At 38.6% G+C, this 129,318-nt stretch overlaps 12 protein-coding genes and 1 long non-coding RNA gene across 18 annotated transcripts; 5 read left to right on the forward strand and 8 right to left on the reverse strand.

The window, feature by feature from the left end:
- The first annotated feature begins 456 nt into the window (after positions 1-456).
- LOC103705998 (protein SOSEKI 5-like) lies at positions 457-3,959 on the forward strand. Its single transcript, XM_008789927.4, has 4 exons — positions 457-755; positions 859-928; positions 1,055-1,813; positions 3,672-3,959. Exons 1-4 carry the CDS (start codon positions 593-595, stop codon positions 3,805-3,807), a joined length of 1,128 nt encoding a protein of 375 aa, XP_008788149.4. The 5' UTR covers positions 457-592; the 3' UTR covers positions 3,808-3,959.
- A 220-nt stretch (positions 3,960-4,179) lies between these two features.
- On the reverse strand, positions 4,180-5,491 carry LOC103705999 (uncharacterized). The gene has a single exon (XM_008789928.5). It carries the CDS (start codon positions 5,409-5,411, stop codon positions 4,941-4,943), a length of 471 nt encoding a protein of 156 aa, XP_008788150.2. The 5' UTR covers positions 5,412-5,491; the 3' UTR covers positions 4,180-4,940.
- A 17,242-nt stretch (positions 5,492-22,733) lies between these two features.
- LOC103705943 (coatomer subunit zeta-2-like) lies at positions 22,734-31,158 on the reverse strand. The gene is made up of 6 exons (XM_008789858.5): positions 31,020-31,158; positions 28,650-28,809; positions 24,021-24,168; positions 23,835-23,912; positions 23,153-23,237; positions 22,734-23,051 (listed from the first exon to the last, which is right to left on the reverse strand). Exons 1-6 carry the CDS (start codon positions 31,020-31,022, stop codon positions 22,992-22,994), a joined length of 534 nt encoding a protein of 177 aa, XP_008788080.3. The 5' UTR covers positions 31,023-31,158; the 3' UTR covers positions 22,734-22,991.
- Positions 31,159-37,984: 6,826 nt separating this feature from the next.
- LOC103705944 (zinc finger protein ZAT11) lies at positions 37,985-38,726 on the forward strand. Its single transcript, XM_008789859.5, has one exon. The coding sequence runs from the start codon at positions 38,114-38,116 to the stop codon at positions 38,630-38,632; it is 519 nt and encodes a 172-aa protein (XP_008788081.1). The 5' UTR covers positions 37,985-38,113; the 3' UTR covers positions 38,633-38,726.
- Positions 38,727-41,382: 2,656 nt separating this feature from the next.
- On the reverse strand, positions 41,383-50,593 carry LOC103705945 (uncharacterized). 6 transcript variants are annotated; one of them, XR_015968448.2, is made up of 10 exons: positions 50,280-50,593; positions 48,360-50,034; positions 47,670-47,896; positions 47,242-47,574; positions 45,057-45,303; positions 43,541-43,669; positions 43,249-43,464; positions 42,932-43,055; positions 41,922-42,234; positions 41,383-41,805 (listed from the first exon to the last, which is right to left on the reverse strand). XR_015968448.2 is itself a non-coding variant. In XM_008789860.6 (9 exons), exons 2-9 carry the CDS (start codon positions 49,905-49,907, stop codon positions 41,567-41,569), a joined length of 3,063 nt encoding a protein of 1,020 aa, XP_008788082.1. In that variant the 5' UTR covers positions 49,908-50,034; positions 50,280-50,593; the 3' UTR covers positions 41,383-41,566. The 6 variants fall into 6 exon arrangements, 3 of the variants coding, with proteins under 3 accessions (XP_008788082.1, XP_008788084.1, XP_088559757.1); XR_015968449.2 differs by having other exon boundaries at positions 42,037-42,234; positions 50,280-50,514; XR_015968450.2 differs by having other exon boundaries at positions 42,037-42,234; positions 50,174-50,494.
- A 2,534-nt stretch (positions 50,594-53,127) lies between these two features.
- LOC103705946 (Ras-related small GTP-binding family protein) lies at positions 53,128-61,672 on the reverse strand. Its single transcript, XM_008789863.5, has 9 exons — positions 61,413-61,672; positions 61,183-61,309; positions 54,568-54,640; positions 54,338-54,438; positions 54,153-54,218; positions 53,962-54,059; positions 53,741-53,803; positions 53,558-53,650; positions 53,128-53,484 (listed from the first exon to the last, which is right to left on the reverse strand). Exons 2-9 carry the CDS (start codon positions 61,253-61,255, stop codon positions 53,401-53,403), a joined length of 651 nt encoding a protein of 216 aa, XP_008788085.1. The 5' UTR covers positions 61,256-61,309; positions 61,413-61,672; the 3' UTR covers positions 53,128-53,400.
- An 11,760-nt stretch (positions 61,673-73,432) lies between these two features.
- LOC149753079 (uncharacterized) lies at positions 73,433-77,211 on the reverse strand. Its single transcript, XM_089924976.1, has 3 exons — positions 74,338-77,211; positions 73,559-73,704; positions 73,433-73,454 (listed from the first exon to the last, which is right to left on the reverse strand). Exons 1-3 carry the CDS (start codon positions 77,209-77,211, stop codon positions 73,433-73,435), a joined length of 3,042 nt encoding a protein of 1,013 aa, XP_089781102.1.
- Positions 77,212-79,689: 2,478 nt separating this feature from the next.
- LOC103705947 (small ribosomal subunit protein uS8) lies at positions 79,690-83,854 on the reverse strand. Its single transcript, XM_008789864.5, has 4 exons — positions 83,732-83,854; positions 80,437-80,570; positions 80,174-80,334; positions 79,690-79,988 (listed from the first exon to the last, which is right to left on the reverse strand). Exons 2-4 carry the CDS (start codon positions 80,567-80,569, stop codon positions 79,890-79,892), a joined length of 393 nt encoding a protein of 130 aa, XP_008788086.1. The 5' UTR covers position 80,570; positions 83,732-83,854; the 3' UTR covers positions 79,690-79,889.
- Positions 83,855-86,807: 2,953 nt separating this feature from the next.
- On the forward strand, positions 86,808-87,839 carry LOC103705948 (uncharacterized). Its single transcript, XM_008789865.6, has one exon. It carries the CDS (start codon positions 86,969-86,971, stop codon positions 87,629-87,631), a length of 663 nt encoding a protein of 220 aa, XP_008788087.1. The 5' UTR covers positions 86,808-86,968; the 3' UTR covers positions 87,632-87,839.
- Positions 87,840-92,497: 4,658 nt separating this feature from the next.
- On the forward strand, positions 92,498-93,238 carry LOC103706000 (protein MIZU-KUSSEI 1-like). Its single transcript, XM_088702150.2, has one exon. The coding sequence runs from the start codon at positions 92,498-92,500 to the stop codon at positions 93,236-93,238; it is 741 nt and encodes a 246-aa protein (XP_088558276.1).
- Positions 93,239-98,061: 4,823 nt separating this feature from the next.
- On the reverse strand, positions 98,062-99,674 carry LOC148702817 (uncharacterized). Its single transcript, XR_015968451.2, has 2 exons — positions 98,656-99,674; positions 98,062-98,556 (listed from the first exon to the last, which is right to left on the reverse strand). It is a non-coding gene; the product is annotated as an uncharacterized LOC148702817 (long non-coding RNA).
- A 1,303-nt stretch (positions 99,675-100,977) lies between these two features.
- Positions 100,978-101,793, reverse strand: LOC103705949 (histone H2A-like). The gene is made up of 2 exons (XM_088703633.2): positions 101,529-101,793; positions 100,978-101,433 (listed from the first exon to the last, which is right to left on the reverse strand). Exons 1-2 carry the CDS (start codon positions 101,736-101,738, stop codon positions 101,200-101,202), a joined length of 444 nt encoding a protein of 147 aa, XP_088559759.1. The 5' UTR covers positions 101,739-101,793; the 3' UTR covers positions 100,978-101,199.
- Positions 101,794-124,771: 22,978 nt separating this feature from the next.
- Positions 124,772-126,763, forward strand: LOC103705950 (actin-depolymerizing factor 7-like). Its single transcript, XM_008789867.5, has 3 exons — positions 124,772-125,111; positions 125,946-126,211; positions 126,287-126,763. Exons 1-3 carry the CDS (start codon positions 125,109-125,111, stop codon positions 126,435-126,437), a joined length of 420 nt encoding a protein of 139 aa, XP_008788089.1. The 5' UTR covers positions 124,772-125,108; the 3' UTR covers positions 126,438-126,763.
- The last annotated feature ends 2,555 nt before the right edge of the window (positions 126,764-129,318 follow it).

Consider the following 129,318-nt stretch of genomic DNA (forward strand, 5'->3'; position numbering starts at 1 on the left):
TCTTACTATAACAGTCATTACAATAATCATTATCTTACTCTATGATAAACCTACTATCGATATAGAATCTTGGATAGGCTTCATAAGTCTATTCGTTGGACTTTGGAGTTAAAAAAAAACGTTCATTTCTTGTTGCCTAATGCCTATCTAATACTAGTTGACTCTTGCTATAATGGTGCTTGAGGGAATTTTTTAGCCAAAAAAAACTTGATTGTTCTTTATTTGTTTCATTACTCATCCTTGGCTGTGCATTGGTCGTGCTTGTTTAAAAAATCGCATTAGTTGATCCATGAATGGTGGAAAAAATTGAATTGAAAACATGAAGTAGATAGGATCTGTAACTTGGATTAGATTATTTATTTTATATTAACTTGTTACTGTGATTCCATGTGCTCATTCTGTTGGTTTCCGGTTGTCCGCCGAATCCCTTTTTGAATCCCACCGGCTCCTTGCTCTTTTCACGCTCTCCTCGTCCCCTGACCCTACTCTCCATCATTTATTCTTCTCTAATCCTATGTTTGAACTTTAAACGTTCACCCCCCCTGTTTACTCTCCTCTAACCCTCTATCTAAACCGTAAATTTTCGAAGACAATGGCGGTCTCTTCGAGGGGAAAGAGCGAGCTTTGGGGTCAAGAGAGAAGGACGGCCGAGAGGAAAGCCTCGGTGGTCTACTACCTCTCGAGAGACGGCCAATTGGAGCACCCTCACTTTCTGGAAGTCCCGCTCTCCTCCACCGAAGGGCTTTATCTCAGAGGTATCAGATCAGAAAAAGGAAAAAAAATGATTTTTTTTTTTTAATTTTGTTTTGTGCTTCTTTGCAATGGACATCTGATTTCGATTTACTGTTCGAATTCTAGATGTCATCAATCGTCTCTGCGTTCTCAGAGGGAAAGAGATGGCTGCCATGTACTCGTGGTCTTCCAGAAGGTAAATTCCAATCAAAAAATTTAATATAGAACTCACCTTTTTTTGGCTGTTTTGATGTTGATTCGAATCGAAGTAATATTAAAGTTGACGCTTTTTTTGCCGAATGCCGAATCTCTCTCAATTCAGGAGATATAAGAACGGATTTGTGTGGTTCGATCTCTGCGAAGAGGACTTCGTCTACCCAATTCACGACCAAGAATACATTCTCAAAGGATCGGAGCTCTTCCACCTCGGTAACTCTTCTCCTACATCCGAGAAGCCTCCCGAAATCTCTAATTTCGTCCGAGACGTTTCCGATATTCCCGTCTCGAGAAGAAAGATGACGTCTTGGGACTCTTTCGATCTCAACGAGTCCACGGCCTACAAAAGCGAACCGACGGGTGTCACCGCCGTCAAATTCTCCGACGCCTCGACCCAGACCGACGGCCTGCGGCACGGGCGACGAGCTCCCATCGGAGAAGACAGGCAAGCGGAGACCGCGAATCCCGAACCGACGGAGCTCGGGACGGACGAGATCTCGCCTCCGCCGTCCCCCTCGAGCCCGGAGACGCTGGTGGCGGTGATCAAAGCCGACGGCCGGATCGTCGCGATACGCCCGGAGGATAGGAGTCATCGGACGGTGGGCGCCTGCCCGAAAGGGAGGGCGAGGGCGTCGGCGGTCCTGATGCATCTGATCTCGTGCGGCTCGATCTCGGTGAAGGAGCAGGGGATCTCGCTGGTGTCCCAGTACAGGGGAAGACTGCCGATGGAGGCCGTGTCAGGGCGCATGGGATTGGAGGACAAGAAGTATTTTAGTGGGAGTTTGATTGAAACGAGGGGGTTGGGAAATGGTGGCGTTGGAGAATTCACCGGCTTGAAGCGGTCGGCTTCCTGTAATGCTGCCAGGTAAGCACTCTGACTGCTCTGCCCTCTTGCACGTGAAGTGATGCCATGTTTTCCAATCTAATGCTCATTTTTCCGAAATATGTTTATGTTATTTCTCCTCGCACGTGATCACACATATTTGAATAAAAAAATAATTAGTGGTATGCCGCTCCAACATATCAGGGTAGAGTTATCAGAATCCGTGCGGATGTATATTTATTCCCACATCGATCATTCGTTGGATATATCTTGGGTACTTATATAAAATCAAGGAACCAAAATAATACCTTTTGGCTAGCCATTTTGGATGATGTCCTGAGTTGTTATAAATTGTATCAGAGTAGATACATCGCATAATCGATGTTGACTAAGGCCCTGTTTGGGGGAGCTGTTAGTAGTAGAGCTTTTGGAAGTAGAGCTGTTGGAAGTAGAGCTTTTTGAAGCAGAGCATTTATAAAAAGTTGTTTGCTGTTTGGTAACTACATCTCTAAAGTGCTGTGACACTTTAACATGTGTTTGGTAAACAAACTGAGAAAGTACTTTTGTGGGACAAAATAACCATAAAGGACATTACCAGTATTATATAATAGAGCATAATAAAATATAATATGTATTAATACGTAAATATATGATATAGTATAATATTAATGTAATATAATATAATATTATTATAATATAGTACTATAACATTATGTATTATAAAATAATAATTTAATATAATATTAAATTATTTAACATAACATATCAATGTATTATAATATAATATAATATAATATTATATTTATAGTATAATACAATAATAAATATGTAAAATATTATAATTATTAGTGTAAATTAATTTTTCATCATTCTAATGACCATTTATCTCTCTAACAAATAGAGAGAAAGGAAGAAGAAGATTGAGAGGGAAAGGGAGAAAGGAAGAGGCGGGATAAGGTTTTTGGGGAAAAAAAGTGTAATTTAAATGGGGGTATTTTGGTCTAAAAAACAGCTTTCCGACAAAGCTAAAAACAGCATTTTCGGAAAGCTCCAAATTGGAGCTTCTCCCCAAAAGCTGTTTTCAGCTTCCCGCAAAAGCTGAAACAGCTCTCCGAAAATTTTACCAAACACCATTTTTTATCTAAAAGTACTTTTGGAGGGCCAGAAAGTGCTTTTTGGCCATCCAAAAGCTCTCCCAAACAGGGCCTAAGAAACACAGCAGCACGGATCTATTATGGTAGACCGATTATGGTGTTTATGATTAGATTGAATGGATTTAAACTTTTAATCTAACGAGAACTTCAGAACTTGAATGAAGAAGTATGTCAGAACCCGTGTGAGAACTCATATAATATTTTTCGGTTAGCTATTTTGGGTGGGGTCCTGAATTGTTATAGAAGTGGTATGATTGGTTGAAGTTTTAGGAGAGAAATGGTTGGATTGGTAGATTGATTAATGTGTCATCGGCAATCCCGACATCCGCTCCATAAATGAATGGCTAGAGCGAAAAATGCGACCTTCATGTTCCTACAAGTAGACTAAATAAAAAGGCATTGCAATTGTTCATGTCATTGACAATTTTCGAGGGTATGACACCATGGAAAGACGTATTTTTGCATGAGCCGCACATGTGAAGTGGGCCAATTATTTGATGTAAGTGAAAAAGTGAATATTTTAATCAAAAAAAAAAGTGAATATCATGCTTCATGTAACAGATGTATCTGTGAGCGGACAAGTATACTATTATGCATACCTTGATATGACAATTGACAACTTAAAATATGGCATTCAAGTGCAGGAACACTTAAATAGTGTGTTTTTCTATTAGTTGCTGCTTGTTTTATTCTGCTGAATTTCATTTATTGATGAGATTGCAGTTTCTTGTAAATTTTGTGAACAGGACCTTAAGAATGGAATTAAGCAAGGAAATCGAGGATGACCATGCCAAATGCATGCCCAGAAAGCCCAAGAGAGGGAAAGAAAGGAACCTGCCCATCACACGCGGCATACACCAGAGCAGAAGGATAAATGGTTGACCACCCTATAACTAGAACCAGATGATTCAGTTTGTAAAACTGATTTTCTTTTTTAATTTCTCGATCTTTAAAAGAATTATTTTGGATTTTGACATTCCAAATGATCATTTTAATAAAATTGAAGCTGTCTAGATTGATTTAGATATAGAACACTGATATATTTACCCAGTAATCTCCCCGTAGCTGGCATAAACCCAGTTTTTTGGTAATAAACATGTTAGGTAAGTGGTTTATTAGGAATTGAAATGCCAACTTTATGCCTAATAGTTTTGAAAAAAAAAATCATGTGGTGAATAAGTTTTCTAACAATCCAAGAATTCACCCAAAAAGACTAGTAGAAAGATATTATTTAGATTTCTTAATTCAGTATAAGTACTCAAGATCTATCCGGCGTCCTCGTTAAGTTAAAAATTCAAATATATTCAAATTTAATCACAAGCACCATGATCGGCTCGTGGTCAACTCCAATACATCAATGCTGCAATGTCTCCCGATACCATTTCTAACAACTCATGATCTCATCCAAATGGGTAGCCAGAAGGTATTTTTGGATTCCTTAGTCTTATATGAATATCAAAGATTTTCTCGGCGAATAATCGATGTGAGACTAAATACACAAGTTTTATGGAGACAGTTGAGTATCTCTGTGAATTGAACCCTTGCTTTGCCTTTGGAAAGCACCTTAGAGAGCATGGCATGTAGTTCTTTTGAGAGAGATTGTGTGGGAGAAAAAGAAACAGCATACCCCTTTGTACAAAAGAGAGCAACGATTGCTCTGCCTTATAGTGTGTATAATGAGGTTTATGTTATTCTTATTCCTTTTTTTTTTTTTGCGCCAAAAGGTAGTCTATAGTAAATAAGATCTTTCATTTAAATACATACAAGTGTTGTGTTAACCCACCTATTCATATATGTAATCTGAAAAATGTTGAGTTTCTTCCATATATAGAGCTTCAAGAGCGGCGTCTACGCTGATGTTTATGCTTTAAAATTTGCTGTTCTTTTCTGAATTCATGGTTCAACATTCTTGACCATGGAAATTTTGGGCAGGAGTTTGCGAATTAAAAACCAAATCAACTAACTTATAAAGAAGTTCCACAAAAAGAGAGATCTAAACGCAATACGTACATGTTCTACACGAATAACTCGAGCAAGACGCCATGAGAACCTTCTCTCGAGCAATCATCCTCCAAAGGAAGCACGTTCAGGTCCGGCATGGATTTCTCCACACCAGCTTTCTTCTCTGGAAAAGCCTCGCTCGGGGGCTTATGCCGCCGCATGTGACCGCCCAGAGCCTGGCCCATGGAGAACCTCTGGCCGCAGATGGAACACTGGTGGACGTTTGTCTTCAACGTCGAGCCCTTCGTCGGAGCAAACCCCAGGCCTTGGAGTCTCGGCTGCTTGTGGCTCGTCCGATGGCCTCCGAGTGCCTGGAACGACGAAAACCGGCGACTGCACGTCTTGCACTCGAACACACCATCCTCCGTCTTTGTCCTCCTACGGATCTTCTCAGGCTTATTACCTCCACAAGAGAGCGATAACAAGAGATTGGCTGTCTTCATGGTATCCGTCTCTCCCTCCTCTTCTGTTCTCAAGCGCTTCATATTAAGCTCGAAGCCTTAGACTGCAAGTTAATGTCCGAATAACAACCCCCACGGATACATATATATACCCGGCGGAAACCGACGTAAACTTTGTTACGTTCACGTCACGTTCCAAATCCATCTTGATTCTTCGGCAACAAGTAGGGCTGTTTGGAATCAGGACTGCCCCGAGTCCGATTACACTGCTGGTACGTGCACGTTTCCCGTGTGGACGGGCTTAATGAGTTCGACCACATTTTCGAAGAAGCTTCCGGTCTCTTGAATCTGAGGTCTGGACCAAGCTTGACAGGATTAAGGAATCGTTCGGGCAATTTCTCGACACCCGAGAAAACGCGGCGGAGATGCAGTATTAATTATCCTGTATTTGATTGGGTCATGAGCTAAATGGATGGATGCTCTTCATTCACTATTTAGTTCAAAAACATTTAGAAAAATTAGATAAAAAAGGTAGATGAAAAAGATGCCATTGTCCATCCATCTTTGTCTAACAATTTACATCTTTCCAAATTGGAAACATACAAACAAGGATGTAGAGAGCATGTGAAGGGCGGATTTTTAAGTTGGCAAAATTAACTCTCATTAATTTTTTGTCAAAATTCTAACACTTCTTCATTTTTTCGTACATTTTATTCACACATATTTTTTTTATTTATTTTACCTATACTATTAACCCTATACAATTAATTTCATTACTAGTTGCTTTAATTTTAGTACATAATTTCTATAATTATAAGTAAATAATTGGAATTGCTTCTATTTTTCTATGTATATGTGCAATTTTTTTAGTTAACTATTTATATAAAATTAATTAAATATGTAAATTAAATTATAAATTAATAAGTTATATAAATAAGTAAAATATATAATTAAATTAATTCAAATATAACTAATTTAAAAATTATTTATTTAATTGAATTAAAGTAAAATTTAATATTTATATAATTTTTTATATAATTATAAATTATAAAAATTATAAGTTTGTATATTTCCCAATTTTTTAAATATAAATAAGTGTTATAAATCGATAATTATAATATTTTTTTATTAAAGGGTAGTTTGGTAAAAATGTTATATAAATACTATTCATCCTTTCTTTCATTTCTGAGGATGGATGGAAGACTCATCCATCCTCTCCTCTATCCATCTTTCATACCAAATAAAAGATTATAGTGGACGGCGATACCAGGGAGACTACCGCAATCAATCTATATGAATTGCCAGGATATTGAAGAGAGAATATGATGGTAAGAGATTGGAAAATAGACTGGGTCAGTGACCATTTTTCCCTCCCTTTTGCGTTGTGCGTTCTTGCAACTAGATTCAAGTCAACGGAACCATGTCAATTATAACACGAGTGACTACCAAGAAAAAGCAAAGTAGGCATAACTACTGCCAATGTCTTGACATAGAAACTCTGAAGCCACGTTGAAGAACGGCTCGAATGAGTTGGAAAAACACCAACCGCTTTAGTGGGGTTTCAGTGACTTTTCCAGATACCAGCAGGAATAGCCCGAAACTTGCAGCACCGCACAACGGGTTTAGTTTAGGTCAAACCCAACCCAACTTAAGTACTTAACCCATAGTAAAAGGCACATTGTTTGGTCTGCAAACACCGATCTTAATTCAAGCCAGATTGGATTTAGGTTGAAGGCAAAGGCATCCTGGCTCGACCTGAATCTGTCCCAATTTTGATCTTCTGCGGCTATCCTATTATATTAATATGCGGACCGATCAGAAGATTCTGAACATAACTTTTCATATAATATCTTCTCCATCAAATCAATAATTTTTAACACTAATAAAGATAGAAGCGATTCAAATATCAATAATTAATTATTATCTATTTTGAGATGAAAAGGTAATGCCTGTTGATAATTCAATAAGAAATTGGTTATGAAGTATCAAGTTCTTTTAAGTATACTACAAAATGGGATTAAAGTTATTGAACCATAATTATTTTTATCTTTAATTTATTTTTTAGAGTTAGGACGTGAATAATCTTTGTCTAAATTGGTGGAGGGCATGATTCCAATCCAATTCATCAACACCCGGTGACTTTAGCATCCTCATGAATTCTGAGCATGGGAAATGGTTTCTCCAACAGGAGTTGAGCCAGTTGGGCTGCCCCGGTTTAGACGTTAACCTTAATCATTACCTAAAAAGGAGGTGAAAGAAGGTGGACTCACTAACAGGTGCTTGATAACAACTTTAACCCGTTAGTTTTTGGAGTCGTATGCAAGTGACATTGCATGGATAAAAATTATAGTGATATTTACAAGTATAATTGGCTAGATTTAGCAAATACAAAACAATTTCCTCACACCTACTGCTATGCATTATGGGCGACTTGAAGAGTTGAACATGTATTTCCACCAAAAGAAGGCTTGAACATGCATTTATATTTATGCTACTCGACCTTTTTAAAGTCTCGAGGTTCTTCATGTCAAGTGCTAAGAACATGCAATGCTTGTTAAATCGTTTGATCTTCTAATGCAATATTGGCCAATCACCCAACAAAGGGACGCATGGTATGTGGGCACATGAGCTGCATGTTTCTTTCTTACTTTTTCTTTTTTTTTTTTTTGTAAAAACGGTACTCATATAGCTCTTACGCGGCTACAATCTGCCAAGTCAGAAGAAATAAGATGATAAAAGAAAAATGAAATCTCAGCAGCACTAGTCCAAAGAATCGCTCCGGTGTGCCGAGTAACATAGGAGGCAATCCAGTCTGCAGCTCTATTCGCCATTTGATACACATGCGAGCTGCATGTTGATGTACCGTGCTTTGTATCTTATGCATCTCGAAGTCTAATTTAGTCTCCAGTTGAATTGAAGGTAGGCATCATCCACTAGAGCAGGTCCCATGAACTTCGTTCCAACATCGGCATCCCACCAGCCGCAACCACAGAAACTCCCGACAAAGCCCATCAGAAGCCCGGAAAACGTCTATGGATCGATGAGCCAGCCCAATTGCCCATCCAACAAATAAAACAGAAAATCCAGCAAACTCACACCTGCCACGTAATGAACTCGGCGGTCCAATGTAAAGAACATTGCACCTGTTTAGCATCCGTTCGTTGTTTTAGTAATTGGTATGCCGACTATTCATTGGATCCCGTCCCTCACCAAAATACCCTTTTACTGAAAGAGAGACGACTCCAAGATATACCGCACCTCAATAACTTCCCTTTTGATTAAGATTAAAAAAAAAAAAATCACTTTACCACACTGCTCTCTTTCCCGCTCGCAGGACCAGCGCTGCCTCCATGACCCCTGCCATGGGGACTGAGACAGTGAATGATCCTGGGAAGCAGCAACTTTTTAATTAACCAAATATACTCTCCATCCATAGTACCAAAGTTCCTCATGACCCTCTCTTCGACGCACAAAGCCACCTTTACTGACCAATTACACAACCATGAGAATAAGATGGTATGATAAGATGAGGGTCATTTTGTCATTCAAGCGCCTTCTTTGCACAATTCTATAATTTAATAAATAATAATCCAGGATTGACCCATACTGACCCTTGATCACCCAGGGCCTACAGCTAATCCCAATTCCAGATCCATTTACAAAAAGCATTAATCAACTGAGCCCCTTCTTCCATGATTTTGCACACAGAATACATTTTGGAATGGTTTGGTTATATGCTTCATACCAAGCAACTTTGCGTTCCCAAAAACTCCAAATCCAAGTCTCCAGAGGCTACAAAGTACAGACCCCCCGCTTTGGTTCCTCGCCTGATTCTCTCTCTCTCTCTCTCTATTTGGTGCGCTGCCCCCATGACAAGTTCTCACCCACATGTCCTCGTTAGATACTCATCCGACATCTGCTGCTCTCGAGCCATTTCAAATCCACACCCATCCATGAAGCCTTCTTGCATGCTGTAGAACACCAACAGCAGCGCACCACTCGCCAGCTACAGCATTCTCTCTCCTGCTAATCGTACCTCCTCTAGTTCTCTCCTTCCCTCGCTATAACCAGCCTTGCATGCCTCTTTTACCACGACCTATATCGCCTCCTAACTGATCTCCCTTTCCCTCTCTCTCGCTGCGATTTTCCTTCTATCATAAGGAATTTGCGCAGGGAATTTTGGGCCTTGACTTACTCTCCTGTCTCCAGTTTGTTTTCTAGTACTCTTTGCTCTTTTTCTTGGCCGAGGGTCGGTGGGCTCTCCGAGATCGGGTGAGTGGGTGGGTGGTGGTGGTGGTGGTGGTGGAGGTGCGAACATGGGGCCCATTAGAGGGTTCCGGAAGAGGAAGAGGGCCGAGAAGAAGGCCGAGAGGTGCGCCGCCGCTGCGTCGATGGCGTCGGGACAGGGAACTGGTGATTGGTGGGATGACTTCTCGAGAAGGATTACAGGTTTATCTCTCTTCCCACTTGTTCTTGCTTGCTCTTCTTTCTTATGGATGTCTTATCTTGCTGTGCCACCGTTTTTTTATACCTTTAGTTCTTGCAATTAACGGCGCCGAATAGATGATATTGTAGTTCGTGGATTTCATGTATTTTGGGTTGTTAGATTCGGTAATGTTTTTTTTTTTTCCTGTAATTTTAGTTTGGGTCCTGAATTAGATGTTTGTGCTTTCTTGATTACGTGTGACGCAACAGATATTGTATGAGTACTGCATCACAAACCTCAGTGTTATTTAACATTTGGGGTGATGGCTTTCCATAACAAAAGTTGGATAGCAAGGAGTGATCTTCTTAGATTGAATTTCCACGATACTTATTAGGTTTTCATAGGTGGGTTAACACGTTTTGGTTTACTTCTTTGATCAAATGTGATTGAAGTCATATATGATGAGGTCCCAGAAGGGAGATATTTTTGGATGTGGATCTCCTACTCTAAAGTTGCAGTTGTCAGATAATGTGGATGCTTGTTATCGGATTTGCTTGATGTTGTTAGACGCAATGTTTAAGCACTTCTATTTTTTTGCATTGTATCAGATCTTAGAGGTGCATGCTTAATTGTTTGAATGATAAATATAACCAAGTTTTCCTTATTTTGCTCGTTCATTTGTTTGTTAGCGAGATGGTAGCTTATTATGGTAGCGTTTGGAACTTGATGCCCAACATTCTTCAAGTGGAAGCCATGATCTCTGTGGAGATTGTTTGAAAGGTCCTTCTGCTCATATTGCTCGGACTGCGCAACATGACAAAATTTTGAAGACCTCAGGCCCAATCACAGCAAATGAGAGGACAAGAAGTTCAACAGATGAATGAGTTTATCACATTAGACTTGTTTTGTTCCTATTGACATAAGCCACTGTTGCAGGGTAGGTTCAATGATAATTGAAATGATCAAGCGGCTTTCTTCGGATGCTGTTTTCTCTACCAGATATCTTCAGGAGTATAACAAACTTACATGTTTTTCTTTCTTCTTGTTCCTCTTTAAGTTTTGATTTGATAACTCTTCTTCATACTAAAAGTTTCTTTAGGTTATGCTAAATCTTGATCATGAATAAAGCTTACTAATTTTTTGGGTTTTGTTCAAATATTTCTTGAAACCATGGTTGATTTATTGGTGTGTCGAAGGAAAGGGATTTAGCATTACTTTAATACCCTAGAGATGAATGCTAATTTGATAATTTGAAAGGATTATCAAAACTTTCAAAAATTTGAAAGAAAGTTAAAAATACATGGGCAAGCATGATGACCTTTTATGTATAATACAAAGATGTTGGTAATTAGAATAACGTGAAGAAAAACAAGAATTATGATGGGATATTTTACAAAATTGATTTAGAAAATTGCCATATTTTAGATAAGTTACTCTAAGACTCACTATCCTATAATTTATCAATCTTGAAAAGTACCACCGTGCACGTAGAGACTAACATCAATTTTTCTAGGAATTGCCTAAATTAAATCAAAAAAATGAAATGTAGATTTCTTTGAGGTGATTTCACTTAAGCTTCCTAGCCTTAGAAAGTTAGGGAATCAAATAAACATTGGAAAACTCCAACTTTTTTTTTGATAATCTTGGCCCATGGCCTCATGTAAGTTGGATGTCCATTAGGAAACAAAATTACTGGTGCACTCAGCCATCAAATATTTTGCTATCTAAAACTTGTTCTTGAGTGTATATTTTGTCCTCCTTTCACACTTTCATTAGGAATGAGGTATGTACCAGCACGCTTGGTTTTTAGTTTGTAGTATCTAGTAACTAGATGTAGAAACAAAACCACTTACACTCTTCTTGCCAAAGGTCACATGTATGCTTAGTCTTTTAGTTCTCTTGCTTTGTATTGATATATGATTGTTGAAGAGATTTACATACAACTCTTTGTTTTAGCATCATCTTTAGAATCATTGCTGTTGCCATGCTATCTGCGGGTTGAGATAGGTCCTTTGTGCCTAGTTCATGCCTTATATAGGCCAGTGTACTGGGCAATATATCTCATAGTGCTATGGTGGTGGTTTTGCTTTATTGTTTCATTTCCTACTCAGTGTTGCATTTGATGCTTCCACTTCATTGTATCACTTTTTTTTCCCCACTTTTATCACCACAATTTGTTGCTTCAAGTGTTCAACAGATTCAATTCTTTAAACAATTCTTTGACATCTTTATAAGAACTCTGCATCAGAGGGGAGGTTGCAAGATGAACTGGACTGGTTGAATTCCAAGGACTATGCAGATTTAGCTTGTCTACTCATTTTTGGTTTATCTAACATTTGAATGTTCTATATTTGTTCTTCAAGTTTAAGGTCAAGTATATCATTTTTCAGAAGTTTCAGAAAATAATGTCTCTAGACTCTCTACCAAGATTAAGCATTTGTTTGCTGCTTAAGTCCCATAACCATTTTCCTGATGATACCCATACCTTGGAAATTCATCTACTCTTTGATTTATTTTTTTTTTGTTGTTTTTTTGTTTTTTGCCTTTCTCTAGCAGATTCTATCACATATACTGGAACAATAGGGTGGTAGTGTTCCATCCCCGGTGAAGATAGGAACTTTAGCTCCTTAACTGAGAATGTCCTGATAATCATTGAATAATCATTGATCGATTAATTATTGGTTGTGGTTGTTTGGTAATGAAATGCTAGATATATGGATAGCTTGGAATCTTGGGCAGTAGACAGAATTATTAGGTGATGTCTGGACATGCTTTAAGTTTTGACGTCATGGTGGCCGTGCCAATAATTGAGATATTGGAGAAAAACATATCTCCCCTGATTCTCGGAAAATCATATGCACTGATTAGAATCATATTTGTGAAAGGAATCTTGTGCATGTATAGGAGAAATATGTTGGGAAGCAAAAGAAGATTTATTTTTTGAAATAACTATTTTGAAAGAACAATTTCTGATTCCAACATTGTTGAGCAGATTAAATGATGATTTGTGCACTTACAATTATAAATTATAAAGATCACAAATGTCTGTATGCCCCAAAATATCCAAGTAGTACAATGAATATTTTTTCAGATAAGACATGTTCTGTTATATTAGAATGCCAACTAGCATTTTGCGTCTATAGTGGTTGATTAGGCTTTTTTCCATTAATTAATACTAATTATTGCTCTCAGTTTGTGAATGAGAAGTATTTATCAATTGGATAGATATGTGAAACCATGTATGGACATTTAAGCTGAACATTAAAGTTAAAAAAAAGTGGAATACTAAATACAAATTAAATAGCAATATCCATATTTAACCGATGAAATTAGTTTAATAGATCTAGTATGAAAAGTGTTAAACATAAAAAATGTAGATCTATTTGATCATGTGGAACTAGTAGATATATGAGTTTAAGAATGGAAAGATACATAACATCGGCTGTTATGTTTCATGTTTTTGCTATTTGGGCATATTTACTATTTCCTGTTATCTGATACCATTAATGGACAAGCCATACTCTGCACCTACATTTTCCCTTAGCTAATGCCATTCATACTTATGAAGTACTATGTTTCAGTTAGTCAAGCCTTAAACAAACATTCCTTCCACAGTCTCCATCTAGATCTTCTTTGGTTCCTCTACCTCATGTCCAATTTTCAGCTTTTTCTGCAAAACTTTGTCTCCTCTCTTTATTGAGTCCTATCATATTCATTATGGAAGATAGTTTTCTGTCAGTTTATTTATTTATTTATATGCTGTAAGTGGAAAAACCTAGTCTTCTTCTACCATACTAAGTTCTGTTTTGTGTTGTTCAAGGAATTTTCTAGATTTTAGATGTTTTAATGGTGTAAAAGGGTTACCTTTTGTCTCTGTATTAAAGGGTCTGATTTTCCTGGACACGGGAAGGCCAAGCAGAGTGGAGCTCAAAATTTTGTCGTAGGGTTAGAAAATAGGGGAAGAACTAAACCAATCATGTTGGAAGTGATCAGGAAGACTTTGGTAAATCTTAAGTGGTGTTTATGTTGAGAGAATTTTCAGCTATTCCTATTTAATTTGTCATCTTGCATACAACATCTGTTCCAATATCTAATTGTATATTATATAACAATATATTGAATGTTAATTATCAATGAAAAAAGTATAATTCTCATCTACATAACGTGTAAAATAATCTAATGACTTCAACATGCATGGCATAATATATTGCAATTGTTGGTATTTTTTTATCAAGGAAAGGAGCTTTTGTCTTTTTAACATTTGATTGCTGACCTATTTTGTATACCCCATCAATCTTTTTGAATAAGACAATACCAAACTCAAAAGTAGAAAATCAGACATCAAAAATTCAGTATCTATAGTATCTCTTATAGAACTTACTCTGATATTTTCCATCCGTTGCTTAAAATCATAAATTATCTATGGACATTAGGTCTATTGCTGTCAATTACACAAGCTAGGGCACTAAGATGCAGATGCAAGATTATATACCTTTTTATGGTCCACCTTCACTTGATTAAATAAGTTCTTTATATTTATACTGTTTCTCCCAGAATAAGGGATGCCAAAATTGATATTTGGATCGGTATCTAATTCATGTTCGGTCAAGAACCCTTGTTTGAGTACATCATTCCTTAGGGCTTGCTATTGTTTTATTCCAAATCATGATCAACAAGTTTTGAGACTTGGGAGTGCAAGATCTTATTAGGGTGTGAACATGATGATCAAGGTTCCAAATCCTATGCTAACACACTGAACTAAGGCCGAATCCCCCCTATATAAATCCTAGAATCCAGAAGATATTGCATATTTCAAGTGTGTTGCCTGATGTTGCCATAGCCAAAAACATTGAAGATTGAACTAATTCAAGGAACTGAAATCAAGTTAGATCCAGCCATTTTAGGCTCTCAAATTTTGTTGATTCAAACATTAAATCCATAAAGATTATATAAAAACTATTGTTAATAAATCTGTATGGTTCTTAGATTTTGTTAATTCTCATTTGATCCATACATCTCCAAGATCTGAATCAAATCCTTGAAATGTTGATGCAAAGCTAAACTGACTTAACAATGATCCAATATATGTAGAATGTCATTGAGATGCGACAGAAATGGAATGGCACAAGATTAGTATGCCGGCCTAAAGAAGCATTGACCAAACTATGAGAGGGCGAAGATGGTGAAGTCTTTGACTCTGCAAGATGTAGGCCTTATGAAACACCATGGAACCTATAGAAACCTTGAGGAATGGCGAAGATGGGAAATGACAAGCAAGAATAAGTAAATTTTATTGTTCCATATTGTAATTGATCAAAGTATCCTACTGTAAACTAGAGCACTAGGTACAAAGCGGATTCCACAAATTGGCAAAGTGATACATTCCAATACCTATACAAACCACAAAACTATTGGAAGAGCCAAAGAGATCAAACATCAATTACAAGACAAAACATGTGGAACTCTATAATTGAGCATAAAGGGAGCATAAAAGGTCAACATCATATGCTAAATGGCTTTAAGCTATACAAGAAGCTTTTGGAATCATGCAAGAAGTTCTTCAGTAAATTGGTATCATCAAGTTCATACTGAAGCATCATACATAGTCTCCTGTCTTAGGATCAGATTTTCATCTTTTTTCTTCGTGCAGGAAAGGATGCAGGTTAGCTTGTCCATGACTAAAGAAGCTCTCCGTTCCCACTTCCTGCTATTAGAACTTACAAGTAGAGAGTATCTGGGATAAAGTAAGATAGGAAGAAAAAGGTTTTCATGGTGATGATAGCATCAAAGGGCATTCTGCATTTTCACGCGACCTATTGGTGCATTTATATTGATGTTGTATCTTTCACGCTTGTGCAAACTCCTAGAGAGGAGCTTCTATATAATATGCTGCCCAGATGTTATAGTTTCAAAAATGAATTTCTGTCAAGCTGTGGGAAAATGAAGGCTGTTTATATTGGATTTATTTGGTTGTAGCTATCTCAAGTAAAATCACCTGAATGGAGCAAACTTAGTTTGACTCTGGTTATCTAAGTCAATATTATGAGTTGTTTACTATATTGGTATTGGGAAAAATTTAAATCTGTAAATAAGCATGTAGAAGTAATTTCAGCAACATCTTGTGGGGTAATTGAATGGATTAAATCCCAGTACAATAGCTTCTATTGTGGTGGAAGTTTGGCTATCCTGGAGTAACTTGAATGAAGTATTTGATGTACTAATGTATAGAAACAAAATACTTAAGATATAGTGCATGTTTTGGGTTGTACATTCACAACTACTTCATTAACTATTGATCGATATGGTGATGCACCATTCACCAGAGGTTATGAACTAACCTTGTGCATCAGCTTATTAGTACTAGTTTCTCAGTTCTTCTCAACTTGGCAAAACTAACCCATTTAAGATAACGGGGTATGTTTTACTTGTATAGTTAAAATTTAAATTCCCAGAAAAAGAAAAGGCTAGGAAATTTATGATGTATGAATTGCCTCCAGACCATGGGGTGGTTGAATCATCTTCAGCATTAGGTCCCATTCTTCAACACATGCAGACGAGGATTCTTTAGGTGTTGATAGTACAAGTGCGCAATGCTTGCTTATTTTAATTGGAGAAAGGTGTATGGTACAAACTGCTTCTTAGTTTGCACTTCTTGAATGATGATTCTGGGCATAAAGTTGCTTGAAGTGAAGTTACAACATCGAGGCTTCAGCATGTAGGTGTCCATTAGTATCTCGATTGAGTAGTTTTTTACATTTTAGATCTATAGATATTGAGTGAGGGTAGTAGAAGCACTGGTTTCACAGGTTTCAGCAAGCTCCAAAACCGACGCACCATGATCAGTTGAATGCTATTGTGGGAATGCATTAGGTTTGGTCTGTTTGGATCATGTTAGATTCGTTGCACGTCAAAGAAGTCCCAGTCCAGATCTAACTAATTCATAATCAAGTTGCAAAAAATGGACCCCTGAAGCCATATGTTTTATATGGACCCACAATATATAGAGAGCATGACAAATCCAAACCAGTATCTCATCCAACTTTACATATAGGCTGTATGTAGTCAATATGTTATAAATGATTACTACCATGGTGTTGACACGATAGGTCCATATGTACATTACATAAGGTTCTTTTGTGCTTTATGATTTCTATTTCTTCTATTCAAGTGGCTTGTTATAAGAGACAGGCAGGTTTGCGGTAGCCTCTGACAGTTATCACCTTTGTTTAAGGGCTTTCTCACTACAAATTCTCATCGAAAAGAAAAATAGTTGTTTCTTTCTATAAATAAAGAATTCGTTCTCGTATAATCTTGTATCATATAATCAAATAATAGGCCCACACGACGGGCTATTAGCTCAGTGGTAGAGCGTGCCCCTGATAATTGCATTGTTGTGCCTGGGCTGTGAAGGCTCTCAGCCATATGGATAGTTCAATATGCTCATCAGCGCCTCATCAGCGCCTGACCCGGAGATGTGGATCATCCAAGGCACATTAGCATGGCATACTCCTCCTGTTCGAATCGGAGTTTGAAACGGGTAATATAGCAAAGCAGTCTTCAGCAAGCATCACCGACTAACGCAACTTTCTAGCAGAACATCTTGATGCTAATACTGTCTGCTTCCAGTATTCTAGTTTAAGGTCGGTGTCAAACATTGCAGCCCTTACTGGCGTCTCTTTTTCATAAAATTTAAACAACCTTAAATTTGTATTTTTAGCATAACAAAGAGACATGTTTGCATTGGTGTAACATACACAAGATTGAGATAAAATCAGGAATGACTTCTGCAGTTTACATCAAGGAAATTGTTCTGTCTCCTTGTCTCAAATAGAAACCAATGCAAAAATTTTTTACGAGCAGCACGTAGCATTAAAAGGTCCATTCTTAATACTATTGTAGTTAACTAGCGGCACAAGTATACATTTGCTTTAACTCATTTCATGTGACTGGTAAAATGTTCAGTTGTATGTCCAAACTTTGAATATAAAGTGTTTTCTTCATGTCCTAATGGGGATCTAAAATTCGCAAATTTCAGTCATCTACTTCTCAATGGAGGCACCATGTTTTCTATCGCTGCTAAATTTATCTTATTTTTTGTGCTTGTGTTCTTTCCCACTGCACCTGGTTGTCTTTACATTTTGGTGATGAGTCTTTGCGGTGACAATGGAATTTATCTTTAATATGAAGTTTCTGATAAACTTTGAATCTACTCAAACCGTTGTGCTATTAGTTGATGATTCTTCCCATCAATTGTTACTTTCTCAGGACCCTTATCTTTATCAAAAGAACCAAAAAGATTTGAGTCTGTCTTCAAGATCTCGAGGAAGACCTTCAACTACATATCCTCATTGGTGAGGGAGGACTTGATGGCAAAGACAACTAACTTCACATTCACAGATGGAAAGATCCTGTCTGTGGATGATCAAGTAGCTGTTGCTCTAAGAAGGTTGGGTTCTGGTGAGTCACTACTGAATATAGGAACATCCTTTGGGATGAACCATTCGACTGTCTCCCAAGTGACTTGGCGATTTGTGGAGGCTATGGAAGAGAGAGGACTTCACCACCTTCGATGGCCCAATTCTGAAGAGATGGAAGTTATAAAGTCCAGGTTTGAGAGAGTCCGGGGTCTGCCTAACTGCTGTGGTGCCATTGATACCACCCACATCATGATGTGCCTGCCTTCTGTTGACTCCTCCAACAAAGTGTGGATTGATTATGAGAAGAATTACAGCATGGTCCTGCAGGCCATTGTGGACCCTGAGATGAGGTTCCGGGACATTGTCACTGGCTGGCCCGGTAGCATGAATGAGTTACTCGTGCTTTACAGCTCAGGATTCTACAAATTGTGTGAAAAAGGCGCAAGGCTGAATGGAAAAAAGATGGAGCTTTCAGAAGGTTCAGAGGTGAGTGAGTATATAATTGGAGATGCCGGCTTCCCCCTCCATCCCTGGCTTCTTACTCCTTACCAAGGGAAGGACCTTTCAGATTCCAAAATTGAGTTCAACAAGCGACACTCTGCAACCAGAATGGTGGCACAGAGGGCATTGGCAAGACTGAAGGATATGTGGAAGATTGTTCAGGGGGAAATGTGGCGACCTGATAAGCATAGACTGCCAAGAATTATTCTCGTTTGTTGCTTGCTTCACAACATAGTCATAGACTTGGAAGATGAAGTGACGGATGAGATGCCGTTGTCTCACCACCATGACACCCGCTACAAGCAGCGATATTGTGATGCGGTGGACAAGTTTGGAGTTGAACTGAGGGATAAGTTAACTCAATACTTGTCTGGTAGATTGCCGACCTGAAATGATTATTCAACTGCTTCTCTTTAATTTCTCTTTTATATACCCAAAGATGGGTATTGATGGATGATGAGCTTTAATTCATCTTTCAATGCCGAGTTCAGTGGTTAAGTGGCACTCAAGCTCTCTATATCCTATTCTGGCCGCTTCCATTCAATTGTCATAGTGCTGGAACTACAGTAGTCAAATACACGAGCGCTGTGCAAAATTCTGTTAATGACTATCATTTATATGAATGTTAACAATTTGAAAACAATCGTCACTTTTAGCAGGGAATTGTTCTTAACTTCACTTTCTTGTTGTACCTTCTTTTTGATAAAATCATAAACTTTACCGTAGGCGGTGCTATGGTAGACGAGAAAGATCTTTTTTTTTTTTTTGAACTGTTTTCAAGTGGAAGACAGTCTAGTTTGATTGTGCTTGCCCTGTTAGCTGCCCTAGAACATCAATAACTGCAACCCAAGTTCTTCCATTTAAGAGTTTTCATTTGCCCTTGAACATCAATATCTCAAATCCTCAAATTTTGGGATATTACTAATTTTTGGACAAGCAAGAATTTAGAGGATTTGAAGCCCAATTATTATGGCTTTTGGCAGTAGCTAACAAACTCTCAGTTGGATGATGAAGCAGGAACTGGAAAGTGGAAGGAGGAGCCAGAAATTTCATTTGAGCAAATTTTTTATGTGCAATTGCCAAGGATTTGACAAGTTAAAAATTTAAATTGAAGGGGTCAGATATTCGTTCTTTACATTTAAAATCCTCATGTACTTGCTCCATTTATGATGTATGTTCGAATCCAAATGAAATTGTAGTCACATATGTGCTAGTTGGGAGGTCCAAAGATCAAGCATACTTAACCAAGAAAAGAAAAGAAAATTATGGGTCTTCAGGGTATTACCTAATTAAAATCATAAGAAGTTCGGCGTCACGTACGCATATCATAATTCATGAAATAATGCTATTCTGTATTTATAAAATTAAATAGCACTTTATGGACAATTGAATAATGCCATTCAACTCATCTGCAATTCACGTAGAGATGAGAAAAATATATGACTTTTTGCAAGCTCTTCATGGTTCTAGAATCTTCGTCTTCACCGTTACGCCAGAAACGCTGGAAAGTAGAATTTCTATGAACCCGACACTACGGCCCTGTTTGGAGGAGCTGTTGGCAGTAGAGCTGTTAGAAGTAGAGCTGTTGGAAGTAGAGCTGTCTGAAGTAGAGCTGTTATAAAAAGCTGTTTGCTGTTTGGTAACTACATTCGTAAAGTGCTGTTGTACTTTGTTTTGTGTTTGGTAAATAAACTGAGAAAGTACTTTTGTATGACAAAATTACCATAAAGGACATTGCATAGTTATTTTAATTATGTTATTTTAATATGGGCATTTTTGTCAAAAATACAGCTTTCCGAAAAAGCTGAAACAGCTTCCTCTCAAAAGCTCCAAATTGGAGCTTCCTCCCAAAAGCTGCTTTCAGCTTCCCGCAAAAGCTGAAACAGCTTTTTGAAAAATTTACCAAACACAGTTTTTCATCTAAAAGTACTTTTGGAGGGCCAGAAAGTGCTTTCTGGCCCTAAAAAAGCTCCCCCAAACAGGGCCTACGTTCCCCAAGGTGCCTCTTTATAGTTTTAGCGCTTTTTTTTTTTCCTCTATTCACTGCCTCCAGCATGGCAACAGCAACACTAATCATCATCGTCCAACTGGGCTTATCTTTCACTAACCTGACGACACATTCTAACTAGAACCGACCTGAGCTGGCACAGATTGAGCATCTCATCGACTTGCCCTGTTGTAAGGTGGAGAAGTCTATTAATTATATCCTCTTCCGGTATGGAAGAGTCGAGTATGTTTAGAGATTGATCGCCATTCCTTAAGAAGTACGCCGCCGCATGATGACCACGGCTAATTCCTTCCTTAAAATCCTGAGGAGTTGGTTAGATAGGCCTTAACTCAAACTCGGAACGCTTATGGCTACACATATTGGCTACCACATTTAGATGGTCAGAAATACTTGAATCTTAGAGTAATATTAGAATTTTAATTTAAAAAAAGTTAGATTTTTTTATCCTGCAAATTTTAGTTATTTTAAATGCTTTAACATACTTTTTATGAGGCGCCTCTTTCGGAAGAGCTATGACTCTTCAAAAGAAAATAATAGTTTTCAAAAAGATATGGTGTTTCCGAAACATTTTGTGTCCTTGGAACCATCACGTCTCTTTGGTCATCCAGACTAATATAAATCAAACACATCTCGATCCCTCTCTCATTCACTAGTGCTTTGTCTCATCTTAAGAGTTTCTTCCACTGATAGAGTTCTTCCGCTCTTAAAATTTTTCTTCTTTTTATCTTTTTCTTTTTTTGGATATCTGAAGGAGTCGGTCGAGTCAAGTCTCCCCAATAATTATGTTCGTTAGAGGAGGATCAGACTGAGCCGGGTTGTTGTACTTTGAGGATGAGACGCCGTAGACCCACACATAAGGGGGCAAAATCATATTCTTAAGGCAGTATGTATCTTATGCTTTGATTCAAGCAATATCTTTTCAATCTTTTGAATTTATTTTAGTATATTATTTTTTATAACACTATTCTATAATAACAATATAGCAATTTTTAGGCTCTATTTTCCAACAAGCAGTCCACCGTTAAGGATAGTCCTAAAGAGGGCTCGGGTGCAGATTGCTGAGATCATCCATGCAGGTCCTCTTGGAGAGCTTATAATAGCTCGAGGCATCTGGAACTCTACTTCTGCTCTTGTAGCGTCTCGAACAATGCTTATTCGTGGAAACTCCCACCCTTGAGTTTTCTCGAGGTCAACTTTGATTGATGTGTGATGGATCATGGCAGAAATGGTGGAACAGGCTATGATCAGAGACTTGAACTCCAAAATTGTGGCAGCGAAAACCTGATCTTCGATATCTCAATCTTTGGAGCATAGTTGAAGATTATTTAAACTTGCCTCAACCACACCCGATGTATTTTAAGAGCCGACGCCATTTTGAGAGCCGACGCCATTTTGTGTTAGAAGGTTACTCAGCCATGGTTATTGATTGATTCAAGGACATACGAGAAAAGTATCCATCCATCCTCTACTTGGGGGCATCTGGAGTTTGACGAAAAGATGCATTTTTTTTGGGACGAGGCATATCTACCAAAAGGTGAATGAAACCGTGAACTGAATAGGTTCCTTCATGGCTGATGACTCCAATGGAGTTCTCTGGACCTGTAAGACACAATTGCCAAAGGTTTTTCAAGATCTGTTATTTTTTAATTTTCTTAGATGCATTCATATCAAGAGAAGTGTGAATCGGCCGTTTGTAGCGGGTAAAAAAAACAATGGACCAGATAACCTTGTAGATACGAGGACACGAGCCAAACGGTTGAAACATGCAACAAATAGTGACAGGTCGTGAAAATAGAGATAAGCTTGGCCTATGAGCATGGCAACCGACAAGAGCACACATAATTGATAATGCGAAAGGAACTCAAAAGAAAGAGCAACATCCAAGAGTTGCATAAAGCCGGGGCAATAATATCCACATCAAAAGACTGTTCGCTACTTTCATGCAAAACTACTAAATGGCGAAAAGAAGCTTTAAACAATTCATCTGATCAAATTTCCATCAATGATTATAAAGATGCATAATTATGAACTAAGAAAGGGACTAAATAAAATCATACGAGAAAATAAGTCCACCCAAAAGTTTCCATTTAGTGCCACTTAATTATTCCAACGCTTGATTGCTGCAAGCTCACCTTTTCTTAGGGAGTTATCAACAACAGTTGTTACGCCTACATAACCAGCCACCATGCCCATAACATCATTTCTGATACTAACTGGAATCAATTGATTGATCGAGACAGTACAAAATAGGTGCATTTTACATGACCATTGACTATTGATAAAGGCTAAAATATTTGCATCTTGCCACTGCATCACTTGAGAAGAGATCTTGCCAAGTGTTCACGTGCTGTGGCAAGGGCCTGGGATATAGTCTGCAGACAGAAGAGCACATCTAGTTTAGATAAAGTGAACTAAAAGCCATCCAATTTGACCAGAAAATGAACTAGATCGATGAGATAGAAATTCATTGCACCTGCTCAGTAAGTGATCCTGCACTGTCCAAACCACTGGTGGCAACTTTTCCCGCAATTACACTTCCCTCTGTTTCCAAAATGATCCTGCAAGACCACAAATCAGAAAATAAGTTATTGCATGAGCATATTTTGACTATCAGAAAAAATTCTAGCATCACATCTGCTGAAGCAGCATGTAAAGCTACACATTCAAAATATGAGTTTGTCCCATAACAATTCGATCTCAATAGCAGAAAGGGCTATAATCTTTAATCAATCATGATGGATTGGTTACAAAGATGTTGCTTTTCTAAAATTTGAATGAAGAGCATAAATAGCACAAGTACGCCACTTATATAGCATGGTTAGGACATCCTATTGGACATTCTTATGCCAGATGGATCCAAGCCTCTCTCAGTTACCACACTTGCATTTCTTTCTTTTTTTAAATAGGATTATTGAGATACCCAGGGGAATGCTCATATCTAGCTCAGGTTTTATATTATTTTAAAAGCTATTTTCCGGTATTCTTGTCAGCTCTAATTAGCATGCTTCTCCAACCAAACTGTTGATAACTTTACAAGCTTGCCTTCATTCTACCTTTTCACGCAACTAGATTGTTAGTATTCACAGGAACACATAGGTCATAGATATAATAGGTCTAATAAACACTGATTGCACATAAAAGTTTTAAGGAGGTACCCTCTATCCACAATTTCATCAAGGCATAGAAGGATCAAATCCAGATTCTCTAGTGCTGACTTCTTGTCCACATTGTTTCTGGAATAAGTGAGATGCAGTCCAGACATTAATAAGCAGAAGACTGCCAGCTTATGAGGCAAGCAACTACATTCAAAGAGGTAAACAGTAATAGCAACTAGCAAAAACCTGAGAAGAAGCCCAACTGCATCAAAGAATCCCTGAAGAACCGCCACCAAGATGAGCTCATTTTCATCATCTCCTCCAATAACAAAAAAATGAAGGTCCTGAATGAACTTGTAGACAACAATGTAACCATCGAACATAACTATCTCCGCTGTACACGATGAAAATGGGCAGCATCAGTAGCATGCAAAAGGAACACCATTCTCAGGTGTACTTACATTGTTTAGAAAATAGAATATTAGAACATACGATAAAGCAAATGATACAAGAGTATCATTCATTTCATAAAAGGAGAAGTTAATTCTTGTACATTTGGTTCACCGTTAATAGAGCAAAACACCCTCGTGTTATTACAGAAAATGAATATAGTGGAGTGATGTAAATCTAGACTACAAACATGACAAATCATGCATAAACTTCTAAGTACATGCACCAAATCCCTTCCAACATAACAATCCGAACCAATCACTTCAAGGCAACTAGCTTGATAAGGGAAAATATGCAGACCTGTGAAATACTAGGCAATATTAAGAAAAAGAATGGATACGTCATCATGGAGAACAGACCTCCCTCCCTTGCCCCCCCCCCCCTCTCTCTCTCTCTCTCTCTCTCTCTCTCTCTCTCTCTCTCTACTACTACTACTATCAAATCCTTCTCTTCTCGCAAATTTTGACCTCTGGGAGGATAGCAATTCGACCAAGGGGAAAAAAAAAAATCACCCTAAACAGTTATCCATCCATCACCTGCCTGTGCTTCTCTATTACAAGCAATACATTTGTGTGTTGGACATTATGCCTCTCACTTTAGCAACTTCTTATAGTTGTCATTGTCTAGTTCTAGTGCTAGCAAGAAGTTTAAGGCCAACTCGATGTCAAGCATAAGGTGTCAATATATGTATGTATCATGTCAGCTAAGTACAATCAAGGTAAAAGGATTAACTACCAAGTTAACATACTCACCAGTTCGGGTCGGATGGCACAAACTGGCATTGACCCATTTCTTATTCCTCGAAGTCCTCACACATGACTGACACAGCACGGCACAATGCAAATACAGTACCAAGACATGACCGGCATTCACCACAAGTGCAGCCAATTAATGATTTTCTCCTCACATCTAACATTCCTCACTGGTAGGACATTGTTCCGAATATAGAAATCCTTCAATTTTGACACAGTCTATACCAATAGCTTGTTAGTCATTCTCTTGAGAGGAATGAAACCTGACTAGCTAATTGACCTGATATACTAATACAAAGATATTTATTCCATTGAGGTGTAATTTACATTGGCTGCCCAAATGAACATTGAGGAGCAATTTATTTTTAGTACCTAAGTGACATGGTGTATATAAATTAACTCACCTCGAGTGATTTGGCCTCAAATTTGACTCTACATCTTCGCTGCTCAAAATTTCAAAGACGGGTGCTGCTTCTCATATTCGACTATGTACCTTTCTTCAAGATAAGTTCCCCTCAAATTAACATAATCACTTCAAATTGGAATGGCTACTAAAATATACACACCTCAAGTTGGCTTTCAGTTCTATGTGGTGTTGTCACCTCTAGAAGGTGTCCACTCCAAATATTTCTTCTTTCCAAGATGGACTCGGATAATGTAAGCTGGTCGCCTGAGTAATCTGTCTCTAAGAGACGAGATTGAAACAGATAAATGCTCCATGCTTACTTGCTCCTGGATCTTCATAAGATACAAAATAATTTTGCCTCGAGTAGATAAACATCATCCAACTTAATAGATAGGCCTTATCTTGTGCCTCCATCCTCATCATCATGCACCTCTTAACCCTTTTTGCTCCCATGAATCATTGTAGGCATCTATATTGTTGCATAGGCTTCTTTCCTTTATATAGAGAGGACTTAAAGATAAGAATGGAGGCGTAAGATAAGGCCTATCTGTTAAGGCACATGAGATTTACCTACTCGAGACAACATTGTCTTGCATTTGGTTGAGAAAGTGGCAAAGATCCAAGAAGCGGATAATTACTAAGCATTTATCTGTTTCAATTTCTTCTTTCTTTAGAAGCAAATTATCTCAAGAAGCCAGTATAAATTACCCAATAAGGGTACATCTAGAAACGAAGAAATATTTGGAGTGGACCTTAAAGGCTAGATGATGTTTGAAGCAACATCCCCTCGAGGCAAACCCATCTTGAGGATTATATACAAGGTTTGTCATACCGGTCGATATCGCAATGTACCAAGCATATCATGCCATACTAATACTAAACTAATACACCATCTCATACCGTACCGACACTCGGTACGCCTCACTATCTTGTACCGTATCACGTATCGACACTGTAATAGGATGGTACTGATACGGGGTCCGATATCGAAATTGCAAACCTTGATTATATATCAAGAGGCAGTTCCAATTAGAGATGAACATATTCATTGCCTTGAAACGAGGTTACATAGCTCAAACTTGAGAGGCAGCACCCATCTTGGAAATTTTAAGCACCCAAGAAACAAAGTTAAGTTTTAGGCCAAATCACTTGAAGCATGAGTCAATTTATAAACACCGCATCACAGCATCTAACAAAAATTGCACCTCAATAATCATTTGAGCACCCAACATAAATTATACCTCAACAAAGCACACCTTCCTCTCTGTCCAAAGACAGAAACAATTACATTAGTATGAGGGGATTTATCAGCTTTCACCATACCTTCCTTTTAACAAGCCATGTGCAATGCATGTGCCAAGTGTTGGTATAGCCTTACATAAGTCCTCAGGTCGTATAACAATCGCCTTATTCTTTGTACTTCTGGCAAGTAACTAACTTATCCATATCAATAACCTTCTCATAGAAAGTTCATCCTCAGCCATGTTCTCAGTGCTACTCTATATCAATTATACCTTTGGGCAAGCTATACATTACTGAACTACCATTGCATGTCTATGCATATGCTAAGTTGCTAACACAACATAGTATCATGACCTTGATTTCACCAATTTCATCCAGTTGGTTTCATGCTCATTTTGCACACATTTTTACTGGGCTTGTAGACTGAATATACTATTACTAACTCTTAGCCTTTATATTATCTGAACTTTTTCATTAACCTTCATGAGTCAACTTGAAGATCCAATTGATGGACAAGTGCTAGATAACTTTTAGCAGTGCATCTGTATTTTCCTTCAAAGTAGTGTCCTTCAATCCATGTCAGAAACCACATTAATGTATGAAATTGGGTTCACAACATGGCCAACAATAGCTTCTATCTAGATTTACCCACTGTTCTCTAGATTTCACATCCATATATTCAAATGTTCAGAATAGCAAATCCGACCTGGCTCAAGCAAAGGCTTTACTAGATTTTGCCGTCATTATAGTTACAAAATACAAAACATTACTGTTTAAGAATTCAACAGGACTTCAAATCTCAAGCATACCGGCCTGCACCTTCAGAAACTGGTCCCAGCACCCCTTCAAGTTAGTTCCTATGCGAACAGATCCTGCCCCCACTGGGCACAAATAAACTGCACATCACAGGCTCAAAGTGTGTTTGCACTCCTCTTCTTTTGTTTGCTACCAATCAGTACCCGGTGTAGCTTACATACATATGCAATATTATCATACTTTCCAATGAGTAGTTATGAAGCCATACTGCAACATTTAGAACCTTGATCCACAATCCCCTATAGCTGTAGTTGAACGAGATTTCCAATGGAGAAGGCAAGGTGGGGCATCTTGTCAAGTCTGCAAATATCTGCTAATCTTCTTCATGTTCCCACATCGTCAACAAGTTCATTTCCTTATAGTAATCAAAAGTGATTCCTTAATTTTCCTACTTATATTATGAAACAGCCTTACAAAATACTTTCAGTTCCATGGCTCCATTTGTGTAATTTGACAAGGAGGAAAGCATATAGTCATTATTCATTTTTGCAAAATAAATATTTCATGCTACTAGTTCACCTAATGATCCACATCATGACTCAATGATTTTGCTTTACAATCAAGAGTCAGCCACAAGACAGCCCACCTTTTAAATCTGAGTGGGTCCAGCAATGATATTGCTATATTCAAATGATGTCTTGGGCAAGAGTGGGATCAGCTGGATGATCTGGTGTGCAGATCCTCTAACTTACTCTCCACAATTCATGGTTGATGGTAGGCACAGGCTACCAGTGCACATGTTGTGTGCCTCTTTCTTTGAGCCTATATACAAATTAATTCAGTCATCCCATCATTGTTGCATAAGTGAAAAGCTCCACCACCAAATGTCGCAAGAAGGCTAAGGAATTGGTATTTTCATCAACAAATGCATGCATTTATTTGGTTTAAAGTGGACAGGTCGTGATTGATACTAACATCCATACCATAGCAAGTTTTTCATATTTGATATAGATATAATTTCTAGATTACCCTTAGTGCTAACCTAGAAATGTTCATTCTTTCATATGTTAAGCTGGCCAAAATTTTACTTCTACTTGAGATTTAAGCATATTAAGCTATGCATGAAAAAGTGGCATGCTACCATAATTAGAATAGGTTATTATATAAGGGGTGATGACATGCATAAACTGGTTAACCTTAGCGACAAAACAAGAGACAAGCAAGCATACATCTGGTCTGCAGTTAAATCTAAGATCATTTGCATATCACCTTCATTTCGTGCATTTGTTTTCTGAGTCTTGGTAAAGACAGATTTCTCAAATGCCAATTTCGCAGAGTGTGTCGACCAGTCATCTGTATAGTACTTGACAGCTACACGTTTCCCTTCAGAGTCCAGGAGAAGAATATTTTTAACTGTTGGGCAGGACTCCTGCATGCACAAGAAGGTCATCAAAAATATTTAAAGAACATGCACAAAACAATCTGTTCAGCAAATCGGAAGACATGATCCCAACACTACATGTAGTGGGCTCCTCAATTATTCAGAAAAAAAGCTATTTTCCACCACTCTTGGATGAGAAGGCATTCTTTCAGTAACTATTTGTTTGGCTAGGCATTATCTGTCATATATTCTTTTTTGTTTCCCACCTGGGATCATCTCTTACATGTTTGAAAATTTACTATTAAAGATTAAAGAACTTGTACTATTGAACATTTCAGTCAATGAAGTAATACAGCAATATAAGAGCATATTGATCTTTGTACTATAAGAACAGTTGTGTAAAAAATATTAATAAATTGCTAAAAGATATTTAAACAAAGAAAACATGATAAAATATCACAACATTAAGACCGGGTTGATGATATTCCTGGTTGTTAATGCAACAGTATGTCATATTGCAATTCTAACATAACATATGTTTATGTGAATAAAATAGTTACAAGAATATAACCAAGAAACATATTGGTAACATAACATATTGTCATAAGCATACATAATTTGATACTTATGAACGATTATGACATGAACAAAGAAATAATTGATTAATAAAGCACACAAAAAGGTAGCAAATGATGGTCTGAGGCAACTCTTGTTTGGAAATTCACTACACCAACATTGAAAAATGTTGCTCAGGCTCAGCTTAGGTTAATTTTTGAGCAGTGATGAAAGGAGAGAGTGTGAAATGGATCGGTTGTCAGGAATTCTTGGAGAAAAAAGAGGCATATAAGTGTAAGAGACCAAGTTAAGCACCTAGGTAGAAAATTTCATGTATCAAGCTTTTATCAATATAGGCCGGTCATCCTATCAGAAATTCTTCTAATAGAATTTAAAAATATTATTAATGCATTTGATGATTCGAATGCATTAAATGTCTTGCTTTTGCCAGTTACTTAAGGACCAAATAAATTCCTATTTGAGATAAAAGCAAAGAGATTTCTTGACTGTTTAACCCAGCTAAAAATAAAGATTAAGCAATTCCAATTACCATACCTTATAGTTTTGAGAGAAAAATGTCGCCAATTTGTCATCCAATGCTAGAACAAAGCACTTAAAATTTCTAGCTCCTTCCAGTGGGATAAAGTCTCAAACAGTATTTTAAGCACCATATCAGGTGGTGCAGCATGTACTGTAGCCAATAAGATACCAGTAACAGTACAGGGCTCAATACACCCTTCGTACAGATGCATGGGACAATATGCTATACAAGCTCCAACAATATGTCATATGTCAGTACAGAGGCATAACATATTACATCATATTAGTAAGTACCAGTGTGGGGCCCAATATTGATAATTGAAACACTGGTCTTAAATAAGAAAGAAAATTTATCTCAAAAAATTGATTTTGTTATGTAAATTCCTGATCTGGATTAGAGGCCATATAATTCTAATAAGAGATTATTGTGGCACTTTCCACCGTCATGTACTATTTCACACACTAAACTTAAAGAGTCCATTAACCTGTCAGCATTTTCTTGATATCATTAAATATGAATCCAACATCACCTATCAATAATACTTGGAACTTTGCTCACGATCACTCTATTATCAGCGCACCCTCTGCAAAAGATCTTGGCTGCCATTGCGTACTGCTATCTTTGCTATCTCAATTTCCTAATCCACAGCCAAAGCATTAAATTCATCAATACATAACCTACTCAACTCCTGTTTACAAGTGAAACACTCTATAATTCCCGTCAATAATCCATTTTCGCGGCCCATTATTAGATTTCCCCTCCTTCCTAACTTTCTTTCATTCTTGAGAGCAAGGACTTCGATTTCCTTCCTCAGATTTGAAGCCTTTTTGATGAAAATGCTGGTAGAACCATCCAAATTCATTAACATTGCACCTCCAAATCATCACTTGACCGCCACATTCTCAAGTAGCCTACCCACCAAGATAAACTAGGGTTGTCCAGTTCTTCAAACAACTAATCTAGGGTTATCCAGTGATCGGAATCTTTCTTGCGCCATCTATCACTTTTCTCTAAAGACATCGCTGATTCTAGAACGATTAATTGTTTAAAAAAAAAAAAAACCTACGTGCAAAAGGATTACGATTATTATGCTCAAATAACAAGAATTACGAGCAAGAAACGGCTACAAAAAGAACTGCGGCCGAGGAGATTGTGAGATTACCATTCAGAGATCGCCGCCCGGAGCAAAAGAGTTCGGATCCTATCACTCGAAACTGGAGGGAGAAGAAAAGGCGAGTGACGAGCTAATAATCGAATAAAATATGGCCCGAACCTAAAGGGCAAAGATTTCTTGGAAAATCTGATGAGCTGGACAGCGGTCAGGACATAACCCGTCTGATGGAAGTCGGACGGCGCGATTTAAGGGGAGGAGAAGGTTGTTGACCTCCTCTCTGACCGCGACCCACTTAGACCGGTGGGTCCGAGCGGCGTTGACGTAGACAAGGCCCGGCCCATGACGCTCTTCTCGACTCTGGACACACCATGTTGGGCTGGCCCAGGACATAGGATTCTTGTCGAAAATTATATGACTTTTACTACAACATGAGAATATAACATAGCAAGGCCAACTAGTATACTAGGAGAAAAACAACCTAAAATGTGATGTCTATGGGTGGATAGGTTTCTTAATTAGAACTCCTCGGCAACCATTTTTAGGGAGGACCGCAGCGATAATAGAAGAGATATGAAAGAACCCGAAGCTCGGATTGGAAGCAATTGATGCAGGCAAGTAGTTGCTAGGGAGCTCATAGTTGCAACTGACTCATGGTTTCAAGCTTAAGATATATATTATGATACCTAGTGTCTACATTGTAACTAAGTAGACTTTGGCACATTCGAGTCATGTGATTTATTCAATAACAAAGAGCATTGGTCGATGGTCGTGACCTATTAATTAAGATTGTTTGCCATAGATTTGATAAATTTACTCCTAATTTTATTTTATGTATATACTCTCTTTTGAAAGAGTATTATTCAATAAAATATATTTTTTTAGCAAAATAGTAAAATAAGAGATTATTAATTAATCATGTGGTTCATCAAGAGTTGGCTCATGATGTTGGACTCCTAGGAAGCCTTGAACAATGGCCCGGTAGAGACATTAGCTAAGATTTCAATTATTCAACATAGTCGAGGTTGATTGTTTTCAATTTTGAAATATAGTTGGTGTAGATTGAATAATTCGAGCTTATGACTTGGACTTCTGCCCAACCGTAATGCAGCTTTTAGAAGGATAAGTTTTGGAGTGAAAAATATTTCAAAGGAAGATAAAATGAATTGACTGGAATACCAAGATTATTATGTTTTTAATAATTAAAAAAAAGCCAACGAGACGGACTTCAGTTGTTGACAGGTCAAAATTTGATTGATTGCATTGGTGAGTTTGGTGGGAAGAGGTAGGTTCAGACGTTTAGAAAATTACAGCATAGTTTATTAATTGTCATTGGTTTGCAAGATGGTCTGTTTCATGCTTGAGCTATAAGTTAACGAAGTGAGTGATTTTGTTTGCATTGACTTAGGCAACTTGATGTAGCATGAAAAGTATTGCCCGTGTGAAGGAAGGTTTAGAACTACCAAATAGCTAGGACTTTTCAATACTTTGGTAGTTCTAAACTTCCTTCACACAAGCAATAGTTTGACCAATACAAACTGATATACATCATATATGATAAACAATATCCATACAATTTTGACCTTCCTAGCTACCTCCTTAGATTTTCTTAATAAATAAATCATCAAACCAGTGCCAAAAAAGACTTTCCAATTTTGAATTATCTATATTAGCTGAGATTTCAATACGTCGCATCTGATATACCAGTTGTATTTTAGAAAATATTAGTGTTTTCTAAAATTTTTCTATCTTCCACCGCAGCCGATCAAGATCCCAGTCCATCTTACTTGATTGCCAAGATAATTGATATGTCAATTTTTAAAATACTTGCAAAATATGAAGCAAACAGTGTACATGCATGATTGAGCCACATTAGTATAAAGGACAATTAGGTCTCGGTTTTTGATTGAGCCATCTCATGTTAGGAAGAAGACAAGCCACTTTCAATGGCGTAAGTTGGCAAAGGGACTGCACCAATCTTAGCAGCCTAGATGTGAACATTTGTTCTTCTGATGAGGACTAGAAGCAGACGGATTGGAACTGCACTCGTCTGGCTTTTCCATCAAGGATGCATTATTGTATGGAAGCAATAGGCACTCATTTTGACACGTTGATGCCGCCCATCACGCCCTTATCCTTTTAACATGAGTTTCACTTGAAGAAGCTCCTCTCTAGAAGCTGGTAGCCATTACTAGAACTAACAGGAAGGGCACGCGTCCATATTATTTTGACAATGTTAATGGCGTAAGGGAACCGAGATTCTTGAAGTGATGACTGATAACGAGATGAATATAGATATGGAATCATTTGTCTGGCCAAATAAGAAAGTTGGAGGCATGTTAAAATCTCAATTGATGTATACCAATTGACACTAAATGCAGTTCTAACCATTAAGATAATACGAGAAAATTTTTAAAAAAAGTATTAATTAGGGCCAGTATTTTTCACATAAATTGTATTGGTTATTAGTTTGTATGGAAATGATATCTTAAATGAGATGGATATGGTAATTTAAAAATGGTGAGACTTGTTTGAAGATGATATCTCCTTTGCTCCAGCCTTGGAAGAGAAGGGAAGTGAAGCCAAAAAAAGCGTGGCTCAATCAGCACACGGATGCAAAACTAACCAAATCCCATGACGGGATCAGTTCCTTAGCTCTATCCCTTTCAATGTGATGCCAAGGACGGTTCTGAAAAGAGTAGTGAGTAAGCATTCTTATCCCTAAAGCAACAAAGCCAAAATGGCTAGCTGGTGATACATGTAGATGTGTGCAAGCAAAACCTCATCTTCCGTGTTTTGACTTTCCAAGTAGTTTCTCAACCAAGTAGTGTCATCAAAGCAATAACAACAACACTCTTGTTACATAAACAATTAGCTGCCTTAACTATATGGACAACTTAGTTATACCCTCACTATTCTAGGAAAACTACTATTTTCTCTCTGACTTTATGCACATCTACATCTATATGATACTAGATTCAGGTTAGGTATTATAAAATGGGATGTTCAACCTGTTATATATGTGTTCGATGCAAGACATCCGAATGCACCGGCGACTAAATGGATGGAAAATTTTGAATGATAAACTAGGAAGTGGTTAACCGGCCGACGTCCACATTAAACCAGTACTCTATCTACTAAACTACTTATAAGTCATTATCTTCCTACATGTTGCATAGGCATGCTGATCTTCAATTTGTGTATGGTTGTAAGTAATTTTTTTAGCGGAGAAGCATGTTTTAGAGCTGATGATAGTTTGTGAAAACGAGTAGTAGTGATGGAAGTCTTGAAGTAGGCACATGGGAACACCTACTTCCCTGTATTAATTAATGCGATGATTGCTTGCACTACCCAATTTTAGATTTTGGTAGGGAATGAAAACACCCCCACCAAATGAATGTGACTTGTACCAACATAGGCTAGAATAATCACGCACATCCGTCCAGGGATTTAACAAAAGAAAAGAAGAAAAAAAATCGACCTAAACATTGCGCAAATTATACGCTAAGAGACATGAGAGTTGTGGTATATTGCTAAATAATATGTGAATTTCTCGCATCTCAATGTGTAATGTGAGAAATGGTCCGAAGAATGTTGGACCTAATCAACCTCCTTCGTTAAGCAACGGATGGCAATCTAAACTAATGATTTTGCGAGCACATTTCGTGCCATCGTACTAAGATGCTCAAATACGTAATCATTGACATCTTTGTTCCTTCTCGAACTAAGATTAAGAAGAATTCTTATTAATCCAATATTGTTCTTTTTGGAGTCACAAGATGGATGTAGGTTATAATTCAATGAAATGAGATGGCATGGTCAACAAGATATGGCAACACTTTACTTCCTCCCTATTCCATCAAGAAAAAAAAAGAAAAATATGGCAGCACTCATCGTGGATGAAGTACTGCAAGCTACCCTCAGCAAATTGGTTATTATTTGAAGCTACCTCAACATTAGTTGCCCTTTTTACTAACTCTGGTGGAGAACAAGAAAACCCATCTGATTTGACAAAGAAGGCTATAGATTAGTGAATGGAATCCCCCTGACAACCTCATTGACTTTGTAGAGCTACTCCGTTAGTTCCATCCAACTCCAAAGTCTATAGCAGCCTACCTATAAGAAACCAGCCAAATGGGAATTAATTATATATATACACAGTGGAAGGGAAGACCGCAAGCACCTGGGAATTACCTCTCTCTTCAATGACGCCACATATATTTAAATAAATTTAAACAAATGGAGAAACTAATTTCTATATTCTCATTTGACTGCAATTTAATTATGAGAGCTTGTTGACCGAAAGTTCCATTCATGGTTATCTTTTCCAATTTCTAGTCCTCTGCTCGAGAAGACTAAACAAGGTAAAAGTTTATATAAATTACGAATTCTATGAGCTAAAAATCAACTATAAAATGGACAGGCCCTTTGGGTAGATGTTCGTCAAACCAAGGCCTGGAAAATTTTTTTGTTAAACAAATCATTATAGATAATTCTACTGAATCAAATATTTATCTAATGGATTATAGAGCTGCACGTCTCCAGAGCAACGCAGGTATTGATCTTTGACTCGAGAGCAAAGAAAGACAAAAGGAGGTATCTATCGAGCAACGGCAATCTTCTTAACCATCCACCCAATAATAATATTTTTTAATATATGGACTCTCTATCTGACAGTAGGAAGCGAATAGCTGGGGTTGGCGTTCAAATTAATGCTTTCCATCTAACAGCACATTCCTTTCCAATTCCAAAGCACTGGACTTTAATAAAATTTAATGAAAAGTCTAACTGGGACCTGCATATTCTAGAGCACCACTCCGGGTTTCAAAGACGTGTGGTGCTCTTCTCCATCACACCTTCTTCTCTGAAGAATCTTATCGTTAAAACAAAACTAAAGAAAAGAAAAGAAACCTTCTTCTTTGAAGAATAAAAAAAGAACAAAGAGAGAGGATCAGAAATGGATACTAGTCGTTCTTTATCAAGAGCAAGTGAACACCATCTTCGCACGAAAGTACCATAGAAAAATGAGCTCACCGTTCTCTCTTCTTATCACCTTTTACACTCACAAAGTGGTTCCGGTCTGTTTGCATTTCAAAGAACTACAGTAGAGACAGCTCTTCTTTGAAAAAAAGAACAAAAAAGTAGAGATGGCTCCATGGGACTTTTGCCATCTAGAATGGATGGAGATACCCAACCAACTCCCGGCCTCCACCCCACCATGAGGTACCAAACAAAGCTCCCAACCTACAGCAATGGTAACGTGTGTTGCGTGCCTCGAGGGATCTCAGGTGTCCCACTCGATCGTGACCAGGATTCATGACTTCAAGAGAGTGAAAAGGTTTCAGTGTGGCTCGTGTAAAATGTTAATCTTTTACTTGGAGGATCTAGACACGTGTTAAATGTTAAGTTAGGTGGAAAGGAACAAAATGAAAAAGATTTATGCTTGTCCACTGGAGCCTGGAGGTGATATAGTGACCACAACGAAAGGTTTATGATGAATTACAAATTAAGCTATGTGCACTCCAAATCTCACTCCTAGTTAGTATGATGTATGAGTATGATATGATTGATTGCATATTTCCTCAGAAATATACAATTTTTTTTTTTTGGCTAATATTTACTTGGTACTGAAGCATGACTATTTTATATATTATTACAAAAAAAATGAAAAGCATAGCTTTATGACCAACAGACAAGTAGTGCTATGAAAAAGCAGTTGTTACGTGCTTTCTGAAAGTCGTGTGTAGACTGGAATTAGTATACCATATAGAAGGATTGGTAGCAAGCAACTTTTCATGTGCACATAGCCGGTGACTAACTACATGCAAACCATGCATGAAAAACCAGCTGTTATGTGCTTCCATAATATGTATTGTTGATCCATTTCCTAATAGCAGTTTGAACTTTTTAGATCTAGCAATTAGTTAACTGCATAAGATTTTTTAAATGAGTACTATTATTACACTAATCGAAGTACGTTCTACCTCCAAATCAGAGGTATGGAGTAATATTAGTACTAAATTCTGGTATCCTTATGAAATCAAGACGCACATAATTTGCACATCAAAAGCAGGAAAAATATTCCTCTACAAATTATGTTCATACTGTAGTATGATTAAAACATTTCTAGATCAAATATAGAAGCAAGATATTGCTTGCATATGCCTAATTATCAGACTTTTATTTTTGCAAGAGATACTTGCTCCTATACTCCATGCAGAAGAAATTCAAGCTCCAAGGTAACATTTTGACCACTTAATTTACTTATAACTTCCTTAGAAATTGCAGCAAATAATTTACTACTAGCATGTCAGAATGGTGGTGGTACCTTAAAAAATGCTAAAATAATATGAACATCTAATTAAGAAAAGATATAATTGGTATATAACTTCTTTACTGTTTGATAATATTTAGCAGCTTACATGTGCCAATGAATAGATATGCAAATAAAAATTAGAGTTGTGAATTAGTAAATATCACACCATACATCTCCAAAGCAATCATCGACCGAATAGATAAATTATTTTATTGAGGTACTGCATCTACTTTTGTACTAAATACATCGTAGATTTAGAATGAAATGAATCCATCTAATAATTTCATCGTGAAATAAATTCTTGTAGGATGATCTCAGCCCACCCAATAATTGCTTCTATTATTGGCCATATGCACAACGATTACACAGCACCCGACACGTTTCACCCGTTTTCTCTCGTCCTCTTCTGGTCTAGTGGTATAACTGCCAAACCCAATCTGCTGACGTGGTTTCGAACCAAAGAAAGTTCCGGTTCTAGAAGGGGAAGACTCCAAAAAAATTTTAAAACCACCGCATATTAATAACTTGTGACCGCCACTGCCGTCGCGCTCCAAATTCGTTTGCGCCCTCGTCACCACGAGCTCAGAATTACGTGTCAACCAGGTAACAAGAAGCCCAGTCCCGGTTCGGCCGCATGCCACCTAAGGAACGAAAACAGCTTGCTTCACACCTTCCCTTGCGACCAAAGGAGCCTATAAATATAGAGAGTCTTATCCTCTCTCATCACCCACCCATTCTTCAATCATCGCCTTCTGAATCCACCCAGCCTAGCAGCGAGCTCTTTCCTTGATTATATATACGTTTTACGATTCTTTTAGTTCTCTGAGACATGAAGAGATTTAGATTCGGAGGAGAAGAAGTCGAGAGCATGAACATGGCGAATGTTTTGATGCTGCTCTCTCGAGGAGGCGGCGGCGGCGGCGGTGGCAGCGGCGAAGAGAGTGAGCACTCGGCGCAGACATCGCCGGGCCGAGTTTTCGAGTGCAAGACGTGCAACCGCCAGTTCCCTTCGTTCCAAGCGCTTGGTGGCCACCGGGCGAGCCACAAGAAGCCAAGGCTCATGGCTGAGGGCCAGCTGCAGGGCGGCCTCGCGAAGCCGAGGGTCCACGAGTGCTCCATATGCGGGCTTGAGTTCGCCATCGGGCAGGCCTTGGGAGGCCACATGCGGCGGCACCGGGCGGCGACCGAGGGGTTCGGCCATGGCCTTGTGGAGAAGAAGCCCGAGGGCCGGAGGGTGTTGTCCTTGGATCTCAACCTGCCGCCGTCGGAGAACGATATTGAGTGCCGGAAAATTGGCTTTGGGATTGAGATTGTAGATAAGATTCCCATGGTGGATTGTTTGCATTGATCTCTACCATGAGGCCTTGCTTCGTTTGTATTGGTTTGTTTTCTTCTTTTTATAAATATTATTAATTACCAGCTGCATCATATGTTTGAGAATAGTTTCATCTCCTCATATCCTCATGGTAACGAATTAAAAATGTCGGCAAGAGTATGATGCTTGCCCTGTTCAAATCATGGTGTGAGCTGAGACCTTATACTTGGCCAATTTAAATTAATTTCCGGTTCATCTCCTCGTTACAAAGCAAACACTTTTCGTCACCGCATCACCCCATGGGATATTGTCACGGTTTCTGAATTAATAATTAGATTTTTTGTCCCAAAATATGAATTAAAAAAAACAAAGCTGCATGGAGAACAAAATGGTTTTTCCGCAGCAAATGATATTTTTATGGGGATAGGAAAGCACTTTTTTTTAAAAAAAATAATAAAAAAAAGAAAAGAAAAGTTAAATTTAGCAGCACTATTTTTGTTGCTACGAAATTTCATCATGCTTGGTGAAAAAGGTATATATTGTTGATATATATAAAAGTCATGGTTTCGGATGGAAGGCATAAATTTTACATGATGGATGGCATAAGATTACTTGACTCTACCTGTACAACTGTTTCGGTGTATTTAAAGAATCGCAAAGTAATTATTCCTCTTTGATAGCAAATAAAAATTGCTGTAACAACTAAATTTTTTTTATTTTCATTTAATTTTCCTCGTTATCATTAGTAGTATTTGAAATAACTCGTTTAATCGACTGGGACCAAGAAAAGTATGTCCACAAGCTAAACAGGCCATTTCTTCACATAAAAGTGCAGGGGATTTTTACTGACACTGCTAGACGTGCACATAAGCTGTATTATCTGTCTCATGATTTTGGTTGATTACAACAATTCCTCGTTCTAAAATGGATGTTTCTTGATGTTCTATTAGCTCTAATATCCAATATAAAATCTTTAAGTGATGATTTGGGGTATCTATGACTGATCCTCCCATCTGAGCCATCCAAGAAAATCCAGTGAGATCGAACAATATGATGTGATATTGGATGTGAATTCAGTTTCGATTTTCTCGACTTAATATTCTTTACATTTCCGTTTTCTCAAATTCTTAGAAAGAATCTACTAATCAAGAAAAAAAGACTAATCAAGAACATCACATCGATGACTGCATTTGTTAGTGCAAAAAAGACTAATCAAGAACATAGTTGGATGCAAAGTGATTGATTGATTAATGAAATACGTGCCATTCACTACCACCATGACTTTGAGCTTCCTTTCTGTCTATACAGTCAGGAGGATTTCTTGCTGGATTGTTTAAGATATCTAACTGTTCATGTGGGAAGCTCCCAAGCACCTGCCCCTTGAATTACAATCTGTTGAATAGTTGACAAGGAGACATTTTGGAGCGTTGGCTCCTTCAACTTTGTTACGCCTTACAACTTCACATTCATGCGAGGAAGTCATCATAACGGCTGTTGTTCCTTGATTACATCTGTCCTGTTGCTAATGAAGTCATCTAGTTCAAAGGCAAAGATCCATCTTCGATGAAATTACCGGTCTTGATGAAATGGCCTTAGTCTTCCCTAAAAGAAGCACAATAATCCATTAAAGATGGATTAGAGAAGATTTTATGGTTAGGTTTAGGCAGAATATTGAGTCCGCATCTTGCACCTTCTTAAGATGGTTAGAACTGTTCTTGGGTCCAAGTTTTTCCTGAAGAATTATCAGGCAAGATATGACTGATGGTTTATGAGCATAGACAGTTATTATCGTCTCCAGCGTTCTCACATTGGGATGGCTCAGAATTGCGACGTCTCAAGCCTTGTTTAGGCTCCAGAAAGTTGGATTGGGCTTGTGTGTGGTGTCGAGAAAGATGATCTCTAGATCATCTCTAAGGTTGAAACGGAAGCAAGATAGAGGTGGAGGAAGGTGAAGGACAGTGGAGTTGAGCGCAAGAGAGGAACCATGGTTGATCGTTTTCTAAATTTCCTCGTATAGGCTCAAAGACCAGCAGAACGAACTACTGCGCCGTAGCTGGATTAGATGAGGGTAGAGATCATCTTTGGTCAATTACAAGGACGCAACCCGAAGTCTCCAATTGGACAATTAGCCTTCGGGAAGAAAGCGGAGGACGACTGCTAGTTTACTTTTCTATGCCCATCCGAATGCAGAAATAACCGAACTTGCGGCCCAAGATTTTGCCATGTCCGGTCAAGGTCCAAAAGTTGCAACTTCGCGTTCCTAAATATTGGAACATGCGATGGATTTGATAAACGTGCTCCAACTTTAGCAACGGTCCATGATGGGATGGTTCCGCGAGGTCAATGACAGGGGACCAAAGCTTCTTATCTGTGATGATACATGATTGAAGAAACACGTTTTTAACACGTTTACTTCCAACCATAGTTTCCTGTACATTAAAACAAGTATCACCACGTTGATATCCAGATCCAGCTGGGGTATGGCCTGGTGACTAAAACCTAGAAGTTTAAATTAATATTTGAAAAGGAAAAAAAAAAAACAGCATTTGGCTCTGACGCATATCCTGCATGAACCAAGATGCAACAATCAAGAAAAAAGAATGAAACTTATACATAAAAAGTACGAGTTCTTTGAAAGTGTTCGGACAATTTATCATTTGTTCGCATGATATGGAACTATTTCTTTTTTTGATAATAATATGGAACTACTCCTTACCGCAATGATTTTGCTAGATCACGAGAGTCCTCATGCTGCCATAACCATGTATACTGCAAGGATCAAATAAGCAAGATAACATTTTGTAAAGTTGGTATACGTTTCCAAAATACAGCAGCAGAAATACACCACTGAATTCATTCAGACAGTAAAAGACAATTACACGAGTTGATGCACATCAACTCCGGAAAAGGGATGTGAAATTTCAGAGAACTTGCACACGTTTATTCTTGTTGGAACTGGAAGAAAGTTCAGTATGGGTATCTAATTGGCTCTTGCTGCATTGACTTCTGAATAATCTCGGTCTGCTCTTGCACATGAACAGAATAGAAACCAGTTGCTGTGGCAGCAGATGGTGCCCTTCCAACATAGTTAATGTCTTCTATAGTCCCTCTGCCAAGTGTCCTCATGGCAGTATACAAACGAGGGGCAACATAATGGTATGCGCCCATGTTCATTGGCTCTTCCTGGCACCAAACAATCTCTGCATCTGAAAAATACAAATAAATGGAAACAAAACTCAGTTACATACCATGAGAACCAGAACAATATAACTACTCGAATAGCCTAGCATATCAGTATAAATAATATATTCATGAAACATACAGCTGCAGCCATGTCCTTAAGCAGGTGATTCAACGAAACATTGTCTCACAAAGAAACAGCAATGCAAGTAACATGGTTGCTACATGGGCAGATCCAAATCCATCGCGGTGATTACCAGAGTCAGTAGCTGAGTAAGCTCAGCTAGTTATATCCCAAGCCTCGGCTCATAAGATAGTCTCAAGAACCAGCCCTGTGCCTTCAAGCAGGCTCGTTGCAGTGGGCTCGTTGCAGGCTTGTGGCTCATTAAGGCTTGCATGTGTTTACTAAGGGCCTGTTTTAAATACTTAGGAGAAAATTCCTGCAATATATAAACCTACAAGAAGCCAGGTTACAATCTGTAGGTTCCTTTCTTGAATCCAAAAGTAGGAAAATTAGTGGTTTGATATTTTCCAGAAAACAGAAATAAAGTATCTAACAGATTTATGACAGGAGATTAATTAGTATGGACGTAAATCAACTCAAAAGGCCACACTTTAGCCTGACAAGATGCTCCTGATGGAGCAAAACCATCCTAGGTCCTTATAAGTACACTTGATGGGCCATTGTCTTGCAATGATTGTTATTTCTTCTGAGGAAAAGAATGGGCAGAGCCCAATCGATATATTAAAATAATGAAAAGAAGTCAATGTCCCGCATAGATTGTTGACAACACAACATGCGTTGAATAGGTGGCTTATGATAACTATTAAATTCACTCTCCAGATGTGAAATATTCGCTGCAGTTATTTTTCTTTTAAGCCAATCTGTGTGTCAAAGGTGCAACATGCTTGTGACTAGGATGAAATGATTGTAAAGATAAGGTCATCCACTAACACCATGTTATCTAACAATTTGAATTGGATCTGGAGGTATGGCAGTATAATAATAAAGCTTAAGCAACTTTCAAACAGGCAATGCAAAGAATCTCATAAGAATGTCTACTTATCAATACAAAATGTGCGAGTGCATGCATGTTTCTTCAATTTCCACACAACTAATAACCATTCTGATTTAAAGATAATATCTCATACTTGGATATCGCTTCAGTTCTCTCTGGATCAGGTCATATGGGAATGGGCAGAGCTGCTCAACTCTACAGATTGCAACATCCTTGCGATCCTTTTTCTTTCGTTCTTCATCCAGTTCATAATACAACTACATGATGACAAATGTGAGTAACAAGACTTATAATGCATTCAAAATGGTCACCGGAAAAGGAAGCACGTTTTCTTAGTAAGCCCTCGGTGATGGTTCAGTTAGGCGCTAGAGATGGTACTGTAGAGTGTAGGCCCCCCCCCCCCCAAATGAGAGTGAGTGAGAGAGAGAGAGAGAGAGAGAGAGAGATTACCTTTCCAGAGCACAAAACCAGTCGATTAATACCCTCCTCAAGATCTTTATGGTCATTCTGATCTTTTATGAGGCGCTTGAAGCGTGTCCCTTGCTTATCAAATCCAGGGTGCCCTATGAGATCGTCAAATTCAGAAAGATGTGACTTGCAGTCCTTGTGCCGAAGCAGGTTCTTTGGTGACATCACAATTAGAGGTTTCCGGAAATCTCTGTGTATCTAGATGCTAAAAAATAAGTGAATTGAAAAATCTAAAAGGTATCGAGCCCATAAGGGCATGCTCATAAATAATCACCTGCCGCCGCAAAACATGAAAATAGTTTGCAGGTGTTGTGACATTCACTACTTGCCAATTGCACTCTTGAATCTGTTTTCTGAGTGTTGGATCCATCTCAGGTATTACATAAGGGTTGTCATCGCTCATCTGTGATCATCTTAAGCAATCAGTTATTGAAATATGCCCAGACTAACTATTAGCACTTTTTCCAACACATTTGCATCAAACATACAGAAAACAGCAATACAATTGCCACAGGGCATGAAGGCAATAAAGTAGAGCCGAGCAAAAGTGCACAAAGCATGTCAGGAACCTCAGATAATATTCTCATCCACTAGCAGGGAAAACATAAATACAAATTGTCAAAACCCCACTAGCTGAAAGATCATATAGAAAGGCATACGCAAAAGCTCTTGTAGAAAGAAAAGTTAAAAAAGATTCCATATTGATGAGGAAACAATTAAGTGTATGGCTTCGACAATAGAAATAGAAAGCATCTTGGCACTCTATATAATGGTCATGCACTATAACAAAATTGCATGCAATTGAAAACATAAAAACTTCTAAAGCAGGAGAGGAGGAGGCGGAATGGCAATTTTCTGATAGTTGAGGAAAAAAAGAATCCATTATATCATGGTTTTAGAAAAGCCATTGTGGTTATTTAACAGCATTAAAAAAATAATTGTGAATTTATTATAGACGGTCATAATGGCCAGCTTACAAAGAAATAAAGTCCCAATAATATTATAACCTCATTTTAGTTTTGTTAATACAAATATTGGATGTACAGTATATTCTTAAAACAGGGACCGTTAAGTAACAGCTGTCATGACTGTTATTTAATGCTGCTTTAACAAATCCAAAACATATGTAACAGCCACTATTTACAGGCAGCAATGTATTTCTGTAAACATAGGGAAATGTCAGGGAACTGCCGTAAAAGTCATTATCTAGAACCATGATTATTACCCCCCCACCCCCACAAAAAACCCACCAACATAAAAAAGAAAGTTTTTTATATAAAGAATAAACAGAAAGAAATTAAGAATACTAGAATAAAAAATAAGAATACCATAATCACACTGCTGTAGCATACTGAAACAACATTGGCACATACTATAAGATAAAAATGCAGCAGCACTATAGCCATACAGTAAACAAAACCAAACTGTTGTTCAGTTAGAAAACAATTCTCAATAATTTGGGAAGCTATAGCTATCTTCTTATATTCTTATGTGAATACAACCTGGATTATCAACAAGGGTAATCAGCTTGGACTCTCTACAAATTTACTCTACATATGACAGGACTCAAATTACCAGACTTCAATTGAAACAATTAGACAAGCTTAAATAAGTTGTTAATGACTTCTGCAAATAGTACATGCTAGATTTATACACGAATAGGTACCTGAGACCTACATGCGCCACACACATAATACATTATCACTTTATTAGAAGGGATCTTACGCAATTGAAGCTCTAAGATGGGCCTTGCAGGCAATGCATAATACCAATTAGTTCTAGGGCAATACCTGGAGAAAGCGCTCCAATCGTGCGCTTGAATGTTCAGGGCCTTGACCATCATAACCATGGGGAAGCAAAACCGTAAGCCCTGTTTGGCGAAGCCACTTTGACTCTCCACTACTTAGAAACTGATCGAAAATGACTTGGGCACCATTCGCAAAGTCACCAAACTGAGCTTCCCAAAGTACTAATGAGTTAGGATTTTCCATTGAGTAACCCAATTCAAATCCAAGGACAGCAAACTCTGAAAGAGAGCTGTAAGAGAAAAGGGCATAGGAGGTCAGCTTATTGTCATGTTCCTCTAAAGGATACACAGGATAAAAGAAACAGAATCAAGTGTGCAGCATATAGCAGCTGTCTTTTTCAAGCATTTAAGTCCACTAGAAACAAGAACTTGAACTTCTAAGGCTGCACATCATGGTAACAGCTAGCACAACATCTGTAATAGCAAATTCAACTTACAATTTGAAAAATGACACAACCTCAAGTGGGCCAATCATTAACTTCATTTAATCAACAATCAAATACTCAATAAAGTAGTAGATAAAGCAGAAGCAGTAACTACTCCACAAGCATCAAATGAAGGCCTAAATTGTTGCTTGCATTCCTAGAAAGAGGATATAACATTTAAGAGTTAGTGCAATAAAGTGCTTGATAAGAAACACAGTTATTTTAAATGCCTTGTTTCAAAGCAACTAGAAAAGTTATAATAGACCCATCACTTACACTTCTCAGAACAAGAGAAGAAAGAATAACGTTTTATATATTGTTAGAGGAAATATTAAGAAAACAGTGTTTTTAGACACTCCTAATTACTTTGTCCCTTTTCAGAATTCCAGATAAGATGTCAATAAGCACTTAAAATGATACTGTAGATAGGAACTGTGGCATAAGTACCAACCAAGGAATTAATTTCATAACCTGGAGGACCATTTGCAAGAGTAAAACAGAATACCCAGATACCTAAACCAGAGGGAATTTAGGAAGATAAAGGAATAGTGGAGAGAGCATTACATGGTAGTACACTTTCTCTTACACCTATTGTATATTAGCAGCTGTAAAAAAACAACTAGTTTCCACCCTCTACATGAGGGCAGTTTACCATTCTATCAATAGATAATTTTGCAATTCAAGTAAGCTTAATCCAATCCTTCCTGCAAACCATGACAATTGTTTTTGACATCAAAAAAGAAAAAGAAAAAAGAGAGATATATATATTTAGAGTATCCAATGTTATTGCACATGATCGTCTACTTCTAGTAACTTGGATCTTATTTGCTAAACATATGGCTTATAAGAAATAATATAAAATTAAGAAAGATCTTCTGCAGATAAATGCATATGCCATCTCAATGCAAAGCAGGGGCTTACAAACTTTACGTGGTATTGGCTTCAAATAAACAAAGTCAAACTATTATTAACATGGAAAAATGCAGTTTCATATAAATGTATCATCAAGACAAGCTACTAAGGAAACTCAACAGTTAGCCCTGTTGAAGTGTTAATAGCATGTGACATGCATACCTGGACTGTTGTCAATCATAAGCAATTTGGATTGTTATGCAAACCAAACATTTTGATATTAAAGAAAGCCGTCCAAAGAAGTAGATTTGTTAATCTAATCAACTAAACACTCACTAGGGGCCTAAATTTATTCTCTAATTATCAGATAAGCATATCAATATTTACCATTAAAGTTTGCACATAGGTATCTAGAATAATTTTTATATAAATGCAAAACTGATACACTTACAAAAGTAAATCAGACAAAATGTCAACATCTCATTTCCTACTCTGACGCATTTGCATCAAATTGAATGCTCAATCAGCTTTACATTTGCAACAAACTGCTGATAATTGTGTTTGATATACAAACACTAATCATATGACTGGGCCACCAAAAGGGGCTGGGAAAATTCCAACTATGAAGTAGGGATTGCTTAAGCAAGTCAACATACCAAAGCTTTGATGTTTGAAGATTCAAATCTACATGCACAGCTTCCTTTAAAAAAAAAAAATCTATATGACAACTCATAGCAAAAAGTTCTATTGTACATTTATCATGTTAAACGCTAAGCTCAAAACATAACATACACCATATACCCCCAGAAACGAGAGTAGCACAAGCGAAATGATTAAAGTAACAAAGATCAAGTCACACTGAAGGCAGATAAGATAAATTGAAACATATACCTGTTGCTAACAGTAAACATCTCCTCATCTTGGTTCATCAGAAGATGGTCTAGCGGGCAGTACTTCTCTCCAGTTTCCTGATCATGAATGACTGCATGCCGATGACTGAAAGTGCCTCTTTCGACATCCTGCCCACTTAACCTGACATGATTACCTTCCACTATAAGAGTGGCAAAAGCAAGTGCTTCTGAAACTGCCCAGTCAATGCCTTCCCCTGTTTCAATCATCTGAGCACGTTGCTCAAAAATCTTCTTTACAGCTCTGTGAGGCTTAAAATTTTCAGGAAGGATTGTAATGGCTTCCCCGACACGTTTCAGTATTTCAGGTTTGACACTGTAATTTTGCAGTGGTTTAACTTAAGATCAATCAAAATGAAGAAATAGGTCAGCAGGAGAAAAAGAAGGAAAACCAAAAAAGGATGACCATACCCAGTATTCCTAATACGTGAAATTTGTTCAGGTGATTTAAATCCAGCCCAATAAGCTGAAAGCCAATCCCTCCTCCTTGGAACGTAGTCTTTGCTGTTAATAAATTCTTCATTCAGAATGGAATTGACTTTATTGCGTATTCTCTCAATATCTTCTTTAGATATCTGCCCTGATTGTAGAAGCTTGTTTTGGTATATCTCAAGCGCGCTTGGATGGTTTCGAATCACCTTTATAAGTATAATTCAAATTAGAATGGTCAAAAATCATGTCCAAGAATGCCTAATAACAGTAAAAAACTTACTTTAGCATCATTTAAGGAAATTTTGAGTTCTTAGTTCTTATTATTGAACAGTAAGCACGTTTAGTTTCTGTCCCATCTTTCTTAGTGGCTTCTGCTTCCTTTTTTTACACATTTTACCTTTAAGTAACTATCTTTTTTCAATCAAGGAACCATTCTTAAATGCTAAGATAATAAACATTGAGAAAAAGAGCAAAAATGGAACGTTAGCCAACATGAAAAAAGTGATAAATTAGAGAATGCAGTGCACAACAAAAGCAAGCTTTACATACATTCATATGATAAAGAATCAGGCAAAACCAATGAATACTTCACGAGCTAAGCCTTCCTATAAAAAATTAAACAAAAGCATAACGAAATGTAGAAGAATTTTTTTTAAAAAAAAAAACCACCTGATACATTTTAGGCTGTGTGAAAGAGGGTTCATCAATTTCATTGTGCCCAAATCTACGGTAACAAACAACATCAACCACCACATCCGAATGGAATGTCTGACGCCACTCTGCTGCAAGTTCACAAGCATGGACCACTGCTTCCAAATCATCGCCATTCACATGGAAAATTGGAGCATTTAATGCTTTAGCTACATCTGTACAATACTGCGAAGACCTCCCAGACTTTGGATCAGTTGTAAATGCAACTTGATTGTTCACAACAATGTGAATTGTTCCACCAGTTGTGTAGTTGGGGAGAGCACTCAGATGCAAGGTCTCATAAACCACACCCTGCCCTGCAAAGCTTCCATCGCCATGAATCAAAACTCCCACATTCTTTGTCCTCTCGGTATCATTTGAATAGTACTGTTTTGCCCGAGTCTTCCCAACCACGAGTGGATCAACTGCTTCTAAATGACTTGGATTCGCAACTAAAGATAGATGTATCCTTTTCCCACCTCTGGTGGGCCTATCATACGAAGTACCCAGATGATATTTCACATCTCCTGATCCAGTGTACAACCCCTCTCCCTCTTCAACAGGCTTCGTACCACCACTAAATTCACTGAAAATCTGACGCAAAGGCTTCCGGACGACATTGCCCAAAACATTCAACCTTCCCCTATGAGACATTCCAATCACAATGCTTTCCACCCCCAAATCAGCCGCTCTATCGAACATCTCCTTCATGCCCGGAATCAAAGTCTCCGCACCTTCAAGACCAAACCTCTTCGCAGCAGTCCACTTCGTAGCCAAGAAATTCTCAAACTGCGTGCTCCAAATAAGCCTATCAAGCATGACCTCACGGCGCTCCATACTGTACTCCCTCGGTTTCACCGTCTCAATCTTTTCTCTCAACCAATTGCACTTTTCACGATCAGGAATGTGCATGTACTCGTACCCGATACTCCCACAGTAAGCCTGCTCGAGCCTGTTTAAAATAGACCGAAGGGTCTGGACAGGGCGATTCTCTGACAAGAAGCCCGACATCCTCCACACCCCAAGGAAGAACTCTCGATCCAAATCAGCCTCGGTGAATCCATACAAAGACGGGTCCAAATCCTCGGGAATTTCCCAGTTCTCTAAACCTAAAGGATCGAGCTTGGCCTTCATGTGGCCCCTGACTTGGTAGGCCCTAACCAGGAGCAGCAACCGCATGCTCTCTTGGATGGTCTGGCCGGAGATTCCCGGAGAAGTGGCAGCTTGACCAACAAAGTTTCTAAAGAAGTTGTCCCATGACTCGTCCACACTGCTGGGGTCGTTCTCCCAGGCTCGCTGCAGCTCCTCCAAGTAGACGCTGCTCGTGCCATCGAGGAAGCTATCAGTGAGCCTGGAGAGGGGCACGGGGCGGGGAACCGGGGCGGCCTTCGGTCTAAAGCTCGTAGAATGAAAGCAACGAGTAGGAGAAGGAACAGCACGAGTTCTGGCGATGTGATGAGGCATCTGAGATAGGTTTCTTCTTAGGGCCGATCTAGCTACCCCAGACGCAGCTCTAAACCACGCCATAGCGATCAACTTCCACTAAAGCGACCAAATATTTCTCAGAACGGAATCCAACTAAGCCTATTATCTGAATTTCAAGAAATTAAACCCCTATGCGAACAAATTTACGCAAGAAAAAGACCGAGAAATCCTGCAAAATGAACGGAGGAGGAAAGAAGAAGATCTCATCAGTGATCGAAAACTCAAGTGCAACTGCTTCTTGAGATTTAAAAAAAAAAAAATCGAACGAGAATTTTTAAAAAAGAACACACACAGACGCGAATACATACAAGAAGATCGACATGAAACGAGATATAAAGATGAATTCCAGAATTATCTGTCTAAAATTTCCGAAGAAATGGATCTTTTGAAATCTTTGCTTGTCGGTGATGATACCTGAGAGAAGTTGGAAAGAAGAAACCCTAAGCCTGGAGGCAGGTCAGATGAGAACGAACGAGGGGGCAAGCGTTGAAGCCGCTCGCGAGTCGCTTCCATCGATCAGGCTTCAGTCGCCCTCCTTTATCCATTATTAAGCCGGCCTTCTAGAAAAAGCGCGTCATCGTTCTCCCATATTTCCGTATTCCCCCCGCCTCGATGGACGATGGACGGGCGAGATGCTATCCCAAAAGCTGCGCGATTTAACGAGTCGACGCCTTGTAATGCCACCAGGTGGCCACTTTAATTTCACGCACCGTACAAATGATTTTATCCTTTAAAAAAAAAAGATCACGCACGGTACATACCGTGGTACACGTATTAAGAAGGGCCGACGTCCGAGGACTTGTAAGTTGTAACAAAGCAATATATACAACGTCTGTAAAATTTGAAATCCATTATAAAGCTTGTTCTCTCCCCTATCAAGGCAATAATTTTATCAGGAATTGTGTAAATTTGAGAAGAACACGGAACATGATGCTGAAGCGGGAAAGTGGTATCCATTAGCGTTTGGCGTTTGCTATCTCCGTTTGCACGAGGCATGGCGTCGCCACAATGGTTGGCTAATTTTCTTTTCAAATGGAGAACACTGTGAACTTCCAACAAAATTAGCTGAAGGTGGTATTGAGAAAATACTTTCACAGGTACCAACCTGAACTTGAAATTGGCAGTGATGTGTGGAAGCAATATATACAACGTCTGTAAAATTTGAAATCCATTATAAAGCTTGTTCTCTCCCCTATCAAGGCAATAATTTTATCAGGAATTGTGTAAATTTGAGAAGAACACGGAACATGATGCTGAAGCGGGAAAGTGGTATCCATTAGCGTTTGGCGTTTGCTATCTCCGTTTGCACGAGGCATGGCGTCGCCACAATGGTTGGCTAATTTTCTTTTCAAATGGAGAACACTGTGAACTTCCAACAAAATTAGCTGAAGGTGGTATTGAGAAAATACTTTCACAGGTACCAACCTGAACTTGAAATTGGCAGTGATGTGTGTGTGTGTGTGTGTGTGTGTGTGTGTGTTGGGGGGGGGGGGGGGGGCGGAGTCTTTCGCAGTGGAGTCTCAGGAATTGTCTGGAGGTATCTTGGTGCTGTGGAAGCAGGGGTAGCTACTGTGGATATATTCCGTAATTCCTCTCAGCAAGTTGTAATAGTATTTTTTGAGCCTAATGAAGTTTCTTGGATTTTGTATGGTGTGTATGTTAGTACTGACTACAGGATGAGAAGAGTCCTTTGGGGTGAGGTCACCAACCTTATCTCCTAGAGGGTCCCGATTGTGGTGGTGGGCAATTTCAACTCCATCTTCGGGCCTTATGAAAAGAAAGGTGTCAGAGCCTACACCAACAAGGTGGAGAGAAGAGAGTTCTAGGAGTTTTTAAAGTCGAATGGATTGGTAGATCTTGGATTCTCCGAGTTGAGGTTTACCTGGTACAACAATCGTGCAGGTCGCGCTAACGTTTGGGAGAGGATCGACAAGGCCACCGCATCACCGTGTTGAATTCAACACTTTTCCACCTATCAGGTTCGTCATCTGGCCTGGATTGCCTCTAATCATTGTCCGCTTTTGATTTCTATAGCTTTTTGCTCTAACCACCGTGGCCCTTTCCGCTTCGAGAAGATATGGTTGTCGTACCTCCAGTCTTGGGATATTGTTTGAGAGGCCTGAAGGATGTTGGAGCAAAGAAATGTCATGCAAAGGGTCTCGCGCAAGTTAGAGCTCACCAAGTAAAGGCTTTGCAGGTGGAACCATGAGGTAGCGTGCAGACTTTGTAATCAAAGGCCCAGATTTTAGGATGATTGTGGTTGATGAGTGCCAGTTCTTCAATAGCTCGATCCCGAAGGCTGAGCTGAGAACGGCGTGGGCCGGACTGAGCCATGCTCGCCAAATGTTGCAGGCCAGCATAGTACAGCTTGAGGATGATTCGATTACGATTATTGGCTGGATCTAGGACGACATCAGCAGTACAGGTGGATGCCACCCCTTACTTCGAGACATCTATGCTATGATCTGATGTAACCTTCCAAGCCAAGCACGTGTATAAAGAGACGAATGAAACTTTAAACTTGGTGGCTTCATACTTTGATCTTTTTTTATGTGCCCGTGCTAGAATGGTATGACTCATCCATCTCAGCTAAAACAAAAAAAAATAAAATTCTCTAATTTCATTATGCTCCATGATCAATCTTGTCAGCATGTGCATGGAACTTGACCATCTCTGATACGCAATAGGCATCCTTACAATATAATTGGACTGTTAAGACAGTACTTCTACATGCCACTACACTTCTAATGCAGGTAAAAGATGAAGCAACAGCACTTGCTGCTACCATCATGTTCTTTCAACCTGCTACCATTCCAAATTCCACTTTCTCAAGTGCTTCACCTTCCTATAAAATTAAGTTGAACATATTCTCTCCTCTTTCAAGCCCCTGTTGCAGGCATAAACAATGCGCATGCTGTAAGTCGAGACAGCTTTCTGTCGAACCACCAGCTATTGAAGAAAATATGGGGAGGTTTTAACAGATATGCTATTGGGTACAACGGTGATGCAGGCGACAAGGGAAATCTGAATGCATCCAACTGTTACCTCATACAGTTAATGAGGACAAAATAGAGAATTTATGATGACATCTTGTGTAGACGATGATTAGTAGAGATCCCTACATTTTGGCCATACTGATAGGATAAGAACATACCAATTGATGCAAATCATCACACAATTTTGTAGCTAGCCGTAAATAGCCTTCACTCCGAACAAGCACTTCCAAGTTTGTTCACAAAACCACCAGCGGAACGCCAACCTATGTAAAGAAGGCATACTATGGTCTCTGTAGGAAAGATGAATATAAGGGGAAGATGCTTCGCGGTCCCATGTCGAAAAATAGTCAATACGTTCCCAGCAGTGGAAGAACTACGTTACACACTAGACCGGGAGTTGCAAAGAATGAAAGGATTAAAAATACAAGCACTCACCATATAATGGCTGTCTTCATAACAACATTGACCTATAACAAGATAATTAGTTCCCAACAAAGTCAACACCCACCCAACCACCACCACCACCACCAATTGTTCCATCAGGAACCACAGCAAGCGGATTTTGGTGCTGCATTGCCCTCAGCAGCTGCCTGGTCCGGTTTGTTAATCTTAATTGTCCGGTCCTGCAGTAGACAATAAATTTAGCACCACAGCAGAAGATTTATTAATTTTCATCAAAGAAACAGACTTTCCTACCTCAGGTTTAGTATCAGTTTCAGCGAGCCTTTGCTTTATATCTCTAGCTATTGAAAAGAAGACCTGCTCCACATTTAGATTTGTCTTTGCACTCTGCAATGTATCGTTATCCAAAATATAAGGAAGCGTAAAAGATAAAAACATTCCACAAAGAAGGAGATTAGGAGTCATCAATACTCTTACAGTTTCAAAAAACTTGATGCCATACTCATCCGCAAGTGCTTGTCCCCTTGAAGTAGGCACTGCCTGGTTCAAGGAATTGATTGCAAAGAGAGAGATTTAACAAACAGGAGGCAGAAAAGACAATTAAGCATCCTTTGTAACCACGAAGATTAAATAAACTACCGGCAATGAGAATAGACAATCCAAACGGTTGAAATAAAGCAGGTCTTAATGGAGCGTACCCTTTTGCTTTCATCCATATCAGCCTTGTTTCCCACCAAAATTTTGTTCACATTATCAGAAGCATGTTGTTCAATGTTCCGGATCCAGTTTCTGATGTCTTTGTGTACAAGAACCAAGAAATGATGAGAATCAGAGAAAACAGGGTAAAATCATAATTTATAAAAGGGAAAGTACAGTATGAAGTAATTACTATTGAAAGATGACTCATCAGTGACATCATACACAAGCAAAATACCCATGGCCCCTCGATAGTATGCTGCGGAAAGAATTAAGTGAAACAAGGTTACTCCAGCAACCTTTGGGCAAAAGAATCTACTATATGCATAAAAATTCAACCAGTTCAAATGCCAAAATGAAAAGAAGCAATAAACCTACCAGTTGTAATAGTTCGAAACCGCTCCTGACCAGCTGTATCCCATATTTGAAGTTTAATCCGCTTGCCATCCAGCTCAATTGTTCTTATCTTAAAATCAATGCTGCACAAACACCATAGCTGTGGGATCAGAATTAGAGTACACCAGTGAAACAGGATACTGAGAAAAGACATGCAATTAAAACTTAAGAACTAATAAGAGCAGACTATTAGTGCCCGAAATACAACCCACCCAATCGTAGTAATGAAACTGGTGGTGAAGGAGCCATCCGAGAAACGCAGGAGGAGGCAACTTTTACCGACACCTATAAAAGGAAGAATTGATGTCAAGGTGCTTGAAATCCACAAAGTGTATCGCATTTACATCTTAACAAAAAGATTCTCTTACATAAGAAGGTCCTCTTAATTTTAAACTGAACCGTTGGTCAGCTTGTGTTATGTCAACATTGGGGACACATTCACTATATGTTTCAATTTCTTATATGTTAGTGCATTCTAAGCTAGAATGTATATCATGAATTGTCCTAAATCGTAATGGATTCAAGAAAACATTGGGTAATGTTGTTTTGAATATTTCACGATTGTAGAAATAGAGCTTAATTCCGTAAAGAACCTTTCCTTGGTTTCAACCACCCACAGACAATGCTACAGTAGAGCAAGTAGGTAGGAAAAAGAACAAAAAGAAGAACAGAAGAAAAGATAGGAAAAGGCTAGGAAAGAGAAAAAAATAAATTTTGCAACTTCATATGTGCAGAATACCCTCCCTTAATCTATGCCTTCTTCACAAACCAAGAGCAGGTAATTTGCATCCACAAAAAAAATCTTAACTTACAAAGCAATCACTATTAACATTATAAACATTGGATCCCCATGAAAACACATATGGAGAAACACCTAATTTTCCGAAAAGGACTCTATTGACTAAAACTTCGAAGCAAAACAACAACAGAAATAAGAAATTTTAACACATCAAGGTAAAAGAACCAAGAAGAAGAACAGAAGAAAAGATGGGAAGAGGCTAGACGAAAGAGATAATTAAATTTTGCAACTTCATATATGCTGAAGAAAAGATAGGAAAAGCAAATTTGTTTTGTTTTAATTGCCTCTCGTACCTCAATATTCCACCACCAAGTTTGTTTATGTGTATATCTTTTCCCTTTATCTCTTTGAAAATATCTTAAACTACACTTTTAATATAGTTGGCCATTTGGTCCCACATTTTGTTCATCTCAGTCCTTAGATTCCAATTTCCCTCAATAATTTATTCTTAAAAGCGGTATCATTTTCTCCTTCTAAAGTTCATTATCTTATCTTGAAACATTTATTATTTTTTTGTACAATCATCTTCTTGGCTTTTGTACAATCATCTTCTTTGTATGATGTAATTTCTCATCTCCTTACTACTCCAATTCGCCACCATTGTACTAGTTTACCACTACAAGATTCTCTAGTCCTGAGTAACCCTTGCCCAACACTACAACCAGAATATGTTATAGTGCATTGCTTACAGGCAAAGACCAAATCAACCCTAGTTCATTTGTCACTACAACCAGGTTACATTGTAGTGTGTTGCTTATAAGCAACAACGTAGCCAACTCTTCTCACCACAATTAGGCAAAGTTGTGGCACGTTACATGGAACAGCAAACATCCTAGTATTTATCATGCATATCAAATTTGGATTCATCTCATAATTTTTGACATATTTTTATGATTGACCTAACATCAACCCACCAATTTTCTCGTCTGGGCTTAGGACTGGCAAAGGTGTTAACATGCCATGCCAAAAACAAAAAAAAAAAAGATATAAACATTGGAAGGAGATTAAGACCACTTAGGTAGTTATGGAAATACGGAACATCTAAAAGTAATAAAGCCAGGTCAGATAAATAGGATATCAAAGAGAATGAACTAAGATGAAATGGGGAAATGAACCATAACAAACCCTTGTGAAGGAAACTTGGCACATTAACACTTCAAGGCTCATGAATGGTGGGTAGAGAGAGAATACAAGTCTAGTTATCATCTTTATCGTCCATTAGACTTATCTTAATACGTTGGAATCTTGGTCCAATCAAATGGATGAAGCAACCAGGAATCTCAATTATATTGACAGCCAGCCGTAGATATCCTTTATTTGATTTTTGATATTATGAGAACTTAATGATATGGACTTATTCACTAGCAAAATGATAAATGAAAACCAACCCACCATCCAAATATAAGGAATAAGAAATAAGGAATGTTAAATCAACCCATCATCCAAATCCCCCACCCCCCAATTTTTTTTTTTTTTTAACTTCACCTTACCTCTTCCATTTTCCAATATTTCTTCTTGAGATTTCATGCCAATTAAGCTTCATTTCAGATCTTTAAAAATTCCCAATTCCCTACAGGCAAAGGGAGGTGCAGTGTTACACTACAATGTCTTCTCAATTAAGAGTTAACATTATGAATTGGCATGCAATCTTCACCTCATTTTACACTACAATGTCTTCTCAATTAAGGGTTAACATTACGAATTGGCATGCAATCTTCACCTCATTAGAAAGCAGCTAAACTTGTCATAGGATTATCTAATCCCAAAGATCTCCCATATCAAATAACTGCCAGCTTGCAGGAGCTGTGGAGCACTTCCCACAGCCACCTCATCATGTTGACGACAACAGTTCTATATTCAATCCAGCTTTAGAAGTTCTTAAAGAAATTTGTTAATATAAACAGTGAGAAGGATGTGACTGGTTCATGCTGCCACAATCATGGTAAGTTGTGCCGGTACCAAAACTCGTACCTGTTACCTGGCAGTACAGTACAGTATGGAACTGTGTCATTCCATTCTAGGCTCGTCCCGGCATAGCCAAAGTCGGCGAGGGTGGGGGGAGGGAAGAGGAAAGAGACGAAGAGAGAGAGATGGAGAGGGAGGAATGGAGGGAGAGAACTTTTGGCCCTCCTCTCCTCCGGCCGCACGAAAACAAGGGTGGAGCCCTTGTTTCGTTGGAGGGAGAGAGAGCGAGGGAGGGAGAGGGAGAGACAGTGAGGGAGAGTGAGGATTTCTCCCTCTCTCCCCTTCCCTCTCCCTCTCTCTTCCTCCCTTCCTCCCTTTCCCTCTCCCTCCCTCTCTCTCTCTCTTCCTCTCTCTCTCCTTCTAACTCTCCCCTATTTCACCAGATTTCTCGAACTGAGGGGCGGACCCATGCCGGTTCGCCCCTAGTACGGCGTGGTACGCCCGAACCAAATGGTTCGGGGTGGTACAACATTCCATGGCCACAACATAGGTGTGACAATCTTATGAAGATTTTCATAAATCATGACTGAAGTCTTTATCATACTGATTTTCTTGAATAGCACATGTATTTCACAAACCAAAATGATATTTAAATAAGAATCCACGAAAATATTGTAATAGCAAAATCAATCTCTCCACACAACCTCAGCAAGTCATTCCTTTTCTTCTTGAAATATTAATTTTTGTCAAATGGATCCTCAGTTGAAGTAGGAGATTATTTCTTGATGTATAAAGATTCCACTTGGATGCCATACAGGAAGCAACATTTGTATTCACTTAACAGTTATTTTCTGTATATGCCCTGTCTCAAGCTAACCAAGCCAAAATAAAGAAGGTTAATGCAAGAAAAACTCTCCTCAGGAACCATTCAGAACTACATACTATCCATGTACCAACCAACCACAGAACAAACTGTCTACAAGAGAGATGCAATGCTAAATCCATGACCAGAAATTAATTTTTCTAGAAGAGATTGCCTTTCCCCTACTGATGGGTATGCTTTAACTAAATTGAAGAATTGTATGAAATGTATATCAATTTTCTGTTTATAAGAATATTGTTGTGGTTGGCTGGTAGCACACGAGACACAGAGAGAGATCAAGGCCAGATGGAGACATTTGACTGTCGCAGATGCAAATTTGCTTTTACATTTTTCAGTTAGTCTCACCATTCATTAGGGAGATATTTATCAATAAACCTGATTGTAAGGGCTTCAAACCCTCCCACCTCCTCCACAATTTCATTCTTGTAAAGACAAAAAGTAATTCCAACATAATAAAAAAATTTTAAAAAAACTATACATACAAACAATGTTATATTAAAGGTAATAATAGACAAATGGAAATTTAATATCAAACACAAGGACCTCAGTAATTGGAAGTTAATTATGTAGACCTTATAAATCTATGTACAAAAGATAAGGATTGATATAGATAGGTATACATTTACGAAATTAAAAGTTGAGGATGACAAAAAGAGTTCGCCTGCAATTGCAGAATATGTTAATAGAACAGGAGTACTACAGATAGAAGGTAGACCAAAACAAGAAATCCAGAGAGAGGTCTGCATCATCCACAGTCGTCTGTCAGGGGATTAGGAAAAACTATCAGCACTGATGAGGCCACCATGATAGGTCACTTGCCATGAGAACATTGCATGGGATGGGTATAATTATGGATAAAACCACTTTTTGAGTATTCTCTATTATCTCTACCATGCAAAACTCTCAAACCAGATAGAATTAAATTACGTGGTCAAGTGTATTAACTATTACACACATTGAACTTTCGATTAGCATCACTAAATCCTTATTCTAAATGATTATGCAGAATAAATGATCAGTAGATATGCATTTAAACAATTATACAAGACAAATGGTTGCTTAGAATGTTGATGAATAGAGCATGAATGGTTCAAACTGCACAGCCATACAAATGACTGCTTACACATTTGCTAGGCAACCTTCAGTAACATCTCTTGATAGAAAAGGAGAGATAATAGATAATACTTGGGGGGCTAGCTGCTATGAGATGCAAGGGGCTTCTTGATCATAGACTTTAAAAGTTTCTAATCATTGAATTGAAACTCAAGCTTATCTCCCAAACAAGATTCAACAATTCACACTTCTAAACCAATCATTGATTTCAAGATATATTAGCTTTCAATATGGAAGAAGAATCTCAAGGTAGAACGGTTAAAAAATGAATTCTGCAATTAACCAGACCAAGTTTGCAAGTCTTTTCTTTTTTTTAAGCATATCAAACTTTAACTTTCCCTTTTTGATACATGTGAAGCATGACTTATTACACTGCATCATGTCTAAAATATTATACCTTACAGCCAAGATATGCACCTTCTCATGACTCTCATGACCCATAGAGGATTTAGAAAAAGAATATTTGAAAAACATATAAATGGAAAAGATCTAGCAAGAACCACGCATTATATATACATATATATATATATATATATATATATATATATATATATATATATATATATATATATATATATATATATATATATATATATATATGTATGTAGCAACTGGAGCTCCAAACAAAGGTTCTCATTTTTTCTATTATTCGAAAAAAGAAAAGGGCAAAATCACTACTAGAAGGTTATGACAATGTTTGCAGTCAAATGAAATACATGTGAAGCAAGACTACTATCATGAGTAATAAATTATTTTTCACAAGAAGCCATAATTATCAAATTTATGTACTAGTCCAAAAGACAAGTCTACAACTATGTGATCATTGGAGGCAAACAATGTCCTATGTTGCTAATATTTCCTACAAAGGGCTCCACCATTGTCAACAGAAGCATTTTAAAACCCTTCTAACAACTTCCACCAATACTATACATGCCTTTCCCTTTTTCGTGTTGTCTCTCCAGCATAATGAGCAGAATTGGTTAGAAGAAATGCTACCACAAGAAGCAGGCCCAGGAGTACTACATAGCAATTGGAAAATGTTACCAAATATAGGGAAAATCTTCTTTTTATAAGCACGAATATTTGCAACAAGAAACTTATTGAGAAGATAATGAACATAGAAATACAGGATACTTCTAAAACTAAATAAGTAACAGGACATAAACACAAATAATCTTCATGAAAAAGAAAAGCAACATATTGGTTAATGCTATAAAGCCAGACTAACAATCAAGAAAAGAATAGATCATGATTCATAACATTAACAGCCTATGAGGACTCCAAATACAATATTTTGCTCGCAAGTAGCGTGTGCCAACAGGATGGGAAGGACTAAGGACAAAAACACTGTATGTCCAAAGGTTTTGCTAAATTATGATAGATTTCGTCTCCTGCATATTTCAGAGGGGGAAGAAAAAAAAAGGACATTCAAACTGAACTTTAACAGGACAGCAAAGAAATATATATGTTTTTCTCTTTTGGCTTTGTAATGCATTAACACCAAACAGTTTGGTGTACCTATATCTTCTACTACTTTTTTTTATTTTTTATGCAGTATCGTACACCCTTTACACACCCAAAAATGTATATTTGTTTATCTCGTTTATGACTTGTTGATTAGCAATGAAAAAATCAAAACGAGGTATTGATTAGACAAGAAACTAGATCAAGAGCCAATCCGTAAATAGGCTTCTTTTTTAAGACATAGTTGCAGCAAACTCATGGTGATGTCATACAGCAACCTGGTGCCGAAATCCAAAAATGATCCAGAAAAAAAATGAAAAGATTTATACCTCAAACAGCCTAAATAGCATACTAATCAGATCCCTAATGAGCAATCATTTCAATCCCATAACCACTTAATTTAAAGTCTCTGAAAGATCTCCAAAATCTAAATCTTTATCCCCCATTAAAAACCAATCTAGTCTAACAATTAGTGGGGGAACAGCAAACAGTAACTATGCCGATCCAAAAATCATTAGAACTCATGACCAAACCACAGATAAATGGATCCTTCAGACCATAAAAATGAGCCCCCATACAAACCCCGGATGAAAAAAATTCAAATCAAGCACATACTCAGTCAAAACCAAATCCATTAGAAGAAAAGAATCACGAAACCCTTACCGCTGTCGCCTATCAGGAGAAGCTTTATGAGGTAATCGTAGTCCGCCCGAGCCCTAGCAGGTGGAGCAGCCATGGAATCAAGAAATCAACAACAGCACTAACGCAATCGATCGAGGGCCCGAAATCCCTAATTCCAAGCCACGATCACAGATCCACAAGAACACATCACTTTTCACAAAGATTGAAGCAAGAAAGACCGAAGAATAAATTAAAAGGAGTAGAAAAAATACCAGATTACGATGAGATCATGGAGAGAAAAATAGATCGAGAGAAACAGAAGAGAGCGATCGATCGATAGAGTAAGGAAAGAAGAGTCGCTGCCCGTGCGATCCGCCGTTGAAGGGCTCGAGGGGGGGAGAGGGACGGAGGATCTCACGATTTTTAATCGTTCTATTTATTTTAGGAGAAGCGGTCTCTCCTACGCGTGGGAGTGTGGTTACCTCCCGGTGCGCGTAATCGTCCTCCGGGGGGATTGAAATAACTGTGCCGCGTTTCGATTGGCTGGTTGCCGGGTTCTTTTGTTCCATCGTCGCCGGACCGAGTTTGGGATCGTTCCAGGCTTCCCAACTTCTCTTATTTTATTTATTATTTTAATTTATTTATTTATTTATTTATTTATTTATTTTGGATATAATATTAATTTAGCGTGAATACAACCAAATTAAGATAAATTATGTGGCATAAAAATGAAGGTACAGTATCAATCTATATCCATGAGACTTCTTTAGAGTGATGGGTAGCAAAGAAGGCAATCCAATCGGTCGTCTTGTTTTTCTCTCGGTATACATGAGCAGCCTAAAAGAAATCACAGTCTCTTACCATCCACTTTATATCTCTAAAAAGAGGATGGTTGTCAACTTGTCGCTCAGCATTCCGAATCAAATCGATCACTATAGCAGAATCTTTTTTTAGGATAATCATACTGACCCTAGAACACTCCTCTTTCCAGGATGATCTCACCAGCTTCCAAAAAGTTGGCTTTCCGTCTCCTTTGAAGCAGTTGGCTTTGATATGTCTGGCTGTATTTACGTTAGAGGTATATGAAATGAAATACCATTTTGAAAAAAAAAAAGCTGGAGACTTTGTCAGGGAGTGTTAAGTAGGGAGCGCTCAGACTTTCTAAGCCCGCATTTGGAAGGAGGAAAAGATTGATATACGTGAAGATGATGAGGGATTGGACTTGGTCTTGATTGTGACAACTATGGATGGATTATGATTATAGTGTACATTAAGGACAGGATGAGTCAAGAGTTAGCTGTTGAGGTTACACTAGGTGCTGAAGAAATGTTCCCTTGCGCCATGATTAAGTGGATATTTTTTTCTACCTCTTAATTATGGAGTGTGACATGAGTGCAAAATCATGCCCTGAATGATCTACCAAAAATGGAACTTGATGATTGATTATTATGTATATTGGGCATCATTGTTTTCTTGATAACTGACCTAGGAGTAGCAGCTTTTGGCTCTCATAGCTTAGGAAACAATTTATATGCTTATTTGTGAGTTTTAAAACATAAATATTTGTTTTATTTCTTATCATATAATATATATTATAGACAAGTGGTTCGTTTATGGATATTTTTTTTTTTTGGTTAAATTTAAGGGACAAGAGGATTAATCCCCATCAAGCAGAGTGAACCTTTTAAAATTTTAGTCGCAATGTAGTAGCTTTATTGGCACGATAAATAACATTGCTCTTTCATGTTGATCTTTTATCATTTTGTTGGGGGTTTTTTTTGTGTATGTTTGTGTGTGTGTGAGAGAGAGAGAGAGAGATGTTTATAATGTTGGTAGCCCCAGCCCACCAATTTATTTTTAATCATTCAGGCAGATGCAAAAAAAAAAAAAACTATGGCTTTGAATGTAATACTGCTGATAAGAATGAAATAAATTTGATTTTCAGCAAAAACATTTTGCAAGTCCATCTTATTTGGTAAACAATATTTCAGACTAACAGCATGACTCCATAAAAATATTAAATTTATTGTTATCACCAAAATGAGTATCAATTTTTTGTTTTTTTTAAGTTGATAGTTTGCTACATCGTCACAAGACATACCTCCTAGGACAACTTGACCAGCAAGGAGAAAAAAAATAGCAATGGACAAGCTACTCTTACTCAATTTCAATTATATATTTTCTGAATTCAGGCTTGGAGTGCTGATGATCTTCAGAAGATCTCTTACAATATTGGAAGAGCTTTTAAGTGTGAGAAGTGCAAGGAAGGATTTTTGAGCTGTGCACTTTGAGCTAGGTTGGATTCACCCATATTACTGCCTTGTTGGTTATTGCCATTTTGCCGAGCACTGTGAATTAAAAGGTTTGTATTGGGAAATGGCTATCTACTCAAATAACTGGCATGATCCCTGGCATTGGCATAATGCCTTCACTAAGAGCATTCCAGAGCATGAGTTTGGGTCTTGAAAAAACTCATTTGCATGTGACCAAGAGGCTAACATGAAAAAATAAGACCAAAATGGCACAGATGCATACACTTTGGCTGCAATGTTTGCTAGTTACCTTCTTAGATATTATCCATCTCGTCGAAATTCAGGTCCACTGGTGGAATTTATCATCATTTTGTTTTGGTAAGCTAAGAGTTATTAACAAATGCTTTCAAACATGCAAACAGCTCTATCGACCCTCAGTAACTCTACAAATGCTGCAGATTATTATGCCCATTCTGTCCATAACCAGTTTTCAAAAATTATGTTGAACTACTTGATTGTTAGAGACCAACGAACAAGAGTTTTTTGCTGAACTCAACCACGAAGGGGGAGTTTCCCACTAAAAAACCAAGGGAAGTTATTCATGTGAAAAGATATCAAAAACTGGCCATGTCATATAGTATTAACATGGCATTTCATTATTTCATTATCCATCCACATAACTAATTGCAACATTTGATCATGAGTTTTGCCCAAGAACAGGATTTGCAAATTATTTAAGAACTTCACATGGGATCCACCATTTTGCTCTGTACGATAAACGTGGGTTACTGCTCTCGCTCATGTCATCATCTTCTCTTCTAGTACTTATCTCCAGAGCTGCCATCTCCATCCATTATTTCCCTTGAGGATTATTTAAGCAACATGAGAAGATGACAACATGAAATACATGCCAGAATCTATCTAAATTATGTGTCTGCCGGCAAGGTCGACGCATGCACTCTATTTTGTCTGGAAAGAAGGGGCCCAAAGATCCAACAAGACTGCTAACTATAAGCCACATTTGCACATTCCTATGGGCCATCTCCTCTGGTCAGTTCATTTTACTGAAAATATGGTGGCTCTGGTAACTGGATAACTGCAGTATATGGTACATCACAACTATCACTGCAATGCATGTAATTGATGTAAGAGGAGTATTTGTTAGGTGGCTTACATGAGTGAGTAAATGGGTGGCAAATGCAGGCATAAGTGAGGTGCAGAGTCAGGAAGCTGCATGGAGTTTATATGACCACTGATGCAATCTAAGAGAATGGCCTGGATTATTCTAATGAACTCTCATTCATAGCAAGTCATGCTTTTTTTTCCTGTTCTCCTCGTCAGATGAGTGAATGTAATTGCTATTTCAACCACATTAACGATGTTGCAATGAAAAATTTGCATGTCTGTGGCCCAAGTTGGGGCCTGAATTAATGTGATGCTTGTTTTTTTTTTTTTTTTTTGGTCTAATACCAGCCTGGTTAAACCAACTGATAACCTGCATCGTATTGTGGAGCTCGTTGAGACTTGGGGACGGTGGCATCCTTGTGTACCTTGCATTTTACCAAAATGATGGTTCGATAGCCTACGATGGCATCAATATGACGCCATCCAGATGGGTCCTTTAGGTGGTGCCTCTTGTCAGTCTACACATTTGTTGCCCATTATGCAATGTGGTAAGTGATGTGACCAATAGTTGAGATGGACCCTGATCCTGGATGATTCTAGCATTGATTCATCAATGGCGCCCTGCACGGGTCTCAGATGCTTTGATGGAGGAAGGCTACACCAGAATCCCTGTGAGAGTGTGATGCTTCAAGGCAGGTGAATATTTATTGGGAAGGCACTAGTGTTTAAGAACGACATGACTATGCAGACCCATACAGATGTATGTTTACTCCTATATTGATTATTCATCGAGAAAATCTTAAGTATTTATACAGGACTGAAAAACTCAAAAAATACCTTCTGATTAGTCTTTTTGGATGAGATCATGAATTGTTGGAAATAGTATCAGAGCGGACCCGACCTATAGCCCATGTGGACTAGATGTCACGACCCCCGCCCCATTCCCGGCGGGCCGCCGCGACGGTCCTAGGGTGCGGGTAGGCATAAGGCCACCAGCCACCACGTAGAACCCTACTACCTATCAATCATCAATAAATTCTGAAAATTTTGGCATGATGCATGCACAAAATGATCACCTTTCCTATGGTGACCTGTCAGGATTATCTCATTACATACAACAACGCTACCTGTCAGAGCAGCAATCACATAACCTGTCACATAACGAACCTGGACAATATACATCAATACATCATCACAGGCATATAACTCAACTGTATAAAAATCTGGTTCCTATCCATCCATGGTCAAACCCATATCCACAACAGGATCTATGACTGTAACTATACACTAAATACAACAGAAGGTTTATAATACACCAAAAGGGGATAAACCTCTATCTACATTATACTATACTATACTATGGAGCGGCACAGCTAGCAGGCAATCTCTAACCCTGCTCTTCTCTATACAATACCTGCCCTGCAATCAAAAACACCAAACTGGGGAGTGAGTATATGAATACTCAGTGAGTGGAGTAGAGAGTACTATGCACATGAGACAGAATATAATCATGGCTCGAGATGAAATCTCAAGATCAATAACAACATGAACATGAACTCAACATAGAGAATATGGAGTAAATCATCAATATCACCACAATCAATATCAACTCATCTGAAGCATATATGGAATAATCAAGTAAACATATATGCTACTCATGAATATGCTCAACAGATCATAATGCTGGAACATACAAATCAGGTGTCAATATGCTGAAATCATCACTAGACAGCTGTCGGGAGGTGGGTTTTATGCCCCAGGCGAACCAGCAACAACTCCCTACTGTCACATGCATATGCAGGATAAGACACCATATCGATAATGTAAATGCTAAACAGCTGTCGGAAGGTGGGTTTTACGCCCCAGGCGAACCAGCAACAACTCCCTACTGTCACATGCATATGCAGGATAAGACACCACACTAATCATGTAAATACCGGCCAGTATCCAGAACAGAAATCCATCTCACATCTACATACTAAACGGCACCTCGCGGGAATTCTACATCCGCGGAAAGCCATACTGCACCTCGCGGGGTCTTACTATGCCCGGCGGCAAGCAGAATATAAGTCGTAGGACCGGCCGATCCTACGCCTAGGGCCGTGTCCCCCCTAGGAAGGGACTGGGCTCCGCCCACCCAGAAGGCTACTATGTGCACAAAGGCCAATGTTCAACCCCATCGACTATAGGTGTCCTGCAGATACTGTCAAGCCATGCATGAATGCCATAATGCACCTTCCCAATACTCTACTAAAAAGGAGTATAATCAAGACTACCACTCACTCGATCATGACCCAATCATAAACTAACATCAGGTTTGGGAGTGAGGGGTCAAGGGTGTGCAATGCAACTCAATATACCACTGAAATGGGCTCTACAAATCTTTGAAATAGAGGAAATGAAATCAATTTACAAAAGAAATCATTTCACAATTCAGATCCAATTTGATTACTCATCAACCCCTCGTAATTCCTCTCAATGTTTCCTCAAATGCATGTACAGAATAATCAAGCATGGAGAATCAAGATTATAGAGGAATCTACTACGATATCAATCAATATGCTCAAGTGGAATCAATTCACACTTAGCGACATTCATGAAAATGAATTAAGGAAGCTCATGGTGCAAAGTACATGACTCCCACTCACCTGTCAATCTGGCACAGCCCTGATACGCCTCCAAAAATCTACAGCTGGCAGTGGGGAACTTCTTCCTCTTGTTTCCTAGCTTCTTGCCCAACTGATACATGCATTTACAATATATTTAGTTTTGTATCAAGGGCTATAATCTACGTGCCAATTATAATATAGGGAACTTTAATTGATTCAACTCACCTGTTCCCTAAATCTTTTCTTTTCTTTCTTCTTTTTCTTTTTAATTAATTAACTCACCATTTATGTGTATTAGGGACTCCCTTGCATGAGTACAAGGTCCCTTTTAGCTTGATCTAGGCTTAATACTCTATTATAGCATGAAATTCCTTATTTTCCACCCGGATGAACAGTAATCCGGACCGACAGCCGGTTACTTCATCCCGGGTTTGATCTACTTTCAGGACTCCAAATTTGATGAAATTTTTACCTAACATTCTACACTCATAGGAGATTCTAAAGAGGTAAATGCATTGCTATCGGAGGTCGTTTGACCCCCTAAATAATTCGCCGAAGTTGGGACTTCGACACCATTTTTCCGTAGTGCCGGAAAAATTTGTCAAAATCCGATTCTTCTTCTTTTAACCGCCTCTACAACCCTTATCCGACCCCTCTAGACTATATTCACCCTTTGTATAGCCTAATGTCATCAAAAGACTAGATAGGGATGGATATTTACCTTTTTCTTTTTGAAAATCGAGGTCCTTGCGTAGAGGGGAAGGAGATCTACGTTTTTCCCTTCAGCTGGAAGTGCAACCGGGATCCCTTTCCTCCTTGAATCCCCTTCCTCTTCTTCTTTCTTCTTCTTCTTCTTCTCTTTTTCTTTCTTTCTTTCGTCTGTTTCACGCCTGAGAACCCCCTCCCTCTTTCTCTCGGTTTCATTCCAAAAGCCAGCTCAAACCCTCCAATTAAATCACATCAAGACACTATTCACCCTTTGTTTAATATTATTAAATTCCCATTTTGCCCCTAACACTTCAACATATCTACCGTTATGCCATTAACTTTTGATTCCTTCCAATTTTACCCTTACCACTTCAATGCATCTACAACTATGCCATTATTTTTTGATTCTTTCCTATTTTACCCCTTATATTAATTGAAAAGGACTATTCTATCCCTTTTTATATAAAAAAAATATTTTGGGGTTATTACATCCTCCCCCCCTTATATAAAATTCGTCCTCGAATTTAAAAGAGTAAATTACCTGTCATAGCTGCATTCGATGTCTGTGCCTCCTGTGGATTTACCGTGAACACCCTTCCTTGCCCTCTGCCTACTGGAGCTGACAGTTGAGATGGTCCAGCACTCTGCTGTGATGTTTGTGCTTGACCTCTACCTCTGCCTACAGGCTCCCTACTACTAGGCCTGTCCATCTGCACAGAAGGATAGGATGCCAAAGGCACAAACTGCTGGGTGGCACCCTGCGGACATTCTCTGACAAAATGACCCGGCTGTCCACATCTGTAGCACACTCCCTGACCCATTCTGCATCTGCCAGGGTGCTGCTTCCCACATATGCCACATACTGGCCATGATTGGAACCTAGATTCAGTTCTGGCCATAGTGACTGGAGGACGAGGTACTGATAGTAGAAAAGTATCTTGTGATTGACCTCTTTTCCTTCATTTCCTCTTACGTGGGGCAGGTGGAGCTGAGCGTACAGACTGCTCCGTCGGGCCCTCCGAGAGATCTACTCCCTCAGATCTATCTCTACTGCTTTGCCCTTTCCCCATACTCATTTTCCTCTGTTCTCTTTCAGCCCTTTCCTCTTTGTTTCTGATCTCCCACTGTTTTGCTTTATCAATCAGCCTAGACAAGGTGGGGACCTCTACTGCCAGCACTGCATTATAAAGCGGGGAAGTCAGACCCCGCCTGAATCTTTCTATCCTGGCAGTTTCAGTGGGGATGATGTAAGGAGCATACTTCCCCAATCTAGTGAACTCACGAGCGTACTCAGATACGCTCATTCCGGGCATCTGCTTCAGCCTCTCAAACTGAAGAGCCCGATTCTGCCTCTCAGCCGGAGACAAAAACTCATCCATCACTGCTTGCCTGAACTCTTCCCAGGTTGGAGGATTCCTACTGTACAATCTGTCCTCCACGTGCCTCTGGTACCAGCCCCAAGCATCTTCCTTCATTGTAAGCCCTACAAGTTCTATAGCTCTTGCATCAGAACAGGGCAGTCTCCGTATCATCTTTTCAGTCTCCTCCAAGAATCTCTGAGGATCTTCACCTTCTTCCCCCTTAAACTCCGGGGTTCTGAGCCTCAAAAATTCCTGTACAGTAATCCCCTCATCATCTAGAGCCCGCCTAGCCAAACTTCTTGGCACAGGTACAGGAGGTGAGATGGATACTACTGACGGGGCAGGAGGTTTCCCCCGAGCAATCTGCTCTCTCAGAGCCTGATTCTCCGCCAGTAACCGTTCCATCAATGCATCTCTACTTCCTACCTCTCCTTGATCATTAACCCTCCGTCTATCAGCAGGAGGAGATTTTTCTCTTTGGGGCTCGACATGTGCAGAACCCGCATCCAATACTATATCTGGCTCCATCCTCCTTCCAGGACGAGCAGGTCCTCTCCTTGGAGGTATTCTTTATATCTCTCTAAAAAAGTCAAAAAGAGAGGATGGTCGTTACACACTGAGTCATGATATATTTTACTGAGTTGTAAATGACTCATAAAATAACATACAGAAAAATTCTATGCTCCATAGTATAATCCTATACTTAATCCTGACTCATCCTATTGCTCTGACAGGACTCTTCTTAACCTTTGCTCTGATACCAAGCTTTGTCACGACCCCCGCCCCATTCCCGGCGGGCCGCCGCGACGGTCCTAGGGTGCGGGTAGGCATAAGGCCACCAGCCACCACGTAGAACCCTACTACCTATCAATCATCAATAAATTCTGAAAATTTTGGCATGATGCATGCACAAAATGATCACCTTTCCTATGGTGACCTGTCAGGATTATCTCATTACATACAACAACGCTACCTGTCAGAGCAGCAATCACATAACCTGTCACATAACGAACCTGGACAATATACATCAATACATCATCACAGGCATATAACTCAACTGTATAAAAATCTGGTTCCCATCCATCCATGGTCAAACCCATATCCACAACAGGATCTATGACTGTAACTATACACTAAATACAACAGAAGGTTTATAATACACCAAAAGGGGATAAACCTCTATCTACATTATACTATACTATACTATGGAGCGGCACAGCTAGCAGGCAATCTCTAACCCTGCTCTTCTCTATACAATACCCGCCCTGCAATCAAAAACACCAAACTGGGGAGTGAGTATATGAATACTCAGTGAGTGGAGTAGAGAGTACTATGCACATGAGACAGAATATAATCATGGCTCGAGATGAAATCTCAAGATCAATAACAACATGAACATGAACTCAACATAGAGAATATGGAGTAAATCATCAATATCACCACAATCAATATCAACTCATCTGAAGCATATATGGAATAATCAAGTAAACATATATGCTACTCATGAATATGCTCAACAGATCATAATGCTGGAACATACAAATCAGGTGTCAATATGCTGAAATCATCACTAGACAGCTGTCGGGAGGTGGGTTTTATGCCCCAGGCGAACCAGCAACAACTCCCTACTGTCACATGCATATGCAGGATAAGACACCATATCGATAATGTAAATGCTAAACAGCTGTCGGAAGGTGGGTTTTACGCCCCAGGCGAACCAGCAACAACTCCCTACTGTCACATGCATATGCAGGATAAGACACCACACTAATCATGTAAATACCGGCCAGTATCCAGAACAGAAATCCATCTCACATCTACATACTAAACGGCACCTCGCGGGAATTCTACATCCGCGGAAAGCCATACTGCACCTCGCGGGGTCTTACTATGCCCGGCGGCAAGCAGAATATAAGTCGTAGGACCGGCCGATCCTACGCCTAGGGCCGTGTCCCCCCTAGGAAGGGACTGGGCTCCGCCCACCCAGAAGGCTACTATGTGCACAAAGGCCGATGTTCAACCCCATCGACTATAGGTGTCCTACAGATACTGTCAAGCCATGCATGAATGCCATAATGCACCTTCCCAATACTCTACTAAAAAGGAGTATAATCAAGACTACCACTCACTCGATCATGACCCAATCATAAACTAACATCAGGTTTGGGAGTGAGGGGTCAAGGGTGTGCAATGCAACTCAATATACCACTGAAATGGGCTCTACAAATCTTTGAAATAGAGGAAATGAAATCAATTTACAAAAGAAATCATTTCACAATTCAGATCCAATTTGATTACTCATCAACCCCTCGTAATTCCTCTCAATGTTTCCTCAAATGCATGTACAGAATAATCAAGCATGGAGAATCAAGATTATAGAGGAATCTACTACGATATCAATCAATATGCTCAAGTGGAATCAATTCACACTTAGCGACATTCATGAAAATGAATTAAGGAAGCTCATGGTGCAAAGTACATGACTCCCACTCACCTGTCAATCTGGCACAGCCCTGATACGCCTCCAAAAATCTACAGCTGGCAGTGGAAAACTTCTTCCTCTTGTTTCCTAGCTTCTTGCCCAACTGATACATGCATTTATAATATATTTAGTTTTGTATCAAGGGCTATAATCTACGTGCCAATTATAATATAGGGAACTTTAATTGATTCAACTCCCCTGTTCCCTAAATCTTTTCTTTTCTTTCTTCTTTTTCTTTTTAATTAATTAACTCACCATTTATGTGTATTAGGGACTCCCTTGCATGAGTACAAGGTCCCTTTTAGCTTGATCTAGGCTTAATACTCTATTATAGCATGAAATCCCTTATTTTCCACCCGGATGAACAGTAATCCGGACCGACAGCCGGTTACTTCATCCCGGGTTTGATCTACTTTCAGGACTCCAAATTTGATGAAATTTTTACCTAACATTCTACACTCATAGGGAATTCTAAAGAGGTAACATGCATTGCTATCGGAGGTCGTTTGACCCCCTAAATAATTCGCCGAAGTTGGAACTTCGACACCATTTTTCCGTAGTGCCGGAAAAATTTGTCAAAATCCGATTCTTCTTCTTTTAACCGCCTCTACAACCCTTATCCGACCCCTCTAGACTATATTCACCCTTTGTATAGCCTAATGTCATCAAAAGACTAGATAGGGATGGATATTTACCTTTTTCTTTTTGAAAATCGAGGTCCTTGCGTAGAGGGGAAGGAGATCTACGTTTTTCCCTTCAGCTGGAAGTGCAACCGGAATCCCTTTCCTTCTTGAATCCCCTTCCTCTTCTTCTTTCTTCTTCTTCTTCTTCTCTTTTTCTTTCTTTCTTTCGTCTGTTTCACGCCTGAGAACCCCCTCCCTCTTTCTCTCGGTTTCATTCCAAAAGCCAGCTCAAACCCTCCAATTAAATCACATCAAGACACTATTCACCCTTTGTTTAATATTATTAAATTTCCATTTTGCCCCTAACACTTCAACATATCTACCGTTATGCCATTAACTTTTGATTCCTTCCAATTTTACCCTTACCACTTCAATGCATCTACAACTATGCCATTATCTTTTGATTCTTTCCTATTTTACCCCTTATATTAATTGAAAAGGACTATTCTATCCCTTTTTATATAAAAAAAATATTTTGGGGTTATTACACTAGAGAACACTGCAGTACGAGCTACTTGAGGCTGACCACGGGCCGATCGTGATGCTTGTGATTAGATTTGGATGAATTTGGACTCTTAGCCTGACGAGGATGTCAGAAGTTAATAAGAAAAGTATGTGAGAATTTTTACAGGCATGTATTTAGTGTTACATTGGTTATTTGCTGGGAAGATCTTGGATTGTTACAATAATATTGTGACTTGAATAGATGATAGAGTGCCAACTACCCTACTTGTAAGATCTCTCCGATGGTTGTAATAGAAACTTAGGATCAAACATAATTAGGTTCATTTGGATTTTAGGAGTTGGCTGTCTTGGGGTATCGGGCGGGGCTACACCCATCATATGGCCCAAATTTGCACACAAATACTAATCCCAAACTGGATTCGTAATGGCACAAGATAAAGCGAATGAGTTAAGAATCAAAACCACATGGCAAGTCAGCTTAGGACATCCGATATACCATAAATAATTTATGAAACTACAGAGTATGCCTAGTATCAAACTTCTCCTGTTGACAAGATCAACATAAACAAGCCCTCTTAGCATAATTCACTGTATTTACATCCATACATTAATCCACTCCATGATGAAAGCTGCAAAAATACTTGACAAAAGTTTTTAGCTTGTTCAAAATTCGATTTACTTGATAGCCAATTACAAAGATTTTTTTACAAAAAGAAAAAAGAAAAAGGAAAACTGCGCAAATGCATCACCAATCCATCCAGCAAATGAACATAATCTGCATGATATTTGCCCCCATTTGAACGTTTTCCTGATCAATATATGCATCTTTTTCCCATCTACAGTTGTCAAACCTAAACCCAAGAATCCAATAGAAAGCTCCTGAAAGTAATAAAAAAACAAAAGGACAATTGCCACATGTAGCAAAAAGGAGAACGTTTTTTTTTTTTTTTTTTTTTTTGCTGAAGCGGGTGCTTCATACAGAACGTGTATGAATACACCCAATAAGGTCAAAATACAATATCTCGCGGAGTGCCAGTGGCAGCTCCCCCTCCCCTGACCAAAGGGCGTAACCCGAGTGGTGGGCCGCATAGGCGGCCACCCAATCAGCCGCCCCATTGGCTTTCCGAAATACATGCTTGGCCTGGATGGCCCTCCATCTCTCATCATCCTGACTATATCGCGGATCAAGGGGTGGTCTAAGCTCTCGCCCCTCAACCCTTTCTGAATCCATCCAATGACAGTGGCTGAGTCGCCCTCCAAAATAATCGAGCTGGTCCGCGTCATCGCCCGTGCATGTCGAAGCCCCGCCCAGGCAGCGCGCAGCTCTGCTCCCGGGACTGATGTAGCGAACACCTGGCAGCCGCCTGCGGCTACGACCGTGGAATGCTGGTCCCGTATGACAAAACCTGCACCACCTCGCGAGCCGCCATCCAACACAGACCCATCAAAGTTGACCTTGAGGAAGCTCGGGGGTGGGGGCTCCCAGGTGAAAAACACCATCTGAGGAGCTACCGGAGCAAGGGGGGAACCCCAGGTGTCCCGAGCTGTCAAAGGTCTAACTAAAGAAGGGATATGGCTGATCTCCATGGCTTGTGCTCGAGCAAACTCTGCTGCAAACCTCGGTGACACCCTGCGCTCGCCGAGAGTACGAGCATTCCTTGCCAGCCAGATCTGAAGGGCTGTGCAAGTCGCTCTGATGCCCTCCTCATGAGTCTGCGGACTAGCTAGCCACTGCCGCGTCACCCTAAGGAACTGTATCCGCGCACATCGGGCCCCCTGCGGGATCCCTGTCCACTGCCATATCGACATCGCCCAAGTACACTGGAAGAGCACATGGTCCACTGTCTCCTCAGCTCCACACGTCCCGCACTCCACAGGGATCCCCCAGCCACGCCTGCTCAGCACTGCTCTCGTCGGAAGGCGGTCCCAGAACACCTTCCACAAAAAGAGAGCTACCCTCGGGTGGAGGCCGGACCTCCAGATCCAAGCGCAATCTGGCCCCGGCTCGTGCTCTGGCTGAATGGCGCGGGAGAGGTCTCCCAGCCTAACACCGGCCCGGCTCGAGGTGCCCCAAACTCTGACATCCGGCCCCCCACATCCTGGAAGCGGAAGGGACCGAATCCTCGCGGCTAGGTGTACCCCAAAGAACAGCCGTAAGCTGGCCTCATCCCACTCTGCCCCTCCTGGTACTAGGAGATCGCACACCCGTAGCCCCTCCACTGCCGCTGTATCAACCATGGTCGGCCAGCGACTCAGGGGAAGGGTGTCCACCCACGAATCACTAGTCACATCAATACTCCGTCCATCGCCGATCAACCACCTGGTATGTGCCGCAACTGATGGAAGGTACCTCCCGATCTCGCGCCACATGAAGGAGACTCGACGACCGGTCCGTGCTGCTGCTGAAGCCCCCCGACCATATCTAGCTGCCATCACTTGACTCCAGAAGCCGTGTGGCTCTAACATAAACTGGGCCGCGTGCCGGGCAATGAGTGCCTCACGCCTCTCGATGAGGGACTGCACCCCTAGACCACCCTCGCTAGTAGGAAGGCAAACCTGCTCCCAAGCTACCAGGTGCACACCATGGCCTCCACTATATGACCCCCACAGAAAGCTCCGAAGAAGGCGCTCGATCCTCAGCAGAATCGTCTTCGGTACTACTGTGTTGGCCATAAGGTACACCGGAATGGATCCCAGCACTGATCTGACCAATGTCACTCTCCCCATCATGGATAGGGAGGATGCCCTCCATCCCTCCAGCCTGCTCTGGACCCGCTGCATCAAGCCCAAGCACTCGTCCACCTGTAGCCTCCGACCCGTGATAGGGACGCCGAGGTAGGTCAGCGTCCCCTCCTGCTCCGGTACCTGCAGTATCCCTCTGATCTCCTGTCTGACTCTGCTCTCTGTGCTGGGGCTGAAGAAAATGGCAGACTTGAGGAAGTTCACTCTTTGACCGGATGCCACGCAATAGTCTGCCACCACCCTGCGTAGGACCCGTGCCTCTGGAATCCGTGCTCTGGCCAAGAGAAGACAGTCATCAGCAAAGAGTAAATGGGAGATAGGGCGAGCCCCCGGTGCTGGCACATAGGCCTCCAGCTCCCGGCTGGCACACGCTCCCTGCAAAGCACGTGATAAAATATCAGCACAAATAATAAACAAATAAGGGGATAAGGGACATCCCTGTCGTAATCCCATCGTGGACTCGAAGAAAACTGATGGAGTGCCGTTGACCAAGATAGAAAACTTTGGCCCCCGGACACACCCCATAATCCACCCAATCCACTGCCTGGGGAAGCCGTACGCCTCCAGTACCCGCTGGAGAAAACTCCACCTGATCCTGTCGTAAGCCCGCTCCATGTCCAGCTTGACTGCCATCAAGCTGTGCCGCTTCGATGCCCGCCGAAGATCCCACATCATTTCCTGGGCTAACATAACATTATGAAAAATATTTCTACCAGCTACAAAGGCCCCCTGTTCCTGACTAATGATGCCAGGTAAAAGGGGCTTCATCCTGCCCACCAAAATCCTTGTCACAACCTTGTATAAGGTTGTGCACAAGCTAATGGGCCTAAAGTGACAAGGCTCAGCCGCATCCTGGCGCTTAGGCATAAGCGTGATGAAGGTGGCCTTCCAATCCGCAGGCATCGCTGCCTGGGTGAAGAAGCACTGGATAGCCTCCACCACTGCTGGTCGGATGATACCCCAATACTGCCTGAAGAAAAAAGGGGGGAAACCATCAGGTCCCAGGGCCTTGTCAGCTGCCAAGGCCCAGACCGCCTCATGCACCTCCTGTGCCATCACCGGTCGGATCAAGGAGTCACACTCAACATCACCAATACCCACGTCCACCCTAAGTGGGTGGTGACCATCATGGGCCTCCTCGTCCTCTGTCCATCTAGCGCGGAAAAAATCAAGCAAGACCTGTCGAATGGCAGGCTCACCCTCCACCCGATGGCCAGACCCATCGCGCAGGGAATGGATCATGCTCCGTCGTCTCCGGATGACTGTCGTCCGATGAAAGAAGCTAGTATTACGATCACCCTCGCTTACCCACTGCACACGAGATTTCTGTCTCCAGAAGATCTCATGTTGCCGTAGCAGCGAATGGTGAGTCGCAAGTAGGCCCCGAAGGTCGACCATATCGTCCTCCGGAAGCACGCCTCCTAGGTCTTCCTTCCTTTGAAGCTCAGCGATCGAGGTTTCTATCCCCTCCAGACGCCGGAAAATGTTACCCACAACCTCGCGGTTCCAACGGCGAAGGCGCCTCTTGGTCAACTCAAGTTTGCGCGAGACCTGTCGCAAGGAGAACGGTTTTTTGAAAGGAAAACGAAAAGCAAAGAGGTGAAAAGCTGTGCTCGAAGCATATGCTGAGAAGATTCCCTCCATGGGAGCCTACAAAAGGCCCCCACACTCGCCACCAAGTCTCCATTTCTCCATACTATAACATCTATTAAAGACTCTCCCCTTTTGCTTTACGTTGTTTGCTTGATGCTGATGTAGCTGGCAGTTCTCATGTTAGGGTAGTGTGAGCTACCGATTCACCAAAAAAAAAAAAAAAGAAAAAGACTCTCTCCCTTTACCAACGGATGCCCTCTTCCTCTCCTCTTGGATTTGGAGTCCCTTCTCGGACTCCCCCAGCAATGGCCTGAGCGACAATAATAACAGCCGGCGATGTCGCAGGTAGCGATAAGGCGGCAATCGCTGCGGCCATGCAGGGCAACTTGGTAACTTTGGCAGCTCACCATCTCTTTGCTAAGGTGGCTATGGAATTATCTAAGCTCTAGAGTTTGAGGTCCCTTCTATAGTATAAACATGCATCCATGGGGAGATGTCCTTTATTTTTCTTTCATAATTGTGTTATTTTCTGCATGAAAGTTTTTGAGAACTGCCTTTTTATGACTTGAGTCCTTTTCACGGGCTTTCTCTGAATAGAAGACATGTTGCCTCTCTTAGGCCTTGGCTTTTGTGGCCTAACTTTCACTCTTGTCATTGTTCAGCCAAGATAAGTCAAACATATCTCTGAATCCCAACACCACCCCACCCCAACGCACACGGAAAATTCGTCGACAGCGGTGCAAAAGGCCACTTCTTAATCACACCGTATTTAAGGAGTCCCCGTATCATAAGCCTTTTGGATTAGATAGATTCCGTTGAGGCTATTGTATGGCTGTTGCAACATAATCTACATGCTGATTCAATCGAATACAGCTCAAACTGAAAAGGTTTTCAGCCTAAATCCAGGTTGAAACACATGCCGGATCAGAGAACCAGTATGTGAAACTGTTACGTTATTTGGGGGCATCTTGCAGGTAGAACTTCCAAAATGATAAACCACGGTACCGGGACATGGCTAAGCCAACAATAATTTTCACACATTCACCCAGCAAATTAACAGCTCCTGCTGTCTGAAACATTGCTTATGCCACGTTAACGAGCTTATACCGCATGCTTGATAAAAAGTTCCCTGAGCAAATAGGAATAAAAGAAGCACTCTCTGAGAAGCGAAAAGAAATAGCCACCCTCTTAAGAGTGAAAACAATTCGCACCCTCAAAAAAGTGATGGCTGTGCTGCGAGGCAAAAGGTACATCCATCGGTAACTGTAAATTAAAAGTTCAGGATTAAAATGATTCACCATCAGCTGTGCTTAAAATGAAATGAGACCCCCCAAGAGTTCCACAGCGAACACCGAAATTGTCTTCTTACAGATGATGCGATAGTGGTTGGCCAGTCTCGGAACATATCAGGAGGCTATCCGAGCGACTTGCACAACCTATCAGATCTGGTTGGCAAAGAACGCTCGCACCTTCGGCGAGCGCAGGATGTCGCCAAGGTTTGTTGCGGAGTCTGTTCGTGCACTGGCGATGAAGTCCAGACTTACCATCCCTTCAGATACACCCTTGATGGCTTGGGACACCTGGGGTTCCTTTTCTGCTCAAGCAGCTCCTCGGACGGTGTTTTTCACCTGGGAGCCCCCACCCCCGAGTTTCCTCAAGGTCAACTTTGACGGGTCGGTGTTGGATAGAGGTATGCGAGGCGGGGCAGGCTTCGTTATACGGGACCCTCAATCCAGGGTAATGGCAGCGGGCGGTTGCCGGTTGTTCGACATATCAGTTCCAGAGGCGGAGTTGCGAGCTGCCTGGGCAGGTCTTCGCCATGCACAGCAGATGCTGCAGGCTAGCTCGATCATCTTGAAGAGCGATTCGGCTACAGTTATTGGATGGATCCGGTGGGGACCGAGTGGTGAGAGCACAAACCACCCTCTGATCCGGAACATTGGGATGATGGTGAGAGATGGCGCGGCCTTTGAGGCCAAGCATGTATTCAGAGAGGCCAACAAGACTGGATGGCTGCATACGAGGCACACCACTCAGAATACGCCCTATGGACAGGTGAGAGGAAGCCACCATTGGCACTACGTGAGATTGTGTATTTTGATTTTTTTGGATATATTCAGACACGCGTTGTCTGAAGAACCCGTTTAAGCAAAAAAAAAAAAAAAAAAACACCGAAACCGTTTTAGCCCACAGCAAGGCTACGGCAAAGCAAACATGATAGCTACTGGCTTTTCAACACTCCAGAAAAAGGCCAGACGCAGAAAGGCACATAAAATACGTCCTTCCAATTGCACCACATACACCAAAACGCTAGTCCCTCGCTCATCCAGACGACGGCAATGCAATGATCCAGTTTGCAAGGGCAGCATTTCTTGGTTTGCCAAATTAGTGATTCTTATGGTTGATATCAGGTTTTCCAAATAAATTTTAGCACAGAAAGCATAAATGTAATCTTGCAACTTCCCCTTTTCTATAAAAGGCCACGAGTTCCGATGACAAATATACAACAAACGATACCGAAAACCCAACTGAAAACTGAAACCCCTGTGGATTGTGAGAGAGAAATTGTAGCGAACAAACTAGTCAAGGAGATATCAAGAGTGCGTCTTCAAAATAACAGTCTTACAAATTCTTACTGCATTCAATATCAAAATTAAACCTCAGAAAACCAAAAGAGCATAGTTTCCAAAATTCCTTTAAAATCCTTAAAGGAAAAAATCAAACGACATCTAGTAAAAAAAGCCAAGCACTTTTCCACCGACGTTCTTCCTCCTAGCTTCTTCATGGTCCATGATGCCCGCAGATGTTGTCAGCACAATGTAACCAAACTGCACATTGAGTACAAAAAGGAAAAAAAATAAGGACTTGATCAGCAAGATTCACAACAAGAACAGCATTCTGGTTGAATTTGAAGTATTAAATTCTCACAAAAAAACTAGGATACTGAAGTCAACATTAAAACAAGAAGTCATTTAGTTATATGAAAAGCCAGCAACTAAATAGAGCAACTAACCTGACGTGATGGAAGCAATCTTGCAGTCCAGGGCTCGATTTCTTTAACCCCCACATCAAAGCGAGGACTAATAACACCGCATTTGTTCAATCTCCCATTCAGCTCAACCACTATTTTACCAGCTCGGTGGTCATCTACATATTCAAACTCACCGATGTATCCTACAGACGCCATATACAGAAAAATCATCAGAAATAAATGAACGCACATATTTTCTGGTAAACAAGTGATTGCAGCATTGACAAACATATCATAAGACTAACCATGCTTCTGCATGACCAGAAGGAACTTGATGATCACTTTTGAAGAAGGCCTAATTAAGACCTGCCTCTTTCCACGCTTCTCAGCATTGTACATGCTCTTAAGAGCATCATTCAAGACGCTGACTCTTACCATCCTTACCAAGCCAGCAAAAAGAACTTCAGCATATAAAAGTGAGCAACATAAAAGAAATGCAAAAGGATGTGCTTCATCACTATGGTGCCAATTAATTACATGTGAAGGCAGCGCTCTTGGAGCACACTTTATTATCAGTCAGCAAGAAATGAAGAGGCAGTGAAATTATTATCATAACCACCAAATATCAAGTAAAATAATATAACTTGGCTCATTCAACTTGTTCTTACATTGCATACATGCAAGGGAAGGAGAAATTGCTCTGTCACATTGCAGAACGCCTATCAAACTAACTCCCATATTAACGTAAGAAATAGATAAATAAACTGCGAACGGAACGCCAATTAACACAATTGTGTGTGAGGGGAGTGTATCAGTGTGTTTGAGAGAGAGAGAGGGAGAGAGGGGTTCATGAGAGAGACAGAGAGCACTGATCAAGAAACAAAAAAAGCAGTTCTTGTATAATTAAATTAAATCAACGTTCCACGCAAAAAACAGGGGGTAAGAAACATAAAGATAAATTAAGCTGATTATTCACAGCCTGCTTTTCAGACCTAGGCATGACAGCACTGCTAACTTAACCACCAAGTCAAGTATTATAATCCAGTAAGACTAGAACCCATGCATGCAATCTTTGGCATATACATGTCTGATTAATCGAGGTTCTGCAAATGAGTTGCAATCAGTTCTCATTTCCATGTCTACCTGCTGATTTGGCACCAAAATCGAACTGATGTACCACTTGGCAAATGAGAGGCTTGTCAAGATACCTACAAGGCCATTTAGTGCACAGGAAACCTATGTAATTGGTTACGCCATTTAAGCCCAAGCAACTGCACTGTGACACCTGGACTCGCCACTTATTCCCAGGCATACCAATGTCAACATGATGAACCAGTATGGGTACAGGGCATGAGTTTGACTCATTGCAAATACACTCAAAGACAGGTCCTTAAAATCTAACAGCAGGTTAGCCCGAGAACGGAGAAGAACGGCCATCGATAGTTCAGCTCGATGAAGAGGAAATCGCCCAGGAGGGGAAGATGAGATCTCGAGAGAGATGATAAAGGGAAAAGGCATAAGAATAGGGCACTTTATTAGCAGGCTGATGGCACATGAGGTGCATGTGTGCTATTGAAGAAGGGAAATAAAGTAAATGGCTGTGATGACGTCCGCTTAAATCAAAAAAATTATATTTAAGCACTGTTTCACATGCTATTTACCGTTTAGATCGTGTTAACACAAATATTTACTATCAGTCCTTTGTTTTAATGCAAATTTACATTTTAGTTCCTGACCCTTATAATGCAAAAAAATCCATAAAATATACATAATTATGTATGCTGCAAAAAAATTATAACTTATACACATCATGGACTAAAACGAGATATGATCGAGATAACGTGTCAACGTAGCCGTAGCCGTATCCAACTTCAAGACCTTTTTTGATCGAGGCCCCATATCCTAAGATTTTGGGATACTATGGATCTGACTCCTAGATATATATCCATACTTGATACCTATATCCCTAGATCATGGTATGCCGTACCGTACCGAACTGAATGGTACCGACCATACCGTACTGTACCAGTACGAATGGCGCATTGACTCTCAATATGCCAAAAAATTTCATACCGTACTGTACCAACACTATGCTAATGTGGCACTAGTATAGATCCAATACAGATACAACGAACCTTGCCCTACATACATGTTGATATACCTATTCCAACTCTAGATCCTTTTTCTAGCCAAATCCCCGCATCCTAAGATTCAAGATATGATGGATCCTGACCCAAGATACGTACCCACAACCAAAAACATACCTAAACCCATGTAATATAGAAGACACAAACCACTAGTATTCATGTAGACTTAAAAATAGTCCATATATATGAGAACAGCTATTTAACATGAATGCACGCATATGGGGAACATTTTTAATATCCCAAAGCATAAGCAACTTAATTATGCATGTTCTGCCAACGTGGCTAACTAAATGGTGAAATATGTATTTACTGATCAGCAAGCATGCCAGATTATATATGGAAAAATGGATGCATTGAAGCACACATATATGTGCGCTTAATTTTAAAAGTGTGTCCGTGTGTACATGCATGTTATAGCAGCACTTCAGATCATTTTTAACAAAATAAACTCAGATAACAGATACTCATCAATTATATACTTATGATAAAAACTAAAACCCCATGACAGCCTTGATTCTAAAGAACAACTAACATTATCTATAAAGCAAATTGTCATCCAGAAACTGCCAGAGCTACTTAAATTCACAATATTTGCAAACCTAAACTTCAGAAGCAAAAAATAACAAAGTAATCATAGATCCATGAGAATTAACACTGTTGGCACGATTGTCATGCTTGACAAACAAGTTCACAATCACAAGACAATTTAGATGAGCAACACCCTACCCGCCTGTCTTATAACTGTTGAAAATGCCTTTATCAATACCCATAATCTCCCATGTCACACATTTTAGAAAACAGGTCAACCTGTTTTGAAAACTTTTCTACATAATGTCTGAATAAATTCGAAAAAAGGGGGGACAAATCTGATTTATATACAGGCTTAAGAACATGAACGTTTTACTGCAAGACGAAAATATACATAAATATCAAAGACATCAATATGAAAAATCAAAGGAGGAGACCCGAGAGGTTAAAAGATAAGAAAAATCAATATGAGAAAAAAACCCACCCCAAAGCATCATTAAACAACCACCAGTTGCTGAGAAACATCAACTTGCAACATAAAGAAATACGGTAATAGTTGTGTAATCGCTACACTGATGTAACAAATACCGACAAAATTAATCATGACATAATTGCATAACCAATGATGAATCTTGAATCCAGAATAAATACATCAAGTCCATAAACTTAACATGGATATGGCCCAAAAAAGAATCAAGAGATAAAATTAAAAAGAAGTCCAACATTGTTACCGGAAAATCTACGAGGCAGATAGGAATCAGATTAAACGGAGAAAAGTAATATGACGGGGTTATAATATCAAGATGGGTATACGAACCACATATAACGAGAAATCCATCAAAATTTCAAACTTGTAAGAGAATCACGCAAAAAATAGATCATCGGAGCTCAAGATTTAGGAGAAAGTCGAGATTAGGGATCTCACCTTCGGGAAGCAGAGCGCCGCGAGGAGAGAGCCGCCGGAAACTAAACCCTAGCCCGGAAAGGAATAGAATGAGAGCGAGAGGAAAGGATGGGGCGCCGATGGGGTCTTTAAGGGAGGAGGGTATGATGCGATTTAAGTAGCTCCTTATCACCGTGCTCTAGGGCTACTCGTGGGCCGTTGTGGGCCCAGTCACGGTTAGTCGAGCTAGACTTCGATTTAAGCCCAAGCTTTTCCGGACCGACTCTAGGGTGTCCTATAAGCTATACGTGGGCCGGACCATCTAAATTCCAGCCTATAATCTTCTGAAAGCTGAAGGAGCTTCAGACCAAATGAAAAAATATGCTGAAAAGCTGAGGCCATGCTTGACAAATTTAAAAGGAGTCTATGTTTTCAGCTATGTTCCTGTTTCTTCAGCCAAACAATTTTTTGATCATCTAGTTGAAATCTCATTGATGGGAGGTAATTTTGGGATTCTTATCGAAAAAAGAAAAGCATCTTTTAGATGCTCAGTTTTAACCTCATCAAACTGTTGTTGGAGAGGAAGTTCGAATAATTTCACTTAGTCTTGTACAAAAAGAAAAAAGAAACACTTAGTTAGCAAAGGGTAGATGCCTTTAATGACTAAAATATATATTCAAAACAAAGCTTTTTTCATGAACAGCTTCATTACAAGTGTGGCACACATGTTGTCAATGATTTAGGGTGCGCAAAAAAGTGTGGCACATATGCATCTAAATTAGACATGGTTGGATTGTATGTGTGGGTAATTAAGGGTTTGCAAGGCAAAAGAAATGATTAGACGTAAAAAGATTGAAGAGAGAATAGATGATTATTAATTGAAAAGGTTGCTATCAAGAAAGAGTGATAATGTACTTGTTTACTTCCGTCGAAAAAAAATGATATACATGCTTGCATATTTATGTAGTGACTTATTATAAGTTTGTACCAAGGTAACTATCAAATTCTTCAAAATGCATTGTCTTGCTTAGATGGCTATAAGTAAAGGTTTGTTTCTTGAAACATTGACAACGGACTAATTCTTTTATTCTCCTCTTCATCTTTTGATAACTAAATCAAGATCATCCATCTGCTATCTAGATCGTCTCATCAAATCTTACTAAAGTTTAGAAACTACTAAAAGACCTATTTGCATATAATAAATTATGGTAGCTGAATCCCGAAGAAAGATAAAATGTATGCCAGCGCTCAAACTAAAAGAATCAAGTAAAACAAGCGAAAGCTTTCTTTTCATCCTAGCATATCTTTCTTTGACCGTCACACTTTATAACAGACACATCAAAAAATTCGAGAAAATATCACAAAAGAAAGAAATTCAAGAATAAGATCTCCAATAATTCATGAAAACATAAGTGGATGGCGTAGAAATCAATAAAATGATGCAACGAAAAATTGATAAATGCAGTTCTTAACTTTTATCATGCATTTCAACCTTATGATATAGATGTGCATGTGGAATTTATTAGACTACTCGTGGTGTTTAATGTCAAATTGCTTGCCCTTATAACTTGGCATGGTGCATTGTTCACGATAATTTTTTTTTTTTTCATTTTTTTATAAAACAAACTCAAAGGGTGAGGAGCTGGGCAAATAAACCTTCTATAAAAATACTACTTCTCATCTAGGGCTAACCATGGTCTCGAGCCAAACTGGTTTCGAACCAGGTTTGCACCAGATCAAGATTATTTAGGTTAGGCTTTAACCTAAAAGTAGGGCCAAATAAACCTTCGGCTCGGCACATGCCGATGCTTGGCTCGGCCTAGGGTTGGCTCAAGGACCAAACTTAGAACCCGCACAATCTTTACCAAATATCATGGGACAATCAGGCTGAAACTTTTGGATCAATTAGACCAGTTTAGATAGGGTTGAGCTTCTCTGCTCAAACAAATTTATTCGAGTTAAATCTGATTACGCTTTGGTTGCTAGTGCCGAGATACAAGCTGAGGTTAGATAAAATTGTGGCTCGACCTAGCCTGGTCCCTTCCTGTTCCACCATTCCAAACGCCACTTTTCTCCCCGCTTAGAAGTTAGGAGACTAACTCTTGTGGGTAGCAGGGGGATAGTGCAGTACAAAAAAGTCACGATTGTAGGTAGGTTGTGTGGCAGCACCAATCACCGCATCCTACCATTTCAAGCGGAAATTGAAAGGTCACTGAAGTTTTTTCCTTTTTTTCAAAAATTTTTTGAACAAAAACATTAGGACTGAAATCAAATATGTTACTGATCATATGCTAATATATTTATATCTATATTTATTTTATTGGATATATATAAATACTAATACATATGTCAGTTAGATATAAAAATTTATATCTATATTTATTTTAAATAGATATATATATAAATCGAATGCTAAAAATATAGATATAAATATGAATATAAATTAGATAATTAAATTTTATGGCCACAAAATTAAATATATTAATAAGTATATGATGAATCAAGTTAATGACATATTAATATATTTATTTATTTATTTTATAAATTTTTAAGTGCTAAATAAAATTAAATATTATTATAAATGGAATCAAATAATCTAATACAAATTAAATAGTTATCTATGTATATTTATATTTTTTTTATATATAAATATAAATATTAGTTGCCAAGAACATATCTACATAAATCATATACTAGTATATCCATATTTGTTTTATTTGATGTATATAAATATTGATACACATGCCAGTCAGATGTAAAAATTTATATCTATATTTATTTTAAATGGATATAAATACAAAATAGATACTGAAAGTATTGATATAAATATGAATATAAATCGGATAATAAAATTTTATTGCTATAAAATTAAAAATATTAGTAAGTAGATGATGAATCAAATTAATAGCATATTAATATAATTATTTATTTCACTTATAATTTCATAAATACTAAATAAAATTAAATAAAGTTATAATAAAATCTTCAAATACAAATTGTATAGTTATCTATCCATATATATTATAGTCCCATGTTAAACTTTTTATTTAGGTACATGGAAATAGATGCCGATAAAATTATATGATCGACGGCTCGTCGAGATAGCATCGCTGCGCGATAAAGGCACGTGCAAGTCACAAGCCACCAGATGACCGGACCCGTATCCGATTCCCAGTAAATCAGTCCTCCACTCCTCTCTCCCCAAACCCTAACCACTCGTCGGATCCCCTTCCCTCCAATCCAATCCCGATACTGGGGAATCCTCGAAGCCAAATCCCAATGGCGTGCAATCCCAGCGGCTCCTCCTCCTTCGATCACCTTCTCCTCCAAAGCCTCATGGGCCGCCTCCAGCTCCGCCCCCCGTACCTCGACACCAACTCCTTCCTCTCCCACAGCCTCGACGACTTCCTCCTCCGCGATGAGCTCCCCTCCGACGACGAAGACGACGAGGAGGAGGAGGACGGCGAGCTCACCGCCTTCTCTGGGGACGGTGCCAGGCACCGGCGCCACATCGGCAAGGAGGAGGCCCGATTGGAGAAGGAAATCATCAAAATTGTCCACTCTGGCAATGCCAAGGAGAAGCTCAAGGCTAATTCCGGCCAATCCGTGTCCATCGGGGACCACGACATCTGCATCGGGGCCCACGAGGAGCCGGGATCCGAGTACCGGGTCTGGGAGTGGCACGGCCACATCATGCTGTTTGACGAGGAGAACGGGTACTCGGCCGAATACATCTATGGGAATTACTTCGAGCGGCTGCCGGACAAGAAGGGAGGAAGGAAGGATGAAGAGGAGGAGGACGACGAGGAGGGGACGAAGGTCAAGGCTGGAGCAAATTCTGGACTACGAGATCTGATCGGGGATTCGAAGGATCCCGTTGGGAATGGGGAAGGGAGGGTGCTCCACCGGAACTCTCGGAATTCTGGGACGGCGGCGAGGTAATGGACGAGGGTGATATCTGTTACCGAGGAGATGGAATTTGTCAAGAATGTATACAGTCATCCACAGTTTTTGCATCCAGATGTTATTCCGTATCGGTGACCCACTAAACTTATCCCATATCTTGGATGCTCTGTGTTTGTAATATTATAATCTGGATTTAGAAGTTACTCTCATGGTTTTAATAGTGAATATTTGTGATTTGTGTTTATTTGTGCTTTGTTGGTTTTGCATTCTTGATCCATGCGAATTTTCATTCAAAGTTATTGGGCAAATTAAATGAGTTTATAATCTTATGGCTGGATAATCCATGTTAATTTGGGTCTGATGGTGATGTTTCATACTCTGGCTGTTACATTATACAGTGTTCTGCTTTTTAGTTTGTCTTAAAACATGGCATGGAGTTTTGGACATGAAGTCTTTTTCAGTACGTCAACAGACAGAGGTGGACCGCAATGGAGTCCTCATGAATTTTGAATTAGCCCGTGTTTACAAGGGGCAGCATTCTTACTACAGATTATGTAAATGCCATGGAGCAACCAATACCATCTCCAAATTGATAGATAGATGTATGCAATGAAGTTCTGTGAAACATTATTCATGCAAGAGAGTAAATATTGACGCTGCTGTGATAGTTCTCAGACCTGGAGTAGTTGATACCTGATGCATTTAAAGTATTATATTATTGTTGAAGGTTGAATCTAAAAATTCCATACTTTTAGAACTTTTATGGACCAATTAGTGTTAGGACATCCCTGCGCAAAATCATGCAATAATTTTGTGTGCCCATTTGGAAACTTACCTTGGTGATTTACATTCTGAAGCCCAAAGACAAGGAAAATAGAATATGTTGGAATTGCAAAAGTGGACAAATATGCCACAGTTTTATATTTATTTTGTTGTGTTACTAATAGAATCTGGTTTCAAAATAAACTCATGAAACGAGCATATCATTCACTAGGCAAAAGAAATGCATGAATATCAAATACTCTTTGTGTGCAGATTTTCTGCATTTGAAATAGTTAGACATGGCAGAAGTTGGAGGTTGTCATATTTATTTGTACACTGCAAGATTCTTGGGAAAGTAAAGAAGCAGCCTGCTAGATTTTGCTACTGGTTAATTCCCTGTTTGTAGGTTTTGCTTGACAGTGTGGGATCTAATAGCTTTTGGAAAGTTTTATGTTGTATTTTCTTGGCCATGGGATATTTAATGCTTGCTACAGAAGCTTTCAAATTTATTAAGTTTTTTGTTTTAACATTATTTTAGAGTTATAATCTTTTAAAATTTCCAGTTGATTTGGTGGTAGTCAGCTCATTGAAAATTTCTTGAAGCACAGGCTTTTGTCGGAGTAATTCTAAGATCTTTAGGATAGACTCCAAAATGATCATGAGATATTTATACATATAGATGTATTGAACTTCAGTTTTGGTACTTTTGGATTATGTACTGATTTTGAAAAGGAAAAGACTATATATCACTAATTCCATGAAACAAAGATACCTTTTGGTTTAAACTGTTCTTTTAACCTTGTCTTTTTATATCTGCACCTTTCTGTTCAGATTCTCATGCAACGACGATCACAAATGCATAATCATCCACCTACAACACCTGCACTCGTTAGCAAATTGTTAGAATCATGATATTTCTGACTGAACTCTGTTTCATCTCTGTTTGCCATAAATTTTGCGATCCAAACTCTTATTTTACATGATTTTAGGATTCAATCTTCTAATCTTCGTTTCTAATTTGCTCCATAAATATCACCATCCACTTACATTTGCTATAGCATGGAAGAAGTTGATAGAGCTAGGAAATTTTGATACAACACTTTTTATTGTTTGCTAGTTCTTATCCTTGTTAGGAGAAGACCTTAAAGAGGATACATAAAATAGCTACTTCAACGATTTTGTACCTGGAAGACATTCCACCGTAACATCTTCACCTCCTGTTCCATATGCTTCACTATAAAGATTGACTGCCCTCTGCCGATCATCCAACTGTCAGTTCATCACCAAGTGCTGAAATTCTGAAACTCTTTTGGTAAGCTAATTGTTCTCAGTTTAAACAGGATAAGACCTCTCATTCACTTAACCAGTTGACTTTGTTCTCTAGTCAAGGTTATTGGGAAATTTTTGTAGCTTTTTGCAAAACCTGGGGCCATGTTGACATTTTTGGGATGATTGATGATCATGGCATACTGATTTTGTTGGTGATATTTGAGACATTGGATGTGAAAACCTTTTAACTGAGAAAATCTATGGATCATTTTATATATTTTAAGTCGAAGGATCCGTGCAAGCGTGTGTTTAGTCTTACATCAATTATGGGCTAAGTCAATTTTAAGTATTTATTTAGGGCTAAGGAATCTAAATAATATCTTCTGGCTAGTCTTTTTTGGTGAGGTTGTAGAAATTTTCTTAACAAATTTATCAGGTTGGGAAATTCAATGATGTATTCATGCACATATGATGTCAGATCTTCTTGCAAATCTATCTTTATTTTTATTTTCCTATGAGGTAGAAGACTTCCTTTATGGAGAGTGGCACCTTCTTTGTACTTTTCCTATTAATTCTTTGTCCATTCTTCCATCCTTTTTCCTTTCCCCGGCAATGTCAGCAGGCAGTCAATAATTTTATTTAGAAGGATACTTTGGAAAGCATTGTGGAGTTGCTCGATAGCTGTATTGCCTTTGTTTGTGTAGTTGCAGTGTTGCCTTCCCCCCCTATCCTAGTTTTCTCTCCTAATTTTTACTAGGGGATTAATCAGTGCACGTGGATCCATGCACATTATCTGATGTGTGAGAAATTGAGAGCATTGAGAGTGAACAAGTGTATGGATGTGGTGCATGGCCTGTACCAAAGTGAGTGCTTGATGAGTGAGACCCATAGGAACGACTGATTGGATTGGGTGCATGCAAGGTTAATGTGGTGCATGCAATGTAAGGAATAATATTTTCTTTCATTCTCTTTGCATTTTTTTCTCTCTTGAATTCTATAGAGCCTTTTTTTTTTTTTTTTTTGCGCTAAAACAGGCATTTCATATATCACGAGTACGAATACATCCAATAGAATCGGAAAACAAAAGGTCTCGAAGTGCTCTGGGCATCTCTCTCCTCAGTCCATAGGGTACCTTCTGAGTGGCTCGCAACATATGCCGTTATCTAGTCGGTCGCCCCATTGGCCTCACGATATATATGCATGGCCTGAAATGTGACATTCTCCCTTGCTATCTCCCAAATGTCGCGGAACAGGAGGTGAACTCCTCTATAACTGCTCGAGCCCTTTTGGACCCAGCTGATCACCGTGGCCGAATCTCCCTCCAGTAGAACTGAACTCGCCTGAAGCACTCGCCGCGCGTAACACATACCCATCCAGGCCACCAGCATCTCTGCCCCAGGAACCGAGATGTCGAAGATGTGACAACATCCGCTACCACCGCACCAAAACTCGGCCTCCTGATGACGAATCCAGCCCCACCTCTCCTACCTCCATCCAAGACTAAGCCATCAAAATTGACCTTGAGAAAACTCGAATGTGGGGGCTCCTAGGTAAAGAATACCCTATGTGGAGTAGCCGAAGCAGTATGGGGGCCCCAGATATCCCGAGCCATCAAAGGTCTATGAGCTAGATCTGTATGTATGATCTCTGCTGCCTGAACTCGAACCCGCTCTATCAAGAACCGCGGTGATGGGCTGCCCTTGCCAAAAGCTCGGGCGTTCCTGGCCAGTCATACCTGATAAGTTGTACAAGATGCTCGAATAGCCATGTTGCGCATCTGAGAGATACCAGCCCATCACCGAACCTTCTCCAAAAAGCAATCCCTCCGACACCAAGCGTCCCCGGGGATCCCAGTCAAACTCTAAGCACCCCACGTCGACACGCACTGGAAGAGCACATGATCCACCGACTCGTCCACCCGACAATCCGGGCCTAGGGGGAAAAACTCACTCCTCGTGTACTCAACACTGAACACGTCAGCGGACGCTCCCAAGCCACCTTTCAGATGAAGAGAGCAACCTTCTGGTGTAGCCCAAACCCCCACATCCAGCCACAATCTAAGCCCGGTTCTAACACTTACTGAAGAGCTCGGAAAACATCATCGGCTCCGACACTCACTCTGCAAGTAGTGCTCCAAACGCTAACATCTGCACCTGCAGATTCCGAAATGGGGAGCGCCTAAAGTTGTCCACCTCAGTTAATACTGAAATCAAGGAGGTCGGTCTAAGCTCAAGTCAAAATATCCAATATTTTTTATCAATAATATAAGAACCAATTCAGTCTCAACAAAGTTGCACAGCGTGAAAGTGACATCAATCTCTGTACTCTAAGAAGTTAAAGGGATGTTAAGATCTTTCTGTTGTTTTTTTAGTTTATGATATTGTTCAACAACAAAACATTTTTTTGAAGTTTCCCAACCCATTATAAGTAAATTATTTGATAACAGATAGCAAAATGTATAAATAATGATTACCGGTGAAACCGTGTCGAGCTAAATATTCGATTCAATTTTAAAATCTCGTTTTAGAAGATTTTTCTAAAACAGATTTGGGATGCGAGATATTGGCCGGTGAAGCTCACTATGTTCCTAACGGTTGGAGACCGGAGACGTTGAGTCGCGGGACGAGGAGAAGAGAAATCAAACAGACTAAGAGATCATCTCATATCGAGCCCTAGATTTTATCAAAATCTCTATGCATAATTTTAACAGATTACGTTACGTACCTTCTCCAGGCTGGAGCCCAGCCTAAACAGCACTCTAATAGATAAGAGAGAATAAAACAGTGTTCATAGAAGGAAACCTTGTTTACGTCTAGGAAAGCCGTGTTCTTCCCGAGCCGTTTGGCTGTGTTTCTTTTGGGAGTCCAGAGCATGGAAAGATTTAGCAAAAGTCCATGGCATTGGATCACAAGAACGGATGAATCACGAGAAGATGACGACAAGGCTCCAGTGTTCGCCTCGCCATCTTCATCAACAAAAGTTTTCCACGACGACGATTCGGTGGCGACAGCAAAGCGCAGGCCTTCCAAGACGATATTGGTTGCGGCTGCCTCACGAATCCGATCGCTCTTCACGGCGTCAATCGGCGTCAAGAAGCAACCGGCGGGCCTCGGTCCTCGCGTGACGGGGACCCTCTTCGGTCTCCGTTACGGCCCCCATCGCCGCGTCCACTTGGCCTTCCAGCGGGACCCCAAGTCCCCACCGGCGGCGCTCATCGAGCTGGCCACCACGACAGGCCCGTTCATGGCCGACCTGGCATCGGGGCCGGTCCGGTTCGTGCTCGAGTGCCGGAAGAGAACGGACGGCTCGTCGCCGGCGCCACTCTGGGAGGAAGGCGAGTGGAAGGAGTACTGCAATGGGGGGGTGCGCGGCAGTGCATGGAGGCGGCGGCACGGGGACGTCGATCGCAAGGTGCTCGGGGCTTTGCGGCCGGTGACGTTTGGGGCGGGAGTGATGCCGCACGGCGAAGGCACAGGATCGAGCGGCGATCTGGTATATATGAGAGCGAGGTTTGAGAGGGTGGCGAGGTCCAAGGACTCGGAGGTGTTTTATATGATTGGTTCGGAGTCCGAGGGTCATCCTGAGATTAGCATCTTCATGTTCAGAGTTTAGTTCGCGTTTCTTCTTCTCCCCTCTTTTATTATGAACATTGTTTGCTGTTTCCTTCGTCTGCTTTTTTTAGGTATCATGGAAATATATAGGATTTGAGAATCTTAGACACACAGGTTTAGCAAATTGAAGCATTCGATTCTATTGACACAGAAGTCAGATGTTTAGCAAACAGCAAAAGGCTTTGAAAAGCTTTTGCTGAACATTACCCTAAAACAAAAAAAAAGGCTTTTGCTGAATAGGAGAGGTTAGACTGATGACAGATACGTTCGGTTAAGATTTAGCATGACAAGTTCTATTAGAGGGCAGATTTAAATTTTCTTCCCGTAAGTGGTCAACTAAAAGAGATTTGTGGCCACTCAGAGAGCACCCTTATGATCTATTATTTTCTAATTTTATTAGATATATATGTACCCGTATTGTATGAAATATCTATTTTAGCAAGCAAAGAAAAAAAAAAACACCTGTTTACATTGCAATGCTAGTTGATGACAAAATCACGTTGAAGGAAAGAAATATTCTGGTTTTGTTCACAAGCCAGGCATGGAAAACTCGGATGCAGTTAATAAACGCAAATTACGTGCAAGCAACAGCCAGAGAAATCACCATCAAGAGAATCTCAAAATTGCAACTGAAAATTAGTTAAAATTAAGAACAAGAGAGATGAATAAACCAAAATTGCAGGAAAAATTACAAAGAAAGACCTGCTCCTCATTAAACAACAGAAATCCTGCAGCAATAGGACCCCAGACAGACCAAGGCACCAACAATTGTGCTTTAAAAAAAAAAAGTTACCAAGTTAAGTGTTGTTCTGTTGAGCATTCAGTGATAAATGCAAACCTCAGCCACAGGCAGGAATGATTTGAACTGGTAAATGAGAATAACTGGGATCGCTTTGGCCATTAGAGCTCACATGAAACTATTCCAGCTCAACTAGAATTCCCTCCAACCCTTATTTGCATAAACCACTGGATCTCTTCCATTAGCAACTAAAATTAAAGCATCAATAGCAAATATGATCCCAAACTACTAAGAAAGATAAAATTTAAAATATAAAGTGTTGCAGTCTGCTTAGCAACATGAGAATGATCATGCTTACATTCATTAAGAAAAGTCACACGATGATGGACTACATGATACATGTAAGATAGGATCGGACATCCTACTGATTCTAGAACACCAAAGACTGGGAGTCCATCTTTCTTGACAGTAGTTGCTTCACTATCCAATCAACAAATGGGTACAGCCAAATTTATTTGCATTACCTTTTGTTTGATCACAAACATATAATTTCTTGTTTAGGAATATTTACAAATTGTGAAAACATTCTGCAATAACACCCAAAATTTGGGAATCCTTTGGGAAAATTCTGGTTGAGCATCATGCAGATCACCTTAGATCAAAAGGAGGGTGAGCAGGATAAGACGATACGACATCCAAGTATCATTCTTCTTGCAGCATTAGTAAAAGATGCTCCTTGTACATAAAGGGATGTATCAAGGGCACCCACAAATGAGAGAGATACCTGGGGATACTCACATCATAAAATAGACAAGCACATAAAACAATTAAATAAATAAATAAACAATAGGCAATCAAAGGAAGAGAATATAGATGTATTACCAAGTAGCAACTCCAAGAAACAACCAGTGAATGATAAAAGAAACCAAAAAATCCTTATTCAGATTGTTAGCTTGACAGCAGAGCCTACCCACAAGAAATGTTCCATCAAGTGAAAAAAGAAACAGCAAAGACAAATCTATTATGTACCATTTCTATACACAGGATAAAGTGTTTGATCAATATTTTGTTCTAGGACTGTTATCAATTAGAGCAAATAATAAAAAACGCTCTCGGCCTAAAGAAAGAGGTAAAAACACCCTGCTAAGGTCTTGTAGTTCCTAATTAGTTATTTTTCGAGAACACGAACAGAGCCAAGCTGGTGGCCGCTGGAGAACAAGAGGTTTGTGTCACCTATCGTACAGGCTACAGAACCTCATTGTTGACATATGAGATGCAGATAGAACCTGTTTTTTTGATGCATAATTGAACTGGAAACAAGTCAGGATCAACCTATTTATGACATTTCATATCATGCAAGAGGATTGCTTAGCAGAAAGACTTCATTGTACTAGAATAGCAAGAAGTAAGCATTTAGTTGGCATTCATTACATCACAAAGAAGCAGTGAGCTTTATAGACTACTCTCATAAAACCTACTATAGAGAGCATTGAATGACAGATAGACCATAGCATGGAAGGATCATTCAAGTAATTTTGATATATAAGTAGAATTATGTGGATAAGGTCGCAATGTATTTGTACACATACTAATTTGAAATTGGATGGTTAAATAAAAGTACTACTTTCAAATGCACATGCAGGTATTAATATTCCCAGATGACGAACAAATTGATATACAATACTGAACTGTCTTGTATTCTTAGGCCAGCATACACATATATTAATAAACATGTGATGACAAAATTTATGTCAACATAATGAATATTTCTTCACGAGGGCTTCGATCACGAATAAAGGATGATTAATTAAAGAGACATATTATCAAGTCTGTCTTAAATTTACAAGTTCTAAAAGGACGAGTCCATATTAGTTCTAGAAGGTCAACTTAGGAGTTAGGACACAGTTCAAGTCTACATTGACTTAGGACACCAGTTATATATTAGTCTAACTTGATTATTGTAGGAATACCTGTTCAATCTAAATCGATTTACTCTATTATATATATATATATATATCCCTTATAGCCCCAAAGGAACAGTGTAATTGAGTATCCTAGATATTAGGTGCATTGGGAGCTAGAGTTTGTGAGGTAATCTTGTACTCTGTAATCTCCAAAAAAAAAAAATTTATAGTGAAGCTTTTGCATCGTCTCTGCCTGTGGACGTAGATCAATAGACCGAACTATATAAATATTGTGTGCTCTTGTTCTTCTCTTCTTGTTTTGTTATTCTCGCTGCCTGTCACAACACAAATTAAACCATCAAAATACAGAGAAGAATACCTGACACTTAATCTTCAAGACAAACCTAATAAAAAGAAACTGAAATTTGTAAATATGTTCTGCTAAACACACCAGAAACGTTAGCATGCATATTGTATAATTTGACAACAACTTGATGCTTAAGCAAAGGCACCTATTTTCTTTTTTAATTCAGCTAACCAAATCACTCCTTGCTTGCATGTGAAGTTTATTAGTGGCATAAGATAGTAACACTTTACAGAATACAGGCAAAGGAATACATAGTGGTTATGTGGAAATGGATACGTGTGATGCAGTTACAGAACCTATCCTATATCCTATACATCACATCCTGGGGAAAGCCTCTGGTTCTATTACGACCAATAAACTTCAAATCAATTTTTAAATAGTTCTGATAGTTGAAGATGCAAGAAAGAAGCAGGCCTGCTTGAAGAAAGAAGTAATCCCAGAAAATTAGCAGCAAGACAGTTGGCATTTCTTACCAAAATATGGCAGTGGAAGTGTGTAACATGTGTAGAAAGCATCCATTACCTATTCTTACCAAGAGGAGTCAAGAAATCAAATCAGATCGGAGTTCATCAAGCAACCAACTTGGCAACAAAATTCCACCAGATACAGGGTCTTCAGAGGTTAAAATATGCTGGTAAACTACCCACATTTATACCATCAGGACTCGTCCAAAATGAAGCAGAATGGTAAAATAAGATCATAAAGAAGCCCTTTTTTTTTTCTTTTCCGTAAACCAATTATTCACTATACTATAAATTGCCTAGGTAACAAAGTAAACAAATAATATTGTCAAAAAAAACAGAGATACATAATATAACATGAAGGATTGAATTATCATGCTCGGCTAGTGCATGCCAAATCAATCTACCAACTGAAGAGAAAAAAAAATGAAGGGCAAAAAGATAGAAGCAGCCTGCATGTAGGTGCACCGATGCTTTATCGCTCATTGCGCACTCAAAGCTAGTTCATAATATATTAATCATCTAGAGCATTGTTCCAGAACCAAATGAAGAAACATGTCTTAATATCATGCCAGAAATAATCCCAGGGCATCATCAAAAGAAATAGCAACAATGAATTAGTCGGATTTTGATTCTTTTATTGTACCTATATCACAAGTTATACAATCACCAGTAGTTTAAATGAATCTGGATTAGCTCACAGTTCTTATGACAGCAGGACAAAATTTTCACAGACTACATCTGGAGCCCAGTAAAACAACACACAAAAGATAAAGCAAACCAAGATGTGCCACCGAGCAACTCACCAGAGCTAAGATGATCATGTTATATAGCAATTATTGCAAGCATATATATGCTTTATGAACTTTAAATGGATAATACAAACTTCAGTGCGATACATATAAGTTGCAATATGATCGTTCATGTTTATGGCATCAATTCATTACAGAAAAACAAATTCAAAATTCCTAAAATATGCGATGAATTATCCAAAAAATAAATAAAGTATGCAAGAACCTTTTCGATCTGGGTGTTTCCTTTCTAGTTGCAAAACAATTCACCATTATAGCAAGCAAGAGCAAGAAAAAAAAAGCATTCCAGGAAAATGGAAAAGAAAGGAAAACACAAATAATGAGGGTAGAAGATAATCAATACCTTCCACAAAGAAATTCCTATGCTCAAAGTCCAAGATCCTCAAAGGAAAACACTTTTTATCGTTGAGATAACAGCCTCGAATGCACTGAATCACCTGATGCTCCAGGCATAAAAGTGCCTGCCCGCTTCCGCCTCATAGCTTCCCACATGAAGCCTCGCTCCTTTAAAATCAGCATTCTACAATTGAAACTAATACCGTATCAGAAGCCAACAAGCATGCCCACATGGATTTCAATAACAGAATTTGACAAAAAAGAGTTAGAAGGAACGTGTAGCTTCCTCATCAAAAACACTATCTTTAACATTTCATGAAAGGAAAGACAATCGACACAAATCCATTTTCCAGTCCTCTCCCTCCTCCTTAAACCCACCACTACATCAATCAAAGAAGAAAACCACCAAAAAATATCCAAAGAATTACAAAAGAATTGAGAGAGTGGGATTAGCAACAGGGGCTCCTCAGCTTGAAAGCTTTCCTAGGACTTGTTGCCGCTGGATGGCCACTTGAACTCCTTGCTTGCCATCTTCTTCACGAGAAGAGACGGGTTAATGTTGAGGAGCACCCTCCACGGGCAATGGTCACCCAGACAAAAGCTTCCCCAACCTCTTGTCGTTCCTCATGACCAGCAGCATGTGCCTTGGAATCATCAGCTTCCTGTTATCCCGCACCACGTCCCCAGCCAACGCCAGAACCTATAACAATATAATCCCACATTGGAAAAAAATAAAACATCAGAGGACTCTAGATCTACCACCATCAACTAAGGAATTCACAGAAGAACAGAGTTTTACCTCAGTTGCAAGGCAATCAATGATGGCAGCAAGGTAGACAGGGTTGCCAGCCAACACAATAAGAGTATCAGCCCTTCTCAAGGTAGTAACCAAACTGACTAGGAATTGCAGACAGGCCTTGAAGAACTGGGAAAGCAACAATTGGGAAATCAACCAAAAAAAGGTGGGGACAGGAGATGTCGAATCATAATATGGCTAAGTGAGCAATTGCAGGACTTCAAAATATTGCAGACCATGAACATGATCAGCAGCTATATTCTCCTAATCATGGGTTTATTATAACAATCACGGACTAACAAGCAAAACCATTGAAACATTTGAGAGAAGAATACCTAGCACATCAGTTTTGATCTTCAACAAGTCTAATAAATAGAAGATAGAAATTTGTACTTTGTTTGCTTAAGATATCAGAAAAGACAAATAGGTAACAGGCAATTAACAACATCATGCATAAGCAAATTTTCAATGCAGCCAACCAATTTATTCCCTGCTCATACTTATGAAGTATATTAGCTGCCTAAGATGGTAAAACTCTACAGATTTAGAGGTAAGCAAGTATTTTGAAGAGAACCTTTTCTATTCATCCACATCCGCATCATATTTATGGTTCTCTTGGGATTAATAAACATCACCACAATTTTTGAAGGGTTCTGATAGTTGAAAATGCAGGATTGAAGAAATAACAGGTGGTTTGAATCCATAAATAATGGTAGAAAATTCATTGCAAGATAGTAAACTTTTTTGTTAAGTGGGTACATAGTGTATAACATGTGTATAGCAAGATACCACTGGGTAGGGTTGTATCTTTTGCGTGAAAGAATGATTCACCTTCCTTCACACAAATCCACCAATGGATTGTGCAAATGTCGCTCTGAGATTTGTACAAGCCGATAAATGAGAGAATTTGTAGTTCTTTGAGAGTTGTGTGGGGTGCAATCCAACAGACAATATCACAAAGGAAGATCAATCATTCATTCCCGCAAAAGATACAATCTGAACCTGCAACCACTACCTTTTTCCTGTCAAGCAGGATAAACAAACCATAGCATATCAGAGTTCACCAAGCAACCAAAATAGCAACATATTTCCAAGACAACATTTATTCAATCAGGATTCAACCCTAACAAGAAGCAGAGGAAGAATAGTATGCTAATAAAACCTTTAAAATATCCTTTTTTTGATAAACCAACCATCGGCCATAATGTTAGTCGCCAAGCTTGGCTAACAAAAATCCTTAGGCAATAATATGATTGATCAATCAAGAAAACTAGTTCGGAAAGATTAATTATCATGCTCTGCTAATACAATGGGAAATCAGTCTAACAACTGAAGAAGAAAAAGAGAAAACGTCATTGCAACCTGCATGCAGGTGCAACAATGCTTTATCACTATTTTCACAACCAAATGCTAAAAAAATTTATCATAAAAAAGGAGTCCTGTTCTGGAATTAAATGAAGAAACTCATCTCAAAATACCATAGCATAACTTACCGGCAGTCCAATTTTTTGGAGTTCGGTGATGACAAATTATGCAATCATCAGTAGCTTGAACGAATGCAAATTTGCCAAGTGGTTTTGACAATAAAAAGAAATTCAGCATTGCATTACTTGAACAAGGCTTACAACTACATCTGCCGATAAGAAACTATAACGAAAAACAAAATATGAAGAAGCCATAAGATGTGAAACTAACTCACAAGAGTGGAGATGATCCCACGTTATGTAGCAACCATTACAAGTCATCATTCACCCCATGATTTCCAAACACAGCTTCAATATAATAATCAAGTCATGATATATTTAACCAACATTCAAGACATGCACCGATTACACTCATCAAACGGTATATAATTCACAATCTAGATCCATTTCGCACCATATTATCTGGTGTCCTGTCAGAAACATACAATTGCCATTAACATCTGGGTGTTTCCCTTAATGTTCATAATAGTTTAACCACATTTCTGGCAATTCCATCAGGAAGCAACAGATAACACCAAATTGGTGAGAGCAAAAGAGAATCGATACCTACCACAGAGAATTTCCCACACATCAAACGAAGACACTGGGTGTAAGAGAGATAATTGCCTTTACTGAAAATTTGTTTTTAAAAAAAAAAAAACTTATCCGTTTCCACCTCATAGCTTCCCATATCAAGCCGCTCTCCTTAAATAACAAACAATGTTCTAAGATTGGCATTAATTATGAAATTATGTGACTAAATTCATCCATCTGGACTGCAACCTTTCGCCACAAATTAGGACATCAGAAGTCAACCAGCGAGCTCATACGGATTCCAAGAAGAAAAAAGAAGAAAAAGGGGGAAGAAAAGAAAAAAACATCGGTTCGACATTAAAAACACCGTCTAGAACATCTCCTGAAAGGAAAGAGAATTGATACAAATCCATTTGTCCAAGTCTTGTCCCCTCCTCCTCCTTACACCGTTCCCAACATCAAACAAAAGAAGAAAGCAACCTAAAAAAGATCCACAGAATTACATACAGAATTAAGGGAGCGGGAATAGCAACACAAAGGTCATCGGCTCCTAAGCTTTCTTGGGGGATTTGGTGGTCTTGGCGGGCGACTTGGGCTCCTTGCTCGCGGTCTTCTTCGGGAGAAGCACTGGGTTAATGTTGGGCAGAACCCCTCCATGGGCGATGGTCACCCCGGCGAGAAGCTTCCCCAACTCCTCGTCGTTTCTCACCGCCAGAAGCACGTGTCTCGGGATGATCCGGTTCTTCTTGTTGTCCCGCGCCGCGTTCCCGGCCAGCTCCAGAACCTAATAATCCCACATAGGGAAACGAAATAAGACCTCAGGCGACTCTACATCTACCACCGCCTCGAGAGCGAGGCGTCAAATATTTAAAGAATTACCTCAGCGGCGAGGTATTCGAGGACGGCGGCGAGGTAGACTGGGGCTCCGGTTCCGACGCGCTGAGAGTAGCGGCCCTTCTTGAGGTAGCGGCCGATCCGGCCAACCGGAAACTGGAGGCCGGCCTTGACAGACCGGGAGACCGGCTTCTTCTTCGGGCCACCACCCCTCCGGCCGCCAGCGCCCTTCTTGACCTTTCCCCCGATCTCCATCTCTCTTCTCTCCGGTGATCTCTCTCGCTCCCTGCCCTTCAGAAATTGGCGATTGCCCGTCGACGAGGGGTTATTTTATATCGCGAGGACGGGAGGTCTCCTCTTGCGGATCGAGTGATTTGGGCTGTTGGATTTGTTTTCGATCCACGGCTGAGGGCAGCTCGGATGGTGATCCGCGGCAGTCAGGGTTGGACCAATCAGGTGAGGATTTTGGGTATCTATTGTCAGAATGCTGAGTTGGAACCCGCCATGACAAGGGTAAATTTGGTTTAACTTGTTCGAGAAGAGAAATAAAGCTGGAGCGGACCGGGAGCCCAGCTTAAATTCGATTCGATCCATTTTGGAGGTCTCGGAGCGGATCTTAAAATTGAATCCATTCTATTTTTTGGGTTAGATCTAGATTTACTGAATTCAAATCTAACTCGACCTAACCAACCCGTTTGAATTTTAAGCAATTTTGGATTTCCAACCCTACGATCTGACCCGATCTGACCCAAACCAAATCAGATAAACCATTTGGGCCCAAAAAAGCTTGAACTCGTGTTGTTCTCTAAATTATGCCTTATGATTGATGTATATGTTCTATATGCGAGCAGACTTTTGCATCTTGAGTTTATAGGTCCAATTCAAAATTGAATGAATGTAGTTTTATTGTCTTGTTTTGAAGGTTTATCAAAGAATAGTGAACATTTGTAGCAACGAAGTAACAATTGGGCCTCGAGAAGGCCTGAGTACGAGGACATGGGTTGTTCCCTATATAATCTGATTTGACAAGCATTGCATATTATTTTTACAGCCAGACAATTTGGTTTGTATTTTTTTGTCCTTCAATATTCTAAAGGGAAGTCATTGAGGTTGTTTTCTGCTTCACAAACACAGTCATACTCTTTCAGATTTATTTAAACCTAACCTGGATCCGAATTTTTTGGGTTGAGACTGGATTATACATACACCAACCCGATCCGAATGACCCGTTGGGTCAAAAGTTCTAGCAATGGACCCAACCCAATCTGACTCGATCTCTATTGGATTGGATTTAGGTCCAACATTAGAACCTGAACAAGAAACCATATTAGGTCAGGGTCACTCATGACCTACTTCAACCTGACCCATTTGTACCTCTAGCCACCATAGGCCTTGCTTATCACAATTTGGTTATTTTGGTCGGACTATAACTTACAAGCAAGATATACCATACCATACCAAACTAAATAGCATGCAACAATATCGTATCATATCGTTCGGTACCAATATGTGATATGAATGATATATATATCACGCCCCGATCCTATCACTCAGGTTAGCCACATGAATACTAGAGCGATGCCCTTGACATCATGCAAAGCCTAAAATAAACAATTTCCATTAATTTTAAAAAATTTAAATCAATAGTTAATAGCCATAAAATCCAACTAAATAGATCTATTATAATTAAATAACCAACTTGTTCAATTACAAAATTTTCAAATATTCATTGGTGTCAAAAAAAAATAAACTAACTAATAATGCTAATGCTCAAACTCCATATCCAACCAATCCAAAACTACGCATCATGTACTCTAGAAAAAAAAATATAACAGATGGATATAAACTTTCCACCTAGTAAAAATTCTCCGACCTTACACCAATATAAATAAAATAGATTAATAATAAAGATAATCAGATAAATAATATTGAATGAAATAAATACTATAACCATATCAAATAAAATAAATTCAAAGCAATATATATATATATATACACACACACATATGATACAAATTCTAATAAATTAAACCTAATAGCTTTATATGTCATGTCATCCTTTTTTTGTTATTTTAATTCCAAGTTCCAAAATAATTTAGTTTTCAATTTTGGATATCTTGTGACACGTGCGAGGCAGGAGCAAGTTAGCTTGCATTTCGTCACTAACTCACCAGACGCCATTCTATCGTTCATGCGAAGCACGTGACTACTGGCCTACGTCACGGGGGACTGTAATTATGGCGACCAATCTAAATTCCGTTCATGCTATCCATCACGGAAGCTGGAGTTAATCCGTGCACGCCCCAAGAGAGACGACCGGTAGGTCCCCATGACATGCACTTTCAACAGGTAAGACCATTCCACCTAACGAAGACGATAAGCAACAGCCTTTCTCAAAACCTAAAAAAATTGGCTGCAAAACTTTTTTTTTTCCTGCATTAAATAGTGGCTCTTGTCTTGCTCCTTTCCCTTTCTATCGGTGAAGACCGCATCATGCTAATTTAAGATTCTTGTGGTCCATATAAAACAATTCTACTCTCTCTACCGTGTACATGCAAAATGCTTCACATTTGTTTTAACTTGTCTATTTTGATTAGGACCGTCATCAATTTCTCTCAAGACAAAAATATGAGGATAAAAATATATCAACCTTATGCTGAAGAACAATCTAAATGTTGTCGGTGTAATCCGGTCGGTTCTTCAAAAAGAGTTGTGAGATCTGACGTGACGTCGAAAAATACTCATCAAAACTATTGGTTTGTTACAAGGTTTGTCATACCGTTTACAATAAATATTAACATATGCAAGCAGGCGCGGGGGTGCAATTACTTTAGAATCCTTTTTTTTTTTTTGGATTAGGGGGGTCGTCCATGGGCAACTAAACCTAAATAAGTTATGATCTCTAATCCTCTTAAGATCGGCAACCCTTTAAAGCTCTCACATGATTACGCTTGCTGTACGTTACACCCTTGCTGCCTCACGAGCCCTTTTATTCCTTTAAAAGGAAAAAATGATCGTCTAATATATATGGTATTTGATATATGTACACAATTGGTTTTATTTTGAGCAGAAATAAACAATAATTTGTATTTTGGCTTTTTGTACACAGGACATAATTTAAGCTATTGTAATTTTGTTGAGAGGAGACTAAATAAATTATGTATTTAGTCTATACAAATATAGCTCAACTATTTTATTTTTTTTGTTAATTATAGCTCAGTTCTATTAGTTGAGTGAATTTCAATAATATGTGCAGTTTTTGCTCCACTCAAGTTAAATAGTGAAGAATTGAATAAAGAACCAGCTAGGCTAAAGTTGTTATTAGTTATGAAAACAATTATAACAAGAGAATATGCAATAAATTATAGTAAATCTAATTGTATCATTTTCTCCTGCTCTTATTGAAGAAAGAAAAAATCAGTCAATTTATGGTCATTAACACTTCATTATTTCTACCGGCCATAGAAGTTCATTTCTATCATTGTCTTGGTCGGTGACAAACTATATGAGAAGTCGAAAAATAACAAAAAGTGTCATATAACAAGCCTTTTAAAAATGTTTAGTGCAAGACTAGTATTTGAAATATAGCACTAATATAAATTAATAATGTGAAAATGATGAGGAAGAACAGTCTCCAACTCATATCTGGTTAGTTGGAATAACAAGATGGGCGATTGTGTACTTTCACTCAAAAACTAATGTCATTTGAAGCAAAACTCAAACAGAACAAGGCCTATTTATACATGCCCAATTTCATTTCTTTAATTTTATTTTTCCCCTCTTCTCTTTGTCCCTCCTTGTTCCCATCATTTAATGAGTTTGGACAATCCTTCTATAAATGACCCCAGGCGCCTGTGGTTTGCTCACCATCTCCGTTCCTCTCCCCTCCTGTCCTCCTTTTCTCCATTCCATCTCACCTTTCCCCATTCTCTCTGCTTGTGTCCTTTAAAAGGATGTCTACTCGAAGGCCAACTCGTCACAGGCGCCAGCCATCACAGCATGCAATAGATCTCCCTAATGACCTCGAGACTGCAGATGTTCCTCCACTGCAAACTGGGGAGAAGAACATGGAATGGAGGTCTCCCGAGACGAAACCATCCGAGGTTCGCTTTGCTTTACCACCAATGCCGGCTTCTTCAAGCCAGGTGCCAACCAAAGCCGACTCCACCAAGCCCCAAAACTAGTGTTTTCCCTTCTGTGTCCCATCATGTAAGAGCGTGCTTCTGGTCTATCAATATGTTGAATAAATAAGAAGTCTGTGCTCGTGTTTCATCAAGAAATGGTATCTCCGTAATTGAGGCATCTTGTTTGAGATTTGCTTTGCTCTCATGTTTGATGCTTTTGACTAATGATTCACATGATCAAGTTTGAGATAGTTCCATCAAGAGAGAGAGAGAGAGAGAGAGAGAGAGGTAGAAATTATCGCCAGTTTTGTTACATGCTTGTGTACGTATTTTGACTGATGGTTGTTGGTTGATTGAAGCCAGGCTGCCACCTTAGGTTGATCAGTTAGTGATAGAATTTAAATGAAGAAGATCTTTGTCGTTGATGAGCAACAACAGCTATCAATTGATTCTTATCCTTCTACTCTGCATTTTTTGATGTTTTTGGTTTACATTATTATGCGTACTTGGATATTGGTTTTGTTTTTTGGAGTTTCATTCAGTGTGCTTGGACCTTTGTCATTGGAACAAATCAATAGAAGTACCCCACCTCAACACACATACGTACGCACGCACACTTTTTTATCAGAAAGAATGGATATTACTACGTACCTATCGATTTGCGCAAGAAATAGATCAATCGAAGAGAATCATTCTGAAGAGGGCTATTAGACAGAAAGTTTTGGCCGGTAAAACTGAATTTGTTGTTTTCTTGAGAACAATTAATATAACACCTTGAATATGCAAGGTGATTATCCATAAAGAGCGGTTTTAGTTGATTAGTATTTTGAGTAATATCTTCAAGTTACTGAATCAATATTTCTTGATTGCTATCAGAAGTATATATGTTGATGCTTAGGTCCCACTTCAATGAGAGGAGTCAGAGAGATTCTTTCAAAAACAAAAAATGAGAGGAGTGAGAGATAAGGACAAAAGGACTCTAAGCAGTTTTTACTGAAAAAATTAAAACAAACTTGCATCTATGAGTATGAATACATTAATAGAATAAGATAACAAGCATTTTTTCTATCAAAAAATTTGGATGAAAATATTATATTGTTTATGGAGATTAATTTACTATTTTTCATCTGCAAGCCACATTTGAATTTCAGTTGCTCAATTGGGGCCACGAGAGATTGACACAAAATAAAGGCATGTACATAATTTATAAGGGAATCCTAATTCAAGAAAATCAAAAAAAAAAAAACTAAAGTCAAGGCATCATCTAAACATCAAGTTTAAAGAGAGAAATTAACTCTCCCCCGCCTCCTCACCACCACCACACACACACACACACATATATGTCACTTGTTGTATCCATTGTCTTACATTAGGCACTATACTGTATCCCATGGTCTTGACTAGAACACTTCAACTCTTGCAAATATCATTTTTGTCGCTACCATATAAAGGAAATTGTTATGAACTAATCTTCTACGTGGTCTTGCACTAGAGCACTTCAACTCCTGCTAACATCAATTTTGTCGCTACCATATAAAAGAGTTTGTTATGAACTAATCTTCTCCGACATGGTAATGAAAGCTAGCTTTTTCTAGAAGTGCATTTGTTTGACATGATCGCTCACTCTTTTAATAGATGCCTTTTTATGGAAGAAATTTTTTAATTAAATTGTTTCTTAAAAAAAGTTTATAAAAAAGAAAGAAAATACACACGCATACACATGTGTGTGTGTGTGTGTGTGTCTACATTCTAGATCTCTTCTCAAATCTATTTAGGACTACATAGGATAATGGGGGTTCCATAACGATGATCAAAATTGGTAAATATAATCTATCATATCTAAATTGCTTATATAATTTGGAGACTCTTAACCTATGTATCAAGTGATAAAAAAAATGGACATTCTAAATAAAATTGAATTACATGTATTTTTGATTACTTGATGCACATGTGTGATTTTCAAATTACATGATTTTTAGTGTATAAGCAGTTTAGATGTAATAGATCACATTCAACTACTCAAATTGTTGTTTTGCAACCCCATGGTTTAATATAGACCTGATCAGATATACACACATGCATACATGCATACATACGTATTTTCATACATACCGGCGCACATATATACATATATGTAGCCGGATCAGAACAAATAATTAATTTCAAGAAATAGGTACCAATTTTGCCATTTGGTTGAGGACTTGAGCTTGGGATGGTTCCAAATTGATGTGGTAACATCAGAATTAACAAATAATAAAAAAGTAATGTGCGCACCCATGCACGAGTATATTTTTTGCCATGTTTAATTCAATCACTAATTTTTTTTTCCAGAAAAGAGATGGATAGCCATACTTCCAGTGGGAGTAGAAGTGCCATTAAAATGAGACCACCAATCCTTTGATGAAGACAATAGATTCTGGCTAGCTAGAAAATAATACCTTCTGAACTCCTTTTGCTTAGAAAAATATTGCTCTCCAAAATTTAGCCAGATTGGCACTATGTTGGATTAGGTAGAGCAATGAAGTTTGAGTCTGGAAACAGCTCCCAATCAACAAGGATAAAAATTGTATATATTCAGCTTAGCGAAAGTAAGAAACTCCCTCCAGTTATTTCATGTGTATTTCTTCTGCCACTCCATGGCATATCATAATTAAATCTCTATATTGTCCTCAATGTGTATCAAAGTTTCAGACCTATTGCTAAAGGCAGAAACGAATTGGTTTTAGGAAACCAAAATAGCTATCATTTAGGAACTTATACACATGAATGGACTTGTCCATCGTATTGGATCTGACATTATGAGAGACACCATCTCCTTGATGATCTGTCTCGTTCTCTTTTTCTTTTCCTGCATGATGATCTTGTTTAGATTCTGAGATTGATACATTTTGATTCCTCAAACGAAACTCTAAGGAAACATCGCTATAAACTACTCATCATGTTCAAGCCATGAGTTCACTTGCAGCTGGTCTGAGACATTGCAATATGGCATTGATACAACGACCAGCCTCGGGAACGAACGATACCATGCATGCATGCAGATCACCTTTTAACACGTCAGCCTCGCATTCACGTATCACCTTATCTATCATGCTCTGCCATCGTATAGACAAACTCAGAAACTCTAGAATCGTGGTGCCACCTCCCCTATAATTCAAATCAATTACCCTTGCAAAAGAGCAAGAGCTTGTTTGAAAAATTCCGCAAAACTAGAGTGAATTTCTTATAAGACTGTAGATGCTACATACAGACTATTTAAATGAGATCCATATCAACCTAATCCCTCTTCAATCCATATTCTATGAAAGATGAAAAAGATCTTCATAGAATTTTTTTTTTATTCTACAGTCCAACAGATTAATAAATAGAATTTATGTCAAAAGTAGGATGGGACTTCAGAAAAAAACGAATTGGACAAACTAGCAGGCTTAATTTCTATAAAAAATTTAGCCTAATTCTGCTGGATTGCCCAAGCATGCCTTAAACGAATGTTTTTGGAACTCCAGATGCTAACCATTGGGCTCGAGAACTTCCAATGGATGATATATGGTTGCTTGTGTTGCCCTTTCAAAAGTTTTCTGCATCCCTAATGTGAGGTAATTTGCTCCACTTCAACCTTGTTTTTAGAAAATCACAATAGAGAAGCAATGTCTGACCATTCTTTAATTGGTGACCATGGAGAAACGACGATGCACGCTAAAATAGTACCGGATACAACTTGGTTTTATATTTCAACAGACACTTAGTTAACATGGAGAAATAGGTATGTAGATTTCCTAACCATTATAGTGTTATTGGGTAACCAAATTTTTGTGCGAATCAACAAGACATCTAAGCTATCTTGGAGGAAAAATATTTCACATTAATATAATGTGTCTTAATTTTTTTTAATGCCGAGGATATGCTTTCTTTTTATCTTAAAAAATACTTTCATTTTTTTTCTCTCATGCATTAACTAATTGCTACACTCTCTCTTTTTTTTCCAATTAAATTTGACTTCTTTCATAAAATTCTCGAAGAGTTTGGACTTTATATTTTTCAAATTCGACCTCCAGATAAATTAGACTCTTTTGTTTGACTATTAAAAGTTATTTTCACTCTTCCTATAAATATTCATTGTGCATGCAGGCCTGATAGTTTCAATTAATTTACAACTTTAATTCTTCAACTATATATTGATTAAATTATTAATAAGATATTTCAGTGTTTCCTTACAAGTTAACTACTCTAGGTGATCATTCCACGTGAACCCGTTGGAACAATCAAACTGACTTTCTAAAATTTTTAGAAGTCTGTATTTGTTGGAATTTCTCACAAGGTGGGCTTGATTTTATTTTGTCCAATTACTTTGAGTTAATTTATGATCATATGATTATTTTGGACTCTATTATTTTAGCCATATAATGTAATGATTATTGTTGTAGGCTTAATTTGGTTAATGAGCTCTATAATGGATGGATCCATTAGTATTATATTAATTGGACAAGGTCCCACTCTACTGACATATATATATATATATATATATATATATATATATATATATATATATATATATCTGCGTATAGTGAAACTTTAGGGCATTTAGGTTTTCACATTCCTAGAAGACACCTATTCTATTGAGGAGATATGCATCAAGAAAGAGAAAGAGAGAAAGAACTATCTCACTCTTGTATTTTTTTTTTTTTTTTTTGCATGATACTGCCATAGCGATTATTAATAACTTCTTAAGAATCTTGAGATATCTCTCGATTGATTCTAATTTATTTTATATTTTTTTATTCTAATCTCGGCACGGTGTCCATGAAAATTCCAACAGTAGTACATGGAATTTACTTGATCACAATTGGCATATGAACCGGGAATCGAACCACCCTGATTGAATCCCAAGCAAGAGAGTATCATTTCCGATTTTTGAATAATGATAAAAAAAACTAATTTCACTTTGATTTTATTCGGTGGGCGATAAGGGCTTTTAAGGCTTCAGTTGAAGGTCCATCCAAGAAGACCATTTAAATGAAGCAGGCCCAAGGCTATGGCCCAACCTCTATAGTTTATTCCCTTCTAGTGCGGCATGTCGACATCCACCGCCGCCCAAAAGGTAGTGGGATGCCTCCAAACAAAGGGAGAAAACCCAACAAAAGGAACTTGAGATTAATTTTGAACCAGAGAATTTGAGGCTTCGAGCTTCCTTTCGCGGTCACGGATAGGTTTGGCACCGAACCGGCCAAGAGTAAAATTGCAAATACAACCCGTCCTCCATCCATCTGATCTGCGAATTTCCTCTCCATTCAGTTGTTCACTAATAGATTTGATATAAGAAATAACTTGGGTAGCATTGGGTATTTGATGATGACCCAATATCAATAGTGATATAGCTAGACGTGACAAGAACACTATGTGTGATTGCATTCTAGTGATCTTTGGCGGATTCCAAATCACCCTCATTTCTAAAATTATCGTCAATCCAGTGACATTGAATCCAACCTTGAGGACAGATTTTCAAATTACCTTAGGACAATAATGTTAAATCCACCTTAGAGACAAAAATATCATAATTTCATACAAAAATGTCTCCTAAAATCTTCATCTCAGAAAAAAAAATTCTGGCCGGAAAAAGCTTGATAATCTCATTAAAAAAAATTGATAATTTTCTGGAATTGCATTAACAGATTTTAATTAATTTTAGCATTATTGAATTGGTCTAGAATGACAGATTTTGACAATTTGATTTATATTTATGCATATTTTTTTATAATTTCTATAAAATTCTTGTTTAACAATTACAAATGTATGAAATATATTATATAGTCATCGATCTTAGATTCGTATGGCAAAGCAACATCACTGGAATATAGTATATTAATACGATGATTCTGGATTACTAAGAATTAGATTATTTTGGAGTAAGGAACACCCATGTTGTAAGATGTCATTTGGGTCATGGAACACTAGGTTAACTTTAAATTTATTGGGTTGGCTTTTGTAGGTCGTCGGTTACGGAGGCGCCAGCATCCCCGACCTCCAGACTCGCTTTCATTCAGCGAGTGCTTTAATTATTCTATTTCGTGACGAGACCTTTAATTATTCTTTTGACAAGATAGGTTCTCTAGCTTTCAGGCTGTTTTTAGATGTGGGACATAAAATAGCTGGCCTTTTTTTTTTGAAAATAGGAGGGGGAGAGAAAATCTCACCCGCGTAGCAGCTCCCACTTGGCCTCCCTTCCCCCAGGAAATATTTGATGCGGGTAGAAATTTTTGCACATACCTTCCTGTTGCCCAGTAGATACAACCCAAGAGGGGGGGTGAATTGGGTCTTTTAAAACTTTTGTACTACTTCTAAAACTTTTCAATTAATTATGCTAAGTTGTATAGATGCACAGTGGAATTTAAACTTAGCAACAGTTTGATTTATTGAATGAGACTTGATTAAGTAAATTAAATATGCTTGCAACTAAAGGATGCACGGATAAGAGTTAAGCAAGCAATTTATCTAAGTAAGTAGGTGAGCAAGTTAGACAATGACAAAAAGCATCACAAACACAACAAACATATAGTGGTTCGGTGCACCCCAGCACCTACATCCACTCCCCAAGACCTCTTGGGAATTTCACTATAATCCTCCAGATTACAGTCCGGTAGTTTTGCGAGTGCACTACCCAACTCGTTGTTTTACACCGAGCTAACAACGAACCCTACAATCCGGTAGTTTTTCGAGTGAACTACCCAACTCGTTGTTTTACCCCGGGCTAACAACGAACCCTACAATCCTCCAATTTTAACTTAGGCTTGGGACGCCTATCCCTTGTTCCAAGTCCCTTGACTGAAACAAGTTCAATATTCAAACGTTTTACAAAAGATTTGAAAGCTCTTAAGAAGCAAATATAACAATGAGAAACAATAAAATCGGAAGAACCCTTTTTGCCGTTGGAAGCGTGGATGATGGTGATTCTTCTGATGTGGATCACGTTGGCTTGAATGCGAGCTTTGATTGCCAAGTGGGAGTGAGTAGATGAGCTCGAAATCAGATGGGAAAGCTTGAATGCACTTGATTTCTCCTCTTGAAAGCTCTAACTCCCTTGAACCTCTTTTTCTTTCTTCTCTCTTGAATGATCTCGTGTTGGGTTGGTGAGAAGTTGTTGAGAAGCACTTAAGAGGTCCCTTTTATAGCCCAAAAAGCAAATATGGCCGTTAGACACAAAGATATGACCGTTTGAAATTCAAATCTACCTGAAAAAGTTGTCAGTCGCGTCTCAGGCGCTCCGGGGACGTCTCCGCGCTTTACGGGGACATCTCCGCTTGTTTGCGCTTTTTGCATGGGGACGACTCCGCTGCTTCGGGGACGACTCCGCGCTCCGGGGACGTCTCCGCGCTTTACGGGGACGTCTCCGCTTGTTTGCGCTTTTTGCATGGGGACGACTCCGCTGCTTCGGGGACGACTCCGCCGTTATATCTCCGAAAAACAAGTCTTCTGGAATTCTCTGAGAGAGTCGATTCCGCTTTTTCAGGGGACGTCTCGGCTTGTTTGCACTTTATGCATGGGGACGACTCCGCTGTCTCAGGGTCGACTCCGCTTCCTTATCACCGAAAAAAAACATTCTCTGGAAAACCCTGAGAGAGCCGTCTCCGCTATCTTGGGGACGACTCGGGAAGTCTCCTTTTTACTTGCGGGGACGACTCCGCGTACAGTGGGGACGTCTCGCGCATATCTCTTAAAAATTGCCTTTCTGCCGCCACTGAGAGAGTCGACTCCGCTACTGAGAGAGTCGACTCCGCTAGCGCGGGGACGACTCGGCAGGTACCGGGGACGTCTCCAAGTGTCCCAGTTCTTCCTGTTTGTGCCAGAGACGTCTCTGAGACAACCCGGAGACGTCTCGGCTGTCTCTGATCTGTTTTCTTCAGCTCAAAAAATTTTTCAATAAATTCTTGAAAAATATGGGAACTTGCCTAGACATTTCTTAACAATACTCTTAATTAACCAACTAAAATCCTCAAATAACTTGTTAAGATAAAGGGAATTATGCTCTAGTGTTTTGTATTCATCAAAATCCATTAGAGGGTCAACAATCTCCCCCTTTTTGATGATGACAAAACTTGGAGTATGTGCAATATAAAATATATTGTGTTCTAGGACTAATGCATAGCTAAGTTGCATGAATTAGAAAACATATATATTTAAAACATACTTCATGATAATGCTTTCGATTTAACCAGCTTAACACAATCAACATATTTCAATTTAAGCTGATTTGTATTCAATTCAAAACATACAGCATTATGAGCATATACTTAGATATTTCTCCCCCTTTTTGACAACATCAAAAAGGTTGCAAGATAATGAAACATTAAGCACAAAGATAAGAATACTCAAATATTTCTTTGTCTTTTTGTACTCTGATTGGCATGTCAAGTTATTGCAAGAATATGAATCATATAACTCAAGACAATAATATTAGAAAAAGATTAATGAGCATAGATCAGAGCCAATTATAATGAGAACACATCGAATGTGGTTCCAAAGATAGTTTTCAAATCAAGTGTAGGTGGAATCTTTCTCAAGTTAATTCAAGAAGTACCAAGAATGATATTCAAGGAAAGCACGAATGGAAATTTAACTTTTCTTCAATAATAAGTATGAAAGCTTGTTCATTTAAGATCTTTTGCCCAATATATTAAGTATTTTAGCAACATGAGAGCAATTGAACTAATTTTCAGAATATAAGAACAAAAATATTGTGGCATACATATCAAAATATGAATTCATGAAATTTATGATATATCTTAGAGCATTCATAAAATGCAAGGCTTTGAAAGTTCTTTTAGAGTTCTTTTAAAGACTTTCTTTTATTCCTTAAAAAATAAGCACAATTTGATATATAAGAATATGAATTGGCACTAAATTGAAGTTCTAAAGAGCAAGCCAATTAGGACTCATTAGTGAATTCCAAAATAGATTTTCTGAGAGACACTCAAGAAAATTCAACACATTATTCTTCCCCTATTTCATTGAACTAGAGGCTCTTAAGATCAACTGTTTGAATTGTAATTTGGTTCATGATTGATGCATAAGATATACTAACCAAATAACAAGCCTCAAGGTGTATCATAAAGATTTTCAGATTTAAATTTCAAATGATACATATTGGAGAGTATTAGAATCACTTCTCATTTAGTATTCTTTCTCTCTCCTTTAGTTATAGATTTATGCGATTAAGTTCCATAAGATCTCTCCTTCTGAAATTTTCTTTCTCCCCCTCAATTGATCATTCCATTTAAGAGTTTAGAATCTGAAGATAATGTTCAATAAAATTGTCAATCTCAAAAATATATTTTCTATAAGTTTCAGCTTATTTTCATAAGACTCAAGGTTTGAGATAAGACAACCTTTATAGAACTCATCTCAAGGTATAAACTTATTATATAATTAAAGCAAGTCTTGCAATATAAGGAGGTTCATCAAAATCAATCCATAAAAATCAAGGTATGCTTCAAATTAAAGTAACTTTAGGATAGGATACTGAATATCTAAAGCTCCCCCTCAAAAGATGCATTCTTCTTTAATCATTCTTTTCTATTGTTGAATTTCAGATTTTAATGATAAACGTGAATAAAACTGAAATTCTATGATATCGAGAATGTAGAGTAATCTAGCATTATTCAAAATTTGTAGCAATTACTCTTTCTAATCCTTCAAGAACAAGTTATGCTTTCTCTTAATCTTAGAGAAAATGTATAGAAATATTAATCAAAAAATGATTCATTTGAAGCTCAGTTTCTTTCAAAAGCATTTACATTTTCTTTCTTTTAAGAATCATTTGAGTGAGCTGAAATATTTCTAGCTTTAAGATCATTCACTCTATATATAAATTCTGATGGAAGTCTTTAAGAATGTAGGAGAGAAAAACATATAGATGATCATTGAGGTATATATATTTATAGAACTCAATTTCTTATCATAGTTTTTCAGCAATGTATACATGAAACACAATAAATCTTTTTAATATCTAAATAAAATCATATATTTAGAAACATTTGTTCGCAATCAAGATCGTTGAAAAATACATCACTTAAACCAGTTTTAGTACATTTTAAAGATAAGAAATGATATGTTTCGGATGCGTATCGGAGCAATCAACCAAGGCATCAAAATTAATTCTGTTTTTCTTATGTTAAAGTTTTCATTTAGAAGTCATATTGAGTTATTCTCCTAAATGACACGATCATTGAAGCATATGACTAAGGTTACAAAGATGTAACGATATAAGCATTTTTAAGTTAAGTTTAAGCTTTTATACAAAATCAGATTCTGAGTTTTCATAAGAATTTCCAAGAAGGATCTCAAAATTATAATTTGAGACATGTATCTTCTACATTGTAGCTCATCTTAAATTACCAAGATTGAAAACACATATTTTAATAACATTAGATCACTTTCAGAGTCTTTGTATTTAATATTGAGTTTCGATACAAAATGGAGGATATTTTAACAAGTATTAGGATATTATATATCAAAGTTAGGCAAGTTGAGAGATAGATCAAGATCAATTCATTTTGCCTAAATAGAGATATCTTTCTCTTCTTCTTTTTACAGATTTATTCAACTTTCAGATTTTAAAGATGATTGTGACCGACAAATCTGAAATTTCTTTTCAATAATACCAAAAAAAAATTTATGCAGTATTTCAAACATTCAATCAAATTATCCAACCATGAAGCATTACAAAATATTGAGAACCCATAATTCAAAACATCATGCCACATGCATAATATATTATGTGTTAAGTCATGCATTAAAATATTAAGAAAAAGAATGTCAAGGATCAAAATCAATTCTTTTCAAATAAACTCTCTCTATATAATTTTGCACTGATTTCATCCTTAAAGTGTGTTTTCAAGTGATTAAAAATTTGACTTGATTCTTCTTATATACTTTCATTTACTTTGTCTTTCATTTTTAACTTTCTTATGCTCTATACTTTATTTGCTCCCTATCCGGTGGAGTTGGGAAGGGGCACGAGGTACTACCACTAGCCTCCCTCTTGTGCCGTCCCTAATATGCCCTACACCGAATAGTTGGGTCAAATAGTGCCGGGTACTACCACTAGCCTCCCCATTGGCACCATCCCTATGATGAGCAATATAGAAATGTTAAAATGTTTACTTCAAACTCTTCCTGTTTAGATGTAATTAATTACGAATTTTATCCCTTCCAAAAGAATGCTCACACAAGTCTCACAAATGTGCCGAATATATTATGCTTGTTTTGCTTTTCCTTAAGATTGGAGTAATTGCCTTTACTTAGATTTTACTTCTCTTGAATAATATCCATTTTCTTTTCTTTATCTCTCTCTCTTTTTGTTATTCTCAAGTAATTTGCATGAAAGAGCAGAATAAGGAAATAATCTTATGTATCATATAGATGTATATCATGCAAACAACATTTTCATTGTGCTCAAGGATTCATAACTTCTCACAAGTTATTTTAAATCAAAATTTTAAGCATTTACTTGTGTATTTCATGGTTATGATATAGGCAATGAAATATTTTAGTTTGAGCAAACCATGAAACAATTGTCTAAAAGCATAAGTCAATTAATGCATATATAGACATGATGTCTAGAAATTAATATTTAAAGATTTTAATCATGCCACAATAAGATTTAAGTTATTGACTTTGCTTAGCTAATTTATGAGAGAGGTATCTAAAATTATCGATTCATTCTGCATTCTTCAAGTCAAATACCTACTAGATTTCTTATGTATGAACTTTTGGCTGAAGAAGGTCCTCTCTCTTGTTTGCATGTGAATGTTTATTATATCTTATGTGGAGGTGTCCTTCAAGTTGAAATCTCTCATTTTCTTACTCAAGGATCCTGCATTATTAACAAATTCCTTTTCTTTCTTGAAAGAAAGTCTTTAGTTTCTTTAAGATACAAACCATTCATCCAACATATTTTTAACTAGATGACTCAATATAAGATATGACAATAGTTGAATATTGAGTCACTTTACTCAAGAGATTGCCTAAATATAAGCAAGCACATATCACTTGAACTAAAGAGATAGTTTCATTAACCAAGATGGTTCAAGGACAAGCACGTGAAGCAATAGGAAGATTTATCAAGGTCAAATCAATTTCTTATTTTCAAAATCGATTTAGTTTAGATTTTATTTGCTTAAGATAATTATCAATAAGACACGCTAGCTAAGTTTTAATCAACTTATCTTAAACAGTTGTTTCTATCAAAATTCAGATTATGATTTATTTGTTATCAATAAAATATGATTCATTAAAGTTAGATTGAAGTCTTGCACAAGGTCACATAATGAGCATACAATCTGGTCTACTAGCTGTATGATAAAATAATTATTCTATCATGCTTCAATACAGCTTTAAAATAATAGATCTACTTTGCTCATCCTTTTCAAATTCTACAAGATGGGGTCATAGACATACCTTCTTTATGCCAATCTTCTATAAGAGTTTTCTTGTGGACTAACTTTGGTCAATGGAGATCCCCTTTCTTGTTTGTCTTAATTTGGAGTTTGAGAGAAGATGTTAATTCATTCATCATACATATTTCAAACTCACCTTACATGAGCTAAGTAAAATCTTCATATAACTCTTCATTAGTAGAACCAAAAATGATGTCATCAATGCATACTTTGAGCAAATAAGATATCACAAATTCTTCTTTTTGATGTATAGATTTATCATTATTACTTTCTATCAAAAAGGTTACTTAAGCTTTTATATCATGCTTTTGATGCTTGTTCCAAATTATATATTGCTTTAACATATTTGTAATGAGTGTTTTCAAATATGGTGGTTATTTAACATAGATCTCCTTTTTAATGAAATAACCACATAGGAGTGCATTCTACACATTCATTTGACAGAATATAAAGCTCATGAAGCAAGCAAATGATAATGGTGATCTTTACTTCTAATCATGCAAGGATTTCATCAAGATTTAATTCATCTTTTCTTGATTGAATCTTTTAGTAGTCACCAATTTTTCTTCATTAAGTGCATTTCTGAAAACTCAATTTAGTTCTAATTATTAACAAGTTTTTCGATTTTATCGGCAAGATTTCAAATTCTCTCTCTTTTAAAAAATGATTTAGTTTAACTTGACCAATTATAATCTTGCTCATTCTTCTTAAGGTGTTTTAGTTTTAGATTGTTATATGCAAGCAAAAAGATTAACATATACACATATAATCTGATTTTAGTGACTTGATGAAAGATCATTAGTCTCATAAAGAATAAAATGAATTGATATTTCTACAACTAGGATCTTTTCATTGAATATTCTATATGCATTGCTTGATGAATGATATCCAAAGATAGAAGTATCTTTATCAGATTTGGCATTATTTTCAAAAGAACATATCAAGCATAACGTGTATGACTGAAAAATATGAAAGATATGCAATGGTTCATTTTCCATTTTTCAGAAGATCAAAAGGAGTTTTCATAAGAAAATAGATCTAATAGAAATCATATGTATGACAAGCAGTGATGATAGCTTTTAAAAATTATTTAAGTAGATGACTATCATACACAATTGTCTTTTTTATTTCTTCAAGAATTCTATTAATCCTATTTTACTTAAGGTGTCCTTGGTGCTGAAATAATTAATTTCTGTATAAACTTTATCAGGATTTTGGTTTTCAACACTGTGCCATGATACCTTCACAGTTTGGAAACCTTTATCATTTGAAACACTTTTACAAGATTTAGCAAATACAGAAAATATTTCAATTTTATTTGCCAAGAACAAATCCAATGTAAGCTTTTGAAAACTTAGTGATGGAAACAACATCTTTAGATTTAGAAATTGATTCTTGTTTGTTTTCTTAGTTAACATGCATAGCAAACTTTGACCTTTCAGAAGATAATCTAAGTAAGGCAATGGCAAGGTCTTTTGAGATTAAGTACATACTAGCATGAGTTGATTTTATATGCCAAAGATGGTTTCTTTAATCTTGGTATTCATAGTGCATATATTCAAAAGCATACCAAGTACACATTATCATATCTATGATCAATAAACAATAATGCCATGGATAAAAACTCTCAATCAAGCATATAGAGAATTCATAGAGTTATTCTTAATAAATTGATTAATCATTTAGCAACTTATCCAATAGTGAGTAAAGCATACTATAAAATGAAGTGATTTGATTATATTTCCAAAAGTATTTTTTATATCACAAAATTGATCAATACTTGCAATTCAGATTTTAATCAAATACTAAAGCAAAATAATGATGAGATGCAAGGATTACTGATTTCATTATTATTATTATTATTTTATTTAAAATTACTTTTCATAAGTATATTTTAAGTTTCATTTTTGACGTGTGTCTAGAGCACCCATTTGTATGAAAGTTCTATTTGTTCCATGGGTATCTTGGTACACCTATGTCTACATCCTCATAATTTCATTTTGGGTACCCAAGCTTGCTTGGGTCCTTGAGAGTTAGGACATATGGTTCCTTTTGGAACCCAAATCTGTTTAATAGTAATAACTTTACCATTTGATTTAATTGTGTTAGAACGATGGAAAAAGTTGTTATGCCCATTCTTTTCATGTTTGAAATAAGTTATCTTATTTAATGGTTTGCTTGATGCATTGATAACCTTTTTCTCTAGAGATTTATTGTTAAGTAAAGGAGTCAAGCCAAGTTTTGATTTATCATAAGCAACATATTGGCTTTCAAACATCAATTTTAATCGTTCTGAACTTACAGTGAATTTGTTAATAAGAAATTTTGATTGGTTAATTTCTTCACTTAAGTTTTGATTTTCTTTAATTAAATTCTGATTTTTCTGAATCAATTGTTCTGAATTTAACCTTAAGCTTTCATTTTCAGAATTCAGTTTGTCATATATTTTAGCAATAGAACTTCTTTCTTTTGAGATTTCCAGATTTAGCTTTTTAAGATTTTTATTTTTGATAGCTAATTTTCTACATTCATCATACAAATCATGAAGAGCATTTAATAGTTCATCATAAGAATATTCTTCATAAAATTTATTTGGTGTAAAATTAGATTCAGATTCTACTTTATCTTCTAATGCCATAAAACATAAGTTAGTTACCTCTTGTAGTTCATTGTTGCTTCTAGCTTTTAATTTTTTGCTTGACTCTTCCTTGATCAAGGCTTTCTTGCTTTTTATCTCTTTCTTCCTTTCTTCTTGCTTCCTCTTCTTCTTTGTCTTTAGGAAGCTTTTGAATCTTTCGGTGTTCGGAAATGGATCCTTGTTTCCATCACCGTACTCTTTATTTTTTGAACTAATCTGCCTCTGAGTCGACTCGGGCCTTGTTGGAGTCGACTCGGCTATTGTGGAGGATTCAGCAATCTCATTGTTAGTACGCAATTGAAGCACATGTGAGCTAATTTGAGATTTGTCATAAATAATTGTTAAAGTATCCCAGATTTCTTTAGCAGATAAGCATGCAGAAATCTTATGAAATATGGATTCATGGATAGCACAATATAGAAAGTTCATAGCATTAGCATTCAATTGTGCTAAGTCTTTTTCATTGACATTTTGAGAAAGTGTGTGAGGTCCATTTATAATAATATTCCCCATTTTATAGTTTTGTGATTGAACAAAAATTTTCATTCTAGCTTTCCATTGAATATAGTAAGTTCCATCAAACAGTGGAGGTCTGTTTATGGAAAGTCCCTCGGCAAATAATATATTATGTGGGGTTGTCATAATCTTTAGCTCTAGTCGGTTAAGACTATAATCAATAGAAGAGCACCTGCTCTGATACCACTTGTTGCCCAGTAGATACAACCCAAGAGGGGGGGTGAATTGGGTCTTTTAAAACTTTTGTACTACTTCTAAAACTTTTCAATTAATTATGCTAAGTTGTATAGATGCACAGTGGAATTTAAACTTAGCAACAGTTTGATTTATTGAATGAGACTTGATTAAGTAAATTAAATATGCTTGCAACTAAAGGATGCACGGATAAGAGTTAAGCAAGCAATTTATCTAAGTAAGTAGGTGAGCAAGTTAGACAATGACAAAAAGCATCACAAACACAACAAACATATAGTGGTTCGGTGCACCCCAGCACCTACATCCACTCCCCAAGACCTCTTGGGAATTTCACTATAATCCTCCAGATTACAGTCCGGTAGTTTTGCGAGTGCACTACCCAACTCGTTGTTTTACACCGGGCTAACAACGAACCCTACAATCCGGTAGTTTTTCGAGTGAACTACCCAACTCGTTGTTTTACCCCGGGCTAACAACGAGCCCTACAATCCCCCAATTTTAACTTAGGCTTGGGACGCCTATCCCTTGTTCCAAGTCCCTTGACTGAAACAAGCTCAATATTCAAACGTTTTACAAAAGATTTGAAAGCTCTTAAGAAGCAAATATAACAATGAGAAACAATAAAATCGGAAGAACCCTTTTTGCCGTTGGAAGCGTGGATGATGGTGGTTCTTCTGATGTGGATCACGTTGGCTTGAATGCGAGCTTTGATTGCCAAGTGGGAGTGAGTAGATGAGCTCGAAATCAGATGGGAAAGCTTGAATGCACTTGATTTCTCCTCTTGAAAGCTCTAACTCCCTTGAACCTCTTTTTCTTTCTTCTCTCTTGAATGATCTCGTGTTGGGTTGGTGAGAAGTTGTTGAGAAGCACTTAAGAGGTCCCTTTTATAGCCCAAAAAGCAAATATGGCCGTTAGACACAAAGATATGACCGTTTGAAATTCAAATCTACCTGAAAAAGTTGTCAGTCGCGTCCCAGGCGCTCCGGGGACGTCTCCGCGCTTTACGGGGACGTCTCCGCTTGTTTGCGCTTTTTGCATGGGGACGACTCCGCTGCTTCGGGGACGACTCCGCGCTCCGGGGACGTCTCCGCGCTTTACGGGGACGTCTCCGCTTGTTTGCGCTTTTTGCATGGGGACGACTCCGCTGCTTCGGGGACGACTCCGCCGTTATATCTCCGAAAAACAAGTCTTCTGGAATTCTCTGAGAGAGTCGACTCCGCTTTTTCAGGGGACGTCTCGGCTTGTTTGCACTTTATGCATGGGGACGACTCCGCTGTCTCAGGGTCGACTCCGCTTCCTTATCACCGAAAAAAAACATTCTCTGGAAAACCCTGAGAGAGCCGTCTCCGCTATCTTGGGGACGACTCGGGAAGTCTCCTTTTTACTTGCGGGGACGACTCCGCGTACAGTGGGGACGTCTCGCGCATATCTCTTGAAAATTGCCTTTCTGCCGCCACTGAGAGAGTCGACTCCGCTACTGAGAGAGTCGACTCCGCTAGCGCGGGGACGACTCGGCAGGTGCCGGGGACGTCTCCAAGTGTTCCAGTTCTTCCTGTTTGTGCCAGAGACGTCTCTGAGACAACCCGGAGACGTCTCGGCTGTCCCTGATCTGTTTTCTTCAGCTCAAAAAATTCTTCAATAAATTCTTGAAAAATATGGGAACTTGCCTAGACATTTCTTAACAATACTCTTAATTAACCAACTAAAATCCTCAAATAACTTGTTAAGATAAAGGGAATTATGCTCTAGTGTTTTGTATTCATCAAAATCCATTAGAGGGTCAACACCTCCTCGACCCGTGGGTCACCCCACGTGTGAGTATGTTACCCCAACATCACCTTAATGTCAGCTGAACTAGATAGCGTTCCCACCGAGCATGTCCAAACTGGAGGCATTCGGTCTCCAATATTTAATCGACGCCCACGCGTTTCGAACCTGGACCACACCGGTAAAAACAAAGCCCATTCCAACTTTGCTACCACCTTGGTGGCAATAGCTAGTCTTTGTTGAAGGGCGAGGACAATGGAAATTGCATCCACATAGTATCTGGTTGGATTGTTTAATAAGGAATTTAGTCCCTATATTCTATCATAGTAAGGTTACTTGGTAGAGATAAGTTGTTTTACTCCGGCAATCGGGCCTTAGTATCAGCTAATAACTAGGTCTTGGGGTCCTCCAATGAAGCAAGTGATCAATTCATAACTTAAAACTGTATCACATTACCTTTGTTTTCTAGATGTTAGTTTTTTCTTTTTTAAAATTTATATGCAAAGATATTTTTTTAATTTTCATAAATAAGAAATCAAAATATGCAACACTTATTCATGATCCATTCATATATCTTAAATTGATGACTCTTTTTAACTCGGTTTCGCATTACTTGAGCCCTACCCCTATGGCAAGGTGGTCAGCATTGGTGAGTGATCTTGGTCCCCGATTGATGTGTAAACTGCGACGATAAACTGCATGAACTCACTTGATTTAAATGCATATATAATAAGTCATGAATAAACTCTATTTGCTGTGCCACTTGCAATATAAGGACACCCAAAAAATCCCTTGATAAGCACCTATGCTGAAGGAAAAACAACCTCCACACTAAAAGGCTAATGATGAGTTAAGTCAATAACCTTTTATACATTAATCAATTTTTTTTTCTCATCAGTATAATTATCTGGGTTCAAGAAAAAAAAAGAGAAGGCAAGACTAAAAATACAAAACAATGATAATACGATAACATAATGAAATTTTATGACCTACTTTGGTGATCAAATAAATGGTCAAATATACTAGTGCCATTCCCTCTGAAATAGAAGGAATGGATTTATAACAGGGAAGGCAAATAAAAACAACAAGGCAAGAGGAGGAAGAGGGATGGAACAAAGGAAGCGGCGAAAGTGTCAAGAAACCAAAACAGACAAATTTAAGAAAAAAAAGGCAATTCAACTATGTCTTCAAGAAAGGCAACCAGATTTGCTGATTTCCTTGAGAAAGTTTCTATCCTTCGACTTGTTCAATGAGTAATCTTGGTGACTCTGCAAGCTTGAATGGATGCATATCTTTTGAACAAAGTTTTTCCACTACCCAAAAAGAATCCAAGATCTATAAGCTAAGATGGTTGACCAGAACTCCAGGGATATAGCTCATGGCTGACAAATGCATGACCTGTATAGATTGGGTCATGCCAGGCTTGAGCCGGGTCAGAGTTGTCCACCCACTAAAGCAGCCTTCTGGGCCTGTCGACTGGGCCAGCCCTTGTCATGCCCAAAAGACTTCCCCAGGCCCAACCTACCGGCCCTGCGTAGTTTCCACGCGCGGCACATAAAAAACCAATAAAGGGTGCGCTGCCGAAATTTCGCAGCCAACGGAAGATATATTTTTAACCATTCCGAAGCAAAGTAACGGTAAAATCCCAGGCGCCGTTTCTCCCGCGTCACGGTTCACGCTTGCCGTGGCGCGCCATGATTGGCTGCACGCTTATCCAGGCGACGACGCGTGACGACCGTGTCGGAGTATTTGAAGAACCACCGCCCCCACGCCGGGAGCTATTCGCCCCTCCATATCATATCGCCCGAGACTCTGTCATCGGAGCCACCTTTTCTTCTCTAGTCCGTCAGAGCCCTAGATTTTCTCCAAAAACAATCTAATCGCTCTTCGTCGGGATCCCTCGCCTGCTCGTGCTCCGATCGCCTTCCCAGAAATGGTTCGGCCTTTTCCCGATCGTTGCTTTCTTTGATGCTAAACTTTTGCTGTTTTCTTCTTGTTTTCTCTTAGTTTTCTTTGATTTTGGTATTTTATGCGTTCGATCTACGGTGATGGTTTTGGTAGTTGGTTGCTGGTCGTTCTTGCTTGCATTTTTGAGGCGATGATCGAGTTTTGCCGTTCTTGATCGCTTGATGTCCCTCAGTTGTGGGCGCTAGGGATGGTGGGGTAGTTCTGATCTGGTTTACTGGTGTTTGATTAGTATAGTCGTCTGATTCATTATTTGGTTATGTGGATTTGGTGTTCTTCGTTTAACATTTCTTTAATGGTTTAGGATTCAGCAAAGTTTCAGTATTGGAGTGGTTAGGCTTTGTGGATCTTCTTGAATATGTCGGGTTGTTTCTTATTTTTTCTCTTCTTTGCAATATTTTGTATTCATGATTCCGGTCCAGGGATCTGCGTGTGATGACGTGTTCTGTGCGGTAGAGGCATTTTGTGGCTTTCTGTTATTCAGTAACTTTTTAGAGTCAGATCAGATCTATGGTTGTTTGTTATATAATTTTGTATCACTGAGAAAATTAAGTTGATCAGGGTCTAGCCGATTGATTATTCTTGGATGCTTAGGTTTCTTATTGCTAAATTGTGAATTGTGCTTATGCTCCCTCTTAAGTTCATTAAGTTTTTGATACATAATAGCTATAGAGTTTGATTGATTTTTTATTGTCTACATGCATTGTGATTAGACATGATGTCTAGCTTAGTTTGGGATCTATGAGTTAGTATGTTTCACGAGAATCATGGCTTTTTATTTACCTATGCCAAATGATGCATATAGGCCAATGCAGCATCAGGAATGGCTGTGAATGATGATTGCAAGCTGAAATTCTTGGAGTTGAAGGCCAAGAGAACTCACCGTTTCATAATCTTTAAGATTGACGAGAAACTGAAGCAGGTAATTGTGGAGAAGGTTGGTGAACCCACTATGAGCTATGAGGATTTCACTGCCGCCCTTCCTGCAGATGAATGCAGATATGCGATCTATGACTTTGATTTTGTTACTGAGGAGAACTGCCAGAAAAGCAAGATCTTCTTCATTGCATGGTAATCTTGTCTTTTGATTAGTCTTGGCATAACCTTTTGCCTGTAGATGACATTCATTCTTTCCCATTTATGAAGGTCACCTGACACTTCAAGAGTGAGAAGTAAGATGCTTTATGCCAGCTCAAAGGACAGATTTAAGAGGGAGTTAGATGGTATCCAGGTTGAACTGCAAGCAACTGATCCAACTGAGATGGGACTGGATGTCATTCGAGGCCGTGCCACTTGATTAGCATTACCAGGTTCTGCAATGGAGACTACCTCCTCGTAGTCTGGTTGCTTAAGTGAAATGTTTAGAATTGCTTGGGATGGTGAAGTTGCTAGATATTATGTGGGCTTGCTGTTCGGGTTATTATATTGCAATGATCTTTGTCCTCCAAAACACTGTTGATTCTGGGTATACCATATGAATTGTTATTTTGTGGCTTTTATATGATGACTATTTTCTTGTAGAGGGATATCTACAAGCTAATGATACGTAACAGTTTGTGGGGGTAACTGGGTAGGCAGAACCTTTGTTTCATTTGAAATGGATGCTTGACCAATTTAGTGTTATTTCGGTTTTGATTGCAGTTCTTGTGAGCTTTGTAAATTTCCATCACACCTTTCTACTACTTTAGAATCAATGTCACATGTTCATTTTTTTTTTTCCTTTTATTTTCTGTAAATTGTGATAGTATCATCAGTAGGGATTTTTCTTGCTAGTTCAAGCAGAATCAAGGGCCTTCTTTTTTTTTTTTTGTGGTGTCTGTGTGTGTGGGGGGGGGGGGAGGTAGATTTTTCCCCTCATATGCATGATGTAATGCCATTTTTTAAAATCAGAATCTGGCCTCATGATGCATTGATATTTCTAGCATTAGTTTTTGTAAGTCAGAAATCAGAACGAGGGGGCTTAGCAATGATAGTTTGGATGCAGTGTTTTCTGATTTAGGTTCTCTCAGCCACTTGTTTGTCAGTATCTTGATTCATGTCATGTTGATTGTCTTTATATTTGAAATTTGCTTCATGACTGTTGGCGTTGTTGTTTAATCTTTGAAAAGGTTTCACTCTATGATGTTCAGTCAACATGCAAGATGAGTGTGTAGAAATATAGTTTACAGTGTCAGCAAATTGATCAAAATGGTCAAGCGATTTGTTAAGAATGCCCAAGGAGTTGCTGACATATGTTGTATCTGAGATGTTAGATGATAGCTTACTTTTGGAACCTTTTCAAAATTATTTGAGGATTGCTACATTGTGCTTCTTGACAACATTGTTAATTTTGGATGGTCTATCGCATCCTGCCCAACATTCAAGTTTTGACTACATATATTATGATGAACTTAGTCCAAGTACAACCTGTAGGTATGATTCAAAATATTCTAAATATAAATGGTTATGGGACCTGGGTTAATTGCTTTGTAATAATGGGTGCTACTACATAGAGATTGAAAATAGTAATTCAGAGGCTGTATGGGACTTTTGAGTTTTTCAATCAACTGATTTTGAGCAATTTAGGGCTACCATTGTGATTATGTACCTTACATGGCATATAAGTTCAGTAGATATTTATTATTTCGAACACAAAGGTTTCAACTAGTTCTTGTATATTGGAGATCTGCGTAAATCTTTTTCCAGTTTATTGATGAAGTGATGTGGTTGCTACTGAAAATTAAGTTTGAAAAAATGTAAGGGATTAAAATGTTATTTCTTGACAAAGTCAAGATGTATAGGTTGATTGGTTTCGTGATAAGAATTTTTGGGGTCAAAACTATATAAACTGATGGTAGCTTTTGTGAAATTGAAATTATGATTTTTTAATGTTTAAATAGGCTCATAGGAAAGAGTGGTATAAGACATGACAGATTACATGGAAGATACGGTTTGTGATGGAAATCTAAGGGGAGATTTGATCTTGAGTTTGTTGTGGTTAATGATCTGACATATACAAATGCAGATTTTTAAAAGAAACACGAGCGCTTAAATTAACTTTAAGGGTGGATCAAAGTTATCCCAAATGGATTACTTTTCATATGGAGGAGAAAGAGAGATTGATTTGTAGGAATTGTAAAGTGATATCCGGCAAAAGCTTGACCACAACATAGGCTAGTAATTTTAGATGTATAAACTAGGTGTAAGAAGCAAAGCAAATCAAGTAATAAATGTTCAAATGGTGGTATTTTTAGTTAAATCATTGAGGGATGTTAGAACTTGTGAGTTGAACCAAATGATCTGGGGGATTGGAAGGCATATTTTATTTAGAGAGTAGATAGAGAAGGTCTGAGGATATTGAAGGGCAAAAGGTTTATAGATAAAGAAACTTGATGGTGGAATAATGAGGTACAAGAGACAACGATCGATATCAAAAACCAATAATATTGAGGATTTTGAACGAATGAGAAAGCTAAGAAGGCTATAGGGCTGGTAAGGCTTAATGCGTTGTTACTAGGACTCTAACACGTGACACTTGTTAGGTGTCCGAGGGTCTATGAATACATGATCTTTCAAAATATCGGACACAGGGGCACATATGTAATATATAGGTGTATCCTTAAACATGTAAAATATATGTATTCAACTCAACTAAGCCTTTATCCCAAACTAGGTTGGTTCAGTTACACGAATCTTTATCTTCATTCCCCTTTGTTTAGGATTACACTTTCCGAAAGATGCAACAATGTCAAGTCTGTATTATTTCATCCTCTATGATTTTTGGTTTACCTTTAATCCTCTTTCCTTCTACATATTAGACCACCTGTTTATATTGGTGTATCCCTCGGCCTACATTGTACATGTCGAGACCATGTAAATTATATTTTTCTCAATTTGTTTTAAATTCGTGCTACCCCTACTTTTTGTATAAATGATTTTATTTCTTATTCTATCTTTTCTTGTATTACCATGCATACGTCACAATGTTTTCATTTTGGCCATAGTCATCTTGTGCACATTTGTTTTGTAATCGCCCATCGCTTTGTAACATAAAGCATAGCTGATTATATGGTTGTCCTATAAATTTTTTCTTTAACTTGGCAGGCATCCTACAATTACATAATATCCCAGTTGCACTTCTTTATTTATCCACTCTACTTTAGTTACACGGATAACATCCTCGTCAATCTTCCCTTTTT

This window comes from Phoenix dactylifera, chromosome 8, assembly GCF_051530095.1.
Source record: "Phoenix dactylifera cultivar Ajwa chromosome 8, Ajwa_hap1_PhDact_Kaust_v1.1, whole genome shotgun sequence".
Classification (NCBI taxonomy): Eukaryota; Viridiplantae; Streptophyta; class Magnoliopsida; order Arecales; family Arecaceae; genus Phoenix; species Phoenix dactylifera.

Coding starts and splice junctions, on each gene's coding strand:
- LOC103705998 (XM_008789927.4), top strand. CDS start 593: ATGGCGGTCTCTTCGAGGGGAAAGAGCGAGCTTTGGGGTCAAGAGAGA. Junction 756..858: donor CGAAGGGCTTTATCTCAGAG/GTATCAGATCAG, acceptor TTCGAATTCTAG/ATGTCATCAATCGTCTCTGC. Junction 929..1,054: donor TACTCGTGGTCTTCCAGAAG/GTAAATTCCAAT, acceptor CTCTCAATTCAG/GAGATATAAGAACGGATTTG.
- LOC103705999 (XM_008789928.5), bottom strand. CDS start 5,411: ATGAAGCGCTTGAGAACAGAAGAGGAGGGAGAGACGGATACCATGAAG.
- LOC103705943 (XM_008789858.5), bottom strand. Junction 24,169..28,649: donor AACAAATGCACGAAATGAAG/GTGATATGCAAA, acceptor CATCGTGTACAG/CGGAGATAGTTATGTTCGAT. Junction 23,913..24,020: donor GCAGTTGGGCTTCTTCTCAG/GTTTTTGCTAGT, acceptor CACTTATTCCAG/AAACAATGTGGACAAGAAGT.
- LOC103705944 (XM_008789859.5), top strand. CDS start 38,114: ATGAAGAGATTTAGATTCGGAGGAGAAGAAGTCGAGAGCATGAACATG.
- LOC103705945 (XM_008789860.6), bottom strand. CDS start 49,907: ATGGCGTGGTTTAGAGCTGCGTCTGGGGTAGCTAGATCGGCCCTAAGA. Junction 43,670..45,056: donor GATTGGAGCGCTTTCTCCAG/GTATTGCCCTAG, acceptor AGATGATCACAG/ATGAGCGATGACAACCCTTA. Junction 41,806..42,931: donor AGAACTGAAGCGATATCCAA/GTATGAGATATT, acceptor TGTATTTTTCAG/ATGCAGAGATTGTTTGGTGC.
- LOC103705946 (XM_008789863.5), bottom strand. CDS start 61,255: ATGGCTGCTCCACCTGCTAGGGCTCGGGCGGACTACGATTACCTCATA. Junction 53,651..53,740: donor GCATCAAGTTTTTTGAAACT/GTAAGAGTATTG, acceptor GATACATTGCAG/AGTGCAAAGACAAATCTAAA. Junction 53,485..53,557: donor AAACTGATACTAAACCTGAG/GTAGGAAAGTCT, acceptor TGTCTACTGCAG/GACCGGACAATTAAGATTAA.
- LOC149753079 (XM_089924976.1), bottom strand. CDS start 77,211: ATGGAGGGAATCTTCTCAGCATATGCTTCGAGCACAGCTTTTCACCTC. Junction 73,705..74,337: donor GGGGTTCCCCCCTTGCTCCG/GTAGCTCCTCAG, acceptor TATTACTTTCAG/GAGCTTTCTATTGGATTCTT. Junction 73,455..73,558: donor ATTGGTGATGCATTTGCGCA/GTTTTCCTTTTT, acceptor GTATTTTTGCAG/CTTTCATCATGGAGTGGATT.
- LOC103705947 (XM_008789864.5), bottom strand. CDS start 80,569: ATGGTAAGAGTCAGCGTCTTGAATGATGCTCTTAAGAGCATGTACAAT. Junction 80,335..80,436: donor TCTGGTCATGCAGAAGCATG/GTTAGTCTTATG, acceptor TGGCGTCTGTAG/GATACATCGGTGAGTTTGAA. Junction 79,989..80,173: donor GATTGCTTCCATCACGTCAG/GTTAGTTGCTCT, acceptor CTCAATGTGCAG/TTTGGTTACATTGTGCTGAC.
- LOC103705948 (XM_008789865.6), top strand. CDS start 86,969: ATGGCGTGCAATCCCAGCGGCTCCTCCTCCTTCGATCACCTTCTCCTC.
- LOC103706000 (XM_088702150.2), top strand. CDS start 92,498: ATGGAAAGATTTAGCAAAAGTCCATGGCATTGGATCACAAGAACGGAT.
- LOC103705949 (XM_088703633.2), bottom strand. CDS start 101,738: ATGGAGATCGGGGGAAAGGTCAAGAAGGGCGCTGGCGGCCGGAGGGGT. Junction 101,434..101,528: donor TCGAATACCTCGCCGCTGAG/GTAATTCTTTAA, acceptor TGGGATTATTAG/GTTCTGGAGCTGGCCGGGAA.
- LOC103705950 (XM_008789867.5), top strand. Junction 126,212..126,286: donor AAGATCTTCTTCATTGCATG/GTAATCTTGTCT, acceptor CCATTTATGAAG/GTCACCTGACACTTCAAGAG.